The 122,761-nt window shown below is 50.9% G+C and overlaps 6 protein-coding genes across 6 annotated transcripts; 3 read left to right on the top strand and 3 right to left on the bottom strand.

Moving 5' to 3' along the window:
• Nucleotides 1-1,268: 1,268 nt before the first annotated feature.
• FBLIM1 (filamin binding LIM protein 1) lies at nucleotides 1,269-4,306 on the top strand. Its single transcript, XM_054292130.1, has 8 exons — nucleotides 1,269-1,457; nucleotides 2,223-2,440; nucleotides 2,815-2,948; nucleotides 3,040-3,151; nucleotides 3,240-3,409; nucleotides 3,501-3,679; nucleotides 3,775-3,892; nucleotides 4,193-4,306. The coding sequence occupies exons 2-8, from the start codon at nucleotides 2,248-2,250 to the stop codon at nucleotides 4,304-4,306; spliced, it is 1,020 nt and encodes a 339-aa protein (XP_054148105.1). The 5' UTR covers nucleotides 1,269-1,457; nucleotides 2,223-2,247.
• Nucleotides 4,307-19,074: 14,768 nt separating this feature from the next.
• Nucleotides 19,075-85,685, top strand: SPEN (spen family transcriptional repressor). Its single transcript, XM_054291840.1, has 15 exons — nucleotides 19,075-19,191; nucleotides 36,807-37,127; nucleotides 40,417-40,893; nucleotides 61,569-61,729; nucleotides 62,887-63,087; nucleotides 63,822-63,973; nucleotides 66,466-66,591; nucleotides 67,156-67,269; nucleotides 68,399-68,512; nucleotides 70,044-70,144; nucleotides 72,753-80,685; nucleotides 81,132-81,527; nucleotides 82,211-82,405; nucleotides 83,217-83,375; nucleotides 84,298-85,685. The coding sequence occupies exons 1-15, from the start codon at nucleotides 19,109-19,111 to the stop codon at nucleotides 84,427-84,429; spliced, it is 10,665 nt and encodes a 3,554-aa protein (XP_054147815.1). The 5' UTR covers nucleotides 19,075-19,108; the 3' UTR covers nucleotides 84,430-85,685.
• Nucleotides 85,686-88,244: 2,559 nt separating this feature from the next.
• ZBTB17 (zinc finger and BTB domain containing 17) lies at nucleotides 88,245-100,659 on the bottom strand. Its single transcript, XM_054291844.1, has 18 exons — nucleotides 100,557-100,659; nucleotides 99,253-99,351; nucleotides 98,690-98,801; nucleotides 96,856-97,062; nucleotides 96,157-96,333; nucleotides 95,582-95,911; nucleotides 94,966-95,204; nucleotides 94,732-94,874; nucleotides 93,958-94,258; nucleotides 93,374-93,461; nucleotides 92,806-92,922; nucleotides 92,611-92,731; nucleotides 92,316-92,446; nucleotides 92,021-92,236; nucleotides 90,962-91,051; nucleotides 90,216-90,463; nucleotides 88,572-88,633; nucleotides 88,245-88,269 (listed from the first exon to the last, which is right to left on the bottom strand). Exons 4-18 carry the CDS (start codon nucleotides 97,058-97,060, stop codon nucleotides 88,245-88,247), a joined length of 2,493 nt encoding a protein of 830 aa, XP_054147819.1. The 5' UTR covers nucleotides 97,061-97,062; nucleotides 98,690-98,801; nucleotides 99,253-99,351; nucleotides 100,557-100,659.
• Nucleotides 100,660-102,797: 2,138 nt separating this feature from the next.
• Nucleotides 102,798-103,904, bottom strand: HSPB7 (heat shock protein family B (small) member 7). Its single transcript, XM_054292075.1, has 3 exons — nucleotides 103,694-103,904; nucleotides 103,476-103,609; nucleotides 102,798-103,269 (listed from the first exon to the last, which is right to left on the bottom strand). Exons 1-3 carry the CDS (start codon nucleotides 103,746-103,748, stop codon nucleotides 103,084-103,086), a joined length of 375 nt encoding a protein of 124 aa, XP_054148050.1. The 5' UTR covers nucleotides 103,749-103,904; the 3' UTR covers nucleotides 102,798-103,083.
• Nucleotides 103,905-104,313: 409 nt separating this feature from the next.
• Nucleotides 104,314-110,713, top strand: CLCNKA (chloride voltage-gated channel Ka). Its single transcript, XM_054291843.1, has 21 exons — nucleotides 104,314-104,437; nucleotides 104,520-104,648; nucleotides 104,743-104,871; nucleotides 104,971-105,110; nucleotides 105,200-105,277; nucleotides 105,373-105,451; nucleotides 105,522-105,647; nucleotides 105,758-105,842; nucleotides 105,911-106,012; nucleotides 106,507-106,591; nucleotides 106,683-106,844; nucleotides 106,922-106,991; nucleotides 107,467-107,577; nucleotides 107,708-107,921; nucleotides 108,003-108,136; nucleotides 108,773-108,864; nucleotides 108,943-109,026; nucleotides 109,135-109,221; nucleotides 109,340-109,374; nucleotides 110,308-110,485; nucleotides 110,576-110,713. Exons 1-21 carry the CDS (start codon nucleotides 104,314-104,316, stop codon nucleotides 110,711-110,713), a joined length of 2,382 nt encoding a protein of 793 aa, XP_054147818.1.
• A 572-nt stretch (nucleotides 110,714-111,285) lies between these two features.
• Nucleotides 111,286-121,377, bottom strand: EPHA2 (EPH receptor A2). The gene is made up of 16 exons (XM_054291926.1): nucleotides 121,099-121,377; nucleotides 119,832-120,495; nucleotides 118,657-118,812; nucleotides 118,230-118,562; nucleotides 117,992-118,116; nucleotides 117,442-117,601; nucleotides 117,231-117,330; nucleotides 117,061-117,116; nucleotides 116,857-116,982; nucleotides 116,592-116,774; nucleotides 115,948-116,009; nucleotides 115,650-115,859; nucleotides 114,989-115,138; nucleotides 114,568-114,761; nucleotides 113,362-113,517; nucleotides 111,286-111,848 (listed from the first exon to the last, which is right to left on the bottom strand). Exons 2-16 carry the CDS (start codon nucleotides 120,451-120,453, stop codon nucleotides 111,743-111,745), a joined length of 2,739 nt encoding a protein of 912 aa, XP_054147901.1. The 5' UTR covers nucleotides 120,454-120,495; nucleotides 121,099-121,377; the 3' UTR covers nucleotides 111,286-111,742.
• Between the last annotated feature and the right edge of the window lie 1,384 nt (nucleotides 121,378-122,761).

The raw sequence follows: 122,761 nt of genomic DNA, 5'->3' as shown, positions 1-122,761 counted from the left end.
CCCGGGGCTGTGGGGCAGGCAGGGGGGAGGAGGAAGAGGAGGAGGAGGAGGGAGGAAGGGGCGGTGATGCCGGGCGGCTCTGCCTTCCCGCTGCCCCCGCCGCGCCCGCGGAGCGCACGGAGGGACCCGCAGCGGCTCCCCAGGTAGGGGACAGGCACGGGGACAGGGTCACCCCCCGAGAGGCTGCAGGGCCACTCCGGGCAGGCGACACCCGTCCCCCCGGCAGAGAACCTCGCCCGCAAGGTACGACTCCCCCCAGGTAGGGGACAGGGCCACCCTCAGGTAGGGACCACCCCAGGTGTGGGATTGGGATCCTCCCCCCTGAAGGGGACAGGGGACACCCCAATAAGGGACACGGGACACCCCATGTGATGGGATAAGGACCGCAGTCATCCTGGGATGAGAAAAGGGGACCAAGAGCCACCCCCAAGGAGGGGACTGGGGACTCTCCCTGGGCTGGAATGGGGGCCCCAGGTAGGGGGACACGGTGGGGCCACCGCTCCAAAGGGGACAGGGCACTGCAGGGTAGGGCACAGGGAGCTGTGGGGCTGCACGGTGGGACACGGGGGATGCCCGGGGGGCTGCAAGGCCACCCCCAGGTGAGGGACAAGAGGACAGTGGGACCACTCGGGGTGGGACACACCCAGCGTTGTGTACTCCCATCCCATCCCTTTTTCCGTGGGCGTCCTCGGAGCACCCTCTGAGAGGTCCCTGGGGCAGGGGACAGAGCTGAGGTGCAGCTCCAGAGGGCTGTGTCCCATCCCAGTTTTGGGGGTTGTGGGGACACCCCGTAAGTATAGGGATACCCCTACCCCCTCAGTTCCACCTGAGCTTCCACCCCAGGAGATTTCAGGGAGACCAGGGGCGTTCCTTCCCAGTGTGGCCACCCCAAACCAGGATGGAGCTGCATGGGGAGGGGGGACCCCCATTAATGCCCCCCTCGAGCCTCGGCCACCCCGATGGCCCCGGGCCGGGGGGCTCTGGGGGGACGGGCCCGCCGGGATCCCGTCAGCCCCGGCACAAAGAGGAATGCGATGAGCACATGGTTCCCATTAACCCCGGAGAATTTTTTTTCCTTCTTTTTTAGGTTGTTTTTTTCTTTTTTTTTTTCTTTTTTTTTTTTTTTTATGATTGTTCTTTTCTTTCCCCCCTCAGTTTTCCGCAGCTCTGCTGGGGAGGAGGAAAAGCGGCGGCTGCGGCGGGTGAGGAGCTGGGCAAGGCCGGTAGCGCCGGTAGCCGGCGGGGAGGGAGGGAAAGAGGGAGCCGAGTGCTCCGGGTGCTTTTTCCTCTTTAATCCCTTCCCTGCTTGAGTCAGAGGCTGAAGTCACCGGCAGGAACATCGCGAAGCTGTTCGCCCACCTCGGGGAGTCTGTCTGCCCCACAAAGAACGTACTGACCCCCCGTGAGTGGGATTTTGGGGGAGCAGAGCCGCATGAGACCGGGAACTCATCACACAGGTATTTTTTCAAGCTGCTGATTCACCTCAGGGATGAATTCTGCTTCACCAGCAGAGTACCCTGACTAAAAGCCTCAGGGTTCCACCCCACAATCTATTCCATTTGGGAAGGGGAAGCTTCGCCCCAGCTGCTTTTCCCCTTGGGAAGTCGGATAAACAGCCCTTTTCCTTCCTGAGCAGGGTTTCTCGGGGTCGGGAGCATCCTGCCTGTGCTGCCGGGTGCTGCTCAGGGATGTGACAGTGTCAGGGACGTGGTGAATGAATCACAGCACTGCACCTCAGTTTTCCCACCTGGATAAATAAAAGGGGAGAAGTGCAGGGCTGGAAGTGATTGGCAGGGAATTGGGGGTAAGGAGAGAGGGAGTGGGGATGTAGAAAATTTCAAAAAAGGGGTTCCAAAAGCAAAATCCTATAGCAGTTCTGTTTTTTAAAAGGAAAGGTGGGTACTTCCTGCTGCCCATGGGGAATTTAGTCCCAGGTGGGTGGGAGCAATAAGAGGAAACACAGAGGATGCAAATACTTATGAAAAGGTGGGATTTGGCCACAGAGGTGTGAAAATGGACGCTATCAGCTGCTGCCTCGCCAGGACTCTGTACCCTGTGTCCTCCCAGGCATGAGACCATTTATTGCTGTGACGTGGGAGGGGACACTCGTTCCTTCTCCCTTTCCGGGAGGAGGGAGCGAGTTGATGCCGAAGGGCAGCAGGGCTGCAGGAGCTGCCAGCGTGCCTGCGAGTTTTACTCTCTTTCTTTCTTATTTTCCCTAGAATCAACCCCCGATCCGGCCCTTCCATGGCTTCAGCGATGTTGCCAGGGAAAGCAGAGAAAAGAATCGCTTCATCCATCTTCATCACCCTCGTGCCACCACGGAGGGACGTGGCCACCAAGGAGAAAACCCAGCGGGAGCCGCAGGCAGGTGGTGCCGAGGTCCCTGGCACCCACCAGCCCCAGATCCTGCTGTCACCCCCCCAGTTACCCAACGGAGGTGAGGGGCGTCCATGGGGGCTGGAGCGGTGTGGAGGGATGGCGATGGGGCTGAGGAGGCTGTGGAGATGCTTTGCTGAAGGTCGTGCGTGCAGAAGGGGATGTGGGGGTATTTTATGGGGGGCTCTTCCCCAAACCCCTGCACACATCCCAGCACGGATCCGGCTCCTGGGGACGGGCTCTGTTTGCTCTCCATTGCCAGGTGCTTATCGGTGCTGTTTGTCCCTCCTGCTTCGATGGCGTTTGCTTTTGGGGCAGGTCAGCGAGCGCTGCTGCAAAGCTGTTGGGGTGTTATTGTGACACCCTGATATTCTGATGGGGTGTTACTGGACATTGCTGATCCCCTTAAACCCCTACATCTGCCTGTTGCTGCAGAAACCCACACGGTGGCCCCTGTACCTGCATCCCCACCAGTCCTGCCCCTCTCTGAGGTGCCCCAGCCCTTGTCCATGGAGCCGCTGGGTCTGGCACTGCAGCAACTGGACCTTGCAGCACCCGCCACCCTCCAGGTGAGGATAACAGAGTGCAGTCCCCCCAGTGCCTCAGTTTCCCCACCTGCAGGGTATAACTAACATGGCTTTGCCCTTCCCTGCTTGCCAGGCCCCTTCCACCTTCCCTGCTGAACTGAAGCCACCCACATTTTCCCAGGAGCAAGCAGGCAAGCAGCAGTGGCAGGATGTGAATGGGGACCCGGGGAGGGACAGCTCCAGAGGTAAGGGAGACCCAGCTGTGCATGGGCTCATCACTACTGAGGGAAACTGAGGCACACAGCCCCCAACCACTCTCCCTGCTTCTTGCAGACATCTGTGCCTTCTGCCACAAGGCGCTGGGGGCGCGGGAGCCGACGGTGGAGGCGATGAGGAAGCAGTACCACCCTGACTGCTTCACCTGCCGCACGTGCCGCCGGCTCCTGGCTGGGCAGCGCTACTTCCAGAGAGACGGGTGCCCCACGTGTGACGCCTGCTTCCAGGTACCCATCCTCCATTGGGGAAACTGGCACCCTCAGAACATCCCTCGGGGCGTGGGCTGCTGTCTCACGGCATGTGTTCCCTAAATTCCAGGCCACGCTGGAGAAATGTGCCAAGTGCCAGGGGCTGATCACGGAGCACATTGTCCGTGCCCTGGGCAAGGGTTACCACCCCAGCTGCTTCTCCTGCGCTGCCTGTGGCCGGGCCATCGGCACGGAGAGCTTCGCCTTGGATGAGCAGGGTGACGTGTACTGCGTGCCTGACTACTACAGGTTGGTCATGGCGGAGGGTGTCCCACACTGGGAGCTGGGTTTGCCTCGTCCCTGTCACCCCACAGGGCTCACGCCGCCCCCATTGCTCCCATCAGGAAATACGCCGTGGTGTGCAGCGCCTGCCAGCGCCCCATTGTCCCCCACGAGGACGAGGACACCTACAAGATCGAGTGCCTGGGACGCAGCTTCCACGAGAGCTGCTACCGCTGCGAGGTACGGCCCCGGAGAATGGGGGGCCCCCAAAGCCCAGGGGGTGGCACTGAACCTTAGCTGAGCATGGACACTGGGATGGCAGCACCCACAACTGGTTTTTAGCCCCCAGTTTATCTTATAGGTAATGGGAAGGGGGAAATTAAGTAAATTGGGTGGTGTTTGGAGAACTTCTTCAGCTTTGCATGCTTTTGATGTAGTTTGTCGCTTTTTCGGAGTGCTGGTGGGTTTTGCGGGGTAAATAGGATGTAACACACACGGGGACCCCTAAAAGGTGGCTTCCTTTTCCCCTCTTGCCCCCAGAGCTGCAGGATGCCCCTGTCACCGGAGCTGACAGAGAATGGGTGTTACCCCCTGGATGACCACCTCCTCTGCAAGTCCTGCCACATCCACTGGCGCAATGAGTCGTCCTGCTGAGACCCTGCAGCTCACCAACCCCTTCCAGTGCCAGGCACGAAAACAGGGGGTGTCCCCAGTGGGATGCATCCCATGGGTGCCTGCTGCACCCCCAAATTACTGCAGAACTCGGTTTTCATCACCAAAATGTCCCCAGGACCCTGACCTGGGTTGGCAGAGTGGAGAATTCTGGATATGCCCCGACACAGCTCTGTGCTCGTGATAAATCTAAAATGCCCTGACAGAGCAGCAATGAGGAATGGAGGTTTTATTCCTTATTTCTTTTTTTAAAACTCCGTTTTCCAAAGGCCAGTTTGGTTTTCTTGGGTGGTGTTTCTTTCTTCTCGAGCTTCCTTGGGGTTTCACTGAAATGTTTCTCTCTGTGGAGAGCGGGCACTGATTTAGTTACTTGCAGTTAAATAAAACCCCGAGTTTAAAAACTCTCATTCCTTTCATCCACCCTGCATTCCAAACCTATCAAATCCAAGTTTAAAAATAAGGAAAAAAAATCTGGTTTTGGATTTTCTAGGCGTGGTGAGAGTTGGTCCATAACTAAGGCCCACAAAAGTTGATTCTAGGGTGTAATGATGTGGCAGATGATGCTGTCACTGAGGGGAGAGCCGAGTGTTGTTTTTTGGGGTGGATATGGGATCTGGCAGTGTTTCATGGAGTTGATAAAAGGGGTTTTGGTGTGGTTTGGGGTTTTTTTTGCTGACTATCTATCCCGGAGCCGGCAGAGGGCAGCCGGAGCACAGATTCCTCCATCAGGCAGAAAAACTCCAGCTAAAAGCATCCCGCAGGGCTGGGACGCTGGGAAAGACGGACAGCCCCTTTTCTGCGTATTATCCAATATTATATCGCTCTGCCAGTGGAAACTTTTTGATCTCCTCTCATCCAGACCTCAAACCAGCAGAAATTAGATCATTTCTCTGCGTGGCCAACATCTGCACAACCGATGTTGCCGGTGCTTGGTGGTTTTGTTTGCGAGGGCGTTGCAAACCAGGCGGAGAAACTTTTTAACTTTCTTTTTAACCGAAAGTGTTTAAAAAGCCACAAATCAAGAGCAGAAAATAGCAAGAGCATGTGAGATGATGTTTAATGCTCTCCTGATGGAAAATGGGAGCTGTAAACAAAGAAAGCAACCACCAGACCAGCAGCTCCTGGATCACATACAACATCTCCGGCGTGTGCTGTGTTTATGAGTGAAGGGGTTAATGATGGTTAATTAATCACATCAATAACTATTTCCTGATGACTCTTCCCTGTCTACAAAGCTGATTACTCAGTGTTTGTTAATGAGCATCTCCGGGCCATCAATCAGGTCACAACTTGCTTTAAAGGTATTTATAAAAAGTTGTGGTTTGTCTCGGTCACGTAAGTTGGTGGCTTTGGGTCCAGTTGGGTGGGAACTCCTTGCCCCATGCCAGGGAATTCCTGTGCTCCAAGTCAGCTCTCACTTTCCAAAGCTTCTTGCGCTGTGAGGAAAATCTGGCATCAAAATGATGCTAAAAAAGTAAAAGGATGTGGCAGTGGCCAAAGGGAGCAGGAAAAAGAAGGCCCGGAGGGCAAAGAGCTGCTTGCTTTTTGTAATACAGTTATTTTTCCACTCAAGGTTTTTGGGAAGGATGGAAGTACAATGCTGAGTGGTGTTTTGGATGTGTTATTCCAAGTTGCACTACCCTTCCACAGAGGAATGGTGGGAAGGAGTTGAGTATTTCCCCCTTGGAGCCTTCCAGGACGGGCAGTTGGCACTGGGACTGCAAAATTTTTGGCTGGAGACAGGCAGGGAAATGCTTTTATTTACAGGCAGCCTTGGAGAAGGTCCTGGAAAGCAAGGAGAAAGGAAAGGCAGCACTGGAGTGTTTGGCAGCATAGTGAAGGGATGTGGTGTGGTCAGACTTGACGTGATATTTCAGGAGTGGAGGGTGACAAGGGACAGGGATAGACGGACACAGGTAAGAGAACAAAAAGGCTGATTTAAGGCATCTTCTTCCCAGATAAAGGGAGAAGCAGTACAAGCTGAGGCGTGGGGAGCATTGTGCCTGAAAAGCACAGCCCCGTGTTTTCCCTTGAGAGGAGCTCGAGGAATTCTGAGCCGCATGCAGGAGATCCTGCAGGAGCTGGATCCCATCCCGCTGCCGAGCAAACCCAGACCGGCTGCAGGGGCTCAGCCTGTCCTTGGGCTCCTCACCCCGTCACAAGATCTTCTGCAAGCACCCGGGTCTGCAGAAATAAACCAACCACACCACACATCCTGCCTCGGAAAATAACATTTTGGGGGGCCGGGCCCACCTTGGACCACCCCACTCCAAGTGCCTCCTCTTGTCCCTGTGGCAGTGGCCAAGGGCAGAGAGGATGGCTCCGGATGGCTCCAGCCCTTCCCTTGGCTACTGCAATCAGCTCTTGCAATCCTTCTTGGCAGGCTGGAGAGAGCGGGAAGGACCTGGCTGCCTTCCAAGGAGCAGCAAATGCAAATATTTCCTCACTTCAGGCTGGGTGCGGCCCGCGGATAAAATTTCCTTGGGCTTTCCCAGTGAAGGCATCTGATCTCTCCCTCTGCTGCGAGGCCAACATGCTCCCAGGAATACAACCGTGTGTCCCATAAAAAACCCCTAAAGGTTATCTTTTTACAACTCAAAGGACTGCCTGGTTTTTAAAAAGAGGTTTTAAATTGAAGGAGGAGCTGCCAGGCACAGCTTGTAGTGGTTTTGAATCGGTGGTTAAAGTGCTGCTTCGTGGAAAAAAAACAACCAACCTTTTGGTAGGTTTCTTTGGAAAATGGAAGATTTGTAGTGTGGTGCAAGGATAGTGGGAAGATAAAGGGGCTGGAAAAGGTGCTGGGAGCGAGGCTGAGTGCTGCAGGTTTTTCTCCAATAAGATAGAAAGAGCTGCAGGACAACTGGGGTGTTTTTTCCTTTGGATCCCAGGTTACTGGAAGTGCCATCCCAGCCAGCTCCCTGCAGCGTTGTTCTTCCCCACAGAGCATTCAGACCTATTTTCTACACATTCCTTTGACACAGCCTAAAAAAATTTCATTTCTTAAATGACAAGTGGTCGGATCCTGCTGATTCTGGGAGAGGCAAACACCAGCCAGGATTATACAAGGAACAGCCCAAGCGTGGATTTCTCCTGATGCAGCACAGGTGAGATATGTATTTTAAAAAAAAAGGAAAAAAAAAAAAAAGCTGTATGCTAATATTCTCATTTATCCCCGGTTTTCCTGGCAAAACTGAACCACCCACTGCCACAACGTAGTTTTAAAATACATTGATTTTGATAGCATGAGGAGAAAGAGATGAGGCGAGTGCGCAAGCGCGTTACCAGGCTGCCAGTGCTATACTGGCTGCTTTATAAAATAAAGGATAAAAAGCCCAACCCACCCTATTTCTGTGAACAGACACACAGCACACACCTGCGAGCAGGGGTTTGCTATTTCATATCCCAGATTTCCTTCATCGTATCAGTGATTACAGTATCCTGCAGCCCTATTTCCTGAAAATTACCAATTTTCACCCAGATTTGGCTTCAAGTGGTTTAAGTTATATCTTTATTTTGATGAAATGTCCAGTAAAGCAGTGTGAGTGAGGTGTTGTATTGAAATAAAAACGTGGATATTTTTCGAAGAGGTTATCCCCTTTGTCAAGGTGGATTATTGACATCAGGAATTTATCACTAGGGGGAAAAAAAGTGGAGAAGGAAGGGGAATAAATATGTATATAATAATATATACCTTAATTCTCCGTGCTACACTTTCCCTCACAGCCAAGCTGAGGAATATGCTTTAATGTCATTTATTGGATTGCATCATCTGAGTATGTTGGTTTTTTAATTTTATTGATTGGTTGTTTTTTTGCTGAATCGATGGGGCTCTAGGCGGGGAGTTAAGCACGAAGTGTTTCGTGAGGAAAATGAGAAACTCCTGAAGAAAAAAAAGATAAAACGAGGAGGAAAAGGAAGGTTTGGGGTGACAAAAGGCGGCGCCGGCCAGGGCGGCCCCTCACGGCCCCTCAGGCGCTGCCCCCCCGCGCTCGCTTCACAAAATGGCCGCCCGGCGGGGCCGCGGGAGCGGCTTTGAGGCGACAAAATGGCGGCGGGCGGGGAGCGGTGTGGGCACAGCGGAGGGCTCTGATCCTGTGGGAATCCCCTCCGGGCGGGCGGCGAAAGCGCTGCGGGTGAAACCTGACCTTCTTCTTATCCCCCCCCCCCCCCCCGCCCTTTTCTCCTCGCCACCTTTGCGAAAGGATGTGAAAATAGCCAGAAATGCGCATTTTTATTCGGCCATGGCGGAGCTCCCGGTTTCTCCCCTCACCTCAGCTCGCCCCCGCTCCCCCAATTATACCTCTAAAATGTTATTTTTTTTTCCCTCACAGCTGAGAGGTTTTGGCCCTGTATTGCGCTTTCCACATGCCCCCCCACCCCTCCCTTCATCATCACCGCACACACCCCCAAAAGCTGGGTAGTTTTATGCCTAATTCTTCGCTTTTCCACCGCTTTTCTCCTTCGCAGGGGTTGAAGCCGCCATCTCCCGGTCTCCTCACGGCATGGAAAATCCCCAAAAGTGCTTAGGGAAAAAAAAAAAAAAAAAAAACACCACCAAAAAAAAAAAAGTCCCAAACGCACGAGGAGGATTGATTTATCATCGCAGCCGGAGTGGAATGGGAAGAAGCCATCGCTGCTCGCCTGCTCCCCACGACAGCTCGCCCGCCATTCGCTTAATTAAAATCATATATTGGTGTGATCAGACGTGGTAATACCATTAAAAAACCCCAAATCCTGTAACATCCACACGCTCGTTGTTGGAGGCTGTAGCCAAGGTACCATGCTTTTTTTTTTTGTTTTGTTTTGGTTTGGGGTTTTTTTGTTGTTTTAAATATTCTTTTAATGTTGCCTTACCCTTTTTTCCTGCATCAAAGTGTTGTTACAGGCTATAACATTGCCTCTTAATTCTTAAAAGCTACATACCTAAAAATACTTGTTTTTTCCATAGAATTGCAGATTTAGGCCCGTACAGATCCTCTTTTATTTCTACAGATACAGAAATACTTGTATATATTTATTAAATATAAATATATAAATGCTGCTATATATTTCATATTTTTATAAACATATGACCTTTTCCCAGGGTCTACTTAAAATATAAAATAAGCCCACACACCTAAAAACTATAATTTAATTATATATAATCACTATAACTTTGGCCCAATATATCTTTGATTTCATATATATACATATATTACCTTTGTTTTCCTCCATTGGTTTCCTACTACAATGTGTCCTAAAAGCAGGAGAAAAAATGCCATCAAAAATAAAAATAAGAAAGGAAAAAAATAACAAAAACCAACCCATCTCTTTTTTTACAGTCCATGCTGGAAGTTTATGCCTGAATGTTTTATTTGTTCCACAGAGATGTAGATTTTCCTTGGGAGATTTGGGAAGGATTATTTTTTAATGAAAAAGAGGAAAAAATTACACCCAGAAAAAAAAAAAAAAAAACCAAAACAAAGAATGAAAAAGAAACAAAAAGGAAAAAAGCACAACAGAACCAAACCGCAGTAAGTGAAGCTGCAAATTCAACGCAATAGTCCGGATCAGACAATTCATTGCACAAAAAAAGGATAAATGGAACTGCAATGGCCGGCTTTGCTGTAGATCCAGGAGGAGGGATCAGCTCCTTTATCCCACCATCTCGCGCTACAAACACCACCATTTTTTTTCCTCTCTCTCTTTTTTTAAATACGCTTTGTTGGGGCGTTTTGTTTCGAGCCGAGGCGGCCGCACCACCCCCGGAGCCGGGGCTGCCGGAGCCGCTCGGGGGCTTCACTTTTACAGAGATCCCTTATTTTTCCCCGGCCTTGTGCAATCCTCTCCCTTTTATTACACGGGTTTGGTGTTTTTTTCCTCTCCCCTCCGCGGGTGTAAAGGTTCCTCTCCTCTCTCCAGCTTGGCTGCTTGTTCCAGAAGGTTCCACGGGGGCGGGGAGCCCCCACTGCGGCGCCTTTGCCGCAGCGCCGGGCAGGAGGAGGAGGAGGATGCGGAGGATGCGCCACCTCTCCCTGGCTGGGAGCCTCAATCCAAGCCGCTCCCCCTTGCTCCGTTCCCCAGCCTTGAAAACAGAGCGCTGGGAGGTGTTTGCAACTCGGAGGGGTTTGGGGTTTTTTTTCGTGGGTTTGGTTTTTTGGTGTGTTTTTTTTTTTTTTTTTTTGTTGCCCTCTAAATAAATGGAAAGCGGAGCTGTCGCTGATGGAGATGGATGAGGCAGGGCTGGCAGCGCCGCAGCTCTGCTCCGGCGTGGCCATGGCACCGATGGCATAAGTGACCTTTCCCAGGCGGTGGGAGAGGGGATTCCCCCTCCGCCCCAGCATGCTCCTGCTCGGAATTCATATTTTAAATAGCAGGAGTATTATTTTTTGTTTTCCTTCCCCCCCCCCTCCCATTTCTCCTTCACTGTTTTGTTTTTGTTGTTTGGTATTGTTTTTGTTTTATTGTTTTGGTTTTTTTCCCCGAAGCTTCCTCATGATCTTTTATTTTTTTTTTTCCTCTGTGTATGTTTTGAATTGCATTTTAAAATTGCCCAGCTGGAGACATGGCTTGATTAGAGCTGGAACAATAGCTCCCTTTTATTAATAACGGGAAGGATTTACAATCGTACAGCACCTTCCTTGGAAAGCTTTCCAAACCATTTGCAAACACTCACAAATTTCAGATTGCGCAGCCCTTGGCTGTGAGGTGGGTAAGTATTTAATGGTGCCACCACCCAAAATCACCTCGGTGGCAAACCTCAATTTCTGAGTGCTTAAAAAGATGACAAATTTGATTTGTTTTTTTTTTTTTTTCGGTGGGGGTGGTGGGTGTGGGGTGTGGGGCTGACTGAAAGCTGTAACCTAAATCCGTACATGCAGAGTATTTGCTGCGTCCTGGGAACTGGGCTGTTCTCCCTCCAGCCACGCAGGGCTGTGGATTTGCTGCATGTCAGTAAACATCTGCTGATGGATTTTTTTTTAATTTTTTTTTTTTTTTAATCCATTCCCTTTTTGCAGTCCCTAAGTGACCTCCTGCAGCGCTGCCTCCGCTGCTGTTCCAGCACAGCCTTGCACTGGAGCACTGATGTGTGTCCCTGTGGAGTGACCTTGCTGGGGGGACTGGGCCCACTGAGCGATTCAGGTGCTCTGCTTTGATCCCAAATTCCAGCACCCAGGGGGCTGCTGCAGTTATGGGTTAAAGCTGTTTCATGCCTTATTTTTTTCCTCTGTTTGTTTGTTTATTTTTCCAAGGGAAACAATGTGTTGTTTATGAATCCCTTGTCCACAGCAGATCCCTGCAAACCACACAGGGATCCAGGAGTCACCCGGGCAGTGGGATCTGGCCTTGCCAGAAACGTGAGGGACAGTGCTCCAGCCATGCCTGCGTGTGTCACACACGGGCCACACAAACCCACAGTGTTCCTGTGGTTACTTCTGTCTGCAGAGCATCAGTGGGTCCCAGGGCTTCCCCTTCCCACTGCTTGCTGCTTCACAAAGGCTGATGCTTCTGGAAAAAGCACTGCCTTGTGGCCTTTAAAATAAATAAATAAAGCAGCGCTGCTGTGGATTAGTCATCCTTATTTTTGCAGGAAGCTGTTTGCCAGCGCCGTCCCAATCACGCATGTGCGTGTGAGATGGGAACTCCAGCAGGCTGCTAACGTGCTCTGCTCGCTGCTCCTTGGAGCTCAGCCACCCAGCCTTCCTTGAGCTGCTCCTTTCAGGTGGAAAAACCCACAGTCCAGCTTTCCAGACCTTTCCCTCCTTTTTTTTTTTTTCAGTGTTGGAATCTGCATTGGCAGGTGTGCAAATGTGGAGACTGTAATAGCAGCAAGTGAGGATGGATGAGGTGTTTTCTGGGGTCATATCCAACTCCAGAGAAGAAACCCTGGTGATTTATAATTTTTTTCTTGTCTCTGGTAGGTTTTATTCTGAGCTCCGCTGTATCTTGTGAGAAGATCGAGTTTGACCCTTTTGGCTACTAAAAATGGTTCTGTTTTTAAACCTTGGTGCTTTTCCCCTTCCCTGTGGTCATGCAGAAGAGCAAGCAGTGCAATTAAACAGTACAGCAAAGGGCAGTTCCCTCCCCCTTTCCCTTTCAAAAAATCCAGAGTTGTGTGTCTTGAACTGCTGCATAGGCAGAAAACATACAAAGCCCTTGTCAGCATTGTGCTGATGTGTGGCACGTTAAAAAAAATACACACAAAAGGGGTGGGGAGAGCTGGTGCCTCCAGGGAGCAAAACTGTGGGGCCCCTTTCCCTCCAAGCCCACAGACCCATGTGGGATAGTCTATTCCTCCTAATTTTGCTCAGGTTGGAGGGAGTGTTGAACATCTTAAATGGTGTTGACGAAGATCAGGGTCTCCTTGAATTACATTTTCTTTTCTCTGTGAACTTGCTCTATGAGATGCAGCTGTTTTATTACTCCATTCCTGAATGCCAGGAAGAAGGGAAACGCTTCCTTACCGAGTGTCCTTTCCTTTGTTGTGTTGCAAAGGTGATAACCACAGACCTGGTGCTGGTTTCTGCAGGTCACACATGGCTGGGAGGCGCAGCTTCCCGCAGTCATTAGCACACAGGGAGTGCTGGGGGTCGTTAAATGAGGATATCACATCGAGATTCCATGCATGCCGCTGCCTGACCCGGCCCTGGAGAAGCCCCTCAGGAGAAATTATTTCACTGACTGGTTGCTGCAGGGATTTCTAGCACGGCTATGGTGTTTTCCTTGTTTTTTGGCCAAAATGAAGTGCAGGGTGGGGATGAGGTGGCCAGGCCAGGTTTCATACCCTGCTCCCTTTGGTAGGTGTGTGAACAGTGTGCCTAAAGCCTTGTTTGGAATAAGGCAGTGTGGACAGGGGTTTGGATTTTATTCCCTCATTAGGGCTGTGCTGGTTTGGAGATACACCTTGTACTCTTCATGGGCCTTTGCTGGCAGGGAGGTTTGGAGGAGCAAGAAGCTGCCTGTTGGGATGGTTCCACATTTTTCAGGCTGGCACACCCTGTGGGACTCCAAATTACTTTCCTTTGGCAGTTTAGGATAAACTGAGAATTGCCTTGTGAGCACTGAACTTTTACCACCCTGAAGAGTTACTCGAGCTACATCCATGATATTTCCAAGCTAAACAAAACCTGAATTTCCAGTGCCAAAAAGCGATACAAACCTCCATTCCTCCTCTGTTCAGGAGAAAACCACAGTCTTTCAAGCTTTGCTCTTAGCCCAAGGAGTTAAAAAGCTGCACTGTGAGATCTGCAGAGGTGAAAATAAAAGCCAAAAGAAGAAGAGGAACTTCTCCCAAGCTGTGTTGGAGGAGAGGCTGTAGAGCACAGCAGGTGTTGATGCACAAATATTTCTCTTTGTGCTTTCTCTGGAGGGAAGGAGTGGTAACTCCACCGACATGGGGTCACTCCTCTTCATTTAAACACCCTCGTGTTGCTGTGGTATCAAAATGGTGTTTGATGCAACCAAAGCTCAGATGGCGGTGGCTTGGAGTTTATTTTGTGCTGCTCAATCCAATGCGGAATGTGAGGAGAGCAGCCTCTGTCTTGCAGGTTTGGACTGTGGGGCTTGTGCTAAAGCCTTGTCCTGTAACATTTCCAGTGTAATTTCTGAGATTTTTATTTTCTCCTGGGCATTGCACACAGGTAAAAATCACATCTGGATGTAGATTTAATACAACAATTAAGTGTTAAAAATGGCAAAGTATAGGATTCAGTGTTCTAACCTGTTTGGGTATCAAATCACATAGAACTATCTTTTTTTGTGTTTATTTTCTTTGGCTTTTCCTTAAAATGTGATCTTTTGCAGCCTGGATGGCCGTAGTCCTGTCTAGTGATGAAAGCCCTGTGTTTGGGGAGAACCCTTGTGAGGTGAGCAGACACAGCTCTCTGGCACAGGAGTTTGGGAGCAAGGGGAAGCAGGGCAGAAGCTGGCACTGTGATATTCCTGTGATTTTTTTTTATTTTTTCCAACAACAGGCTAAAAAAAAGGTGCTCTTTTTAATATTTCTTTCTACCACACCATAAGCAAGAGTAACTCTTTTGCAATGCTTTGTTGTCATGTAGGTTTTGATTGTGTGGCTTAACCATCACACTGGGTTCTGCTGCTGAAGAAACCCCTAGTTCTTTGTAGAGGGAATTTTAAAAACAGAAATGTGCTTTTATATAGAGATAAAAGTGGGTTCAATGTCAACTGAAGCTCAGGGGCCCCTGTATCCTGGGCTGTGGGATGTGGCTGTGTTAAACCACTGGCTAAAATGGTGACATTTTGTGGCAGCTCCTGTCCCTGGCATCGTGGATAAGAACACCACAGGGAAGAGAGTCAGAAAAGGGAGAGTGAAGGGAGTTTTCTGCACAGAGTCATCTCATGAGGAAGATTTGGAGCTCTAACCCTCAAAAAGAACTGAAATCAAGAGGTTTATTAATATAAATCCTGTGCTTTGTGTTGTTAAGGCTGCAGAACCCAGCTCTATGCTCCACTGTTTTCAGCCCCTGAGCCCATAGCTCCTGTCTTGGCAACAAATGGGCCTAAATATCAAACAGCACCGATTCTTTCTTGGAGAAAACGAGCATGAAGCAGAGTGGGTAAGCTATAAAATTAGGCCAATAATTCAGGCTGGCTTAAAAAGGAGATAAAAGCCTAGCTGGGAATTTGATATTCAGCTGTCATAGTGTTCTTTTAATAAATACTATCAATGAGCAAGGGAGACCCGTAAATACATTTTATCCTGACAAGATGGTGGCTGGAGCAGGCTGGCTCAAACAAAGGAACACTCTGAGTGTTTCTTGGGGCTCTTTGCTGGGAAACCTCCTGCTTTTTTACAGAAAGCAAAGGGACTGGCTGTGCACTGGTGGTGGGGAGAACCCTCATGTTCCTGCTCAGATCCCCGTGAATCCCAGCTGATGTAGCCAGGCAGGGGTGCAGTGTCCCCCTTTCCAGCACACCACACAGAGATGTTGCTGAGCCAGACCTGAGGGTAGGAAATTATGGTCTGAGCCAACAAGTCCTGGTTGCTGTCCTTGTCCAGTATCTAATCTTTGCTTTTTGAAACGTTTGCTGAGCAGTCTCAGCGATGCGTGGCAGCTCCGCCGCTCGGGAAAGGCGCCGCGTTCAAAATGGATAAACCTGCCTTTTGAAGCATTGTGTCTGCCCACTTCTATTTATTGGTTTTTCCTCCTCAAAGAGAGGCTGCTGTGTGGACCCCAAGGATGTTTTCTGCTTCTCCTGCCTTTTTTTTCCCCTTCAAACTGGAGAGCTGCTAACTTTATTAGCTCCTTATATGGCAGCCCCATTTTCTCACGCCTTTAATGGCTCTCTTTTGATCTGTCCTGTTCTTGCCTTGCTTTTCCTGACATGAACGTGGTGTTCAAGCTGAGATGGGTTTATAACCTGCTCCCTCACTAATAAATGGCCTGGCACTTTAATCCTCTCCAGGCACTGATAAGAAGCATCCAAATGTTTTAACTGTGGGGCTGGCTGAGTTGTCTGTAGATAGCCGACTCTCAGCTACACCCTCCCAGGAGTAATTTAAATTGTTCCTTGCAGTGTGTGTCCCAAAGGCCGAGGGTCATGGAGAACAGCTCAAGTCACCTTGTCTTGAGCTGTTTGGCCCCTGGGAAGGGTAGCACACAAGGCAGTGCAGCCATGTCTCACCCCTGGGTGCCCCTCATGCTGTTTCTCATAGAGGACACTGGGCTGGCACAAATGTGTGTTTGTTCTGCAGACACAAGGATGGTGTTGGTCCTTCATCACAGCCCCTCTGGCCTGCTCAGGGGAGGGTTGTACCTGCTCTACTCTCCAGCCTGGGGCTGTGTTCTTTAAAATCTTCGACTGAGCTGTGGGGATCTGGTTACAGCAGCATCGCTGGTGTGGTTGCAGCCAGGAACAGCTTCCCTGCAAAGCATTTGAAGAGTATCACCACGGTCCAGAGCTTTGTTTTGCATCACCGGCCGAGCTTTGTGCTGCTCTTCCAGCTGGCTGTTGTGTAAATGGAACCCTCCTGGCACTGGTCTCAACCCTCTCCTGTCAACAGAGTCCATGGCTTTGTTTGTGACAGCTCCCAGCCCCTGCCTGTCCTGTGAGATGGCCGGGTGACAGCAGTGACTCCGTGTGAGATTCCCTGGAAGCACCTGGGACCTGGTGTGGTTTCCTCGTGTGTCCCTTGGAGGTGCCACCCCAGCAGGGAGGAAGAGCAGTTGGGATTGCAGCTGCAGCAAGTGCACTCCATCAGAGAAGGAGAATTTTTCATGGAAGAGCTGTTTGATTTTTTTGGTGGTTTTCTGGTTTGGGTTTTTTCCTCTCTGAAATGGAGAGCCCCTTAAAGGTAGAGACAGGTACAAACTGCTCCTTAGGCTTCCCATTGGGTAAAAAAATGGAAAGCTGAGCCCAGCTCCTCACTGGAAGCGCCGGTGGAGCGTGTTGGCAGCGCATTTTCTGGTGTGCACGTGGCTCCATCACACGTTTTGAATAATAGATGGCTTGCGTGCAAGGAGTCGTTGGGGTTTTTAATTAATCAGCAGATCCCAGTTTGGCAGAGCCCATCATCACTGGGGAAACTGAGGCACGGGGCTGCCAAAGGATGGGCTTGCAGCCACTGGAGCCGGGGATAAGGCTCGGGGCCACCACAGACCGAGTCCATGTGCGTCAGAGACGTGATTAAATCAGGAGATTTGCATGTTTGTTAAGCCACTACAGCTGGGTGACTTTGACCAGTAGCAAGGTGGACTTGTTGCCGGAAGGTTGCGGTGTCTGGCCGGACTGGGCGGCAAAAGGCAGCTCTGACCAATAAAACACGGGCTTGATCAATACCAAAACGTCATCAGGTGACTTTGGCCATGGAAAATACTGAAATACAGGTTTGCTCTGTGGTGGAAGTGGTGAAGGCTTTAAACACCAACACTCCTGGCTGTGGGTGTGTGTTTTATCCTGACCTCACAATGGGATCTAATTTTCATTTTGGGACAAAGAAATAGGTGTCTTATCAGTGCAAGGGCATATTTTGGTGGAAAAGAAGATCTTGTGGGTTAAAAAACATCTAGTTGTATGTTGCAGAGCTGGGGTGTGACATGTGAGGCAACTAGAGATGGGTGATATTGGCAATGGGCAATTTCTTCACCGCGTGTTAATTAAGGAGCTGTGCCAGCCCCCGTGGGGGAGCAGGAGGTGAATCCTTCCCACAGTGGGAGTTTCTCCTGTGTGGTTTGCAGGGCAGCCTGGTCTCCCTTCTGTTGGGGGAAGTACAACTCGGGACACCCTGCTTGGGTGGAGGGAGTGTCCCAGGGTGACACATTGTCCCTGTGTCCCAGGGTGCCACATTGTCCCTGTGCCAGTGGAGGGGAGCACGTGGAGCAGCCAAGGGGGTTTGGGGATCCCCCTGCAGCCCCACTCAGGGTTCCTGCTGCTCTGGCCTTTGGAGCCATTGGATACCAGGGCAGCGTGGGGCCCTCCCTGCCATCACCTCAATTCACTTTTTACCTGTCTGCCCGGTGGCCACGGCTGGGTGTGTGCTCACCTGGGGATGAAGGTAGCTGGTGCCCCAGGATTTTGGAATCCTTATGGGATTAGGGGGAGCTGTAGGTTTGGGGGTCAGCAGGACCTTGCCCTTGCAGTGCAACCCTTTCTGTCTCTCACAGCTCCCCGTTCCAACTCCCCCAGCCCAGCACTGTGAGTCTCCCAGCCCCTTCTCTCACAGCCCCACCACGATTCCCATATCTCACAGCCCCATTACAATTTTCAAAGCCCCTGTAATGATCCTCACAGCCCCCCAATAAGACTCTCAGAGCCCCCCCGTTGTCTTACAACCCCCCCACTGTGTCTGAGTCTCCCACTGTTTCACAATCCTAATTCTCCCGTCCCCACGTTTCCTGTGCCCCCACCCAAATTCTCTCGTCCCCCCAATTCTCTCACACTCCCACTCCAATTCTCCCGTCCCCCCAATGCTCTCACACCCCCACCCCAATTCTCTCATCCCCCCAATTCTCTCACACCCCCACCCCAGTTCTCCCATCCCCCCAATTCTCTCACACCCCCAACCCCAGTTCTGCCGTCCCCCCGTTTCCCACACCCCCACCCCAATTCTCCGGTTCCCCCCAATTCTCTCAGCACCCCACCCCAATTCTCCGGTTCCCCCCAATTCTCTCCCACTCCCACCCCAATTTTCCCCTCCCCCCGTTTCTCACACCCCCACTGCCCCCGCCCGTTCCGCGCACGCGCATTCCCTCTCGCCGCCGCCCCCCCCCCCCCCCCCCCCCGCGCGGGGCGTTGCGCGCTCTCGCCCCGCCCCCCCCGCCGGCCCCGCGGCGCGCGCCCCGGGGCGCAGTGCGCCTGCGCGGGGGCCCCCGTGTGGCGCTGCGCGAGGCGCGGGCAAGGGAAGGGAAAAGGGAAGGGGAGGGGGGGCGAGCGAGCGAGCGAGCGCGGCCGGGCCGGCGGAGCAGCGGGAGCGCGGGGGGGGAAGGAGGAGGAGGCGGCGGCGGGGGCGCCGCGCTGCCGCTGCCGGAGGAGGAGCAGGAGGAGGCAGCGGGAGCGAGCGAGCGGGCGGCGCGGCGGGGGGAGCCGGCGAGGAAGCGCAGCCGCGGCGGAGAGCGAGCCCGGCGCCCGGCAGCCGGCCCGGCGGGCAGGGGGCCCCCCCGGCGGGGATGGTGCGGTCCGGCGGCCGGTGGCGCTGAGGGCGGCCGGGCCCCGCGGCGGAAGGGGCGGAGGGCGAGGCGGAGGCGGCGGCGGGCGGCGAGCGGCGGCCGGCGGCGCGGCGCGGGGGCAGGCGGCGGCCGGGAGCCGGGGCACGGGCGGCGGGCTCGCCCCGCGCCGCGCAGCATGGTCCGGGAAACCAGGCACCTCTGGGTGGGCAACCTGCCGGAGAACGTGCGCGAGGAGAAGATCATCGAGCACTTCAAGCGGTGAGTGGAGAGCGGCGACGGGGCCCCGTCCGGCCCGACCCGCGGTGTGGGGAAAAACGAGGGGAAAAACGTGGGAAAGGGGGGGAGGAGTGCGCGGGGACGGCGGTTCCCGTGGAGAGGAGGAGGAAAACAGCGCTGTAAATAACCCGCGCCATGGCGGGATCGGCGGCGCGGCCGGAGCGGGGAAATACAAAAATGGCTAAAAATGGATCCGAAACGACGGAGCAGCAGCGAGCGGGGCTCGGAGGTCGGCACGGAGCGGCTCCCATGCCGAGGATGTCGGGAGGCAGCGCTGAGCCTGGCCGATTTGTTTTCCATTCCATTCCTTTTTTTTTTTTTTTTTTCTCCAAAATTATTCAACGCTCGGACTTTTTTTCTATTTATTTTCGCCTGTTTCACTGCGTTTCCCTCCCACCTGGAGCTGTGGAGGATGCTGCGTGTCCCCCCGAGGTGCGGCGAGCTATGGGAACCGAAGCGCCTGCAGCTGCGAAAACGTGACTCTGGGGGAAAAAAAATCACACAAACCCACGGAGAAAACACGGGATCCTGCACGCGGGAAGCACTCTGGACTCCTTATATCGTGCTGGGTTGTTTTTTCCTTTTTTTTTTTTATTGCATAGGTTAATCCCGCTCATAAGGAAGTAGTAGCTGTTTGCATGGTTGAGTTTTTTCCCTCCTCCCTCCGTCTTTCCCTGCGAGGAGGAGGAGGAAGGGACTTCTTCCCCACCGCCTCAGCAACACCTTTTTCCTGTGGAAATGCTCTCGAGTTGGTACACCCTACGCTGGAAGCTGGTTTTTAGGAAGAAAAAGAGAGTAACGAGCCCTGCTCAGCTCATGGCCCCTCCAGGCGCTTTGCTTTAATCCCACCAGCAGCAGAAAAAAATGGATTTTGAAGCTTCCTTTAATCTTCCTGTGCTGGAAAAATGACGGAGCGTCCTTAATAATGAGTCACCATGGGAAAAATAGATGCGGTGACACCGAGGGGGAGAAAGGAAGGTCCCAGCGCTTCTTCCCTGGTTTCTGGTCGTCTGTTGTGGATGGAAGGACTGGGGGTCTCGCATCCCCCTCCATCCTCCTGGCCTCAGCTGCTGCAGCAGCCAAACCCCATCTCTGCATCCTCATCGCTGTGAAATTGCCCTGTTTTAATCAAGCTTCACCTTTTTCACCTTTGTTATCCCCCTGAGCCAAGAATTCGCCGCTCGGTGAAGGCGCGGGATGGTGGATGTGTATTCAGGGTGGCTTGTCGTGTCCCTCAAGTCCTGGTTACGTGACCCAGTGCTGTTTACAAAGCCAGATTTTTTGGGGGAAAAGGCTCGCTCTGGAGTTATTTGGTTAATTCCAGCCATAACTAGCTGAGGGAACAGGCGCTCCACGGTGTAAATCTGACATTCCTCGGTTTTATTTTGTCCAGTCCTCCTCCTTTTATAAGATGTATTAAAGGAGGGAAAAAGTTGCCATGGTACTGTTGCTTGGAGATGGATGGGAAAAATGGCAGGCGCTGAATTCATTACCTTTTTTTGGTTGTTTTTACCTCAGCAAATCGCGATCGGAGGTTTGGGAGGGAGCTTTGTGACCAGGCATTTCTCCCTGGGATTTGTGTATTTGGACGGGGCTGATCCCACGGCAGTAAACAGTTAAAACGCGCTCCAGCCCTTTGGCTGCAGGTACCAAGGCAGGGGGAGGCAATGGCAACGCCGCCTCCGAATGCTGCTGGGATGCACCCACCGGGATATTTGCGGCTGGAAAAGGGGCGAGGGGCTGTGCGAGGCTCGGTGTGTAGGTGCTGTAGGTGGACAATGGAGCAAGGCTTCCTTTGTATGCCCGTGCTCGCCTGGGGGAAGGGACAGGCGCTGCGCAAGGCGCTCACAGCACGGGGGGATTCTCCTTGCGAAGGGAAGGGAAAAGCGGCTGCCCGGCCGCGGAGGGGGCACGGGGAAGGTTCTCTCTTTGGAAAGGACGCTGTATCGGGAGGGAAAGTCTTTTGAGAGGGAGCGGGGCTTGGCAGAGCCCGGTTCCCACCCATCCCCCAGCCTGGGAATAGGGCGAAGGAGGAGGCTGAGCCGTGGAGCCATCCATGGGAGCGGGGCGAGCTTTGGGGGAAAACCGCCCCAAACCTCGGCCGGGAATCGCCTCACCCGCCCCGAGCCTCCGAGCGGCTCCCTGAGTGTTTGTTTTTCCACCGGGCTGGGGAAATACTGTCCTTCGCAGATGGAAGCCCGCTGGCTGGGCTGTTGCACGGTGCCTGTTGGAGAAACAACCATCTTGTTTTCCAGAGAGGCAAAAATTCAGGGAAAACTCCTAAAACTTGCAGCTCGGCAGGAGTATGGAGGGTTTGCTGCCGCTCCTCCCCCACCCTTCACTTAACCACCGGCTGTGGGAACCTTGCTGGGATTTGCAGGCTCACAAGGGATTCTATAAAGAAATGAATTAAGAGTTTTGAAGAAATGCATGTTTTTATTCTTTTCCCCCAAACGCTCCTGATTGGTTTGTTTAGTTTACTGAGGTGAATGGAAATAACACTCCCTGCTGTGAATTCTTCTCTCAAATTAGAGAATACTGAAGCTGGTCTCAAGAAGCACTGGCTTACATGAGCAGTGCTGTTTTTCTCCTCAGAAGCCCTTTTAAAAATCTGTTTCCCTGGTATTAAAGGGGATTGCAAAGGAGAGATTCTCCATGCATTTAAATACATCGACATTGTTTTTCAGTTTCTTACCCAAATACTCCCTTTTCAAAACCCAATACTCTATATTTCCTTTCAGCTGAGCTGTTAAGGCACCCTGTAATAGAAACACAGCCACTGCCAGCACTGGAGATCCACTGTTCAGGTGGAATAAGTAGCAAATCCGAGTTATGATCTGGGAGATGTGAGCTTGGGGAAATGGTGGGAGCAGTGGTTTGGGTTCACCTAATTAATGCTGGAAAAAACCCTCGTTCACCATCCCTGAAACAGATGCTCAGCAGCTTGCAGAACAAGGCAACTAAATATAGTAACAGTTGTCCCCAACACAAGTGCTGCCCTTCCATGTTTTTTTTCCTCTCTATGTTTTCTTCAAGTTATCTGAAAGAACATGGCTTTGTTCATTTACTGGTGTTTTAAAGGGCAAAGAGGAGTAAAAGCCTCTTAATGATGGACCATGTGACTGTTGTGTGCAATCTCCTGTGTTGGGGGAGAATTAAGACATTCACAGTGGCAACCAAGTCCAGGAGGAACCCTGGATTTCAGGAAACAAAAGTGCTCCTTGAAAGTCAACAGAATACACTGCAGATCAGGGCAATCTTGGAGAAAATAAATAAATTTTAAGGGGTTTTTTTTGAGGTGGCAAATGGGCTTTGTTTGGCTTTGCCATGTTCCAGTGTCTGTCTCTCAGGAGATGCTTTGGATGCCTCCTGGAGAAGTGGTTAAAGGCATTTTAAACATGACTGCAGAAAACCTGCCGTGACAGCAAGTGTCTGTTGTCAGTGATTCCTGGAGAACATTTGGTCAGTTTGTGAGTAAATGTTTTGTCTTGATGGCTTGGAGTGTTATTTTGGCCTGGGAGGGTGGAATCTGTGCCTTCTGCTCCGTGTCACTGCTGTGGACTGAGGTGGTGTAAGGGAATTTTGGTGGCTCTGGTGCAGGACTGAGGTGGTATAAGGGAATTTTGGTAGCTCTGGTGCAGGAATGAGGTGGTGTAGGGGAATTTTGGTGGCTCTGGTGCCCTGGGGAGAACGGTAACAGCCACTGCTGGGGTTGAACACTTGGAGGAAGAAATCACATCAGGCACCTGCAGGTCTGGCAGTGCCTTTCTACAGGAACTGGCTTGAGTAGAAGGAACAGTGCTCCTGGTTTTCTAGCAAAGCTCTTAAATGTGTTCCCTGGCATTTTTTGGTGATCACTGATCAGTAAGTCCTTGGATAACTTGGCATGGTCATCCTAACTCAGTTCAGCCCATACAGATCTCTATCCAGGTGTACTTTTATTCTAGAAAATACAGAAGTAGGGCCACAGAACTGTTCCTGTTTTGTCACTCTGTTTGTGTCACTTTAGGCATTTTCACAGGTGAGGTGCTGCCTTTCCCAGCCCGGAGCTGTGAAGGAGGGGAGGGTACAGTTTACGCCTGTGTTTCACTGGAGTGATGTCTGGAATCATGGGCAGCATCAGAACTTGTTGGTGCTGGTTTTACAAACACTTCCATTAATATAATCCAGAGACCAAAGTAGGATGTTTGGTTGGGAGACTGGGGCAGGGGGATTGAAATAATTGCCCACACTCAGAAGGGGAGTACATGAGTCCTTTTGGGGGGTTCCAGTGGGTGTCAGCCTCCCATGGAGTGTGGGCTCCTTGGTCACTCATTGGGGTGATGGTGCTGCTGGCTCTGGTGGTGGTTCCACCCTCTGGACTCAGCCTGGGTGATTATTTCAAAGAAACTTAATGAAAAGCCACAAAGAGTGTAGATTTGGACTAAGCTCCTATTAAGTGGTTTTATATGCTGAGCTGTGGTAGAAAGATAAGTTGATGACACTTGGTCACAAAATTCTGTCATCTGCTGAGCCTGACTGGCATTGTTTCTTCTCTGAAGTTTCTTCAAAGGTCCAGGCTGTGTTTAGTTGGGATTATTTGTATCAGCAGTTTCTGTTGTTGAGCCGTTCAAGAGCCATGTTGGCTTTTGGTATTTCTTGCCCTTACTGTAAATTCATTTAGTACAACAGTAAAATAATCCCTGCAGAGTACAAGAACACAGATTCACATGTTGAGAACTTACCAGTCCAGTGAGGCATACAAAGGTATTAAATCCATTCATCAGGTCAGAACTGGAGATGAATAAAGGCTTAAATTCTCTTTGTGATAGCCTTGTTTACTGGTTTTTTTATTCCTCCTTGCTTTTCATAGGCCAGAAAGTCATGCCAAATCCCTGGCAAATGACCTTACTGACGTCTTAAGGTGTGTCCAAAATTAGGACCTTGTCTTTGCTGAGGGCAGAGAGGCACTCGCTGCCTTTCCATAAAAAAGGAAGTAAATAACCAAATGAGTGGAAGGCAGATACTGGATGAGGTGATGAGTCAGGGTGGACCTGGGGCTCCTCAGGAGCTCTGTTTTTGTGAGCTGATGTGTCACAACTGCAGCTTGTCTTGCTGTTGTGGTGGTTTCACGCTGCTGTTGGGTTCTGAGGAAGAGGAGGAGGAGCCCTTTTGCATGTGAAGTGTGAAGAGGCACCTGAGAAATAACAAACACCAAAACTGTTCTCTGAGGATGTGTACTGAGGGTCACCCCTCCTGGCTGCTTTTAGGCTGCTGAAGGTTTTGCGGGAGTTGCAGTTGGGTGTGAGTTGTGGAGCTGCCACTGGGTTGGATACGCTCTGGATTTGTAGCTACCAAAAATAAGAAGCAGTGAGATATTTCACTTGTGTTTTTGATTAAGTTCATTGAACTTGCTGAGGTCTGAGAACGCCCTGAAACCAAAGACTGCAAGGACAAACATTCCTAAACAATGAATTGAGGAATAAACTAGAAAAATGATTGCTCTCCATAATAAGATTCTGAGTTTAGCTGCATCTTTGGCATGCTGATTTAGGAATCTTGTGGGAGGAACAGGAGCCTGAGGATGGAAATTCACAGTGTACAAGCAGCCTTGCTGCTTTCCTTTTCTCAAGTTTTTGTGGTGTTCTGAAGATTCCTTGGACAGTTAATGAAAATCAGACAGAAGTTGCTTTTTTCATCGCCCAGGCTACAAGTCAGCAGTGTTTCCCACCTGGTGATTGTACACACAGTTATTTGGAGGTTTCACCTTTCTGCCTGGGGAGTAATGGCAGCTCAGATCTCCTGAAACCCATCTCCACCACTGTTCTGCAGCAGCACATTCAGAGGTGATGAAGGCTCCTGGACCATGAGTAAAACACAGCAAGTGCCGTGGTTTGTGCATTTCAGTAGTTACTGTTTAACCTGCTGTAATCATCTCCTGCAATCTGTAAAATCCTGCAGTGTGAAGATAACATCCTTCAGTAAAAGAACAAACATTGTTCCAGGCTTTTTATAAATACACCAGATATATCCCAGGGCCTGTCAGCAGAAAAGATTGAAGGCAGCACCTTTGAATTTGGTGGAAACAATGTCCTTCCTGGGATGGATTTTTTGGAAATGCATTCTGTAGCTGTTGGTGTGTGGCTGGCTCTGGACTAGAGTTTGTGTGTCTGTGCCTTGTGTGAGGTGCAGATGTTGGGAGTGAGAAGGAGCAAAGTTTGGATGTGAAAGGAACATCGGTTTTCTGCTCAGACAAACTGATGGTGGGAGGAGAGCAGCAGTCTTTCGCAACAACCGTGTTCTGGTTAGAGGCTTGGACATTTTTAAGAACAAAAGGGAGCTTTTTTAGCTTCCTTTCTCTTCCCCTTTTTAATCAGGCTCAACAACTTAAAACTGAAAGGGCTTTTTTTGTATAAGCACACTTTGATCTGGAGCTTCCACATCTGATCAGAATGCCCTGAGAGCGCTCTCATCTCTCCACTGAGAAGCCAGAGAAATCCAGATGTGTCTGGGAGGAGGGTGAATGGATGATCTGCAGGGCAGTCTGTTGGACCCTGCTGGTGAGGTAGTTCTGACCCGTGTGTGTTCCTCTGTCCAAATGGAGGAGCTTCCATGTCTTTTATTATTCCCAGTGTGGTGGGAAGTGAGAGCTGTGTTCAGACCAAGTTCCTGTCACGAAGGTGGTCAGGCACCCAGTCAGAGCTGGATTTGAAACCATCTTTCAGCTCACCACAAAGAACAGCCGGGCTGTAAATGATTTTATTAAGCAAGTAGTGAATCACCTACAGTTTTTCTCCAGGAAGAAAACTGACCTGCTTGTGTTTGCCATCCATGGGATTCATTGAGAGTAACGTGGTGTTCCTGTCACAGCTTTCCCTGTGTCCTCGCCGAGGTGTTCACGGCTTCCGCGCGGCACAAAGCTCCGCGCCGCGCTCCATCTGCTGCTGCTGCCGGGTGAATGCCTGCCGTCCTCATTAGCAGTGATGGCTGCCAGAGAGATCACAGAGCCTCCTTTAAATGCCCCTCTTTAGGCTCTCTGTGGCAGCTGCGGGTGACCTGTAATAGTTAATAGGGCAAAATAAGAAAAATAAATTGCCAAGTTGTATGTTTAAAGAAGTCATCTTTGGAGGGGAAAGAAGCCTTCCGGCCTCATTAGCATTCTTTCTGTGAGGGGAATAAAAGCTCAGAGTGGATGAGTATCTCCCTTGTATATGTAATCAACATCTGATTTCATTTCACGGGATCTGTGAGATGCTGCTCTTAGGAAGGCAGCTGGAAATGTATCCAAGCATCCAGTGGCCATCACAGTCACTGCCTTGTAATCAAAGTCTCAGTAAACCTTGGGTATTTTTCTTAACTCTGAAAAAACTTATTACAAGAATTAGTAGCAGAGAATCTTTGCCACATTTGAAAAATAGAAGTGGCTTCAAGATTGATGGTTGTAGATGATAAGGCTGGTTGTGGGTATGGTGAGATACACCATTTTTGGCAGCAGTTGAGCTCAGGAAGCATCTCTTCCTCTGCATCCTTTCAGAGTTTACAGCCCCTGGGTTGGCTGCAGTTAATGCTCTTGCCTGGCTTGTGTCAGTCTGATTTTGCAGCTTAAAGGTGAAGTTCATCACTTGAAACAGCATAACATGAGGGAGCAGCTTTCCCAGCAGTGGTATTGGTGTGTCCTTGAAGCCCAGGAGGAGCCCTCTTGGTCTGGTAGTACGTGTTCACCTCCAGATACAGCTCTGCTCAAGTCTTTGCTGTGGGGAGGCCTCCTTTAAGTCAGCTCATGAAACCGAGGTGTGAAACCTCGCCTGTTGTTGCCATGAAACTCCAGTTTCCAGCTCAGCTTTGCAAAACCTCGACTTTGAGTTGCACTAGAAGGAAAACCATTAAAGTCTGGCTGGTTCAGGAGCTCAGCTCTGGAAAGTCCCAGGCTCTCTCCTGTGGAGAAAGTGCCTGGAGCGCAGGTAGTCACTGCAGACTAAACACACCTGAGTGTGTGCCAGGCTCTTGCCGGGCGCTTGTCAGTGGGGAATATTATTTTCCTTGGGCTGACACCTGGCTCATGCCAAGGACTGTGCTGCCAGTTGGTTTAGTCACAGGGACAAGCACTTTCTCCAGGGCGATGGAAGCGGTGAGTCATGAAGCAACGAAATAACATTTGCACATCTGTGTTTGGTGGCTGGCTGGTGTGGCAGAGCGGGAGTGGCTGGACTGGCTGGGAACTGGCTGGATTTCCTCTCTGGTGTCAAGATCATAACCTCTTAGCATTGGTGAGCTTTTGTGATTGGGGATTTGACTGGGAGTCCTTGGATCCATGGCTGATTTCTGTCAGAAATGAATTTCAAGTTGTCAAACCCGTGGGCTGAACTGATGCCAGTCACTAGTTCAAACCCAGTTGAAGTTTGAGGGGGGAGAGGAGTTCCATCACTTGAGGTGGTCTCAGGGACTGCAGACAGATAAACATTATTTTTCTTCTGAAGTACCATTTTCTGGAAAGCCTACAAAACCTGGGAGAAGAGGTTGTAAATGACTGTTGCTGGAGAAGTCTGTACCAGTGGGACCAAGACTTCCAAACTTCAAGATGATCCACATCTCAAGTGCTCTGCAGCGTGGCAGGGAGACCATAATGTTGTGACTCTGCATTTTCCTCCATCTGCTGCTGAATACATGCAAAGCAGAGCTTGGAGAAGCAAAAGTGAGATGGGGAATTACCCTTTCATGTAAGAATGAAAAAAACCTCGATTAATCAAGAGATTCCCCTACAGTTGCAATGCAGCGCATTCTTAACATCAAATCCAAACAAATCCTAAAATCAGTCACGCAAAAGAACAGGCTTGAGCAATTCCCCTGCAGAAAGTGTTGAACGTAGGCTATCACCACTGGTGTTTTTGAAGCAAATCTGCAGATTATGCTTTAAGCTGGAAGGAAAAAAATGCCCTGGAGATGGAATTCGGCGGCTGTGCCTGGCGTGTAGGAACGTGACGGTGCGCATCTGTGTAGGTTGGGGATAAAGAATCACAGCTCGTTGTGCTTGAGACAACACAGCTGAACATGCAGAGTTCCTACATATTTCTGTAACCTTTCTGTGCTTCTGTAAATAGTGGTATTTATTCTGATCTGCTTGGAGAGCAAGACTGAAGTATTGCTGCTATGTGTATATATATATCTTCCCTAATCAATTTTGAACCCATTTGCCAGTATCAGCTAAACCTGAGGGCGAAGGGGATATTCAGTCTCAGAGACATGACGTTCCTTTGAGTTTTGTGAAAACAAGCGGTTTTAATAGAGGAGAGAGACCTGATTAGCGACCCCATGGAGAGAAAAGCTGCAGTGAGAGCACAGCCCTTATTAGACATTAAAGAATCCACATGGGAGAGAGGTGTTCCTGACCGTGGGAAAAGCTGCAGTGGGAACTGGCAGTTATTGGACGCCAGAGAATTCGACCTCAAGACATGCATCCGTAAGAAATGAGTCTTCATTAGTTCTGCTCACAAAGCTGCTTTGATTTTTTTTTTTTCTTTTAAATAATATATATACCAATAAGCTATGGGTGCTTCTGTGCTTTTCCTTGATTGTTCCAAAGAAACAACTAGGAAAAGTGCCTTAGTAAGAGACTTTGTCCTGGTTAGCTGAGGTGGTTGTGCCTTGTCTGGCAGCTGTAAGTGGCTGATGTTGTGTCAAGCCCTTCACTCCAGCACAGTGGAGCTCTGGCTGGGCTGATGCAATGCTGGGTTCTCCTGTGCTGCCGGCAGCGGAACTGCTGACTGGGGTGGGGAGGATATTAAATGTAGCCCAGTGAGATGTTGCATGGAGTGCTGAGAGGCGTTTTTATTCATCCAGCTTCGTGTAATCCCCATGTCCAAAGCATGGCTTCAGCTCCCCCGCCCTCCTCTTTGCCCTGGTTTGAAAGGTTGCTGGGACTCCTCCTTGGGGCTGTTCCATGTCCTGGGGGTCTTGCAGTGGAACTGGTCTGTGTTTTAAGGAATGGATGGAGAATATATCTGAATGGATATATTCAGATGTGACCTGATGTGTGTTGGCTGCAGCATTTAATCTATGGCAGAACCGGTTGTCATGGGAGTTGCAGAAAAATTTCTTGCTGTGTTGACTCCTGGATGAAATCTTTGCTACCAAGAGTGGGAGCTATGAAAAACCAGGTTTAAATATTCTGTTTCTTCCCTCTACGGTACATAACAATTCCATTTGTATATTAATATTTCAGCAGTATCCAAAAGGTCACTTTGCAGTAAAGACATAAATAAAATGTCTTCATTAGGAATCACTCTTATTGGGGGTCTTAAAATGGAACATTTGGCTGAGCTGTAAAGAAAGAGGCGAGCACTTGTTCCAGCATGGCTTTATCTCCGGACTGTCTGATCTGTTGAACGTTTTGCTCCTAAATACCAGAAGTATCAGGAGTATCAGTGAATGTGCCTATGCTAGCTTTTTAATTTCCTACTTTGTCATCTCTTAGGGAGGGATTACGAGTGCAGACAAAGCCCTGGCTGTTTTCTGTGCGTGGCAGGAACACGTGCTGTATCTCATTAACAAAACCCCTGTTTGTAGTCAGGAGCTGGGAGATTTCCCATTGAGTGCTGCTGGGGGCCAGAGGGAGCCACAAAGTCCAGAGGGGTCCGGGTTTGAGTGGTTTGGGTGTTGGAGCAGGAGCGTAGAAGTGTGAGAGTTGTGCTCAGGATTCGTCCCAGGATTGTCTGGCTGAGCTCTGTAGCCTGGGTGATTGTTTCTGTTCCTGGATTTTGATGTTTCCCTGAAGATCTTTATTACTAGAAGAAGAGCTGCAGAGAATGCCCTGAAGAACATTGTTTTTCTCCCCCCAAAGGTCACAGAGCCAATAAAGATCACTCTAAGCAGGTTTTAAAGCATCTCAGATTGTAATCTAGAAAATGATGGGAGCTTGGTAATTAGGGCATGTTTCTGAATCATTGTTGTCACAAGGGCTGTTCTTGGTGTGGCTCGAAAACCAGAGCTTCTTGTGATACAAGGAGCTTTTATTTTACTTGGCACTAGGAAGGTGAAGGATTTCAAAGCTGCACATCTCCTGGATTTATCACTCATGGATGAGCTTTCCTACTTGTGATGGTCTGGAGCGCTGTCCCAGCCACTCGCTGTGTTTTGTCTTTATAGACACAGCAATTGATCTGCACCAGTGCCCCCAGCACGGGTGAGAAACAGGAGGAGCTGGAAACCATTGCACAGCAGGAGATGATGGTGTGAGTTGCCATTATGGAATCATGGTGGGGATGGCTGACACTGCTGGAGTTCTGCAGTGAATGGCTGTGACTTCTTCAGAAGGAATTAGCAAGGAAGGAGAGGTGGTGGGGTAGCCCTGTGTGTCAGGAAGTGTTTGGATTGTCTAGAGGTTAATGATAGTGGTGACAGGGTTCAGTGTTTATGGGAAAGAATGGTGGGAAGGCTAACAAGGCAAACATCCCAATGGAGTCTGTTCTAAACCACCCAGGCAGGACACCGGTTTCATCTGAAGAGACAGATGAAATAATCTGTAAGCAGCTGGGAGAAGTCTCATGATCACTCTTGTTCTTGTGGGAGGTTCTTAAACCTACCACATGTCTGCTGGAAACACAGCAGAGAGGAAGCAGTCTGGGGGGTTTGTGGGGTGTGTGAAGGACACAATTGGTGAGGGAGCCGGCCAGGACTTGGTATGGAGTTGTCCGTAGTAAATACTGCTCCTGGTCTGCCCTGAGTGCAGCTGCTGGCCCAGGCAGTCCTACCAAGTCAGATGATTGTAGCTCAACAGGTGACAGTTCCTCACATTTGTTAGACTTAAAATTAAGTGTAGTTTTCCAGGATGGTGGAATTCTGCTTGTTTCTGTCAAGATCTATCTCAGTGAATTGGAATGATTTTCATCCCAGTCCTGTGCACACTCTTCCCAATGGTCTGTCCCTGATTTTGGTGTCTGCTGCACATTAGTTACTGTACTTATGAAACAGTCAGTGTAATTTTGAGTGGTTTCTGTTTAGATGTCTTGATTTTTCTGTGTCTCTCAGTCCTCGAGTCTCCTTCCATGCCAGGCATGTGATGATACTGTCAGATTTTGAGTAATGCTCTGCATTACTTGAGGCACAGTTTAATTCCAAAGACATGTGCTGCTCAGGTCTGAAGATGGTGAAATACCATCTTATATCACTCTACATCTGAAATTGCCTTTCTAAAAAAAAATATAAGTGTATATATAAATTTTATAGCAATAAAGCAGGTGGCTATAATGCATATGAAGCTTGGAAGATGGCAGAATGTCATTTCCTTAGGATAAGTGTGTTGGAACTGCTGTGTATTTCATTTATTGTACCACTGCCCTCGTTGAAATCAGTTGTAGTGCCGTAATCTTTGCAAACGCCCGTGTAGAGACACAAGTTCCCTTTGTGTTGCTGGCTCAGGAACTCTCTCAGTGGTGAATATTAAACACCTTTTGTGAGCGGTGCGGGCGGGAGACGCTCACTGTGCGATTCCTGCTGGGAGCTGGTGGTACTGGAGGCTGGTGCTCAACTCCAGACGGGATTTCTGCAGGATAGCTGTCCCTGTGGCTCGGTGTCCTGCTGCTGGTAAGATCCCAGTGTGGTTGGTGCTGCTGTTTGCTGTGTTATTTTGTGTATTCTGTGGCTGGGAAGTGGCTGCACGTGCTGTTGTGGTGGGCCAAGTCTCTCAGGCTGTGAAATGAGCATCCATGATAGCAGAAGATCCTAGAACTGATGTTCATGGACTAAACAGACATCCTTTATCCTGGATAAAAACCCCCATGGAGGGTGATGGCATTTTGCTTTATGGTGGTTTAGTAGCTGCACATCCTGGATTTCCCTGTACCTGGAGCAGACCTGCTTTGTCCAGGGCTGGAGTATCTCTAGTGTGGGGTATTTGGACTGGTTTGGTGTCAGGAGTAAGGAGAAGAGGCACAAACATCTGGTGAAGTATTATTTCAGGACACATTATTTTGTTATGAAATAACAACAAAGCCAGAGGAATGTGATTGGCCAAGGAAAGCTTCAAGCTGTGCGAGCGTTTTACTGAATAATGCAGGCTGGGGCTTGCTGGGGTTATATAATCACAGAGGAGGAAGGAGTTTGAGTGTGGCACAGCAAAATCAGCCAAGCTTTTCAGATGGCTAAAGATACCTGACTGCAGTCAAAGGGAACCTGAGTGAATACAAAACACTGGGATGTTCTGCTGTGTCGGAGCAGCTTGTCAAATCATGCATGTAATGGGTGGTGCAGAAACACACAGAAAAAGCTCCTGTGTTATTTTGGGTCCTGCAGTGTCTGTTGCATTTAGTAGTATGTGGAATGGAGCACGGCACCAGCTTCTAAATGAAAATGGGGTGAAGTTTCTTTGGCTGGAATGTAGCTGACCTGCAGAACTCTGCAGTGATGAAGATGGTGGGGTATGAAAGGTCTTCACAAACCTGTGGGAAGCACAGCAAGAGAAATAGGAGGATACTGTGATTTAAGGTGGAACTTGGTTTATATTAAAAATCTCCCTCGCTTCAACCCACCTCTTCTTATCATGTACAGATCTTCCTATAAAGATCCTAATCAGTTTATACAATATTGCAACTAAACAGTAAGGTTTGCTTACTACACAATTACTGGCTGGCATTCTGGTAGCCCATGCTTTGTTTAGAATGATTTTTGGAACAGCAGGGAATGTGCAGGAAGAGTGTTCAGAGTGAGCAGCCGAGCTGAGATGGTTTATTAGAGCTGGAAAGCCGAGGTGCCGATCCCCGGGGTAGGGAAGGCTGGGGGGTGTGGGATGACTTTGGCTGTGCCTGGGTGACACGTCGCTCCTGGGGAGGAGGAACCAGCCCGGCCCTGCACTGGCAGAGGCTGCGCCTCCCAACCCGGCTGTGCTGTCTCCTGGTTTGGGAGGAAGAGCTGAGGAGGAGGAAGGGCTGCGGAGCGAGGGAAACATGCTGAGCAGCTGTGCCAAGAGCCCAGAGACATTTCAGCTGCTTGAATATAGAGGTGCTTTGATCTACAGTGAATAAACCGATAATGCTTAAATTATGAATTCCTTTTCTTTGTCTGAAAAGCTGGATTAGCGTGGCTTTGTTCGAGCAGTGATTATTGGGCAACTTTTTTTTCTGCAAGGGCTGCTCGGTGTGTGTTTACAGCCGGGTGCTTCGGTCGTGCTGTGCTGGTGGAGGAGCTTGGTGACATAACAGCTCCCCACGTCCTTGTCTCCTCCGCTTCAGGTTGAACTGTAAACCCCGCCGAAAACACGGCCTCGGCCGCTTCCTTACGATGTGGAGCTAATGATTAATCTGCAGGAGTTGTGGACGGGAAGAGGCACTAAAAGGCCTTGTTTTCATTCGCGTCTGCAGAGTGGGAGCCGAGCGAAGGCACCTCTTTGTTTCTGTTGGGCTGGCAGCGATTGCGAAACGCAGCCTTGGGAAGGGCTGACGCACAGGTGTAGCGATATGAGGCAAAGGTTGAGAGGAGCTGCTCTGGCAGCGCTACCAAAGGTCGTGGCCATGCCTCCCCTGGCCTTTTGTCCCCTCTTCCCAGCCCTCTGCCTGGACAAAGGTTGCTCCTCGGAGCGCGTTCACCTCCATCTTGCCTTGCTTCGGCGTAAGGAAGCGCAGCGCTCTCGCCGCCTCTCCTCCCCCGGCCCTTCAGAAAGTGTGGTGGTTTTTTCCTTGTAGCGTTTCTGTGCTGCAGTGAAGCCGTGTGGTGATGCAGCACTGCAGATCTCCCTCCTCTCCCCCTGGTCTCCTCCCGGCAGCATCTGCCAAGACAGGAGCAGCTCGGAGAGGCGCCAATGGGTGCGGCCGGGCCGGATCGCTCGGCACATTGATCCTGGCGGAGGGGACCGAGGGATGTCTGCAGTCGCAGCACTGAGGCAAACCCTGCTCTTCCAGCAGCTCCCCTGCAATACCCAGGGCTCTCTCCTCCTCGGGTTTCTCTCATCCCCCGCTTCTGCTCCCTTTCTCCTCCTCCTGCCTGCCTCCCTCGCTTTCAGCAAAGGCGATTGCCACAGATTATCCTCAGGGCCTGTCAAGGGTGCGGGGCAGGACAGCGAGGCACAGCGTATATTTATGTATCTGGATAACGGGGGATTAACAGGCGCCGTCTCGGAGTGGGGTGATTTACCACCATGGCTGCACTGCAATACAGCAGTAGCCTCCCCCATACATTTCTTATTTAGGAAAAAATAATTAATAGCTGAAGTGCACTTCTTCCAATATAAAAATTCATATTGGGAAGAGTCACAGCTTTGCTAGGTGGGTTTTGTGGTAGATGGGGACCTTATTACACTGGTGTTTTGTATTCTGTCTGCTTTCTGGGCAGCGTGAGCTTAGATATTTGAACATTTTAAACACATTCTGCATCTTCTACAGCAAAAGAATGACAGTTCTGACTGTGTATGCATAATAACATGTACGTGTTAGGATTTCAGAATTAGGCAGTAATTGTCAAGGTGGGGAGCAGGCAGTCGTTCAGAGCCCAGCTCTGATGTCCGTGGCAGGCAGTGCTTCATGTGAGGGGGGCCATGGTGGCTGCAGTCAAAGGACTGCTACGATTTTAGGGATATTGATACCATTATCAACAGTATCTTAATCCTGTTCCCCCCTAAAGATCGAAGGCAAGTAGAGGCTCACATTGCCAGAAACTCAATGTGTAAACACAGTGAGCAAAAGGAAAGTGTGTGTTCTAACCAGTCGGTTTGGGAGCTACATGGTTTAGGTGTGAGGGTTGGAGTTAAAGGGTGATCCTAACTAGGATTCCTAATTACTTTCCATATTTTTTGTCACATTCATCCATGGCACGAACATTTTCTCAAATAGGCTTTTTCCTGTTTTCCTTCCCTCTCCTTCCTTTCCTGTTCCCTCTCCTGCTCTCTCTACATCTGCCACATCCAATTAGGCCATTTTTTTTTCCTCACACAGATTTTATTAACCATCTCCTCTACTCTTCTGGGCTTTCTAAATCTTACTTGCAAGGCAAGATAACCAAATCCAGCTTCCAAAGAGAGCATGCTTTGAGAAGCAGCTTTCCTGCAGTTCCATTTGCCATTATTGGAAGCTTTTAATTAAATAAAATACAAAGAAACAATAAAAAAATAACCAGAGCATTACAGATTAGGAAACTCCCAAGAATTAACACAGGCACAAAGGTGACAAGCTCAGCCCTGGACAGCTGAGAGGCAGGAACGTGTCTTGCGTGTGACTGTGTCTCCTTATGCCCAACAAGGCATTTATTTTATTTTTTTCTTGGAAGATGCTCTTGTTTGTGCGCACAGCCGTGTTCAGTGGAGTATAAACCAGGGAAAAAAGGCTCTAAATCCAAACCAGGTTATATATAAGTGTAGTAGGTCAGGCTGGAATGAGAAGGCAGCAGTCAGCGAGGCAGGTTTTCAGATCGTATTTAAGGATTAGTCATCCAACAACAATGATGAAATTGTAAGGTGTAGGAAAAGCCAGGCATGAAACCGAGGCAGCTCGGGGATCTGACAGCGTGTGTGCCTCAGCCTGGTGGTTGTATTCCCTTCTCCCTGTGTGTGTGGCTGAGGACAGTTTTGCCTGTGTAAGGTCTGTTTACATCTGCCCGGCCTTGTGCTGCCTTTGTGCATAGAAATTTTTTCACAGTAATTCTTCGTGGAGTTTACAAATACTTCCTGATTAGGTTTTTTATTTGTGCGTCCCTTTCCTCTCTGTCGGCACAATTAGAAATACACTTTCTGCCTTCTCTTGTCCTGGATTACCAGCTGCAGTTCAGAGCTTTTCCCTGCTTTGCTCAGAATCTTTTGGCAGAGAGAACTGAGCACCCAAACCCTGCAGTTGTTGGCTTTAAAATGTCACTGTGCTCATCCCGCCCAGCTTGTCCTTTCTACTGTGAGTGGATGCAAGTTATTTAAATATGTTTTTACATCTTGTTTCCTTGTGTACACAAACATGTTTGGGTTTATTTTTATTTTGCATAGACATTTACTCATCCATAAGTGCCAGTGTTGCAGTTACTTAACATACATCATGTAGGGTGGTGTCACATTCCCTCTGGCATTTGTCAGCTCCTGTTGGGCAGCTGGGGCTGCAGTGGGGCTGGGAGGCTGAACCCCAGGTCTGGGGGTCCGTGTGTCCTGCTAGGTGTGGAAGGAAACGGGTTTGGGATCAGGAGTGAGGATCACAGTGGAGACTCTGGGTTAAATACAGATCGAAGTAGTGGAATTGCTGTGTCAAGGTCGTTTGTCTCCTAAGAAAATTGATGGCTGTCTGTATTTTTCCTTGTGACACGGTTTTGTTTTAACTGTGCCTCTTTAATTGTGTCAGACTAACGATGTGCAGGGTGCTCTCGTTGTGAACACCTTTCTATTTCTTCAGCTGCTGCTGCTCTGTTGCTATAAAAAGGGTGATCCCATGGTAGGCTCCCCACACTTCAAGAAAGGAGTTTAAATGTAACCATGGAAAGTTTAAATGGCTTTTTTCTCTCTCCAAATGGCTTTTCCCCTCCTGGTGTCTCCCAGTGATTGATTTTCCTGGCACAGGGGAAGGGTGAAGGGTTGGATGTTGATTTTGCAGGAGGCAATGTTATTAAACGTGTTCTCTTCCCACCAGCACTAATGTGTGTGCTCTGCTTTGCTTCTCTTCCAGATATGGACGTGTCGAAAGTGTCAAAATCCTCCCTAAGAGGGGGTCGGAAGGCGGAGTGGCAGCGTTTGTGGATTTTGTGGACATCAAAAGTGCCCAGAAGGCACACAACTCTGTCAACAAAATGGGAGATAGAGACCTACGGACGGATTATAATGAGCCAGGAACCATTCCCAGTGCTGCGCGGGGATTGGATGATACAGTTTCCATAGCATCTCGTAGTAGAGAGGTTTCTGGGTTCAGAGGAGGTGGTGGGGGGCCCACTTATGGCCCCCCACCATCACTTCATGCACGGGAAGGACGTTATGAGCGGAGACTTGATGGGTAAGTTCCAAGGTTTCTCTAGGCAGGTATTTTGTATTTGATATGGTGAGAAACACAAACTCGTATCTAGGGCCCCCAGATGGATTTAAAATTTTGGGAATTATCTATGTTTCCTATTTTGGGTTGGAAACGGAAGTGATTTCTATCCCAGTGGCTGGTACCTTGTGGATCCATAGAGGATGTGTCCTGCAGCTGGTTGGATATCTACCTACACTTGCAATAAGGTGGTTTTAAGATGGAAGATTTCCTTTGGCCAGCATCGATATTGGAGTTACTCTTTTCTAGAAGTAGCGATCCCATTTCTTGGATAATATTAAGGCCTTGCTGGATGTATCCCTGCTGCCAGATGGAGCTATCTTACTCTACAACATGTGGTGAAGTTCTCTGTGGAGTATCTTCGGAATACTAGAACGTAGAATTCGGTGAAAGCTTGATGCCTAGCTCTCAGTTCTCACTATACGCAGCGGGTATGTTAATTGGATTGTCACCACAAAATTCAGAGTAGACTTTAATGATGCGGCCCCTTGGATTCTACCGACAACTCTGAGCGATGGAAATAACGCTTGGATGGAGAAGACCGAAGGCAGCTTGTGATGGTTCCATTTTGGATCTACATCATTTCCAAGTTATTGGGATTATTCTTTCTGATGGTATTGGCAAAAAGAGATGACGGACATTACTAAATTTTGGAAATTATAGTTTACTTTTTTTTAAAGCTGGGATAAGAACTACTGCCTTGAATTTATTGGATGGTATACAGTCAAGACGCCAGTAGCCATGGGGAGTGGATTACTATCTAGCCTCCTAAAAAGCTCTGCTGCTCCACATTAAACATACTTTAGCTTTAAGGACGTGGTGCTAATACCCGTTTGTGGATACACCAGTGAGAAGTGACTGGGCTGGATGGTTACCAAGGCGGCCAGAGGATGCCTGCTGGCAGCAGCGTCAGGGCCCTCGGGCCTCGGGGGATCTTCTACCAGCTGCTTGATTCAGACTTAGGGCTGGAAATTAAAATTATGGATCTATTTAAGTGCCTTCTGTCTCAAGAAAGAAGTCTGGGGGTTTCAGAGTTACGGTTTCAGTCTGGGACTACTTCCGTCCAGTGGAATTTTTTTTTTTGTGTCTTGTCACTAAGAATTTTTTTTTCTTGTTGGTTCATCTAAAATATCATTTGACACCCTTGCCCATTAAGAAGGTGGATTACCCCTGTAAGAGGGGCCAAAATTGGGGAAGTTATGTTCACAATTCTCTCCCTAGATTTAATTGGGAATATAGGTCGTGTTTCCACACTTGGAAAAGGTTGGTATGTCCTGCCCTGTGTATATTAGCCCCTCTCCTAACCCAAGTCAAACCCTCTCTTTCCACTAACTCCAGTAGCACTTAGTACTAATAGATAAATGAAGAAAGCACTGTAGCCAGTAGCTGTTCAGCTCTGCTTCCTCTGTCTGTCTTCTGTGTCCTTCTCATGGATAAGGATTTGTTCTTTCTGTCAGCTCTGTAGCAGTAACCTGCTAGAAAATACTGCTTTTTCTCTGACCTCATTAAATCAGCTCTCACTGATTAACACTTTGTAGGATGCTAAAGGCAATCGTTTGTAAAATTGTTGATCTTGGTCCTTCAAAAGGGGAAAAAAAGAACCAAAACAGAGACCCATTTCTGTGCCAGATTCTGAAATAGCTTTCAAAATTCCATTGTTGCGAGCAAGAGGTAATGGAAATAGAAACGCAACAATGAATTTCAAGCAGATGTAGAAGATAATGACATTCTCTTGCACTGGTTAAATAGTTTTTATATATTATTTGAGAGAAAAAAATGCAGGCAAGATGTGAGGGAGCCCTATAGAAAGCTTGATATGAGTTACAGTTTAACAACAGAGAGTGAATATATTGAGAGGATTAAGGATCTAATGATTCATTGGAGAAGGAATGGAAGGAACTTCCTGAGATGCTAATCGAAAAAAGATTCAAATCCCATTTTCAGTTTATAAAAGATCCCTGAAATATTTCTGCCATTTGAACTAGAGCTGTGATGCAGGAGAGGAGGAGGAGGCACAAGGCAGAATTGGGTTATCAGGATTCAGGAGACTGAAGTGACTCATAACACATTCTAAAGCAAGAATCTGAGAGAGAAGGCTGAAAAAAAAGGTTGAAATGTCCTTTATAAGATGGATAATTAATTTTTAAATTAATTTTGGCTACCCTGACATATTTAGAATTTTGGAAGTATTTTTTGAATGTTCAAAGTAACCATTCTGAATCTTCCATTTTGTAGATGTAACTAAGATGTACCATCTTGGTACTTGTCTAAATTGGAATACTCAACTATTTGTAGTGTTCCTTTATCTGTCAATCTCTTTATTTGAGAGATCACACTAACTCAGAACATCACTGAGCCTTTATCATTTTAAAATGTTCAAAACACTGAAATGAACTGGACTGTAGCTGCTGGAAATCAGCAGCTTGTGCAGATAGAAATTCTGTGATTGGAGCAGTCCAAACAAAAACACTGCCTAAAAATTGGATTCCCAGTCCATGTGTAGGGTCTTAGTATGTTCTGGGAACCTGCATCCTTGCAGTTCCAGCATTAGTAGTGGAGAGGATTCTTTAGCATCCATAAGTTTTACAATGAATGATTGTAGCAATCTGGTCAAAGCAAAAATTCCCTCTAAGAGGGTTAAATACTTTAGAACAGCAACAAGAAATCCCCTAATTTTCTGGGAAATCTCTATGGGTTATGCCACCCCTTTTGAAAGCAGCTTCTTACCTATGGGTCATGCTTTGCATGGAGGCTTTCATGGCTACAGCCCAATTTGTGATGCCATTTTTGCAGAAGGATAATTACAAGAGCTCCAGTAATTACAACATTTTGGAAAAAAAATATTTTTGAAGCTCTTAAGCAAAAATGGAGAGAAAAAGGAGAATTTAATGGTGATGTCCACAACCATGAAGTTTTTCTTGTTTACAGAATTTAAAAGAAAAAGAACAATTGAAATGAGGACTCCGCATGGGAAAGCAGAATTTTTTTCCCTGTGCAGGCAAGTTGCTGGTCATGAAAGCCCCATATTGTGATTAAACCAAAATGATTGCTCAGCTTGATTGTATACAAATATAACTTTGGAGTCAAGTAAAATGTTTGGAAGTTTGTCATTGTTCGCTTGATAGGTTATTGCCGGTTAGCGGAGAAGCAGTCGCAACAATAAGCCGAGTGCTGCCATGAATGTTTGCATGATTTGCTTTTGGTCGTGCCTGGCCCTTTCTGATGCGATATTTTTCCCCCTTCCCAAATGCAGGGCTTCAGATAACAGGGAGCGTGCTTATGAACATAGTGCCTATGGACACCATGAGCGGGGGACGGGCGGATTTGATCGGACACGACATTACGATCAGGATTACTATAGAGACCCTCGGGAGCGGACCTTACAACACGGGCTCTATTACACTTCTCGGAGCCGAAGCCCGAACCGCTTTGACGCTCACGACCCCCGATACGAACCTAGGGCTCGGGAGCAGTTTACATTGCCCAGTGTGGTACACAGGGATATCTACAGGGATGACATTACACGGGAGGTACGAGGCAGAAGGCCGGAGCGGAACTACCAGCACAGCCGGAGCCGCTCGCCGCACTCGTCGCAGTCCAGGACGCAGTCCCCGCAGCGCCTGGCCAGCCAGGCCGCCCGGCCCGCCCGCTCGCCCAGCGGCAGCGGCTCCCGCAGCAGATCCTCCAGCAGCGACTCCCTCAGCAGCAGCAGCAGTACCAGCAGCGACAGGTAGGTCTCTGTGCCGTGGCTGCGCGGGTGCTCCGCTCAGGAGGTGTTCTGTGGCGAAGCTTTGGTCGCTGAGGTAGAGGTGAAGCGCAGTGAAATGTCCAAGGGCTCAGTTGGCACTGAGGGTTCCAAGGGCAATGCTGGTGCTGGTCGTTGTTTTCCTTGTTAGATCCAAGAACCAAAACAGAGACCCATTTCTGTGCCAGATTCTGAAATAGCTTTTAAAATTCCATTGTTGCGAGCGAGAGGTGATGGAAATAGAAACGCAACAATGAATTTCAAGCAGATGTAGAAGATAATGTGTCGCAGACATTTTTTCACAGAAATCTTTTCTTTGGGATTTGTGTATCTTCTGGGAAGCAAGAGTCCCAGAAGAAGAATGTAAACAATTGTTATCAGTTACTGTAGAATGCAATAAGATGCACCTGTGATTGGTTCATCTTCTATGTGTGCAATTAAGGGCTAATCACAGAAGCAAGCTCAGGGACAGATTCTTTAGATACAGAACTTTGTTACAGATTCTTTTTTATTCTATTCTTAGCTTAACAAGATTCTCATCCTTCTCTCACCCCAGCGACCTCCTCAAGTCGCTGTAATAATAATGATATTCTCTTGCACTGGTTAAGAAGTTTTTTTACATCATTTGAGGCATGGTGTATCCATGGTGCATCTGTAAGATGGTGGCTGGGCAGAGGAGGGATGTACAGACACAACACCTCACTGCCTGTGTGTCTGGAGAATGGGGTCACTTTTATTTGCTTCAGTGAGAGAAAAAGCAAATTTTAAGGTCAGCTACTTTTTACTTTGGGAAATGATGAGTGGTATTGTTCTGTTTCTTCTTGTTCACTGACACTGCTGACATTCACAAGGTTGATTTGTTGCCTTCCCATTTCTCGCCCTGCTGTCTCACAGGAAAATTTGTAGACTTGGAAGAATTAAAAGAAAAGAATCCAAGTTTGCAATTCCTGGGAATGTGTTTCCTTGGTTCTGGAATAGCTCTGTATTTGCATGGCTTTACAAAATACCTATGGGGGAGAAAAAAAGGTGTTGGAAAAGCACTGATTTCTTTTAATAATTTTAAAATTCGTGTTGAAGTGCCTGTCTGATATTTGGCTTTTTAAGAGTGAATTCACCCTAAGAGTGGAAGCCACAAAGCTGCAGTTGCACCCATAAATATTTTATGCTCTTTGGCGGAGAGCTCTGCTCTTCAGGAGAGTTTGCAGAGTTGGCAGCGTTTCCTTTGCATACCAGGTCTTTTCTAAAACTGAAAATATTCATTAAGTAAATAAGTGTATCAGTAGAGTGTTCGATTTCACAAACGCCTGGCGTGACAGGACAAGGGGAAAGGCTTCCCACTGCCACAGGGCAGGGTTAGCTGGGATGTGGGGCAGGAATTCCTGGCTGTGAGGGTGGGCAGGCCCTGGCACAGGGTGCCCAGAGCAGCTGGGGCTGCCCCTGGATCCCTGGCAGTGCCCAAGGCCAGGCTGGGCAGGGCTGGGAACAGCCTGGGACAGGGGAAGGCGTCCCTGCCATGGCAGGGAGTGGAATTAGGTGAACTTTAAGGTCCCTTCCAGCCTGTTCTAGGGTTCTGTGTTTATCACTGTGAATGGAATTTTACCACTGTCAGAACTCTCTGACCAAGGGGATTGTTCTCACAAAGTCTTCCCTTGAATGTTGAACCTTCTGGAAGGGTGAGATGGGCTGACACCCACAGAGAGTGTACAGAAGATGAGGAAATCAGTGTCTCCTCTTGTGATTGCCCCACCCCCTCATGTCTAAAGAAACATGCATATTTATTTACTTCTTTTAATTATTGTTTTCTCCTCCTGGATTTGGAAATCCAGGTCCTGTCTCAGCTGGAGAGCAGGTGAACATTTAAGACAACTTTTAGGCTGCTTTTAGGCACTTGTTTATTTCCAGCACCTCTCTCTATGAGACCTTAATGCTTGAATAAAGACAATCCTTTGTCAAAGATTTTTCACGCTTATTACATCTCAGAAAAATCTGTGAGACTTCCAGAGGTCTCAGAAAAATCCTAGAGAAAATGGACTGAAAGGAGGGCTGGTTACATTTAAGGTTTAAAAAAAAATCTCGAGAAGGGGAAGAAGAAAAAATCTCTATGGTGCTTCTCTGCTCCTTGTGGAATGAGAAAGGCGTCCAAGAAACTCGTAATATTTATAAAATGTCATTGTTGGAATGTCGAGGCAGGATGAAATCCTGTTCTGAATTTGAGAGGACTAAATATGATCCCACTGGAACCAAGTTTTAAGATTTAATGAGAAGCAAAGCAGTGTCTGCTGTGCTTGAGCATTTCATTTTCTTGGCAATTTCTAGTTGTAGTAATGGAAAAGTAGATGATACTCTGGGAGGAAATAAAACATTTTTTTCTTATTAATACAATAAAATCAAACTCAGTCGAGCAAGTAATAGAATCTGGTGGATTGTATATTTAATTTTGAAGGATCAGAAAAGAATTTTACATGTTTCTTAGCAATCAGTTAGATAATAATAAACATTTAACCCTCTCTTTACTTTGGGAAGCAAAACCCCATCTGGCCTTGAAGCCTTTCAAAGCACAAGTGTTTAATTTTCAACACAGTTGAAATTTAGCCATGTAAATATTAAGCTCCTCATACACTGTTGGTGAGCGAAAGCTGCCTCAGTCCCTTCTCCCTTGTTTGGTGCTCCCATTTGCTGTGTGATATATCCAGTTTCTTTTGTCTGGAGAATAATTATTGCCTGCAGTTTCCATGGTCTCGAGGATTTCAGCAAGCTGGAAATTCTCTTATGTATTTTTAGAAGTGGAAATGGCCAATTTTGAGGGGCCATGGTGTTATTAAGGTCTTTATGACACTGCATTCTTCTGAAATGTAAGAATTTGGTCACTCGGGTTTTGTCCTGTTGGTTCAGCTGGCAGAGTTGTGTTCCCTGCCCTGGGGGGTGTTTGGGGCACACACTGGGTGTTCAGCACTGGTGGGAGCTTTGTGCTGGGCACTGTCCTTGAGGAGCTGTGAAAAAGCACAAAGGTGCTGAAGGACAACTCTGGCTTTCCTTGCTTGTGGTTTTCAGGAATTGTGTGAAGTACATAACGCTGATTTGCCTTGACAATACTGGAGAAACACTGCTTGCTTAAAAATTAAAAAACAACCTCAAAAAGCCTTTATCTTGACAAGGTTCAGAGTTTGTTGTGTTGGATAGCCACTAAACTTTGCTTTAAATTGCTGTTTGGAGGCCTTTGCAGGTAATGGTGCTGCAAGGAGTAATTTAGAAACTAAAACCAGAAAGAACACATTAAAAATAACCAGTATTCTCTGAAGCCAGGCTTTATTTGGGGTGTTCTGTGGCCTCTCAGAAGTTGCCTGCTGAGGTGAGGAAGCTGCTGGATGTGGATGGCTCCTGTGTGGATTTGAGGAGAAATTTGTGTTTTGAAGTCTTTTTAGTGTAAGATTGCTCATTCCCCACCTATCTAGTGGAAAAGGGTTGGTGGAATTTTTTTATCACCTTGAAAGAATTAAAAAAAGCCCTTGAAAATGATAATTTGCCACCACCAGAAGCTTCATTGTCTCCATTCTGGTGATTCAGACACACACCACAAATGATACATTAGCAAACATATTTTCTGTACTGTGTCATGGAAGAAGCTGGCTCTGGATGGAAGCTGGGTGATCCCATAGGAAGCAAACAAGATTTTGTTTGTGCCCTGCCCAACCTCCTGGAAACATCGTCCCTGCTTTTAGATTTTTTTTCTTTTGTAGCAAAAGCTCTTTTCTAGGCTGCTTGTTGAGGTGCTCTAATGCACTAAAAATAATTTCTGGGCTTTTTGATTCAGTTTTGTAACGTCAGATGGCCTGACACGTCTCTGGCTGCTCCATGTGTTAGTGATTATTCTCAAAGTTTTGCTGCAGCAGTGCTGAACCACCCAGTGCTGAGAGCAGAGCGTTTCACTCCTAAAAATTGTTGGGATGGGGTTTGAATTCATTTACAAAAACCCAGGCAGAAGTGTTTGATTTCCTGTAGGTGATGTTGAGGCTGTAAAAACGTGAACACCCCATGTGTTCCATCTGCAGATAAGCGACCTGAGATTTCCCTTGGCCTTTACTTTATTTTTTAAGAGTGTTTATTCAATTGTCTGATGTGGAGGATGCTGGGGGATTTACCAGTTAAATGAATAATTTCCTATAATGTGTAATGTAGTCGCCTTTAATTTATTTTTAAGAGTGTTTGTTTGGTTGTCTCATCTCCAGGATGCTGGAGCTGGATGAATAATTACTTAGATGACTATTTCTCTATAGCTTGTAATATGAAATAGAGATTGGGAAATTAAAAGAGCATTTTCAGCTTAGATACAACACTGGTTTTATATTCACCAAGATCTATGTGAGCACAGTTATTCCAGTCTTCCTGAAATCAAGAAACAGGAAGAAGTTGCACTTACAGATATTGGAAAAGGGATTTTTTTTTGTAATTCTTATAGCTGTATTTAAAGTTCTCGTGACAAGTGGGCAAGGCAGAAGGTAATTAGAGATTGGTTTTAATTTTAGATTTCTCTGTGATGAAATTCTTTCTGGAGCAAGGAATTACCATTGGAATGGAATATGTGCGTGTCTTAATATTGAAATAAACTGATGAAAAATACTGCCAAGAGAATTTTAATCATGGGAAAAACAGGCTCCCTGAAACCTCCTGTGTATTTTATTTAGTCAGGGACTTTCCTAGCCTATTTCAACAACTGAAGTGAAAGTAGAAAAAAAGAGTTTTAGTTTCATTACATAATGCAAACCTTTCTCTACCATTGTCTTCATCTCCTCCTTCCCGTGTCGTTTGCTGCCAGAAGTGATGAATCACTGATTTAGCTGGGATTTGGGAGTTTGAGTGGGTTTGGAGATGCCTGTGCTGAGGACAGATGAAAAATCAGGAACAATGAGGTTAAATGTAGCTGTTTAGTCTTTATTGAAGCCTCTGTGAGATGGCTTTTCTCGAGGTTAAATAATTCCACATCCATTTGGAACTGTAGAGATGAGCTGAAAATTTTAAATCTCTTCTGGTAGAACGACAGGGTTGAGCAGGCTCGTGTTTGTATGGGAAAAGAATTAGGTTAAGATTTATAAAAGAAAATTAAATAATTTCTTAGAGTAGGAGGCCTTTTCCACTGCACAAAGGCAACAGTAAATCCTGTCAGGAGTCAGGTGAAACACCTCATCCTTACCTTTTGTTCACATAAACCCATGTGCTGCTTTAATGTTCTCTCTGCGGCAAAATGTGAATTAGGGAAAGGAAAATTTAGAAAAAAAATCCACCTCAAATACTCGCAGGTTTTTGTTAACAACCGTCGAGCGTTTTCACTTTGTTCTTCGTTGTGTTTCTGCTCGTGTCAGCCTGTGCTGCTGCTCAGCTAAATATAACCGAGACCATCCTTTAAACGTGGTTTTTTTTACCCTTGGGACTGTATCGGGTTTCTTGAGATTGAGCACAGGCAGAACGTTTTCAGATGGCTTTGGAGAGATTACAATACAGAAAGCAAACCTTTATACTCGAGATATGCCGAAAAAGACGTACCTGTGCATGTGTAACCACAAAATAGATCCTTCTGTGGGAAAAAAAAAAAAAAAAAAACAACGTGATATATCAAAGTTCTCCTCACGGATGGTGAAGAAATGGTGCCTCGGCGCCCTTGGCAGGGAGCGGCCGCAGCTCGCTTGTCCCTCAGCCTCCCGCCCCAGCTGCTGACAGCCCGCATTACCTCAGCCCTGGACTCGGCAATAATCTATGAAAAATGTGCGTTGCATAATAAGATTTTTATCTCGCTCCGAAACCCCGCCGCTTTCTCTCGCCTCACAGCCGGCGGAGCGCGCCCGCCGCTGTAATGGCGTCGCGGCCGCGGAGTCGCCTCACCCGGTTGTTTCGGGGGCGGGGAGAGCGGGTGTTTCTGAGGGAAAGGCGGGTGTTTTGTGGGGAGAAAGCGGGTGTTTCTGCAGAAAAAGCGGGTGTTTCTGCAGGAATAAGCGGGGGTTCGCCGCCGCGGTGCCCCGGCGGGCGGGGGGCGGTTGTTTGCGCTGAGAACCGGTCTGAGCCGGCGGGAGCCGGCCGGGGCTGCCGCGCCGCCCCCGGGGCGGGGCCGGCCGAGCCCCGCGGAAAAACACCGCCATTGCCACAAAAAAAAGCCTTTTAAATTAAAAAAATATATAGATTCCCTCCCCCACCTTAGCGCTGGAGCAGCTCTCGCTCCTGCGTGAAGGTTTTCCCTTCACACAGTGCAGAGAAATGAAGTAGCAGCGACTGTGTCAGAGCCGTATCTGAGGGGGGAAAACCACCCTTTTCCCTTCTCAACCTATTTTCGGTTGTTTATTTATTTGTTTTAAACCTTAAATGCTCTGCTCGCTCTAGAAGTTAAGCACTGGTTTCCTCGCTGAAGGATACAGCCCCAAAAATCCCCCAAAAGGGCGATTTTGGAGCCTGCCCCAGCATCCTAATACCACCTCTGCCGTGATTTGACACAATTTCAAAATTAAATAGAAATTCTATCTTAGTTGGCCCCTCTGGGAGAACCCACCCCCACCTCCCCCCCCCCCATATAAATAGACAATAAAATACTTAAAAATGTTATAACAAGGAGGGGTTTTAATTTCTTTTTTATTTAGTATTTAATTTTCTTGGCATGAGCTGCCCAAAAAGAGTGGACATTTGGCTGCAATTAATACCCCCCACCACTGCTGCACTCCCAGTAATAGTTGGTAATTGCTGGCTCTAAGTGACAAAGCAATTAAGCCTCTTCCTAAATGTGCAGAAGTAGGTGTTTATCTAAATCTGGGCTGTCAGCCTTTGTTTCTGTGTCAGGGCCCAGAAGCTCAACTGCTGCTTTCTCAAATTGCATTTGATTCTTTACAGGCAGAGGAAAAAAAATCATTTTTCAAGTTAATTTCAGGAAAGGAGTCTTAAAAATATGTTGTGGATGGGTGAAGTGGCAATTGCCCTAGAAAAATATTTCTGTTTTATTACTATGATAACTATTTTGATGATTTCAAATTATTTTATTGTTCTTAAAGAGATTATTGTTATTTCAGTGCTTTAAAGGTTTCTTGCAATGAGATGAGAATCTTTGCTAGAGAATATGAGGATTTGTGGCAGCTTATTCTAGACTTTCTGGTGAACTGGCTTTTTCCTCAGCTGGGGGAGAACGATCTGGATGTGTGATGAAAATGATATTTTTAAGTAACCCCTGGACAGCTGTAGGTCTGTGGGAGCCAGTGTCTGGTGTGAGAATTCACAATTTCATGTCTTCTTAACCTCCTTTTTTAGGAATAGTGGGAAAAACCTGATCTATGTGGACAGCACTGCTCCCACCAGCGTTGTGGGAGACTTTGGGCTGTTCCTTAAGTCCATGGGAGCTGCTAAAAATTGCTGTTTTCCCAAAGGTCAGGTGCTGTTGGATTGGGTTTGACTTTGGGGTTGTGCGTGTGCGTATTAACAAAATGGTCACTTCTAATTGCATTTTCAAGGCTTTGATTTCCTTCCAAGTATTTTGCTTAATCATCTTGAGTAGGCTGAGGGAAGGAAAGAATTAGCTGAGGTCAGGGAAGTTGAAGCTGCCCGTGTTACTGCTCAGAAGCCAGGCTTAGTGTGAGGGATCCTGGAGGCAGGAAGAGAAATGTGTTCCCTTCCTGCTGCACGCTGGGAGAGCAGGGGGAAAGCAGCCCCGGGAAAGCCAAGGAAAACAGGGAAATGTGTGGTGGCTGCCTCCCTCTGCACCAGCAGGCCACATTCGCCTTTCCTTGGGAGACACACAGCTCCCAAGGATGTGAATCGTGGCTAAAATAGATTAGAGGATCGCAGCCTGGAAGTGCTTATCTGCAGCGGTGGTGGAGTCAGAAAGCTCAGATGGACACAGCAACCAGAGCTGGGGGAGAGCATCCCCACTGCACAGACCTTTGGAATAAAGGGCAGTTTAATAATTTCTGATGAATATTCACATGGAGGGGTGAATAGCAGAAGAGGAAGGCTGTATTGAACGCTTCTTGAAAAAGCACCAGTCATTACAGTGATCAAAGGAAAAATCCAGCCACTTCCTGGGCTGTTCCAATTAAAGCCTAGACACCACCTCCCTTTGAACTTGCAAATACAGTGATTTGTTGGTTTTGTTTTGGTGGTTTTTTCCCAAAGAGGATGTTGGAGGCATAGATGCAGAAGGAGAACCTTCCCTGTAAAACCTGAGGGCTGGGAGAACAGGTCTCCTCCAGGCGTAGCGATGCGACTTGGGCGTTAACTTTACAAATAATCTCAGCTGGAACATGCTGTACTTAAATAAAGTCACAGGGATGGGAATTAATAGTAAATAAGCCTTATTGGGGAAAAAATAAAAATTAGTATCATCTCCTAATCTTTGCCCATTGAATTAACCGTGTACCTGATGCGCTTGGCTTTGCCCCCATTGTCCCGGCGCCGAGCGCAGCCTGGCTGTGACGTGGCGAGTGCCGAAACCACTAATGATGGCATCAAGGGTTTAAGTGCAAATCTCCTTAGCAGCAGATTAGGGATCCCAGTGCAGATCCTTGTGGTCAGCTCCTAATGCTGCTCGGAGAGGAGAAGGCAGCGTGGCTCTTGAGTGGAAAATCACAGGCTCGGCAGAGAGGTGAGGGCTTCGATGTGTTGTATAGAGGAGAAAAAATTTATGCATGTTGGGATGTGGTCCAGATTTTGTTTAAATCTTGAAGGGAAGCTGAGTTTCCAAAAGGAGGAGCAGGGAGACGTGCACTGTGTAGATGTGTGAATTATAGAGTGAATAAAGTCTTTGCATGATTATTCATTAAGTGCCTAATATAAGAACAAAAATAGCTTTGGCATTAAGAAACAGGACTTCTCTGTGATCCCTCCTCGCAAGTGGCCCATAACAAAGGTAGGGGACCTGTTCCTTTGTTTCCTGGTCCTTCCAGCCATGATTGCACTCTGCTGTCTGGAGGAGCGAGATGTGGAGCCTTTTAATTCCTTCTCTTTGAGAAATGTCTGGGCTTCAGTGCTCAGTTGCTTTATTTAGCTCAAAGCGATGGTTTTGGCTAGAAGACACTTGGAAATCTAGGATGGCAGGAAAAGTACCTCTTAGAGAATCCTTTCTGTGAGAGGGAAGTGGTTTTCAGGCCTGTATCCTCATTTCTTCCATGGCTGTGGGGTGTTCTCTGCAGATGTCCAGAAATCATCGGTTTTAAATATGAGAACCTCATAAAACAGTTTAAAAACCAAAAATAATTAAGACACATCTCCAGCAGATCCTGGCTCTAAGGGCATTCACGTATTTATTATCTTTCATCCATTTGAGAGCAGAGAGCTTTTCTGGCGTGATAACACATGAAAGAAAGGCTCTGTTCTCCTCCTGAAAGTGAATTCCCAAGAATGCCCAGCCCCAGGTCCCTGTGGACAGACGGTGCCGGGCTGGGCAGAGTGAGATGCAGAGCGTCCTACTTACCGTGGCTGCTACAGGTCTGACCTCCTTGGATCATCTGACACCTCGTTGGGTAAGAGGTTGCTGCAAGATCTCAAACCCTCAAATTATGTAAGATTTACACACTTGCTTTGAAGTTGGTCCCTCCCTTCCATGTTTGTTTACTGGCTGGTGTGTCCTGTTGGATTGTGAAGGATGAATAGTCACAGAAAGGAGGCTGTCGGGTTAGTACAGATTCTCTGTTCCTCTTGGTTTTCTAAACGCTCTTGGAGCTGTGCTTACCCCGGTTCCGGAGTCTGAGAATACGCCGGGGACGTCCTGCGCCGGTCCAGGCTTTGCTGGGTGAAGTTTTCAGTTTGCTTGTTTGTTTCTAAAATGGAGAGAGGGAGGAGAAAGGCTCATTGTGTTGCTAGAGGAGAAACAGAGATGGTATCTAACAGCTGTCTCAGGAGTTATGTTGGGTTTGCTTTTTAATACACAGTTTATCTCGAACTTGGGGAAATCACATGGAAAAAAGGAAGGTGCTTAATTACCCTGTACGTGTGGCTGCCGTGGTTTGGGGGTTGGAAAGCACTGGCTCTCATAAGGGAAGCTCCCAGGCTTTGCCTGTGGGAATTGCTCAGAGGGCTTTTCTTCCGTGCTGTGCTCTGCTGTGCCAGCGGGGTTGCCTCGGCTGCTCCTCCTTCCCCAGCGCTGCCGTGCCGGGTGGAGGCCAGGGCTGTGCTCGGGCCAGGAAGGTGTAAAAACATTTTCTTCTGGATTTCACCCTACTTACGCATTTTTCTCGCAAATTAAGTTCTCACCCATGCTTTGTGATCCCCGTTAAGTGCAATGGAACTGGCCCAGGCTTTTGGGAAAGAGAATCCCTGGACTCTGACCATGTGTGGAGATGTAATCGCTAAATCCTAACAAATTCCATGGAATTAAGTTACAGCAAGGTGCTTTCTCAGAAGTTACTCTGAAGTGGCAAACACTGTCATGTGAGATATAGGTTTTGCTGGGTTGGTTTGGAGTTGTTTTTCTCTTCAATTTGCTCTTTAAGCCTGGCATTACTCTCCATAGTTGTTCAACAAAGTAAAATCACAATCTCTCCCCCAGCCTACTGCAGATCCACAATAGGTGCTGTGGTACTTTACCTATTTCATACAGATAGTTTCTTTTTGGTTTTATTTTCATTACTTCACTGTTTTCTACCCATGTGAAAGCTCACAAAAAGTTCTACTTTTAGTTGTATTTTTATTTGCATGTGGGCAGCAAAATGAAGTAATTCCCAAATATAGTCCTAGCCAAGAGATCCATCTGTTCTCTGCATTTTTAAATGGCAAATTAATCCTTAGCATAGAACTCATCAAATGTCTTCTCTCTATAATTTATGCTGCCTGAGATCACAGAAATGACTTTTTTTTTTTTTTTTTTTTCCCAGGCCTTCCATTTTAAGTAGTCCTTTACTCCAGAGCAGCAGCTCCCATTCTGGTTTTACAGAGCTCTCCTGTGATTCCTCCAGTCACTGTTGTCGGTCTAAAAGGGGGCATTAAAAAAAAAGAGCCTCCAAAATTATTCTTCCCTTCATCTCTTTGGTGTTTCTTTGAAAGGCTGTGGAAGATTCTATTAGAATCTTAGATCAGAAGGAGTATATTATGATTCTAAGATGTAAGGGAATAGAAATTCTCTTTGAAAAACACCCTTGATAAATGGATTTATTTTGAATGGAGAGCTAGGATTGCCCTGTCCATTTCCATTTGGATTTCTCTCTTTGGACAATAGTGACCATTTTTAGAAGTACTAAACTTCCACGGCGTTATCTGCCATAAAGGGAATTTCTATATTAAGCTTTGCATGTTCCCAAATTTACTTAAGCGGCATTGTAGCTCAGCTGTGTATCTTGGCATGCCTTCCATTGCAGCTCCCATCCCAGGAACAATTCTGTTTATAGGAGAGGATGCACCATTTCAAAACTGCTCCAAATCAGGAATTTCAACAAATGGTGTTTTGTATATTGCTAAAAAAACCCCATGCCTTGGGTTGGGAGCAGGCAGTGCATGCAAATAGTGCCTGGCTTGGTTTTTTTAAGGCAAGGTGTGATGCTTTTCTAAAACATGAAGACAGAATTAATTCTGTGGGGTTGTTTGCCGTGATCTTCTGGCAGCTTTATGTTAAAAAGTAACTGCAGTAACCTGGAGGCGAATCAGTGCTCAGGGTTTTTTTTTGTTCTAGCATATGTCTGAAAAAGGGTTTTCTTCTGAAAGATGCCCAGTGCTCACCACTCAGTCAATGCAAAATGGTTTTAAAATTGTACTTAGAAGTGTTTATTCCCAGGAATTCATTTGACAGGGCTCTTAAGGCAAAAGAGGTTACTTTCTGACTTTCTGCTCCTTGAGTAAATGCGTAGTAGCCTACTTGAATGCAGTGGTGGTTGCATGGCATTTGACTCTCCTGGCTCTTAGGCAGCACTTGGAGTAGAGTTTGGTGGTTTTTTCCTAGGATGCTGAGTAGGTCCCTTCATGAAAGCAGTGCTGTTGTTGAGGAAACTGCCTTTAAATATTGGGCTTGATGGTCATGGAGCTCTCTTCCAGCTTAAATGATTCTGTGCTGCTTTCTTGGTATTTTGAAAAGACTTGGCCACCCTTGAGCCCGGAGATCAAATTCCTCAGGCTGTTCCCTCTGTGATTCATGGAATGACCTTGGGAAAGCCTTGGCCTCTTCATACCTTCCTTTCCCATCTGCAGTGCATGTTGAGAGAGCCTCCCATGAACCTGGTACTAAAATACAGCTCTTGTCTAAAGATTTCATGTGCTCTGAAGTGTCAGTTACAAATTACTAATTTAGATCATCAGCAGATAGTTGGCAAAAGCTCTTCCCTTTAACACAATTACTCTGCTTTTGGCCAACTTTTGCCTGATCCACGCCTGGAGCAGCAGCAGCTCTTCCTCAGGCATGTGCTGGCAGTGCTTGGAATAATTTGGAGCCTGGCTGGAGGAGGTGGCAGTTCTGGGTGGCTGCCGCAGGACTTCTCACGAGGGATCTTGACCCAGGGCTTTGCTCTGTGAAGGTGATGTTAAACAGAGAATGCTCACCCATTCTCACACCCACCCTCTTTCTTCCCTCTTTGCATCGGTGCAAGTTTAATTGTGGGAAAGCAGAGCTGAGGAGCTGCTTTGTACTTCACCCTATGGCCTCGATGACTTTTATCTTTCCCAGCGCCGAGCTGTGGCCGTTTGCTGAGAAAGCATTTCCTTCAGCTTCCCAGGCTTTCTTTTGGAGCATGAGCAGTCCCACTGTTCCCAGGGAGCATCCGTGGTTCAAAGAGGCATTGGCTGGGCAGGCAGGTAACTCCAGCTGCTCCCAAATTCAACCCCAAACCCATCCACATCCACCCGCCAGCATGGGATTGAGCAGCTTCTTCCCAGCAGTGGGAAGCTGTTGTTGTCAGTGCTGAGTCAGCTCTTTGCTCCAGAGATAGGCCAGTGTGTTTGTAACCAACACTTTTTTCCCCTCTGGTTAATGTTTTTAATTCTTGGTGCATGAAGTTCAAGCCCAAGGACAGGGGGACGTAGGTCAAGGAGCGAGGTGACAACACCAACTGTGGGTTGGGCACAGTCAGCCAGACAGAGATTAATATAAACATACATATTTTTAGCAATCATAATGGGTTATTTAGTTGCAGGGAAGAATTTAAAGGAGCCCAAGGCTGTCTGGAAACTCTGAGGGCTGCAGGGGAAGGTGGTTCTGGGGGTGGGAGTAGTCCATCCTTCTGAGCACGATCTCCATCTTCTCCATGATTCATTTCAGACTTTCATCAAAGATCAGGTGTCAGACATCAGGATAAAATAACTGACGTAAATATATTTATATATATTTATACATGGCCTGTCACAGAAATGCAAATGGAATGTTAATAAGCCACTCACTTGGCTTAGGATAAATATATGGTAAATAGTACCTGGAGGCTGTGTCTTCAAAAACTTGCTGGTCAGAGACTGAAATAAATACAGCAAGAGTGTATGTTAGTTGGTGATGTGAAGGACATTGAGTTGTCACAGTTGTGTTGATTTCCCATGGCCCTTAAACATCATTTAATTTAATTTCGTTGGATTTAGGATTCCAGCCCAGCAGGAGATCATTGTAGTCTTCTCTCTGGGCGTGGTAAAGCAGAAAAGGTTAAGGGAAGGAGGATGTCCTTGTTTCATTAGCCTGCAGTATTTAATTATCTCTCTTTAGGGTTGTAAATGCTGGTTTCATCTGTTGCATGCTTTTTGTGGCTGTTTGTGTTTCCGTGCAGCTCTGGCCTTTCCCCCCTCTCGGTGGATTGTTGTATCATAGCTGAGTGCAGTTAAATACTGCAGAGTGTGTGACATGCACAAACCAAAGTTCCTTGGGTGGCGAGTTCTCAGCGCCTTGAACGGGTGCCAAGAATGTCACAAAATCCCATCCCAGTGAGCTTTGCTCCGGAGGGGCCGAGCCCGGGGTGATGGGCACAGGGTAATTATTACACTGAGGGAATGTTTAGGTGGCTTTCTCTGCCCTTCCTGTTACATCCATATTTCCAGTGGAAAGCCTTGTTTGCACATGGAGGAACGGGGTTCAGGTTCTTCGTGGTTTCCCTGTGTGGGCTGAGCCCCTTCAGCGCTCGCCTGCAGTTGGCAGAATGTGGTGACTGCTCGTTTCCTCTTGATCTCTTCATGCAAACCAACCTCAGAGGTTGGACTGGGTTTTCTGACGTCTTCAACTTCAGGTTCAACAACTCCTTTGAAGGAGGGAAAAACCCCTCGTATTTATTTCCGCAGGTGTGTGTGAAATGGTTTTTTTCCCATACAAATGCCCTGGTGTGGGATGTGTCATGTGTACAGAGCAACTGCCTGCTGCTTGCTTGGATATTTAGGTCAGTGCTGGAATCAGCTCTGATAAGGAGTTAAGGTCGGGGTGCCCAGACCTCTGTAATTTTAATTGTGGTTATTCCTGCCCGTGGCAGGGTGTTGGAATGAGATGATCTCTGGGGTCCCCTTCTGGGATTCTCTGATTCCTGCTTGAGTGTGGCAGAACAGCCACCTGGATTGTTGGATTAACAGGGTGGTGTCAGGAGTTTTGTGGGAATGGCGTGCTACTGTCCTTAGGAAGGAAAGTGTGATTTGATGTGCATTTTTTACTTACGTGTGTATAGAGAACAGGGGAAATTCTAGTTAAGTATCTTCTTAGTTATGTATGTTAAATATCTTAAAAAATATCTTAAAACAGGGGAAATTCTAGTTAAAATATCTTCTTAGTTATGAGTAGGTCAGAAATACCAGTCTGTAATAGCCTTGTGCATATATTGCTCCCATGTATAATTTTCCATCCAGAAGTCGAAGTGTTTCACAGGTGAAGATCCTTTAGTCCATTGCTAGAATGTAATACAGTGCATTTTTTAGCTTTTATTTTAAGCAGTTGCCATCATTTTTTTGTGGGTGTTGGCTGGCAATAATCAGGTCTTTTTAATTCTTTTTATTCCCAAACAACACACCAGTACCTTCAGGAAACTTGGAGCAATTTTCTAGTGCTGGTTTCCCAAGCTGAGGAAATTTACCAGCAGGTTTTTTATCCAAAGTATCCCAAGGATTTGTGTCTTCTGGATAGAGCTGATCACACAGCACTGTCACTGCTGTTGTTCTGTGTATGGAGATCATCTGTGGTGACTTAACTTGGATCTGGAAAGGGAGGGACAGGGAGAAAACCCGAGGGTTCCTGTTCTTCCGTTCAGAGATGACTGTAAGTTAACTTTGGATTTCCTGACCCAGCTTGGGAATCTGCTGCTGACATCAGCCGTGAGAATAACCCGCCGTCAGCAGGGATGGAGCCTGTCCTCAGTAGATCTTTCTAGGAGATAATCTGCACTCAGAGATTATTCTGACAGGGCGTTGAGTCGAGCTGAGCCAGGCAGAGTTCCTGATTTCAAGTTAATTTTGGCAGGGAAAAAGTGATCGTTCTGCAGATTTCCTGTAAAAATAAAAAATCCTGGATGCTTCACCAGGTCTGGTGAAACAGTTTTTGAAGTCAGCTATAAAAAAAAAATTTAAATATTAATTTTTACATTTTTCACAGCTGAAATTTGGCATGAAAAACGCAAAGGTTTTAAACTGGTTTTAGGTGGCTTTGTTTTTAACCTGCTCCAGCTATAGAGGTTGGAATCATGGAATGACAGAATCATGGAATGGTTTGGGTTGGAAGGCAGCTTAAAACCCATCTCATTCCCCCCCTGCCTCAGGTTACTCCAAGCCCTGTCCCACCTGACCTTGGACAATTCCAGGGGCTGGGCAATCACAGCTTTTCTGGGCAACAGCAGGTTGGTTTGGTTTTGCTTTTTGAAACCTGCATTGGCAGCTCAGCGCCCGCAGGATGTTAAAGCTTCCCTGTATTTTAACCTCCACGGCAGTGCTGTGTTTCCAGCCGTGTTTCCAGCCCTGTTTCCAGCTGTGTTTCCAGCCCTGTTTCCAGCTTTGTTTCCCGCCTGCCGCTCCTGGGGAGTCCCCAGCCTGCAGCTGACTCACTGCTCTCAAATAAATCAACGGGCAGAAATGACAATTGTGCCACATTTTAAAATTGCAGGAGGAGGGTGCAGGGCAGGTTGTGAGATGCCTTGATTCAGCGCCGCTGCCATTGACGGGAAGCAGCAGGTCTCCCGTTCCATCCAGGGGCTTGGAGCCTCTCTTTTATCTCCTTTTGTGGGAACAAAGGACAGCTGGCTTTGTGTTCTCCGCTCAGTGCTTTCATTTCTCACACGTAAACCCAGCGTAACTTCATTGCCACTGGGCCTGCAAACTGGAATTGCCTGAAAATGAGAAATTTCTCTGGAAACGAGGAGTGGCTTGTGGGGTATCAGGATTTGAAATGTCATCTTTGCATTTAGAACTGAGCAAAGGAAAATTCTGTGTGCTAAATGAGCTGCAGTTGCTGAGACCAGGAATGGGGCCCCATCCCTTCCAACACAGGATATTCCATGAAACCAGATGTATTTGAGTCTGAATCTCATGGCTGGATTATTGCATATTGAGTCTTTGAGAATCAGCCCATGTGGATAAAATTTAGATTGGATTATGAACAAATTTAATCTTGATTATTGGAAAATAGATACATAGATAAATATTGTAAGCTATTAATAGATTTTATCATGATTTACAAAAAATGGACACATAAATAGTGTGAGTAAGAGCATACGTCCTTATATGTAATCATGGAATGCCAATAAGTGTTTTAAAAGGGCTTGTAAACTACACCTGTAGTAAAGTGCATGTAAATTCCGCTCCATCCACTCTTTTGTCAGTTGTATTTTATATTCTCCTTGAAAGGCAAGTAATTCAACAGATCTGCATTTAGTTTTTATAAGTTTACAGCATGAAAATCACAAGCTAATATTGAGGTGGACTAGAAAAGAAAATCTCCACATTCTTGTGCTTGTAGTAACATTAATTGTGGATAAACAACTCATATTGCATTTTCTCCAGTGAGGAAAATCAGAAACAATCAATGCACTGCTTATTTTATGGCCACCCCTTGTTTAATTAAAACAATCTCTCTTATTGCTCAATTTTCCCATCTGATTTTGCCGACAGAAAAACGCAAAAATAATTATTATTTAATGCCGTGATGCTGTAGAGTGAAAGTGATTTTAGAAGTATCTGGGTTGGGCAAAAGAGCACCTGAGCTGGTGTTTGGGTGCTCAGGCTGTTCCGCAGCGGGGCCCGATCCGGGAGCAGCGTTGGTTCGCGGCACCGCGCGTGTGTTGTGACAGCTCTGGAGATCAGTTCCTCGGCGTGCTGGCATCCTGCTCTGCTGACTTCACAGCGATGTGGCAGAGCAGGTTCTCCCGTGTTGGGAAAAGGCTGAGTGCCAGAGCACGCTCTGCTTCTGGAAAAAATCACCCCGCGTTTAACGCTGCTAGCGGAAGCCCAAAATGAAGTTACAGAGCTATTTTTGACCTGCCCCAAAACCTATTGATACTTGGAATACTTTAAAGGAGGAGATTATCAGAGCTGTTGTTTTATCCTGTTATGTTGCCGTGTTAAAATTTCCCTAGCTTGTTCTAAAAGCTTTATGAACCCACTTTTGCCAGAAGAATTTTTAATAACTTATTTTCTGCGTTGGCAACGGGTGGTTGTTTTCAAAATTACTCACAGGGAAAAGCAAAGCCATATTCTCATTTTAATATTCTGGGAACTTGTCCTTGAGCAGCTTTCAGGCTTCAGATCTGTATATTTTTAAAGCTGAAAAAGAATTGTATTTTGCTGCTCAAGACTCCACATAATTCCCTGTCAGATGCTTTATTTTGATTGTGCTGTGAGCTATAACTGGGTGACACAGCAGCTATAATTAACTCTTCCATCATTCTCCCATTCACAGAACATCAAACCTTTGACTTACTTTTGAATTATTATATCCATGTTTCTTCAATTGGAAAAGTGATGGGGATTTCCCTAAAGAAAGGGGGGATTGTTCTTGCAATCTTTTTTTTTTTCTTGTCTAAAAATAGTCAGGAAATAATGACTTTTTATTTTTTTTCTGGAATGTCTCAGAAAGTCTTGCTTTGCTAAGGGACACATATCCTTAAAACTCCCTGGGGAAATGGAAGTTACCAGTGTGATCCTTGTTTCCCAAAGTTGCACAGAATTCAGGCTCCTTTGTAGAATTTATCACCCTGTTGCACTGCTGTGTCATCACTTGGATATTTAATGGTATTATCCCAAGATAATATTTTTTCTCTAGTGGAATGCTGTGATTTTAACAGTATGCTCCATATTTTTAATATCATAAAAAACCCCAAACTGTAAAAATACCCTGTCTCCATTCGAAAGCACTGCTCAAATCAATTCAGTGCTGCCTCTTGCTCGAGAGATGCAATCTCAGCCCACTGGAATTCTAAGGGCTTTGGGATCATCACGATGTGAGAAGGGAAAGTGGAAATGGGCACAGGGCAGAGGGTTCTGCAGCCCTAAAATCCTATTTTTGCCTTTTCCAGGGGCTGCTGTAGCACATGGAGCTGCTGTCAGCTTGGGAATTATTTTCAGTTTCTCCCCACACACATTCTCTGCCCTATATTTGTGTTTAAAGAAGTTTCTCTATTCTTTGCCAGTTTATTTCCCAGTAGCAGGCGATGGCTGATGTTACTCCTGGGGAACACTGAGGGCCTGCTCATGTGGGGTTGGGTTTATTTTTCTCCCAAAATGCTGTAGAGAAGAACTTCAGTTTGGTGATTTAGTAGAATGGCAGAGGGAATGGAATAAAGATGAGGAAGAAATGCTCCACTCTTCACTTTCAGTGATGAAATAGTTCATTAATGAAAAAGGCACAAAAGGAGGGTATACAGATGAGACAGAAATAAAGGCATTTTACCAATTTAGCAGAAAAATGAGGCTATGAAGAAGGGACATCTTGATGGTGGGAGATTCCTTGCTGGAAAGCACAGGGGACTGTAGCTGGGAAGGGAAATGTTATTTATTATCCATGAAGCGAGAGGTTGGGTGGTGCAGGGCAGCTGCCCTGGGCAAGAGCAGGGCAGGGGGAGGGCTCAGTTTTTCACTCCATTCCTGGCATGGCTTTATTTTCACTCCTCTCCCAAAGTGATGCTGAACTTCCTCCTCTGGGGCCGGAGGAGTAGGAGGAGAATGTGTGGGAAAGGCACCAACGTGTGAAGTGGCTGCATGGGATGGGAGGGTTGTAATGAGAGGGTGAGACCGGCAGCAGAGTTTCTCATGTTTATTATTACTTCTGCATTTTTGAACCTTTTTGTTGTGTTTTATTTTGGTCTGGCCTGTTTTTATATCCTTCTGGATTGTTTGTAAGTATTTTGGGACAGAGATCGTCTTCCCTTCTGCGCCTCCAAATATAATGGGGACAGAGCCCAAGGGCTTTTGGGAACGTGCCATGGTGCTTGTTGCACCAAGATGTTCAGAAAGAAAACCAGGTTTTTTGAACATTTGAAGAAAAACACCCACAAAAAAAGCAGTAAAAGAGCTCACAAAATCAAATCTTGGAAATTACTAGAAGCCTGAAATTACTAGAAGCCTGAAATTTCGTTTCCCTGAGAAAAGAAATGGAAAAGTTAAGTGGTTTAATGGCAAGAAGGTTTGTAAGAAGGGTATGAAATATTTAAGATAAGAAAAAGATAAACTTGCGTATCGTTTTTCTAATACGATGTGGAGAGGAATATAAAAATTCAATCAAGCAGCAAATTTCAGACTGACAGGGTTATTTTAGTACGTGGCACATCTCCCCCCCCCCCCCTCCAGCCTCCGAGTTAAAATTCCAGCAGAATTTTTTAGAAGGCTGCTCGTGTAATGGAGAATGAAAGTCTCCGGGGTTATGTCAGACAAAATTATTTTTAGCGCTGTTCTGAGCCCTCGTGCCTCGGGGAAGAAATGAGCCACTGAAGCAGGATGACGTGTCCCCACTGGGCAAGCTTTAATAACATTATATTCTCTGTATTTCTGCCTCTCCTCGAAGCATCGAATGATCCCGAGTCTGTGGGTTAGATTGGCTCCCTCTGTGATCTAATATGCAAATCCTCTTCCGCTGTAATTATTGTTTATAAAAGGTGTTCTTGGGTCTGAATTCTTCATGTCTGGAGCTGGAGATTGAGGCTGAGCCTGGAAATAGTGTTTGCTGGTTCATAGAGAATCCTAGAATGGTTTAAGCTGGAAGGGATCTTAAAGATCATCTTGTTCCACCCTGGGGCATGGCTGGGACAGGAACGTGGACATCCTCACATATCCAGGCTGTTCCCAAGCAGTTGACCAAAATGATTTTCACACATGGTCTCTTTGGAGTACAGATCTTTTCAGGGAAGATGCCTGAGAGCACAATGATATTTCTTTCCTGTACATGAGAGTGCTGGGAGGAGTTTTGAGGCATTGTCAGACCTGTGCATCCTCCCTGTATTTCTCCACTCTTCCTACACAGCTCCTGAGCCGGTCCAACATTGCATTACACTTAATTAAATCTCCACCATTGTCAGGGTGGGTAACAGGATCTCCCTGACATTTTACCCACATTCCACTTCCCTGCCTGTCTCCTGTGGGGGCTTTGGAGGGGGATATTGATAGGAAGACACTTAAATCCGTGTGAATAGCAGGCGGCAGCACAGAAACAGAACCGGGCACAAAAGGAAAGAAGCCCTGTGGATGGGCAGAAACTCTGAAATTTTGCTTTTTTAATAAGATAACCATTTCTTGGGTGACTTTTCCCTGTGCACTCACCTGTGCTTCCCTCCATGCCATTCCAGCAGTGACTCCAGCAGCAGCTCGAGCGACGAGTCCCCGGCGCGCTCGGTGCAGTCGACGGCCGTGCCCGCGCCCGCGTCCCAGCTGCTCCCGTCGCTGGAGAAGGATGAGCCCAGGAAGAGCTTTGGGATCAAGGTGCAAAATCTTCCAGTGCGCTCAACAGGTAAATTCACTCAGGAAAAGGGGGTGGGACTGGTGGGATAACCTGTACCGAGTCTTTGACACACGGCAGCCACGTGCTGCCTCCCAGGATGGGATTCTCTCCCTGCTTCTGCCTCTGTTCTCGTGTGACAGTGGGAAAATTGCTTAATTAGTGACCATCTGTGAGAAACCCTGCTGGTCCCAGCTCCAAGTCCTGGGCATTTCCAGCTCCTGGAACTGGTGCTTCTAACAGTAATGTGGACTTTCCCAGTGAAAAAACTGACACGTCCCCATTTTTAACTTAAAACTGATTGTTTCATCTCACCCTGCTTCAATTTATTTTTTAATCCAAAAAGTCAAGGATTTTCTGTTGCAGTTTGAGTGCTTTAAAACACCCCTGAGCATATTTGTGAAGGCAATGCATATTGCATGGAAAATAACCCAGGAAACCACGTGCTGAGGAGCACCCATGATTGCTCCCTGTTCCCTGTGCTGAGCACAGGAGAGATCCCACAGGAAAAACCAGCATGGCATCAGTTGTGAAATCGTTTTAACAGAATTCATGGATGCAGAAGCACTGGCTGAGCTAAAATAATATCTGCTAATCTTGTAAGCAGACTACCTCACGTGTTGATATCTTCCTATAGATTTAATGCCTGTCATATTCCTTGAAAGGACACAGAGCTGAGGTCAATATCCCACGAATCCCAGACAGATTGTGTGGGGCTGAGTCAGATTCTGCAAAATCTGATGAATCTGCCTGGTTATATTTCTGAATTGACTGAACTGAGTGCTGTGTGACTCCAGCCTCCACTCCAGACACCTCATCCCAGCTGTGCACAGTATTCCTGTGGGATTTTTAATTGAGTATCCCTGTTATTTCTTCTTTGCCTGGAGCTGGGTGTCTCTTAGAAGCAAAAACCATCCACCACCATCTTTAGCCATGTAAAACCTCATGTGTGTAGTTTCTTGGGTTTAAAAGAGAAAGATCAGCAAGAAACTTTGGACACTGTCAAAATTAACATCCCAAATTAAAAAGGGCAGTCGTGTGAGCACAGAGTTAAGTGGGATGAAGTCACATTTCAGAAAGACAGAATTCTTCATGGTGAGTCTTTTATGGTGCTGCTGAGCTGGTAGAAGTGACATTTCTGCAGTATTAATGTTTATTTGTTGGTTTAGATACAAGCCTTAAAGATGGACTTTTCCACGAATTCAAGAAGTACGGCAAGGTGACGTCGGTGCAGATCCACGGCGCGTCCGAGGAGCGCTACGGGCTCGTGTTCTTCCGGCAGCAGGAGGACCAGGAGAAAGCACTGAATGCCTCCAAAGGAAAGCTCTTCTTTGGCATGCAGATTGAAGTCACAGCCTGGATAGGACCAGGTAAGAGCCATGCCCTTCTCCTGGGTGTGTTTAGAAGCTGTTGTAAAGAGGCTGAATAGAAGTAGGCATCATACTTTAAAGAACCGCCACGATAAACTCCGGAGCAAAAAGAGTGGATGCTCTTGGATTAAACAGCCAGAGAGAAGGAAAGCTGCCATCCTCCCAAAGAGTGGGATCTGCTGCAAGGAACGATCTCATCTGCCATGTCTCGGAGGAGCAGCTGCCAGTGGGTGGTGTGAGCACAGCACTGAGTCCTCCCAGCCTCGTTTCGTCTCCTTTTAATTAAAACAGCCAACGAGTGCTGCGTTTGGAGGCTGTGGCAGCACAGCCCACGTGACCAACCAGTGAGAGCTGCAGCCCTGAGCACGTGGTGAAGTTCTCAGGCTGCACTTCAATGGCTTCTTTAAAAATTGATTCCTGAAAACAAACTCTTGCCACGTGCTCTTCCCCAAGCACAGGGAAGCCTTACTGGAATTCATGCAATCAGGCATTGATACTTGGTAAATTTCTAGAGAAGCAGTTGAAAGGTGCAGCTCCCTTTCACCTGAGGATGCTCAGATTCCTCTGTGGAATATAAAGATTCTTGATCCCACATAAATAACAAGTCATGGGTGCAGTACTGGGTTTTTCTCAAAGACAGTTGTTGACTCCTTGTTCAGATCAAGGAGGCTTGAATAAACCAGCATGATCCAAATCTCCAGTCATTACAAATTTCCTGCTCTCTTTTATCCTAGAAACCGAAAGCGAGAATGAATTTCGTCCTTTGGATGAAAGGATAGATGAGTTTCACCCTAAGGCAACGAGAACTCTGTTCATTGGCAACCTGGAGAAAACCACCACCTACCACGACCTTCGCAACATCTTCCAGCGCTTTGGGGGAATAGTGGTACGTGAATGGTGTCCTGTGTGGGGTGGCACTGCCCCCCTCTCTGTACAGACCTGTGAAATGTTCTGAGTGCTGCTAAATCTGTCAGCGACAGATAATTCAGTCTTTCTGTAATAATCTGAGTCACTCATCTTGCTGGAATATACCTGAAAGCTTTTCTTTGTATTCAGAGTTCAGCATACGACTGTTGAGGGGTAGCTTAGCAGGAAAAGCAGTCCTAGGAGTGTTTACAACAAATGTCTCTCCTGGTAATTCTCTGCTGGTAGCTCTAAAGCTGGCTGGATGTTTGGAGTGTGAATGTGCCAGGTGATGTTCTCACGTTGACTCCTACAATTGTGTGAACCTGAGTTTTCTGTTGATTCCTGGAACAAGGAGCTTGGTCAGTGTGTGTGGAAGCAGCCTCATGCCCAGGCAGAGGACCCTGGGGCAGAGGGATCAGTGATGGCACGTGAGGGATTTGGGTTTTCAGCTGAGGAGGAGTGTCCAGATGAGCAGCCCCCTCGTCTCTGCTCATGATTTTCTATCAATTCACATCAATGTTATATTTAACGAAATTTTCCACATAAGTTTTGCAACTATCCTACTTAATTAATTTTCACATGGGCATGGAGTGAGGGGACAAGGCTTAGGGTGAAGGAGGGCAGAGTTAGGCAGGATATTGGGAAGGAATTCTTCCCCAGGAGGGTGGAGAGGCCCTGGCACAGGTTGCCCAGAGCAGCTGTGGCTGCCTCACTCCTAGAGGTGTCCAAGGCCAGGTTGGAGGGGGCTTGGAGCAGCCTTGGACAGTGGAAGGGGTCCCTGCCATGGCAGGGGGTAGAACTGCATGAGCTGTAAGGATCCTTCCAACCCAAACCATTCTGGGATCCATTCTGTGATTCCTGTTGGGTCTGGGCTTCAGACAGTTTGTGCTCTCCTTGTCAGCTGTGGGTGCTTGTGAATGTGCTGTGCCTCCTTCGCTCTGCTCTGACACGTCTGTTGCAGCTGAGGAATCAGTCACACATTCCAGGAGCCCTATCCCTGCTACTCCCCAAAAGAAGAGGAGGTTGCTTCCATGTACAGTGTGAACAAATCTAAAATCCCCATTTTTTGATGTCTGGCAGCCCTTGTGTGTGCAGACTCTTGCTGTATCCTTGGCATCAATAGTGATTTATGAATTTGTGCCATGTCTGTGGCTTGAACCCTTTTCCAGTGTTAGAGCAGCAGAGCTCTCCTGATAAAGATGCTTATCAGTGCTAGTGTAAATTGGCTTTTGTGTGCTGTGGTGCTCCCTGTCAGCATTATTAATGGCTCAGAATTGGGAGGCAGCGCTGCCTCGCTGTTTCCAGGAAAACTTGCAAGCTCAGGTGCAGGAGGGACCAGCTTTATAACCTTTCTGAGGGGTAATGAGCACAATAATGATGCTTTATTTGCCTGTCACAAGGAATTGCTTGCCCAGGGTGAGTGGTCAGGTATAATTTGCCATGGTTGCAGTTGTGCTACTTCAGACACTTGGAAATGTAGTTTTCTATTAATATTTCACTTAAATCATTAGGCCTGGGCTGTAGGAGTCTAATAGTTGTGTAAATCTCCCTGTTTACTTCTGTTTTCCCAGATAAAGAGCTCTTGGGTGAGACTGTGTCAAACTGCTGCCTTGTCCCTAAATTTATTAACCATGAAAGTAGCCTGTCCTGGATGTTGGAACATTTGTGCTTAGATCCATATGTGGCTCACAAAGGCAGCTCCTGCTATTCCAGCAAATAAAGCCAAACCCTCCACCTCCTATTTTCAGCTTGGAATGAATCATAGTATCATGAGTTTGTTCAGAGGCTTTGGGTACATTTCCAGTGCTAGTGCTGAGCTTGTTTGTTAACCAAATGTCAGCTCCTGGCTTGCTGGGCTTTTTTAAATCGATTAAAATCAGCCTTTATTTGGCTTTGTGAGCCTCTGGCTGTACTTGTGAATGGGCCCATGGTGGCTTGGTTTTAAAGAGCAACAGCAACCAAAGTTGAGACTCTTTTTGCCTTTGCCACGAGTCAGACTGGTTCAAGAGATGAGTCCAGCATCACTTTGTGTTTCTAGGAACAGGATGGATCATGATTATTTGGAAAAGAAGCCCGGCTTGGCTCAGAGATGAGGATCGGAGCAGGTTGTTTTCTCGTGAGCCTTTGTGAGCGAAAATTAATCTGTATTTCTTTGATCCTGAATTGTCTCTTCTTGATATAGTATTAACAGCCTAAAGCTGGTGTTTGTTGATCAGGTCAGGCTTAGTTCTGCAGGCTTGGATTTTAAATCTGCGGGATAAAGAGCTTTCCCTGCTCAGTAAGGATTTGGTTTTGAGATGCAGCAGAACAGCAAAGTTTTAACTGTCTACTATTGTTTAAATCCTCCATCTGAAGAAAATATTAATTAAAGAGCTTGCTGTGCCACGTGTCCCTGAAAAAAAAAACAAACAAGTCCTCTTAGATGGGATTGAGTGCTGACTGTGGGCTGTTGTGTTTTGTGCTTGTCCCCAGGACATCGACATTAAGAAGGTGAACGGTGTCCCTCAGTACGCGTTCCTGCAGTACTGCGACATCGCCAGCGTCTGCAAAGCCATTAAGAAGATGGATGGGGAATATCTTGGAAATAACCGGCTCAAGGTAAAGAAATCCTCCCCTGGATTGTATCCTTCTTGTGTCTCCCACTGCTGCATCGTGGGATGTTTTGCAGTGAGGTACTTTATGGAAGCGAGATGGTTTTTAATGTGAGATCATATCAGAGCGTGATGGTTTCACCCACCACCTGATTGGGATTAATCAGCATTTCTGTAGGCTCTGTGCACACGCAGTCCTGGGATTGAGCACTCAGAGTCTGACATTCCCTGGCCTGGAAGGGCCACTTTGGCAGGGCAGTGCTGGGAATCCATCCCCCTCCCCATGGCAAACAGGGCCTGTCAGGGCCCAGAGCTGTCAACCTGTCACTTCTCAGACATTCAAACTGTAGAAGAACCCAATGTTGTCAAACACTGTATTTGTTTAAACAAGCAGAATTATTTTCATTAATTGCTCTTTGATTTTTGTCTTGCACCTGCACCAGATGCTAATTTTAGAAAACCCATACAAACAGCAGCTTTCTCCAGATAAGTCTTTCATCAGGCAGGCTCTGATCAGTGAGTTTAACCCTTGTGCACTGTACTGATGGAAGTTTTGCCCTTTTGTGTCCAGCTGGGTTTTGGGAAGAGCATGCCTACAAACTGCGTGTGGTTAGATGGGCTTTCCACAAACGTTACGGATCAGTATCTGACCCGACACTTCTGCCGCTACGGGCCTGTGGTGAAGGTAGGTGGGAGGCTTTGGCATGTGCTTCCGAGTCGTTACTGTCTTCCTTTCTTCCCATCCTGTCCTTTCAACCCCACTGTCCAGGGCTTTATAGCTCAGGTAGAAAAAATTCTCTCTGGGGTGGAATTTGGCTGACAGGGCTCTGTCAACATAGACAGCAACCAAAAAGAAGTATTCTGAGTGAGCCGAGATGTTTAGTGTTGGAAACCATTTGTTGCTCTTGTGCAGTACAGTCTCTCCCCAGTAAAATTTTTTAAATGTTAGTTGGAAGAACAACAGTCTAATTACGTAATTACTCATACTTGCTAATTACATAATTAGACATAACTATGGTTTTTTTCATCAGACCGAGGAAAAAAAAGATTTTTTAAAAGCAGTCAGGACAATCACAGTGCCAAAAGTACATGGAAGAAGAGAGAAAGTCAACAATGGTGCAACACATCCCTGTCATGCAGTGGGAGCCTCTCCCATGCAAGTGATTTATCACGTGCTTAAACTTCAGTGTGGGAGTTGTCCTGTGTGTTTTTATTGGACATGGATGTGCTTAAAATTAAGCAACGTGTGTAAATCTTTGCAGGATCAGGGTCTGGCCTCCCCAAAGGATTTTTGTGGGTTTGTGTTGCAGCTTTGACATTCTTTATTGTAGCTGTTGTTGCTTGAATAATACATTTATGCTGCTAAAGAAAGGCAGTATTTGGAAATTGGGTGAGTGGTACTGCAGACTGATAACAAAAGCTGGTTCCACTTTGGGATTAAATGTTTCCTTTACCTTTTTTCCCCCCTAAAACACATTGGAAATTAAAAAAACCACACACACAAAAAAAACCCTTAACAAAGAAATTATATAAAACTCAGTCAACAAAGAAAAAATATTCAAAGTAAAATACAGAAAAACAAAATAAAGGCATAATATACCTCAAGCCACAATATCCACAATTCAAAGCAGTCCCGTGTCCTTTTATTGTCTCTTCATTCCAATATGCCTCATCAGAAAAGTCTGGAAATTCACCTTGCTAAAAATTATTTTCTTCCTGGTATCCTCATGACTTAGGATTTTGTTGGGACTGACATTAAGTCCTGTGGATGAGGCTCTTATTTGGTTTTTGTTTTGTTTTTTTGTTTTTTACAGGTGGTGTTTGACCGCTTAAAAGGCATGGCCCTGGTTCTCTACAATGAGATTGAATATGCACAAGCAGCTGTAAAAGAGACCAAGGGGAGGAAAATCGGTGGGAATAAAATTAAGGTGTGCAGAATGACCTCCAAACCAAAGCAAAACAGGCAAAAAAAGAGGAACAAATTGTGTTTAGGCCTTCCCCCTTAAATGCTGGCAGTGCAGACTGCCAGGCTCAAGCAATACTTGGCGGGACACACATGTCCCACATATCAAAGGCTTAAATTATATTTTTATGCTCGGCTTATCAAGATGTCAGGGAATCCTGAACTGTTACTTACAAAGCCTTTTCCAGTATTCTGCTGTTTGTTTCGCTGAACTTGTCTCTCTGAGCTCCTGAGTGTTGGTGTCCGTGTCACTGCCTCGTTTACCCCAATCCAAGGCGCACTTTTGTCTGTTTTTGTGCTAAAAGAAGGAAATCTGAAGGTGTGAGTTCCTCCAGGAAAACACATGGCTGCGTCCAGCTGCCCCATTGCTCTGGGGTACACTAACCTCAACATGCAGTCATGGAATCATGGAATGGTTTGGGTTGGAAAAGACCTTAAAGATCATCTTGTCCTTCCTTGCAACACATTTTAAACAATAATTGAAAATATTACTTTAAAAACACACACAGAAAGTACTTTTCTTCCCGGAGCAACACTTAACATGTACAGGGATATCTTGGATTTGGGTGAATGTGGTGATGCCTGTTCTGACTGGCCCATCAGTCCCACTAACTGGGGACGTGAGGTGTCAGCCAACCCTTTGAATTATCTTCCTCCTCCTCCTTTCTCCTCTCCTAAAGAGTGGGCAGTGATGTCAGGTGTGGTGTCAGCAGCTTCCCACCTCACCCAGGACTGGGAGTTGGCTGCTCTGTAGTTTCTGAGCGTGGTGTTGGGTATCAGTCACCTTCCAGTGCAGAAAGCACGTGGTCCCTTAAAAGTTTCACAATTTGTGTGGATCTTGTTGCTTAATGACTTTGGAATAAGCAGCACCCCCTATGTAGGCCTGTGCTCCATTGCTGTGGTTACACACAGGACTGGGTTGATTCAAAAAAAGAACAGGAACTAGAATGTTAAAAATATTCCATTATGTGGCATACACATCATGAAATTTGTTCTAATCCTTATATTTTTTTCACTATGCCATTAGCTTAAGTACTAACAAACACCAATTTTTGGAGCAGCTGGCACAGGGAGCTGCAGTTCAGGAGCCTTGGTTCTTTCCCTGCTCTATAACCCCAGGCAAACACCATGGAGTCCAGAATGGATTTGTAATCCTGACCCTCTGTAGCACTGCCCTGAGATAAAAAGGACTTTGGAACTGTCCTGGCATTAAAAACATCAATACCACGATAATAATGTGTATTTTTCCTGCTGCTTTGCCCAACAGAAGCCTCTGGGATGGCAGCTTACAACAACATAGTAAGGAGGTAGTTACACAGCTCCACTGAGAAATGTCTTTATTCCTGGGGATGTGCAGGGCCAGAATTGGGAAGTGTTTGACATTTTTTATTAAATTTTACCCCATTTTCAGTTCTGCTCCACCTTCAGCAGACAGGGAAATGTTGGCAGAGTGAGATGTTTCTGTGACTGAATGTGATTTCCCCTTTCTTTTTCAGGTGGACTTTGCTAATCGGGAGAGTCAGTTGGCATTTTATCATTCCATGGAGAAAACGGGTCAAGATATCAGAGACTTCTATGAAATGCTGGCAGAAAGAAGGCATGTATCAATATTTTCATTCCATTTTTTGTTTTCCAGCATCACCTTACACAATCCTTTTACAATCATGGTCCTCCACATCATACAATCAAACTTTCTTCAGGCCATAATTCTTAAAAAACGGGGTTTTTTCTTCTCAACTTAATCCTTGTTTTTTAAGTTTTATTAAAAACACCTCTGCATTTTAGTTTTTTCTTTTTACCTCTTCACCATTTTTAAAATTAAATTTAGGTGATCAAACTAAAGCTGTGCAGATGAGAGCAGGCAGGCTCTCACACATCCGAGGCGTAGCCAGTTAGTGGAATTCCTGCTGAGGTGGAGGTTTCAGTTGTCTGCATGATCCATATTTAAGTATCCTGTTTCTCTGGTGGGTCACCAGGACGCAGCTGGGAGTCATTCATCACGGCTTAGGAATGCAAAGAGCAGCTTATCTGTAACAGAGAAATGTGTGTGTTGGTGGGTGTACATAAAGTCTGATAAACTGCTGCTCAGCCCTTGAGCAGAGAGTAAAATCTGATCTTCCACCTCCCTCTTTCCAACAGTTTTTTTTTTTTTAACTTGATAAAATAATACATTTTGAGTAAGAATGCATTTTTATTTTGAATAAAGCTGTGTCCTGTGTGGCTGCCCCTTGGCAGCAGCTGGCACCACATGCTGCATAGCCATTTATTTGTCCCTGAACACCTGGCACAGAAACACTCCACATTTTGGGCTTTTTTACCTTCACTGACTGAAAAAACACCTGTGTTTTATTCCCTCCAGAGCCTGGCTCATAGTTAGGGCTCTGCCTGCCCAGGAGTCAGCACAGCATGATGCTGGGTGTACCTGGAAGATGAATAAACCCAACGTTTTCTTGCATCAAAATAGATTGGTCTGACAATGCAAAATGAGCAGATTTAAAAGCGAGCAGAGTTTGGAAATTGGTGATCAGAATTTGCATAATGGAAATACAAGTGTGCCTTCCCCAGGCCTTGCCAGATGTTGTGATGTGCCAGCAATAAGCATTTCCTCAGAACTGCACTGGATTCAGGCAAGAGAAGTGCATTTTTGGGTGTTTTTTAGCACACGGGACTGAGGTGGGCTTGTCTTTGTCATGGAATAATCCTGAGCAGGATCCTGATTTCTGGTGTTTGGGCACACGTTAGTCTGGTTTTTTCTTCTCTGTCACTCTGCTCACACAGTCAGTAGGAGATCCATAAGGATAATGGATCATGGAGTGGTAGAGCGAGCTCTGCAGTGATTCCTGTAATTCTGCAGCTTCAGGTGCCCCTCCAGGCTCCTCCTTGCAGAGGTGCTGAGATCTGCACAAACCACCTTCTCTTGAGATTGTAGTTGGAGCCAGTCTAAATAGGACCCAAGGGAAAAAAAAACCCGTGAAAAACCAAACAAAATCCCTGATCAATATTTTTAACTTCACAGCTGCTTTTGACAACATCCCACTTCATTTGCAGGATGAGGTTTTAGTCTTCTGTGTTTTGTCTCTTTTTCAATTTTTACTTTTCTTAAAAGGTAGAAGTTGCCACCTTTTAACATAAAACATAAACTCTGAAGCCAAATAAATCTATGAGGAATCCCAGAATCATTTAGGTTGGGGAGGGCTTCCAAGGTCATTGAGTCCAACCTCGATCCCCTCCCCTCCTTGTCCTGAGTCCAGAGCACTGAGTGTCCCATCCAGGCCTTCCTTGGACACTTCCAGGGATGGGGACTCCAAACCTCCCTGGACACCCCTTCCATTTCCTGACCACCCTCTCCATGGGGAAATTCCTCCTGGTGTCCAAGCTGAGCCTCCCCTGGCCCAGCCTGAGGCTGTTCCCTCTCCTGTTGTCACTCTTCCCTGGGAGCACAGCCCAACCCCACCTTAGTGCAGAGTGTGAAAAACACTCTGTAATGGTGAGGAATCGGAACTTCAGCTTTATTCCACCTCCCTGCCATGTTCAGTCTTACAAATGACTTATTTTTGCTGCTTGGAGGTACTGAAATAACAACATTAATTGCTTGACTTGCTTTGCTGAATGAATTCACCTGATCTTATAAACAGCCTGGTATTTGTTGACTTGGTTTTACTGTAAACAGGCAACGCCAGCAAGTCACATGCAGTGAAAGAGCTAATTTGAGAATTAAAAGATCACTTGCAGGGCTTAGGATTTTTAAAGAAATCTTACCATCACTTTGCTGCTTAGTAATGGAGAGGTTCCATGCCTGAACTTTGATTTGACTCATGTTTTCAGAGTCAAGTGAAGGTCTTGGGTTCTGCATAAGGGGGTGTCTTCACCCTGCCAGCCGTGTGTGAGTGCACAGGTGCTGTGTTGGTTTTTCCTTCATTTCATGCAAGATTTGAATTTGACAAAAACAAAGGAGTGAGGGTGGCGAAACAATACTTGGAAGAGCTGTTGTGACATTACCCATGAAATACATTTGGTATTTGATAAGTTAACAAAAGTATTTAGTCCAGTGCACACAGATGCATTGCCAAACCTCTGTGTGCAGCTGCCTTGATGCACGTAGGAAAAAAGATCAGAAAACGGTTTCTTTACGTAGCAAAAAAACTATGGTAACAGAGTACACTGGTTGAGAAGGAGAACTAGAATCTGTTTATTCTTATGTTTAGCAGAGACGAGCGAAGAGGATCCTACGAATACGCCCCTGACCGTACTTACTACGAGACCGTTCGGACCCCGGGGACGTATCCCGAGGATCCTCGGCGGGAGTACCCAGCTCGGGGCAGAGAATTCTACGCCGAGTGGGATCCCTACCAAGGGGACTACTACGACCCACGATACTACGACGACCCTCGCGAGTACCGGGATTACCGGGGAGATCCGTACGAGCAGGACATCAGGGAGTACAGCTACAGGCAACGGGAGAGGGAGAGGGAGCGGGAACGGTTCGAATCCGATCGGGACAGAGACCACGAGCGGAGGCCGATCGAGCGGAGCCAGAGCCCGACGCACTCGCGGCGCCCGCAGAGCCCCGGAGCGTCCCCCTCGCAGTCGGAGCGGCTGCAGAGCGACTCGGAGAGGAGGATTTACAGCAGGTCCTCAGATCGCAGTGGCAGCTGCAGCTCACTGTCCCCTCCGCGATACGACAAGCTGGACAAAGCCCGCGTGGAGCGATACGCAAAAAACGAGAAGGTGGAGAAAGAGCGCGTTTTCGAGCAGGAGAGGGTGGACAAGGAGAAGCGCTTGGTGAGGAAGGAGAAGCTGGAAAAAATAGAAAAGGAGAAAACAGATAAGCAGAAACGAAAAGCGAAAATCCATTCGCCCAGCTCTCAGTCCTCGGAAACAGATCAGGAGAATGAGAGAGAGCCCAGCCCAGAAAAACTGAAGGGCAACAGTAAACAGAGCAAAGAGAGGGGTGACAAAGAGGGGACAGCGAAGAACCGCCTGGAACTGATGCCCTGTGTTGTGCTGACCCGTGTGAAGGAAAAGGAGGGGAAGGTGATCGATCAGCCTGCGCTGGAGAAACTGAGGGCAAAGCTGGATAATGACACTCTGAAATCCCCACTGCTCGAACAGAAAACCCAGACGTCCCAGGCTGAGCAAGCCAAGTCAGAGCAGTCCAAACTAGACCCTGTCAGAACCAAGGTACAGAAGGAGAAAGCCCTTGCCAGTCACATCGAAGTGGTGGACAAGGAGGGAAAAATGAAACCCAAAAAGCACTTGAAGACAGAGCAAACTTCTGAGGGGGCCAACGCAGTGGATTTAGACAAGTTGGAGGCTCGTAAAAGGCGTTTTGCCGATGCGAATCCAAAACCTGACAGGCAAAAACTGGATGTAAAACGGAGCAGCCAAGATGAAGAGGATGCACGCATGGTTTTGAAAAAGCAGCTTGATGCAACAGCATCATCTAGAGAAGCACCAGTGTTAAGGGAAGGAGAATTGGAGAGAAAACCCCTGAGGAAGGAGATGCTTAAAAGGGAATCTAAAAAACTCAAACTGGAAAGACTTATTCCTGTTACTAGTCCCAAAGAAATTCAAGACACTCTTAATGTTGGTGGGATTGGCATGCGTCCCACCCTGGATCTGCAGGCGAGGCTCATGGAGGCACCCGAGGAACCTGTGGAAGTTCAGGAGCTCCCTCCTAAAAAACTGAACCCGGTAAAACCCCAGCATAAACAGGTACAGCTGCTGGATGAGCAGGGAACAGAGAGAGAGGACACAAGGAAGAACTACTCCAGCCTTCCTGAAGAAACACCAGACCATAAACTCGGCCAAGAGAAACCTCAGTCGGCTGACACGGAGGAGAAAATCAGCATCGACATTGACCACACACAGAGCTACCGGAAACAGATGGAGCAAAGTCGCAGGTTGAAACAGCAGCTGGAAATGGAGATAGCAAAGTCGGAGAAGTTTGGCAGTCCAAAGAAAGAGGTGGATGAATATGAAAAGCGGAGTCTGGTTCATGAGGTGGGAAAGCCTCCACAAGATGTCACTGATGACTCTCCACCAAGTAAAAGGAAAAAGACCGACCAGTTTGACTTTGAAATCAGCACTAAGAGAGAAAGGAACTACAGAAGTTCTCGTCAGGTGAGTGAGGACTCCGAAAGGATGTCATGTTCTCCAAGCATCAGGCACTTCCCATTCCATGAGGATGATGACATGCTTGATTCGCCAAGGTTAATGCCATTGAAGGAAACCAAAGAGTCGCCTAAAATAGAAGAAAAGGGTCTTTCATACTCCAACATGACTGTGAGGGAGGACTCGCTGAAATTCAATCCTTATGATTCCAGCAGAAGGGAGCAGATGGCAGAAATGGCTAAAATAAAACTCTCTGTGCTGAGTTCTGAGGAAGACTCAAGTAGGTGGGAAACCCAAGTGAAACAAGAGCCTGGGAGAGTCGATATCAGCTTTCCAAGCAGCATTGTGAAAAGAGACAGTATACGGAAACGGTCTGTCCGAGACCTGGAACCCGGGGAGGTGCCTTCAGATTCGGATGACGATGGCGAAAACAAGCCCCATTCCCCAAAAGCCTCGTCCTTGTTAGAGAGTTCCAGGTTGTCTTTTTTATTAAGGGACAGAGAAGAGAAGTTCCGTGAAAGAGAGGAAAGACTCCAGTCCGGTTCCTTAGAAAGAAACAAATTCTACTCTTTTGCGTTGGACAAGACAATCACACCTGACACAAAGGCCTTGCTTGAAAGGGCTAAATCCCTCTCTTCCTCCAGAGAGGAAAACTGGTCCTTTCTAGACTGGGATTCAAGATTTGCTAGTTTCAGAAACAATAAAGACAAAGAGAAGGTTGACTCGGCTCCAAGACCTATTCCATCCTGGTATATGAAAAAGAAAAAAATCAGAACTGATTCCGAAGGTGGAAAACTGGATGATAAAAAAGAGGATCATAAAGAGGAGGAACAAGAGCGGCAGGAACTGTTTGCTTCTCGGTTTTTGCACAGCTCAATCTTTGAACAGGACTCCAAACGTCTGCAGCATTTAGAGAGGAAGGATGATGATCTGGACTTCATCTCTGGAAGGCTGTATGGGAGACAGTCCTCCTCCGATGGGACGAACAGCACGGCTGATTTGGTGCAAGAGCCGGTGGTTCTCTTCCACAGTAGGTTTGTTGAGCTGACGCGAATGCAGCAGAAAGAAAAGGAGAAAGATCAGAAACCAAAAGAAGTCGAGAAACAGGAAGATAAAGAAAATCGGCCAAAAACCCCAGAAATAGTTCCTGATAGTAAAGAAACAGAACATAAACCTTCTTCAGCTGTTGGTCCTTCTTCAGTCACTGTCCTCCCACAGGAACCAGCTCCCATCGCTCCCGAGAAAATAGTGAGCGAAAAGGTCCTGGTGGAACCAGCTTCTGTCAAAGAAGAGAAACCTTCTGAACCTGCTGCTGCAGCAGAGGAACAAAAACCTTTTCCTGAACTTGCTGCTCCTGTCAAAATGGAACCTCCTGAGCAAACAGAACCTCCACCCGTTGTAGAAACGAGTAAAGAAATTATTACTACAACCCTGGCGCCAGAGGAGGATGCTGTGGCAACAGAGCATCCTTCGTACTTGGATACCAAACCTCCCACTCCTGGGGCCTCGTTTTCTGATGCAGATATCAGCGTAGATCCAGAACCTGAGGCTGCCCAGCTGCTTCCACCTCCGCCCAAGCTAGTTCAGAAGTCAGATGAGGCTGCAGAACCTAAAGAGGAAAATCCTCTACCCTCTGCCAACACCGATGCTGGTGTGAGTCAAAAGGTGGAGGCGGCTGCTGAGGTCCTGCCGCCTGTTTCCGACAATGATATGGAAGTGGAACCTCCGGCTGTTGTAAAAGATAAAAAGTCCTACAAAAGTAAACGGTCCAAGACTCCCGTGCAGTCAGCTGCAGCTAATGTCACAGAAAAGCCCGTCACGAGGAAGAGCGAAAGAATTGACCGTGAGAAACTGAAAAGGTCGAGCTCTCCTCGCGGGGAGACCCAGAAGCTTTCTGAATTGAAAGTGGAGGCAGAAAAGGTTTCAAGGAATGCTGCTAAATCCCCAAGTTCTGCTGCAGAGCCAGAAAACGTGGAGCTGAGCTTGCCGATAGGCCGGACCAGGCGCAGAAACGTGAGGTCAGTCTATGCTACCACAGGGGACAACGAAGGCCCATCTCCAGTGAAGGACTCCATGGAGGTCACTAGATCCACCAGGAAGAGAGTGGAAAAGGAACCACAGGAAACAGTGACTACTGTTCCCACAACCCCAAGGAGGGGAAGACCTCCCAAATCCCGCCGTAAGCCAGAGGAGGAGATCTCTCCAATAAAGACCGAACCAGTACAACAAGAGGTGGAGGAAGCTGAAACTAAAGATATTGTGGAAGCTCCTAAACCTGCAGAGGGTTGGAGGTCTCCTAGGTCCCAGAAGCTCACACACACTCACTCATCAGCTGCTGCCAGCCAACAGGGGAAGAAAGGGAAGAATGAACCGAAAGCCGATACCATGGCTGAATCTGAAGATGCTGCTGAAAGAAGTGGTCAGGAATCGAGCATCAGTGACAACAGCAATAAAGCAAAAGCCGCTGAGAAAGAGCCAGCAGCAAGTGAGCAGAAACGTGATCGGAAGGAACTGGATGTGGAGAAAAATCAGCTAGAAATCCCCACAGTTGAGATCACTGAGAAGAAGCCAGTGCCAGAAAAGGTTACGAAATCCAAAAGGGGAAGGTACAAAAATACCAAAACCGTCGTTGATAAGGCATCTGTATGTCTCAAAAATGTAGAAATACGCCTCAACGTCGATGAAGTCAAGGGTGCCTTGAGGCCCACCGAAGAGGAGGCAGAGCCGGTGGCAGTGTCACCGCCCAAGATGAAGAGCCCTCCAAAAGAGGACATCCTGCCACCCCACTTCTCTAAGAATGAGGTAGAAGATTCATTCCCAGAAATGGAAAAGGAGGTGACACGGGAGCCCAAGCAGTCGCCTGAGGCTGCCCAGTTAGCCAAGCAGATTGAGCTCGAGCAGGCGGTGGAGAACATTGCAAAACTCACTGAAACTCCTCCAACGATTGCTGCCTACAAAGAGCCGACGACAGATGTGGCTGAAGTCCGTCAGGAGGAGGAGGCAGATAAACCTGCACACCAGGCCAGTGAAACGGAGCTGGCAGCAGCCATTGGCTCCATCATCAATGATATTTCTGGGGAGACAGAGAGCTTCCCTGCACCGCCAACATATCCTGCTGAATCTGAGACTGAGATCCCCACAGAGCCCCTGGTGTTGCAGTCCCCTCGGGAGGAGATGGAGCCTGAGACTGATCAGGCAGTGAACAATATCCTAGAAACCGAGGCTGCCGTCGAGCCTGTGGTGCAGCCAGTGCCTGGTTCTGTCCCGACAGCGTTGGACACTGAGAGCAAGGAGTCCGAGGTCAGCTTCAGTGAATCTTCCAACTCTGCACAGGAGGCTGAGACCCCGCAGGAGGCTGAAGTTGCTCGGAAGGAAAAGGGCCGTCAGAAAACCACGCGGCAGAGACGCAAGAAGAGCACAAGCAGGAAGGGTGACGCTGCTGAAGTCAACACCTTTGAGCCAGAGAGGGTGCAGAGCAAATCACCCCCTGCCAACGAAGTAAAGACAAAACCTGAAGAAGCCTCAAAGGAGGAGAAGCAAATCAAACCCACAGCATCCATGGAGCCAAGTGCTTCTGATGTCACCAAGGCTGTGGCTGCTGATGTTGTAGCTGCACATGAGGCTGTCCCTGAGAGCAGCACCTCTCCAAAGGTGCCTGCTCCAGCTCCTTTGGACCTGGGTCCCCCACCGGTCCCCCTTGATGAGGGGAGTCAGAGCGGATTCAAGATCCGGTCGCCACTGGAGAACGCTGCCATGACACCGCCGAGTGCCCCGAGCGCAGCCCTTCCTGCTGTCCCCACGGCAGCAGCGGCCAAGCTGCCCACCCCAGTGCCCACCACCATTGTCCCCCTTCACTCGGGTGCTGCCAAGGTGCCAGAGTGGATGGTCAGGCATGAGGAGCCCCGTGCCCGTTCCACACCCCCGCCTGCTCTCCCACCAGACACAAAGGCGTCGGATATCGACACAAACTCCAGCACTTTGAGGAAGATACTCATGGAGCCCAAATACGTCTCAGCAACAAGCATAACCTCCACACACGTGACAACAACGCACACGGAGCCGGTGAGCGCACCGTGCCTGGAGGAGGCACCTCTCCACCCTGTCGTGGAGGCCATCAAGCCGGTTTCCGAGGAGAAGCCGGCTGTTCCTGTCACCAACGCTCTGGACCCACCGGTGGCCGAAGCGCCAGTGTTCAGCGAGAAGGAAAAGGTCAACACCGTGATTGCTCCCAAAGCTACTTCTGTCATCAGCAGGATGCCCCACAGCGTGGATCTGGAGGAGGCCCCGAGGATCACCTTGGTGAAACAAGCTCCCCAAACTCAGACCTGTCTCGTCAATGCTCCCTCGCCGAAATTTAAGCAGAGGTCAAGTGCAAATGATAACAGCAGGTTTCATCCAGGATCGATGTCTATTATCGAGGAGAGGCCTGTGGAGACTGGGTCCAGCCCAGGGCTGCGGGTGAACACCTCGGAAGGTGTGGTGCTCCTGAGTTACTCAGGGCAGAAGACAGAAGGTCCTCAGCGAATCAGTGCCAAGATCAGCCAGATTCCCCCAGCCAGTGCTGTGGACATCGAGTTCCAGCAGTCTGTATCCAAGTCTCAGATTAAACAGGAGCCTATCACACCATCCCAGCCAGCACCCAAAGGCTCCCAGACCTCGGCGGGCTATGGGACTGTTTCCACCCATTCTTCGTTGGTACTTGGAGCACAGCCCTACAACACCTCGCCCGTCATCTCCTCTGTCAAACAGGAGCGCGCCGCGCTGGACAAACCCGACTCGTCCCACCTCGCTGTCCAGACCCCGGCGTCGCAGCCTGGCAAGGTCCTGACGCAGACCGTAAACACTCCACCCGTGCTGGTCCATAACCAGATGGTCGTGAACAAAAAACTCTCTGACCCAGCTGCTCTGAAAGTGGAGACAAAGACTCTGCAGCCCTCCAACCTGAGTCCTGGGGTTAGTCCTCACCACCCTTCCCTCTCTGGGAAAATGCACTCGGAAGCAAACCACGTCAGCTCGGGCCCCAGCACCCCGACCGACCGGGCCATCTCCCACCTGGGGGTCACCAAGCAGGAGCCGCACTCGCCGCGCACCAGCGGGCACTCGCCGTCGCCGTTCCCCCGCGCCTGTCACCCCGGCAGTACCTCGTCTCCGGCTTTGTCCAGCAGCACCCCGGTCATGCTGGCGCCGGGAATTCCCGTTCCTCAGTACATATCCAGCATGCATCCCGAGCAATCTGTTATCATGCCCCCCCACAGCGTAACACAGACTGTGTCCCTGGGCCACCTATCCCAAGGTGAGGTGAGGATGAACACCCCTCCTCTCTCCGGCATTCCCTACGGCATCCGCCCGGAAGCGCTGCACTCCCCCCGAGCTGCTCTGCAACCCCAGATGGAGATGAAACCCCAGCGATCCAGCACGCCCCAGCCAGCACCCATCCGAGACATCGTCATGCCCCCGCTGTCCTCCCAGCATCCCCCCGAGGAGGAGCTGCACTTCCACCACACGGCGGTGTGCCGCGGGCCAGCCCCGGTGCAGTCCGACGTGCTGGTGATGCAGCCCGACTACCGCATGCACCCCGGCGGCCTGCGGCTGGAGCAGTACAACGTCCCGCGGGACGTCAGGATGATCATGCACCCGCACATGGCCGCCGTGGGCGAGCACCACTCGGAGGCGCGACAATCCCGCACGCCCGAAGGGGCCGTCAAAACGCCCCCGGTCAGTAAGACCCCGCAGCCCGGGAAAGAGACTCCCAAATCCTCGGAAGGCAAGATGGCCCACTCTCCCCACAGCGAGCCGCGGCTGCTCAGCGTGCCCTCGGGCAGCCAGCTGCCCGGGCTGCCCCTGACGCAGCCCGTGGTGGTCCCACACGGGGTGCAGATCATGCACCCCGCCGGGAGCTCCTTCCACGATTACCGCTCCGTGTACGGCGACATGAGGAATTACCACACGGCACAGCTCGGGCATCCGCAGTTCCCGGGCGCCTCGCCCATCGGGCTGCCCTCCCGGAGCATGACCCCGTCCCAGGTGAGAAAAAAAACCCTTTACCTGTCTCCCTGGAATCTGGAGCTGTTCCTTATGTGAAATGGGGTTCAAATGTTGCTTAGCATCAAAGGAAGCCAAAACAACCCATTTCCTGAACCCCTCTGGAGCTCCATCCAGGAAGGGGGGAGGTGCCCGCGGGTTTCTGGATGTGATGTCAGGGGGAGAATTGTCAGTACCAAGGTGGTGCGTGGGTCAGGCATCCTTGGATGGATGGTGTGACTAAGGATGGGCTTGAAGATTCAGGGAGTGAGATTTCAGCTCAGGTGGGCTTAGAAGTGGGAGACTATCCTAGGTGCTGCCATAGCTGGGCTGCTGCTGTGACATGGATGTGTCCACCAGAAATCTCATGGTGTTCTGGCAGCCTTACAATGGGATTAAATACACCCTTGGCCTAAACATCTTTCCTTTTCCCCCTGCCTGTTTCCCAGGGTCTGCCGGAGGGCGAGCACTCGCACCCCAGCCAGCCGGTCCGCAGCAAGACCCCTCAGATCCCGCAGGATCCCAAGGGCCCGTCGGCAGCAGGGCCGGAGCAGAGTCACCACGGCCCTGTGAACAGGCACACGGCACAGATGGACCCCCACGTCCACCTGCAGAGGGCACAGGGGGACACGAGCCAGACCTCGTACCCCTCGCCCGTCGCCATCTCCATGAAGCAGGAGCTCCCGTCGCCGCACCAGCCGCAGGCAGTGCCCAAGCAATCCATGTTTATCCCCACGACCTCGGGGCCGCCCCTCAGCCGCCCGGAGCCCCAGTCCACGCTCAAGCAGGAGCCATCCCCTCACCCTGTGTCCCAGAGACCTGTGGACATGGTCCAGCTGCTGACAGTGAGTGTTGTGCTCCTGATCTGGGGGGAAATCACCTGGTTCTGTCTCAGCCACAGCACCAAATCTGACCTTTCTTGCATCGAAAACTTCAGATGCAGAAAAGGCATTGTTTGGGTTTTGGGTTGTTTTGTCCCTGATGGATTTTAGACATGTTTGCTGTTCCAAGTCAGTTTTACAAGTCAGCATTTTCCTGGAAAGTGTTTCCTCATAGGCAGGGGAGACAGTTGGTGTATTTCATTTAAATGAAAAGGAAAAACCACTCTCTCAAGCGTAGAAAATGAGAAAGAGGAGGGAGGCAGTGAGGAACAGGTACCAGCAAGGAGCTGAGAGTTGTGTTCAGCACCAAATGTCTCCCATATAGCCTCGAGCAGTTCTGTTATTTCTCAGTTTGTCCATTTGTAAAAGGGAACACAGCATTCAGGAACAGCCTTGTGCTGGGTGGGCGGCAGAGGGATTGGGATGACGGGATCCACCCAGGCAGGCTGGCCAGCTGGAAGGAAAAGGACTGAATTCCTGATTTAGCAGGATGTAACCCAGGCCTGGCCTGGACAGGGTTGATCTGCTGCTCCATCTCTGCTGAGCCTTTAAACCTCTGATAGAAGCATCGATGGTAGCCGAGCAGCTCAGCATTTCACATCCCACCTCCTTGCTGTGCGTGTAATACTCTCTCCCTCTCTTCCCAGAAATACCCCATCGTGTGGCAGGGTCTGCTGGCTCTCAAGAACGACACGGCGGCCGTGCAGCTGCACTTTGTGTCGGGGAACAACGTGCTGGCTCACCGCTCGCTGCCGGCGCCCGAGGGAGGGCCGCCCCTGCGCATCGCGCAGCGCATGCGCCTCGAGGCCTCCCAGCTCGAGGGCGTCGCGCGCAGGATGATGGTGAGAGCCCGGCCTGGGCAGGGAGGGAGTTTGGGAGGCTCAGAGCCAGGCTGGGCTCACCAGCTGCAGGGCTGGAAGCCACCAGGGCTCCCCAAAACCTGGGCTTCTGTCGTGTGGGCTCCTCAGGGAATGGGCAAGGCCCCAAGGATGCCCAAGGAGTGTTTGGACACTGCTGTCAGGGATGCACAGGGAGGGACTGTGGGGATCCTGTGCATGGCCTGGAGTTGGACTTGATGACCCCTGTGGATTCCTTGCAATCCAGGAGATCGCTGTGGTTCTGTTTTGGGATCCTGGTGTTCACACTGGTTCATTCAGCCCAGGGAGTGTAACACAGATTTCAGATGATGAGTAATAGCTCTTACATTGCTCTTATGGAAAAGGCAATGAGAGCTGGGAAACCTTTAAGTCACCCTGAACCTGGGGACAAACTCCTGCTGGCTTTAGTGTGTCTGAGTAGGGTGGGATGGGGAGTTCAGGTGCCCATGAAATCCATTTTTAGTCTCTTCCACCTTGGCTGAGCTTCCAGCAAGTGTTGGAATCACAGGATCCCAGACTGATTTGGGTTGGAGTGGCCTCAAAGCCCATCCCACGCCCTGCCATGGGCAGGGACACCTTCCACTATCCCAGGTTGCTCCAGGCCCTGTCCAGCCTGGCCCTGGCTTTGGACACTTCTGGGGCAGCCACCACTACTCTGGGGTACAAATTGTAACATCAGGGAGTTTAAAGTGAGGCTTTTCCCCCATGGATAGTGGATGGATGGCTGGAAAACATCCCTCATGCAGCATTTCCCTGAGCCTGCCCTTCCTTGCAGGTGGAGAGCGATTACTGCCTGCTGCTGGCCCTGCCCTGCGGCCGGGACCAGGAGGATGTGGTCAGCCAGACCGAGTCGCTGAAGGCCGCCTTCATCAGCTACCTGCAGGCCAAGCAGGCTGCAGGCATCATCAACGTCCCCAACCCCGGCTCCAACCAGGTATGGGCATGGCACAGACCCTGCAGTGCCACAGGGACACCAAACCAGAGCCCAACAGCACGGGCACAGAGCCCTGCAGTGCCACAGGGACACCAAACCAGGCCCCAATAGCATGAGCATGACACCCCCTTGATGTTGCACCACAGGGACACCAAACCAGTCCCAAAGACACCAAACCAGTCCCACAGGGACACCAAACCGGGCCATAGTGGCAAGTCATGGAGCCTCTGCAGTGCCACAGGGACACCAAACCAGTCCTTAATGGCACTGGCAGCTCAGGCTTCTGCTGGATCTGCCTGGAGTTATTGGTCAAACAACCCCTACATTTCCATCACCCATCAAAGAGATGGATGGGATCTATAAATTATTGATGGGATCCATAAATGTTTGATATATAATCATTGATGGAATCAACGAAAGCAACCCAAAAGCCAAAAAACCCCCACATGTTTGGTGTGTTTGCAGTTCATTGTCTTGGGCTGAAAAGCATTTCCTGAATGCATTTCTCAGCTCTTTTATCTCTGAAGTAGAGTCCTGGTTTATTCCCCATATCCTGATTTTTCCAGGACAGCTGGTGTTTTCCTGCAGAATGCATTTGGTCCCATGGAGGGTTTATTCCAGGTGTGTTGCTGCACTGATTGCAGTTTAACCTGTGTGTAATTTAATTCTGGGTATAAGGAGCCCAGAATGAGCCCAGCACTCAGAGCAACCACTGAAATTATAATTAATGGGAATTTTTCTGCCTTTCCCAACCAAATCAGCCTGTGGTGTGGAAAACTCCCCACCGGGGAAACAAAACGCATGGCTGCTCTCTTATACACAATTTAGGATCCTTTAAGCACCCAGAACTCGCTGAAATGTCTCATTTTTAAACCTCTGTGGGCGTGGGTTGTCTTTGATCTGTGGTTTTCCCTCCCTGCAGCCTGCCTACGTTCTGCAGATATTCCCACCCTGCGAGTTCTCGGAAAGCCACCTGTCCCGCCTGGCCCCCGACCTCCTCGCCAGCATCTCCAACATCTCTCCTCACCTGATGATTGTCATCGCGTCGGTATGAGCTGTTTACCAGTTACTGACTTTTTATTCTTTTTATTTTAATTTTTTTTTAATTTTTCCAAGGCCCTGCAGCAAAAAAAAAAAAAACAAAAACAACTACAACGACAAAAAAAAAAAAAAAGCCCACAAAAAAAACCACACAGAAAATTAATTTTAAAATAAAACTAATTCAAAAGAAGGAGAGAAGGTTATGAAACAAGAAATATGCTGCCAGAAACCAGCCTCCTGCCCGACCGGCCTCGATCAAACCTTGGATGTTTACATGTTGCTTTAGCTTATGGACAACTGATGCACTCAGCAGGTGGACTGGGCTTGGGTTCCCATGCCTCCTTTTTGGGGAAAAAAACACACAAAAAAGAAAAAAAAAAAAAAAAAAAGAGAAAAGGATGGCTTATTTTTTTTAACAAAAAAAAAAGGAAAAAAATAAAAAAGAACCTGAACTGCCTTTGCACTAAATTAGTGACTCGGACTTTGCACAGTTGGAGACGCTGTGACGTTCTGGATGTCTTGACACACATTGACCGCGCCGTGGACGTTCCGCAGGGACTCTGCTGAGATTTGTGGGTCAAGGAGCATTTCACAGTCATTTTTTATTTTATTGGTTGTTTCATTGGGTTTTTTGTTGTTTTTTTTTTTTTCCTTCTTTTGGGGTTTGTTTATTTTTTTGAGGGGGGGTTATTTTTTTCCGGATGTGAACCTTCCTCTTCCTCCACCTGCCCCTGCTGCAGCCGTCTTCTCTTCATCTGGGATGTACAGTTTACACTGAAAAACAAGAGAATACAAAACAAACAACAAAACAAAAGGGAGAGCTTTTTTCCTTCCTGGTGGGATATGCAGAACTCAGTGGGTGTGTGTATATATAAATATATATATAATATATATAAATATATATAATACTGACTTTAAAAAAAAAAAATCAAATCCCCACAACATACATTTTTTTTTAATCTGTGCCAAAAATGTGTTTTCAGAGAAAAAAAATCTTATTTTCATACTCAGACTTTGTATTGTCACTCATTTGTAAGTGCGCTTCATTTAAACATCCCCTCGTCTCATCAGCTGTGGAAGTGTTATACACTTGTACAAAGACTCTGCCCCGGCCCCCCTCGCCTCCCCTAACACTTAATTAATTTATGGAACTTGGTTTTGTTTGGTTTTTTTTTTTTTTGGTTTATTTTTGGTTTATTTTTTTTTTCTCAGCGCAGTTTTGTTTTGTGTGTCCATTGGATTACGAACTTTATTAAAAAATACAAAACACGTCGGCGCCCCGACCTCGTCCCTCGGCGTGGGGAGGGGGAGCGGGGAAGGGGAGTTTGGGGCTGCCAGGGAGGGGTCACCCCCTCTCCCTCAAAAACAACCAGGAAAAAAAGATCATTTCACACCAAATCCTCTGGATTTTCCCTCCTGTCTCATAAATACTTGTGAAAACTGAAATCTCAGGGTTTGCCCCCACTTTTAATCTCACCACACACCAGCTCCTCGCTGAAAATTGTCTCTGGATTACTGATATTCATCATACTTGGAAATGTAAGAGCCAGACTTGATGTTTTTCACTGCTTTTCCACCCAAATGCCTGCCAGGTGCAAGTGGGAAGCCTAATCAAGGCTGGTGTAAATGGGTTAAAATCAAGCAGGTGTGGTAAAAAAGGAGGTTTAGGGCAGAATGTGGGGAGTGGCCTCCAAACCCAGGGGAGAGCCTCCCCCTGCACCCCAGGCTGAGGGTGGGGGGCAGACCAGAGCCTGTTTTGGGGTAAAACCAGGACAAAAAGGGAAAAAGGGCTGCAGGTGCCCCAGGGTGGAGCTGGGTGTGGGGAGCCAGGCCAGGGACACCCCACAGCGACCCCCAGGTCCCACTGGGAGGGTCAGGGTGGGAGGAGAGAGGTGGGACTGATGGACAGACCCTGGACAGGGATGGGGCTTGGACAGACGGACACGAGGATTACTGGGCAGAGGGAAAGGGTTTGACCCTGCTGGTGTCAGAGTGGTGCCTTTGAGGTAAAAAGGAGCATTTTTAGGGTGTTGTGCAAGGGCTGGGGGGGCTGGAGGGCACTGCCTGTGTGTCCAGCCAGGTGTGAGCTGTCCGTGTCCAGGTGTCCGTGCACTGTCCATCCACCCAGCTGGGCCGGGACCTGCTCATCCATCCAGGCCCATCCCCTTCACCTATCTGTCCCATGGATCTGTCAGATGGACAGAACAGGGAGTGTCCAGCTGGACACACGGACATTGGACATCCAGATGGACACACAGGCTTGGACCGACGGACAGATGGACGGACGGACATCCAAATGGACAAATGTGTTTCTTTCTAGACAGTTGGACAGACGCCTGTCCAGCCAGACACATTCCTCCTCCACCCATGAGCATAAATGGCCCAAAAATGCCCTTTTCACCCCAAGGCCCCTCTCCAAAAAGCAACGATTTCACACCCCCGCCCCGCCCCCCTCACACCCCCCTCACGCCCCCGCCCCGCCCCCACAGCCCCGTGTCCGTCTGTCCGGGCCCATCCCTGTGTCCATCCCCAGGCTCCGGGCATGGGGGAGGCTCCGGCCGATCCCGACCCCAAACCCACGGACACGGGAGCGGGGTGGGGGCGGGGAGGGGGCGGGGCGGGGGTGTGAGGGGGGCGGGGCGGGGGTGTGAAATCGCTGCTTTTTGGAGAGGGGCCTTGGGGTGAAAAGGGCATTTTTGGGGCATTTATGCTCATGGATGGAGGGGGGAAGGTGCCTGTCCAACTGGATGTACAGTGTCCAGATGGACACACAATGTCTATCTGTCCACATGGACATACAATGTCCAAGTGTCCAACTGGACGGACAATGTCCAAGTGTCCATCTGCATGTATTTGTGCACCCATTCAGCTGGACACACAATGTCCGTGTGTCCGAATGGATGTACAGTGTCCATGTGTCCTGCTGGACATACAGTGTCTGTGTGTCTGGGTGCATGTACAGTGTCCAGATGGACGGACAGATGGATGCACAGCTGGACACATGCATAGCTGTGGAGATGGATGGATATGGAGCTGGACAGACCAACAGGAGCACGCTCTGCTGGGAATGGGGATGGTGGAGCTGTCAGAAGAGGGGAGTGTCCAGCTGGACAGATGGACATTGTACGTCCAGTTGGACAATGTACGACCAGTTGGACAGACGGACAGTGTACATCCAAGTTGGACAGTTGGACACTTTATGTCCAGTTGGACACTTGGACAGTTGGGCAAACACCTGCTGAACCAGACATCTTCCCACCCATGGGCATAAATGCCCCAAAAATGCCCTTTTCACCCCAAGGCCCCTCTCCAAAAAGCAGCGATTTCACACCCCCGCCCCGCCCCCCTCACACCCCCCTCACACCCCCGCCCCGCCCCCACAGCCCCGTGTCCGTCTGTCCGGGCCCATCCCTGTGTCCATCCCCAGGCTCCGGGCATGGGGGAGGCTCCGGCCGATCCCGACCCCAAACCCACGGACACGGGAGCGGGGCGGGGGCGGGGCGGGGGCGGGGCGGGGGTGTGAGGGGGGCGGGGCGGGGGTGTGAAATCGCTGCTTTTTGGAGAGGGGCCTTGGGGCGAAAAGGGCATTTTTGGGGTATTTATGCTCATGGATGGAGGGGGGAGGTGTCTGGCTGGACAGGTGTCTGTCCATCTGTCCAGCTGCATGTACAGTGTCCAGCCGGACATACAATGTCCAACTGTCCACCTGCACACACAATGTCCGTCTGTCCAGCTGGACGTACAGTGTCCAGATGGACGGACAGATGGACACACTCATGGCTGTGGGGATGGATGGACATGGAGCTGGACAGACCAACAGGAGCAACTTCAGCTGGGAATGGGGATGGTGGAGCTGTCAGAACAGGGGAGTGTCCAGATGGACAGATGGACATTGTACATACAGCTGGACAGATGGACATTGGACATCCAGCTGGACAATTGGACATTGTACAACCAGATGGGCACACAGACATTATGTGTCCAGTTGTACAGATGGACAGACACCTGTCCAGCAGACACCTCCCTCCTCCATCCATGAGCATAAATGCCCCAAAAATGCCCTTTTCACCCCAAGGCCCCTCTCCAAAAAGCAGCGATTTCACACCCCCGCCCCGCCCCCCTCACACCCCCGCCCCGCCCCCTCCCCGCCCCCACCGCGGTCCCGTGTCCGTGGGTTTGGGGTCGGGATCGGCCGGAGCCTCCCCCATGCCCGGAGCCTGGGGATGGACACAGGGATGGGCCCGGACAGACGGACACGGGGCTGTGGGGGCGGGGCGGGGGTGTGAGGGGGGTGTGAGGGGGGCGGGGCGGGGGTGTGAAATCGCTGCTTTTTGGAGAGGGGCCTTTGGGGTGAAAAGGGCATTTTTGGGGCATTTATGCTCATGGATGGAGGGGGGAGGTGTCTGTCCATCTTTCCAACTGGACCTATAATGTCTATGTGTCCATCTACATGTCCAATTTCCATCTGTCCAACTGGACACTCTCCTGTTCTGTCCATCTGACAGCTCCACCATCCCCATTCCCAGCTGAACGTGCTCCTGTTTTCTGTCCAGCTCCATGTCCATCCATCCCCCACAGCCATGCGTGTGTCCATCAGTCCGTCCATCTGGACACTGTATGTCCAGATGGACACACGGGCATTGTGCGTTCAGCTGGACAGTTGGACATTGTATGGCTGGGCAGGTGTCTGTCTGTCTGTACAATGTCCATGTGTCCAGCTGGATGTACAACTGTCTGACTGGACTCACAATGGTCCCTCTGTCTGGCTGTGAATGTAGCCAGCCATGTGTCCATCCACAGAAGTGTCCGTGTGTCCAGCTGGACATGTCCCTGTCTGTGTCTGCCTGTCAATTCATCCCTGTGTCCATCTGTCTGTCTGTCCAGCCACTTCCAGTGAAGGTCCAACACCAGCAGCCCTGTCCATGTGTCCGGCTGGACAGCCCAGCCTGTCCTGGATCCTCCAGCCCCCCAGGCTGGGGATCAGGGATGAGGACAGATGGACACATGGATGGACAGACACGTGTCCAGGTGCCCAACTGGATGTGAAACTGTCCAGCCTGAAGGTGTCCGTGTGTCTCTGCCACTGTCCAGCCATCCACGGAGCCTTCCAGGTGTCCATCTGTCCCTGCAGCCATCCCTGTGTCCGTCTGTCCCAGCCCCTGTCATTGTGTCCGTGTGTCTCTCCCTTCCCTCCCCGCCCTGGGGACCTGGGGGCTGTGAGGGGACAGAGCAGGGGGGGAGTGTCCAGCTGGACACACGGACAGGGGCAGCTCCAGAGCCTGGGGGCCCTTGTGGGGATGCCCAGCTGAGCCCCAGACCCCGGGTGGGGCAGGACAGGCTCCCACCCCCACCTCCATCAGCAGCACCTTTTTTCTTCTTTTTGCCCCCAAACAGGGGCAGCTCCCCTGCTTCCACACCCCTCCCCCAGTGGGGGTCAGCATGGGAGGGGCTGTTGGGGCTTTACCCCAGAAATCTCCATCTGTTGCTCTGGGTGGGGTTGAAAACCTTAAACCACCGTTTTTATCATTTATCATCTCATCTACCCCTGCTCTCCATCCCCATCACACTCTCAGCAGTGACTGGAGTGTTCCAGTGTCCCCCACGGCGCCCAAAACACCCCCTGAGGAGGAGAGAAGCCACAGCCCCCTTCCCCGAGCACCAACCCGTACAAAATACTGCATTTTATTCCATCTCTTTCCTTCCAGAAATACACTTTTTACACCATTTCCGAGCTGTCTCTTAAATAAAGGCGGGGCGGGGGCGGGGTCACTCGGGGGCCGGGGGCGGCCCCTCGGGGGCCGGGGGGGCCGGGGCGGCGGCCGGGGGCGGCTCGGGGCCGTCGCGGGGCCGGAACAGGAGCTCCCCGGCGGGGATGACCTGCTCGGCCGGCCAGCCCGCGGCGCCGTACGGCTGGTAGAAGTCGGGCTCCGCCTGGAACATGACGAGCGCCTGGGCCGTGTGGATGCGCACGTGCTGCGCCAGGCTGCTGGCGTCCAGGAACTTCTCCCCGCAGGAATCGCAGGCGTAAAGGATCTGCGTGTTGGGGTCTGCCAGGGGAGAGAGAGAGAGAAACGCACACACCGAAATGGGCCAGGCTCGGGGGTGGTGTAGGAAATAGATTTGTAGAAAATTCTACGAATCTGCAATCAAATTCTACAGGATGGGAGATGCCAGCCCGTGCCGGTATTCCCGGAGGTGCTGGGGTGGTGGGATGGGAGGAGCCAGCCCCAAATTCCCGGTGGCGATGGGATAGGAGGAGCCAGCCCGGTATTCCCAGAGGTGCTGGGGTGGTGGGATGGGAGGAGCCAGTCAGGTATTCCTGGTATTCCGGTGGTTCTGGCGTGGTGGGATGGGAGGAGGCAGCCCGGTTGGTATTCCCGGTATTCCCGGAGGTGCTGGGGCGGGAGGTGTGGGATGGGAGGAACCAGCCCGGTATTCCCGGAGGTGCTGGGGTGGGAGGAGGCAGCCCGGTATTCCCGGAGGTGCTGGGGCAGTGGGATGGGAGGAGCCAGCCCCGTCAGTATTCCCGGTATTCCCGGTCTCACCTGCCTCCTGTACCTGCTTCACCGCTTTGGTGATCTCAGCTTTAAGTGCTTCGGTCTCGTCCGCTGTCACTGCGGCTGCCACGGGCACCACTGTGGGAACAGAGGGGGACAGGGACATTAGTGGGGACAGGGACATTTGGGGGATAGGGACATTGTGGAGGCCCAGCTGGGCAGGAATTACCCCCCGGCCATGGATCCTGCCCAGTGCTGAGGCTGGGAGTGGCTCCAGTGGGATTTGAGGCTGCCCAGACTCGGGTGCTGCGCCCTTGGATAAATCTCCAGCACCTTTGGGGGCTCCAAGACCTCCAAGCTGCACCCCATGGAAAAGCCCCAAAGTGCCCCCCTACAACTGAATCTCCCTTTTGGGGTGACTCTTGGGCCCTTCAAACTGCACCTCATGGATAAACGTCCCTTTCAGACCACCCCAAGGCACCCAAGCTGCTCCCCAGGGTTAAGCTTCCCCTCTTGAAGGGCTCCAGGGATCCCCTAGGCTGCCCCTCACAGAAAAATCTCTTTTTTGGGGTGTCTCTTGGAACCCCAAGCTGCTTCCTGGAGATTCAGCCCCTTTTAAATCCTGGGATGCCCAAGCTGCATCCCATGGACAATTTCCCTTTTAGGGTCAGTCCTGGGACCTCTAAGTTGCACCTCCATAAATCAACCCCATCTTCGTGACAGTTCCAGGCCCCTCCAACTGCTCCCCACAGGTAAGTTTTCCTTCTGGAGTGGCTCATGGAACACCCGAGCTCCTCTCAGGGATAAGATCTCCCTTTTGGGATGGCATCTGGGACCTCCAAGCTGCACCCCATGGATAAACCTCTTTTTCAGGACACCTCCAAGACCCCAAGGCTGCATTCCCATGGGTAAATTTCCCTTTTGAGATGCCTCCTGACTCCCCTAAGCTGAACCCCCATAAATGAATCTCCCTTTGGGGACAACTCTGGGACCAGCCAGCTGCTCCCTATGGATAAGGTTCCATTTCAGGACAATGCCAGGACCTCCCAGCTGCTCCCCACCTCTAACGTTCCCTTCTCTTTGGGAACCTCACAGGCCCCAGCTCACCCGTGAGCTGCGTGACAGCGGTGGCAGCCAGCGCCTCGGTGGCCAATGTCACCATGTCATCGGACGCCACCGTGACGATGTTGACCTCGTCGCCCTCCTCGGGCTCCAGGATTTTGATGCCAGCCTTGCCCTGGTGCACGGTCTTGACGTGGGAGCGCAGGTTGTCCACGCGGTTGAAGCCACGGCCGCACTTGTCACACAGGAAGGGCTTCTCCCCTGGGAGGGCACAGGGAATGGGGTGGGTGAGAGGGCAATGCCCAGGGGCAGTGCAGGGCTCTGGGAGGTGCCCACCCACCCGTGTGGATGATGATGTGCTTGGACAGGTCGCCCACGTTGACGAAGGCTTTGTTGCAGACGGTGCATTTGTGGGGCCGGATGTTGTCGTGGTGGCGGATGTGGTTGGCCAGCTGGCTCGACTGGACAAACCTGGGGGAATGAGACCACGGTCACCACAACCCTGGTGTCACCCTGGCACCTCCACCCTCCCTCCAGAGCATGGCACCTGGCTGGGAACAGCGAGTGGAGGTGCCCCTGATATTCCACCAGCACCAAAGTGGGGGAATACTGGAATACCTAAAGGGAATCCTCACCTCTTCCCACAGCGCTCGCACACGTAGGGCTTCTCCCCGGTGTGCTGGCGCACGTGGGCGATGAGGGAGCTCGCCTGGGTGAAGGCTTTGCCGCAGATCAAGCACTGGCACGGCTTCTCTCCTGGGGAAGCACAGGAGGAGGTGGGTGGGGAGCAGGAGGGGCAGGAGAACCCCCGGGGACAGAGGGGTCCGTACCGGTGTGGATGCGGACGTGGCGCTGCAGAGCGCCGGGGTCGGCGAACTGGCGCTGGCAGTGCACGCACACGTACGGCTTCTCCCCGCTGTGGATCCGCAGGTGCCGCTTCAGGTTACCTGGGAGCAGGGCAGGATGAAGGACACCGGATCCTCCTCCCCAGAGCCCCAGAAGCTCCCTCGGGAAAGGCTGGTGCTGTTCAGGGAGCAGGGACTGCGCAGGGATTGAGGGAAGTTGGCTGCACCCTGCCTGGGATCGGGCAGTAACGTGGAAGTGGAGACAGCCAGGACAAGCACCCAGTGTTTGAGAGGATCAAAAGACTCCACTGGGATCATCCCAACCCTCTGGCTCTGCAGCAGGCTGAGAGAAGATGGGAGGAGACATCCCCATCTCCTTTCCAGGGTGCAACTCCATGGAGAAAACCGGGAATTCATGGAGCACAACCACGGCAGAATAAAGCCAGGATGAAATCCTTCCTCTGGCTCTGATCCAGCCCTGGAACACTCCCTGCTCCCCACAGACCATCCAAGTCCCATCACTCAGCCCCTCAGCCCCCCTCCCCTGTGTTACCTGACGTGGTGAACTGCTTCCCGCACTCCCGGCACTTCAGGGGCCCATCTGCGATGTGGATCTTCAGGTGAGCCTTCAAATTCCCCACCTGGGGATGGAGAGCGGGATGGAGAGAGCCCCAAACCACCTCATCCTCCTTTGGAGCAACCCAAATCCCCATGGATCCCTTCTGGAGTGGCCTCTAGAACCTCCAAGCTTCACCCCATGGATAAACCACTCCTTCCAAGCTCCAAGACCCCCAAGCTGTATCCCATGGATAATCCACCCTTTCAGGACCCCTCTGGGACCCCTAAATAAACCTCACGGACACACCACCATCCCAGGACCACTCTGGGACCCCCAAACTGCATGCCATGCATAATCCACCCTTTTGGGACTGCTCTGGGATGCCCAATGGATGGCCTTGTTGCATTCCCTGCACTCATGGATACACCACCATCCCAGGACAGCTCTGGGAGCCCCGAACTTCATCTCATTTACAATCTACCCTTTCAGGACTGCTCTGGCACCCCCAAACTGCATCCCATGGACAAACCTCCCTTTCCAGGACCCCACTGGCCCAGCTTCCCCGCTCCCCAGCACACCTGGTTGAACTTCTTGTCGCAGTGGGGACACTTGTGCTCCTTGTCGGTGTCGTGGGTCTCCAGGTGGCGCATCTTGGAGGTGGGGTCGGAGAAGGAGCGCCCGCAGTAGTCGCACTGGTACGGCTTCTCACCGCTGTGCACCAGCTGGTGCCGCTTCAGGTTGCCCGAGGTGGTGAAGAGCTTGCCGCAGTCCTCGCAGCGGTAGCGCGCCTCGCCCGTGTGCCGCTTCTTGTGCAGGTTCAGCAGGCTGATGAGCCGGTAGCTCTTCCCGCACTCCTCGCAGCCGTACGGCTTCAGAGGGCTGGGGAGAGGGGGGAATGTCAGAATGTCACCCCCTCACACCCAGCCCCGGGGTCTCACTGCCCCCATTCTGAGTGTCACCCCCAGCCAGACACAGGAGTCACAGAATGCTTGGGTTGGGAGAGACCTCCAAGCTCATCTTGACCCCACCGGCCACTAGAGCAGGTTGTTCCAAGCCCCATCCAACCCTGAACACTTCCAGGGATGGGAGTCCATGAAACAACACAAATGTGGACAAGGCTCTCAAACACAGGATGGGATTCTGATAGTGTCTGTGCAGGGCCAGGAGTTGGACTCGATCCCTGTGGATCCCTTCCAACTCAGGACTCAGAGGCAGAAAAACAAATCTCCTCCCAGATACCCCAACACCCCAATGGATTTCTAAAGGATTTGACCATTCCCTGCAAACCTCACATTTTTCCATTCCCAGCAAACCTCACATTTTTCAGGCGTCTTTCCCTGCTCCACCCGTACCTGTGTGTCTTCTCATGGGCCTTGCAGGCGGCTGGGTCAGAAAAGGCCTTGTTGCACTCCCTGCACGAGAAGGGCTTCTCTCCGGTGTGGATCCGGATGTGCCGCTTGAAGTTCCCGGTGTGGGTGAACTCCTTCCCGCAGTCCTAGGGATGGAGGGACAGGCACTGTCACCCTGCTGTCCCCAAGGCACCCGGTGGCACCCAGAGCTCTGCCCAGGAGCCCAGCCAGCCTCACCTCACACTTGTGTGTGACGGAGCCGTAGGCCTTGGACTCGGTGCGGTCGCTGTAGGTGCCGGAGCGCAGCAGGCGCGGCTCCCCCGAGTTCTCCTGCCCCGAATCCGTGCTGCCCGACTCGTTATCCTCAGCATTTTCCCCATTCTCCAGCTGAGGAGGCTCCTCCTTGGGCATTTTACCCTCATCTTCCTCCTCCACTATCATCTCCCCATCTTCCTCCTTCCTTTCCAGCTTCATCTCTGCAGGATGGTAGAAAATGGGGATGCTCAGATTTGGGAGTGGCAGCAGAGGCACAAATCCACCTGGATTTCCTAACCTAAGGAGACTGGGATTAGGCATCCTCTGTCCCCAGAGAAATCACAGAAACAATCTGAGTTGGAAGGGAAGTGAAAGCTCATCCATCATCACCTTTGCCTGGAATCACTTTGAATTTGCAGGTGATTAGCCCTAAATTCCCAAAGCCTGTGCAGGCAGAGGAGAATTTCCCAACTCTCCTCACTATGCTCCAAAACAACTGCTCCCAGAGGATCCATGCCTCACAAAACTCACACTCACAATTAATTCCACACATAATGAGGGCTCCAGCCCTGCCCAGCTTTGTCCCAGCCCCGCTCACCTGCCAGGCTGTCGCTGCCCACGGCGCTCTCCGATGGCTGCCCGGGAACGTCGGCCTTGGGATCCTCGTGGATGGCAGCGCCGGTCCCTGCGAGCGCTGCAGCGTCAGGGCAGGGTGTGCTGGGGGTGACAGCAGGAGCCAGGCTGTCACCCCTGGCTGGCTCACCTTCCTGGCCAGCTGGCTGCTCCGCAGGCACTTCGGGCTGTGCCACGGCCTCCGGCTTCTCCTCCTTGCCCTGGCTGTCGGGAGCAGCTGCTTTGGTTTTGTCAGGCTCCCCCAGAGCTTCTGCCACCACCGATGTCTTGCCATCAGCTGGGACCTTGTCAGCTTCTGTGAAAGAACAGGAGAAGCCATCCAGCTGCTGCTGCCAGCAGGATTCCCAAATCCCACAAATTCACAGAAGCAGTAATTTTTCAACTGCTGCTGCTGCCCAAGAGGATCAAACCCCATCCAGCTGCACCAGATGCATGCAGGAACTGGGTCTGCAAGGTGGCCAAGGAATAAATGGATAAATTTTGGACTGCATGAAGCACAAGTAGGTAAATCTTGTGAGGAGAAGCCAGGAGGGTACATACCAGTCTCGGGGGGCTGCTGGGGATTTTCTGGGGGCACAGACAGAGATTTGAGTGCGTTGCAAGCACTGACAATCTCCTGCATCTGCAGGAAACCTGCCACGGCCAGCACGTCCTCCACGTTGTCAGGGCTCAGGCTCAGCTTAGCCGTGTACATGAACTCCAGAACCTGGCCCAGGCCTGCAGGAGAGATCACACAACCAGAAATGAGCCCTCACCTCCTCTCTCCCCATTCTGAAACGCTCAAAATAACAAGCTGAAGAGCCTCCCTCAAAGCCTGAGCACAGAATTGTATTGTTTACAGAGCTGGGAGGTTACTGGTGATGATTAGGATGAATAGTAGGTAAGTGAAAAATTTTGTAATGTAAGGGTCTGGGGCCATATATCATGTTGTGAACTGTAGGATGGACCACGATACACATAGTGCAATGGGGAAGAAGGTAAGAGAGTAGAAGTCTATTTTTAGGCTGATTGGGATTTTGAAGCTTATGATGAACTTTCATTCCCAGAAGGAGGTGAGGCTTTCTGTTCCGGAGTGGATGTAAATTGTTTTTGGGATTAGGCTGATTAAAAAGGAAGTTCTGACGGTGCTCATGATTGTGCTGGGGGTGTTTTTGAGGTTGTTGGATAGAAGAGAGAATAGGATGGGGGTGGAGAGGATTACTAGGGTTAAGAGTATGAAAACAAAAGCCCCAGGCCTACCTGCAGCGTTGCTGATGTCCAGGTGCACCACATCCTTCTGGTCCACGAAGAGCATGCGGAAATAATCGCTGCAGGCGGCCAGCACGGCCTTGTGCGCCTTGAAGTCGATGCCGTCCACCACGAAGGTGCAGTCGCAGAGCAGCCCCAGCTGTCGCTGCTGGTTCAGCTGCTCCAGCACCTGCTGGCTGTGCTGAGGGAAATCCATGGCTGTGGGAGGGAGAAAACACCACAGGGCTGGGGTGAGGGGTGTGGTGAAACCACTGAAGGGGTTGTGGAGGAGGAGAGATCACAAACATAACCTCACTGCACAAAATGTTGAATTTCAGCTCCTCTCCTGGCTAAATCCAACCCCAAACCCTGTCCTGGAACAGCCACGACTCCAACACAGGGCTAGAAGGAGTTGGTGGAACAGCCACGATGGTTTTAGCAACCATGGCACAGCTATTGCTCCTCGGTCCAAGCAGCAAGCAGGAGCCTTGTCACATCTGCAGACACAAGTGCCACTGTCCCTCCTCTGTGTCACAGCTCCTGCCAAGGCCACAGCACGGGAGTGTCCATCCAAACCTTCCAGCGCCTGCTCTTCCAGCTGCTCATGTCACAATATTGAGGAATTTTTATATTTTATTATGTGTCTGGAGGGAGTCCTCCATGCCTGGAGCACAGCTCTGCCTAAGGAATGCTGCAAATTGCTGGAAACATGGCAAACCCCCAATTTTCCAGCAGGTCCTTGTCAGCAAAGTGCCACACTGTGGATTTTCTCCTGAGCTGCATGCGTGGGGTGAATGAAGAGCTTTCACTTGGCTTTGTCCTCCACCAATGATTCCAGTGCTGAAGGGATTGTTTCAAGGGATTGGCAAGGAGTGGGGAGAAAGGAAACAGGGACTCTCCAGTTATTCTGCATGCAGGAAGTCCCCAAAGCTCTGGACACTGGAGCAGGAAGGTCACGGCTGGGGAAACACTCCTGGATTCCATGCTCGGTGTCTCTGAAAGTTTCCAGCCCATGGAAGTTGTTTTTCCACTTCATCACCTCTTAAATCAGGAGTTTCCAGTCAGGAAGCAGGGAGAAGTTTGGATCCACAACATCCACAGGCACTTCCAGCTCCTGCTCCTTCCAACAATCAGTGGTCAGAGGGAGCCTCCTCCTGCCAGCTGTGGGTGCCAGCAACACTGAGGGAAGGATCTTCCTCCCAGGGACTCACTGAGCTTCCACAGGCATTCCCTTCCAGCGTGGATGAGAGGCCAGGACCTCTCTGACAGCATTGGATCACACACAGAGGGAAGAAGGTCCACTCCATTTTGTTGTTGCACTGAATTCCCTGCCCTGGCTTTCCCCTAGCCCTCCAAACTCACCCAGCCTGTCCCAAAATACATCCCTGACAGCCACAAAAAACAGTACTTGGGTCAGGATACTGCACAGCACAGCCCAGTGTGGTTGCAAAGCTCTGGAGAAAAGAGGGAGCATTTTCCCTGCAGGGTAAACAAGGCTGAGTTCTGTGCTCACAGACCTGAGGAATCCTGACAGCTCCATGCACTGAAAGGGTATTTTGGGGAATTTGTGGGAGGCACTTTGCATCTGAACGATGATTTTTAATGTTCCAGGATTGGGCTTGTCTCAGCTTTGCTCCCAAGCTTTGAGAAGGAAGTAAAAATCCAGGAAACTCAACTCCTTCCCAAAAAACCTTCCTATTTTCTATGGTCTCCCCTGTAATGTCACATGCTCTCTGTGCCCACACCCAGCAGCCAATGTCACCTTTACCCACTAAAACCCCCCACTCTGAGGTTTAACAATCCCAAACACCTGGACCCAACCCCCAGGAGTGGTGCCCAAGCTCACCCCTGTGCTGCAGGGAGCAGAGATACCCAGAGGATCGAGGGCCAGAGGGTTGAGTCTCTCCTCCAGAGATTTCCCCTTTCCAGGTGTTCAGGTCAGTCTCTACGCAGCCATCCTGGGAAAAACGGGACAGAAAAACTCAATTTTAAACCTCCAGTGCTGGGTGCTGAAGGTGTAAAGCCCCTGATGCAGGACTGGGCATCCTCTGATTTCCCCTCAGGGGAGACAATTCCCCTCCTGACCTCTCCCCGACAGGCTGTTGAGTCTCTCATTATCCAATTAATCATGCAGAAGTTCATTATGAGCCCACCCACGCCCTCCACACAGATAAATCCAGCAGCTGCAGTCCCAGGGAGCTTCCCACGCCAGCTCTGCTAAGCACTCTCACTAATTAGCACCATTACCTCTCCCCTTCCCTGCCATGTGAACACCTACCTATTAAAAACCCCCAAACCTCCCTGACTTGGAAAAAACAGAGTTAAACAGTGCCTTTGCAGGCTGTCAGCAGCCAGCCATCCTTGCTGGGAGGATGAAAGGGAAGAGGGGTTGGTTTGTTTCCTACCCACCAGCGTCTCCCGCCTCGCGCGTCAGCTCGGGGAACAGCGCGGCCCCAACCCTCGCTGCCTCTGCCCACAGGGCTCTGTCCTCATTTCCAGCAACGGATCCTGCAATGGTTTTCGTGAAAAAAGTCAAGTCTGGAGCTGATCTGAGCACAGCAGCTCTGTATCATAATAATAATACAGATCATGGAGCAGGGAAGGGCTGCAGAGCTTGTGGTCGGAAGGGGAAGGCGAGCTGTGAGAGGGGAAATGATCATAAAGGGGAAAAAATGAGAAGGACACGAGGAGAGGGACATCCTGGACCCCCTACAGGGAAGATATGCTGAGGATGCCTTGGTTATTTGGATTTCAGGCTTATGGATGTGCTGTTGCTGCTCTGGACACCAAGACATCACCTGAGCCTGAGATCTGCCCTGAAACCCTTCCTGTGTCTGCAGCACCCAGGGATGACCAGCCCTTGTCTCCTTGGGGAAAAAACACCCTTTGGAATGCTGGCTGAGCGCTGGAATCTCGGGAGAAGCCTCTGATGCAGAAACAAAACTCAGGAAACACGGCTGGTCCAGGAAATGTGTCACCCGTGCCGGCCCGCAGAGGGCACGGACAGCCAGGAGGGGCTGTCACCTCGCCAGAACGCCAGGACAGGGGAAAATCCCGTTTTCCTTGAGGTTTCCCCGTCCCTGAGGGGCAGGGATGTGGCTGGCACTGACTCGGGGCTGTGACCCCCATTCCCCAACATCTTTGGGTGGCCCGAGGGGACGATGATGCCCCAAGGCCGGGGGACACATGGCCTGGCCCCGAGTCACCTCATGGCTGGGGAGGTGACACAGCGGACAGGGACACCCCGGGCAGGGGGTGCGGCCAGGAGCCCCTCGGTGCCCTCACGACAACCACGAGTCCCCTGCTCCCCTCACGCATCCAGAAGCCGCATTCCCCTCACGACAGCCCCCGCTGCCCCTCACGACAGCCACCAACCCCCATTACCCTCACGACAACCGGAGCCCCCGCTCCCCTCGCAGCAGCCAACAAGCCCTGCGATATCCGGCAGGCAGCTCCTCGCTCCTACCGCGACAACCCCCGTTCTCCCCACGACGACCGGCAGCGCCCCGTTTCTCAGGGCCCCCAGCAGGACCGCCCCCCCCCGCAGCCTGCCCTCAAAGAACCGGGGCCGCGCACCGGGGTGACCCCCAAAGCGGCTCCGTTACCCCACAGGCAGCGTGCCAGGCCGCAGCCTACTCCCCTCCCAGCGCCCGTGTCCTACTCAGCCCTCTCCCCAGCTCCTCCAGCGCTCTCCCGGGGCCCCCGTGCCGCACCTGCCATGCCGGGCCCGGCGGGGCCTCACCCGCGGCCCGCGGCCCTCACCGTGACACCGAGCAGACAAAGGGCGCCGCCATCTTGGCGCCGGGCGGAAGCGGCGTCGCCCCGGCCCGCCCAGCGTCACTGCGCATGCGCGGCGGGGCACGGTCACCTTCCCGCCCCTTCCCGCTGCAGAGGCGCCGCCATGACAGCGGGGGGCGGTGCTGAGTGGCCCTGAGGGGCCATGAAGGAACCGACGGGGGCCCAGAGGAGCCATGAGGGGCCAATGGAGGCCAAGTGCAGCTGGCCAAGTGAGGCTCGAAGGTCCCGGTGCCAGCGCCGCCACCGTGTTCTTTGCTAGCTGTGTTGCCAGCCACAACATCACCCCTGCTTAAACATTCCCAAGGTGGCAATTCTGCTGCTGTCCCAGTGCCTGACCACCCACCATGAAGGAATTCTCCATATATCTAACATAAACCTCCCTTCCCACAACTTGATGCTGTTCCTCTTTCCTGTCACTTGTTCTCTTGGCTTCATCAGAGAAGGTTTCCTGTGGTTGGAAATAATACAACTTTCCTAACTAGTTTTTAATTAGTTGTTTTAATTAATTGTGAGCAGCACCCACTTTTGGCTAGTACTAGTTAAGTTTGTACACAGACTCTTGTTACTCAGATCATTGTTCACCAAAACTTTAAGTTTGTAAAAACTAACCCTGACAAGCTTCAATAAAGCCAAAAGTATTCGAAGATTGGATATCTGGGATCTTAAATTTATGGTCCTTCAAGGACATTGGAGTAACCAGAAAATACAGAGGACATTAAGGCCTGGAAAGCTGGAGAAAATGATAAAAGGAATATAGAAATCGATAACCAATAACAGCTAATTAATGAAGATAATTATGTGACCTAGAACCAATGAATAATAATTTATTTGTTTGCTTAAAATGTATAAATAAGTGAAAAAGTTTTGTATGGGCTACAAGGGTACCCTCAATCCTCTTGTCCAGATCATTGATAAAGAGTTTAAACACATCCCAAAAATCTGTTTTATTCCTCAGCTTTCCTGCCACAAACGAGCTTTTGTGGGGGTGTTTGGGGCCGGGCTGAGCCCTCTGCTCACGTCCCCTGTCCCAAAGTCATTGGGGCAGAAATAGGGAAAGAGGGCGGCCATGAGGGGAGCCATGAGGGGAGCCAGAGGGACCAAGGGGACCAAGGAGAGCCATGAGGGGAGCCAGAGGGACCAAGGGGAGCCAGAGCAGCCATGAGGGGCCAGCTCCTGTGGGGTGTGTTTGGGGCAGGGCTGCCCTGCGCCCTCTGCTCACCTCCCCTGTCCTAAAGCTATTTGGGCAGAAACAGGGAAACAAGGGGAGCCAAAGCGGCCATGAGGGACCAGCTGCTGTGGGGAGTGTTTGGGGCCGGGCTGAGCCTGCCCTCTGCCCTCTGCTTACCTCCCCTGTCCCAAAGCCATTTAGGCAGAAATAGAGCAGAAATAGGGCGGTTTTCCCATTTCCCTCCGCCTTTCCCCGCATCTCCCTGGGCTAGGGCCGCTAGATGGCAACCAGCGACCGCCGCTGGGCCCCGGGCTGGCTCTGGGCCGGAGCCGCCGCGTCCCTGCCCGGGGCCCGACGGGCGCTGCCCTCCCCGGCACCCCGAGCCTTCACCACCTCAGCCATCATCATTTTTGACCCTTTTTGCCGCAGGGGAATTGCCCTGAGCGCCGTGCCTGGGCCGCTGCCAGGCTGCTGCAGGCAGTCACGGGCGGAGCAGCAACACGAGCCGGGCTGTGTAGCCATAAACAGGCGCTGCTGCCCCGCTGTTGTGGGTACACACAGGGACACAGAGCCAGGCCCTTCCTCCCTCAGAACGAGCCCTTCCTCCCCCAGAACGAGCCCTTGGCTCTGGGGCCGGCATCCCGGCCTTGGGGCATCCCTAGGGTGCTGGGTGAGGGTGGGCGAGGGGAGGAGGAGGAGAAGGGTTTGGTGCCCTTCCAGGTGGGTCGGCAGCCGGACAGCTGAGGGAATGGCTCTGAAATAGAGCTTCAGGGAAGAAATGAGTCACCCCAGGCTGGAAATAAACAGGGCAGCGGGCGCCCGAGCGGCTCCTGGTGCGGGTTTTTGTGGGGATGGCAGAATATCCCTTACCGAGACACCCCTTGGGTCTGAACCCGCACCCCTTTTTGAGGGTAAAGCATCAGGGAAACATCAAAAAATGGAGAAGGCGGCAGTCGGACGTTCTCAATAATTTATCCCAAGCTCTATATACAAAGACAAGCTCTGGCAGAGGGTTGGGAAGGGAATCTGGCTCCCGGCAGGACTCTTGGCATGCTGGATCTCCCCCCTCAACACGCGCCAGCTAAATATTACCGGAGCTGGGACTCCCCTCCGGAATTTCTCCGCTGGGTGACGGGATGCGTTCAGCACAGGTCTGACCCCACTCTGCAGGGAGCCTTCCCATTCCCTACCCCACATCCCACCTCCTTCCCAAATCACCCATTTAATTAGCGAGGGAGGGAAAGGAGAGGGGGGGAAAGGAGCCCCCCGACCCCTCAGATCTTGATCTCAGTCCGGAAGGTTTGCTGGACGTGCTCGGAGTGCTTGGCCGGCCGGCGCTGAGCCCGGATGGTCAACATCCCATTGTCCCCCAGCGAGGAGGACACGGACGTGGGGTCCACATCTTCGGGCAGCTGGCACTTGTGGGTGAAGGTGTTCATGACGGTGCCATCCGTGGCCAACTGGGAGGAAAAAAAAATGGGTGAAAAGAGGCGATTTTGGGGTGCAAGCAGAATGGGGACTCATTATTCGCCATTATTAATTAATGGTGAATTAAATACTGCTGGGGTTGTGGCTGCAGCTGTTTGGGAATTGGGTGGGAGCTGAGCACTCCCCACACCCCCAGTGAGGATTTTGGGGGTGAGCAGGGAAGGGAGGGAGCACCCACCTTCTCGGCGTGCACCTCGATCTGGTTGTTGGAGGTGGTGACAATGATGTCCTCGGGCGCGAAGTCGCTGACGTCCACCGTGAACTGATAGGTGTTCCCCAGGGTCTTCACCACGCCCGTGTTACCGGGGCGAGCTGCTGGGCACGGTTTGGGGGGTTCACAACCACGGCTTGCCCAGGATCCCCCCCAGATTCCTCCCGGGTGCGCCCCAAACTCACCTGGGAACCCCAGGGTCTCCCCGTGGGGCCGGACAAAGCTCCCGAAAAGCTCCATGGAGCCGGCGGGCGAGGGTTTCACCTTCAGCCGCCGCTTGCGCCCACCTGCGACCCCCAGCTCCCGCCGGGGGGATGAGCGGAACCCCCTTCCTCGCTCTCCTGCCGGCGAAGGCGACGCCGGATCGGTTATTTCGGGATATTTCGACTTGACGAGCTTTTTAAAGCCTCGTTAAGGCTCCCGGCCGCCTGCCAGACCTCTCGTAAAACCGGCTAAATTTAGGTCTTGCGCCGGAGACGGTGGAAATTTTTCCCCGCTCCGTTCAACCCCCCAGCTCAACGCCATGGAATGCGATGCCTATTATTAAGGAATAATCACGATAATGAATTAAAATACTTATTAAATCCTCCCCGCCGCGGGATGTACGTTGGGACTGGGAGCTGGAGGGTGGCGGAGGGGGGAGGAAACCCGGCTCGCTCCGGCCCGAGCGGGTCCGTCGGATTCGTCAAGGTCGTTTTTAATGAGCTCGTTTGCAAACTCAGTCGGGCAGCGGAGGCCGAGGCGGGAGGAACGGGTCAGGGGTGCTACAAAGAAGGGGGTGCGGTCCACCTGAAGCGTCCCCGGGATGGAGCGCCCTGTCCCCAGGGGGCTGCGGGGGGAGGAGGAGGAGGAGGAGGAGGAGGTGGAGAGGGTGCTGGTGTCGGAGCACAGCTGGAGACCCTGCCCCACCGCCCGGAGGAGGGTCCGAGGTGAGACCCCCACCCAAAAAGGGCGATTTTATGGGGGCGGGGGGTTTTTGGGGGGTCAGCACCCTGTGTTTCCCGCTCGCAGGGTGCTTGGAGTGGGTGAAGCGGCAGCTGTTCCGCGTCGGGGAGGATTGGTACTTCCTCTTCATCCTGGGGGTGCTCATGGCCACCATCAGCTTCGCCATGGACATCATCGTCGCCAGGCTCTATGCCGGTAACGAGGGGCGCCCCGGGGGCGTTTGGGGCTCACCGAGTATACAGGGGGCTCTTTAGGGGGTGCAGCTCCCCTCCCGACATCTCTCCTCCAGCCCACACGTGGCTGTACCGGGAGATCGGGGACATCGCGGTGCTCAAGTACCTCTCGTGGACCCTGTTCCCCACGGCCATGGCCGCCTTCTCCAGCGGCTTCGCCCAGAGCATCACCCCGCACTCCGGAGGTGAGCCGGCTGCACCCCGACCTCCCTGACTCCCTAAAACGCCCCCTTGGTAATGGGGGACCCCTAAAATTTGGATCCTGCCCCCCTCCCCACCGCCAGGCTCCGGCATCCCGGAGCTGAAGACCATCCTGATGGGCGTGGTGCTGGAGGACTACCTGGCCATCCAGAACTTCGGAGCCAAGGTGGTGGGGCTGACCTGCACCCTGACGTGCGGCAGCATCGTTTTCCTTGGCAAAGTGGTGAGGGATCCCCTTCTGAACCCCAAAATCCCGGCGGTTTCAGCCGGTGCCGGGCTGGCTGGGGGGCGCTCAGCACTGTGTCCCCCCAGGGTCCCTACGTCCACCTCTCCGCCATGGCCGCAGCTTATCTGGGGAAGATGAGGACCACGGTCACGAGGGAATATGAGGTGGGGGTGCCACCACCGCCCGAAAAATGAACGGAGAGATTTGATTTTACCCCCAAAAAGTTGGGGTTGTGCCTAACAGCCCCCAAACCTTACAGAACAAGTTCAAGCAGCACGAGATGCTGGTGGCAGCTCAAGCCGTCGGCGTGGCCACAGTCTTCGGGGCACCCATCAGCGGTGAGGACCCCCCTAATCCCACCCTGGCTACCCCTAAACCTCGCCCTGATCCCTTTCCCCGTTTTTCCAGGGGTGCTTTTCAGCATCGAGGTGATGTCCCCCCACTTTGCCGTGCGGGATTACTGGCGCGGCTTCTTTGCTGCCACCTGTGGCGCCTTCATGTTTCGGCTCCTGGCCGTGTTCAACAGCGAGCAAGGCAAGGCAGGCTGGGCAGGATGTGCCCCCTCTTCCCCTTTACCCTCCCCCGGGACATTTTTGGGGTGCTCACCCCCAAACCCACATCCTCATTCCTGTCCCCCCTGCCAGAAACCATCGCCGCTGTTTTTAAGAGTGACCTCAAGATTGATTTTCCTTTCGACCTCCTGGAGACCTTCTTTTTCCTGATTTTGGGGTACGGAGGGCCCGGTTTTGGGGTGCTGTCTGTGCTCTGCCTGTGCCCTACCTGCCCTGTCCTCACAGGATCATCTGTGGGATCGTGGCCTGTGCTTATCTCTTCTGCCAGCGCTGGATGATGGTGGCCGTCAAGAGGAACCGGCTGACAGCCAAGCTCTTGGCCACTGAGTCTGTACTGGGCGTCCGTCCATCTGTCTGTCTGCACCCTGCACCCGCTGTGTCTGTGTGTCCATGCCCTGCAGGCTCTGTGTGTCGCTGTGTCTCCCCCATACACCCTGGGTGTCGCTGTGTCCCTCCCCACATTCACCCTGCGTGTCCCTGTGTCCCCCCCATCCACCCTGGGTGTCGCTGTGTCCTTCCCATATACCCTGGGTGTCCCTCTGTCCCCCCGCCCGTGCACCCCAGGTGTCCCCGTGTCCCCCCCATTCATGCTGGATGTCCCTCTGTCCACCCCATTCACCCGGAGTGTCCCTGTGTGCCCCCCTCCCCTTACCCTGTCCACCAAGCCTGTGCATCCATGTGTCCCCCTCACCGACCCTGGGTGCCCCAATGTCCCCCCATGCACCCTGCCCACTAACCCGATCCACTCTGGGTGTCCCTGGGTCCCTCCCGTGTGTCTGTCTGTCCGTCCCCATGCACCCAGCCCCTGTGTCCCCCTGCAGCAAACCCGTGTACACGGTGCTGGCCGTGCTGCTCCTCGCCTCCATCACCTTCCCGCCCGGGCTGGGCCAGTTCATGGCCTCCAGGGTGAGTGAGGGCACCTGGGGCTCCCTGGCAACCCCAAAACCTCCCAGCAAGGGCTCAGGGTGTCCGTTTGTCCGTCTGTCCATCCATCCAGCTCACCATGAAGGAACATCTCATCTCCCTCTTTGACAACCGCACATGGGGAGTGCTGGCTGCCAATGCCTCGGGGGTGGCCAAGCCTGGGGGGCTCTGGCAGGAGTGGGACCATCCCTCTGCCACCATCTACGGCACCCTGACCTTCTTCCTGCTCATGAAGGTAACCATGGCCCCCCAGTCTCCAGGTGTGCCCCCCAACACGGTGTCCCCATGAGTGACCCCCCTGTGTCCCCCCAGTTCTGGATGCTGATCCTGGCCACCACCCTGCCCCTGCCAGCCGGGTACTTCATGCCCATCTTCATCTATGGTGAGTCAGGGGCTGGGGGGAACATGGGGGGACAGCCAGGCTGAGGGGGGACCTGGGGCGACATGGTGGGGACAGCCAGGCTGGGGAGGGACAACCAGGATAAGGGGGGACATGGGAGGCACAGCCAGACTGGGGGGGGGGGACATGGCAGGGACAGCCAGGCCAAGGGGAGATAAGGGAGGGACAGCCAGCCTGGGGGGGACAGCTAGGCCAAGGGGACACATGGGAGGCACAGCCAGGCCGAGGGGGACATGAGGGGGACAGCCAGGCCAGGGGAGGGGTGCAGTGGGTTCATTCAGCCCTTGAGTGGGATACTGGGGGGGTTCCCAGCCCTGGAGGGGGGGTACATCCAGTCTGGGGGGTACAGGGGAGGCATGCAGCTCCAGGACAGCTGCAGGAGGGTGGTCACCTCTCCCTCCACCATTCTGGGGGGGCTCCAGGGGTCTCCCCACCTTCCCTCCTCCCCCAATTTTAGGAGCAGCCATCGGGCGCCTGACAGGGGAGGTGGTGGCCCTGCTCTTCCCACGGGGGCTCCATTCAGAAGGACCCCCACGGCCCATTATTCCTGCTGGCTACGCCCTGGCTGGTGAGTCTGGGGGTGGGGGAGACACCCCCACGGGCAGGGGGCACCCCCACGGGCAGGGGGGCACCCCCACGGGCAGGGGGACACCCCCACGGGCAGGGGGACACCCACCCCCATCCCCGCTCCCCGCCAGGCGCAGCCGCGTTCGCGGGCTCGGTGACCCACGCGGTGTCCACGGCCCTGCTGGTGTGCGAGGCCACCGGGCACCTGGACCACCTCCTGCCCACCGTGCTGGCCGTGCTGGTGGCCAACGCCATCAGCCAGAAGAACCAACCGTCCTTCTACGACGCCGGCATCATCGTCAAGAAGCTGCCCTACCTGCCCCCCATCCGCAGCCGGCACATCGCGTAAGCCCCCGCCCCAGACCCCACGTTTTGGGGGCATTCTCCAGGAAATGATGGAAATTTGGGGGGTTTTGTGTTCTCCAGCTCCTACCGAGTGGTGGTGGAGGAGTTCATGGAGCGCCAGGTGGTGGCCTTGGCCAAGGGGGACGGGTTCCAGGAGGTGCTGGTGGCCTTGGACGCCTCTGCTGACGCTGAGTACCCCGTGGTGGAGAGCACAGGTGGGATGTGGGACCTGGGGGATCACTGTCACCATGGGGGGTGGCCAGCGAGTCCCTGGCCCTGTGGTGGCCCTTCTGTGTCTCCTCATACTGTGCCCATAGTGTCCCTCCAGTGCCCACTTGATATACCCCTGCCATCTCCATGCCTTGCCCACCACGCTGTCCCTATGGGGTGTCCCTGCAGTGTCCCCATTCGGCTCTTATGGTGCCAGGCTGTCGTGTTCCCATTGGTGTCCACATGTTGTGCCCTCAATATTGCCATGGTGCCACTGTAGTATTCCCATACTGTCCCCACGGTGTCCTCATGCCATTCCCATACCGTCCCCACGGTGTCCCCATGCCATTCCCATACCGTCCCCACGGTGTCCCCATGCCATTCCCATACCGTCCCTATGGTGTCCCTGTACTCTGTCTATGCTGTCCCCATGCTATTCCCTCAATATTCCCATTCTGTCTCCATGGTGTCCCTGTGGGGTGTCCCCTCGATATTCCCATACTGTCCCCATACCATCACCCTGCTGTCCCCATGGGATGTCCCCTTAGTGTCCCCAGTACCTCCCCCTGTTATTCCCATACTGTTCCCTTGGTGTCCCCCTGGCACTCCCACACTGTCCCCACACTGTCCCCTCTCTCCAGGGTCCCCCACTCTGGTGGGCACCGTCAGCAGGTCCCAGCTGGTCACCTTCCTCCAGAGCCACAAGCACCCTCAGGCCCCACAAGGGGAGAAGGTAAATGGGGTGGGGGCACCCTACCACACCCAAAAAGCTGCTTTTTCACCCCAAAATTACCATGTCACCTTCCACAAGCTGGCCGCGGTGGGGACACTCGGGGACGACTGCACCATCGAGCCCATCATGCTCCAGTTCTCTCCATGGACCTCCCTGCACCAGGTCTGGGGGTGTGAAATGTGTCCTGGGAGCCCCCCAGGTCTGTGTCACACTGAGGGGACACGGCAAGGGTGGCTTTGTCCCCACGTGTCCCTGTTGTCCCTTTCCCAGGCCTACCACCTCTTCCAGATGCTGAAGCTGCAGCGAGTCTTTGTCACCCGCTCTGGGGAGCTGGTGGGAGCTGTGAGCAGGGCAGAGGTGAAAAGGGGAAAGGAAAAAGGGGGGAAGGAAAAGGGGGGAGAGAGGGGAGAAGGGGGTGAAAGGAGAAGGGAAAATGGGGGGAGAGCCCCCGTCCCACCCCCTCTGTCCCCTCCAGCTGCGGAGAGCAATCGAGGACCTGGCCAACCCCAAGTGATGACGTTTTGGGACCACAGGGGACCCCTCCCCACCGACGTCCCCCATGAAAAGAGGGGGAGTCCTGACCCCCCCAGCGGTGTGGGGGGTCTGGGCTGGGAGTGTCAGTTGTGCATTAAACCATCGATCCATCAGTGCTTCCTCCTCCTCTTTCTCCTCTTCCTCCTGCCGGTTTCTTTTGGGGGCGTCACCCCCTCCCAAACCCAACAACAACGCTTAAAACCGCCCAAATCACCCCAAAACTGCCCAGGACATGCACTGAAGCACCCCAGTCTCTGTAACACCTCCTGTGCCCCCCCTTCTAAAATTACCAGCAAATAATTATCCTCATTTTAATTACTGCAGTTAATCAGGGGGTGGGTGTTTAGTGACCCCAAAATCCGGGGGAAATGGGGGCCCGAGTCCCCGCCGCTCTTCGGTGCCCCCGGACTGGGGTACAGCGGGTTTGGGCGGCGCATCGGGCGCTAACGAAGCCGTAATTAAGCCTGAGGGGTTAATTAGGCGCGGCGGGGCAGGTTGGGCAGGGCGGGCATGCCCGGGCCCGGCGCAAGACGGGTGAAGCGGGGTCAGCGCCAGGGAGACACCCCAAAAGTGGGGCAGGAGCTGGGCTGGGCGCTGGGAGCGGGGCTGGGCTGCGGCACCCACGGGAGGAGCGAGGGGAGCAGGGGAGGGTCCGCAGCCCCCCGATCGCCCTGAGGGGGGTGAGTGGGTGGGTAGTCAGCAGGCAGCACCCCCAATCCTGCCCGTCACCCCAAAAGCCTCGCTGTCCCCGTGCCTCAGTTTCCCTGTGGCTTCCCCAGCCCGTGGGCTCCTTGCCCGGCCCCGCCCTGGCACACGGGAGACCGGGGGGTGCCTGAGCCAGCCCGGGGTGTCACTCCCTATCCAGCCCAGCCCGGGGTGTACCCCCGCTTTCCCGGGGTGTCCCCCCAGTCCAGCCCAGCCCGGGGTGTCTCCCCGATCCGGCCCCTCCCGGGCACCTCCGGACTTTGAGCCGCGATCGCGGCCGGCGCCGGGGCTGAGCCCGACGGACTCGCGGCACTCACAGGTCAAAGTCCCCCCAAACGGGGTGAAAATCCCCCGAACCCGCGGCTTTCGCAGCGCGATGTTGGTCCGCCCTCACCTCCCACCCGTCCCTTATTATGGTTTAGGGCAGAAAAAAATGTCAAACCCCTTTTTTTTCCGGCGTTTTCCTACCCAGTCATTTGCAGGCTCCGGGCAGCCGGCGCGGCCGGGCTTTGGCTTCGGGGAGCGGCGGGGGATGGAAAGGCCAAAATTCCTCCTGGGTTTATGCTGGGGAAAGGGGCCCCGGATGGAAAACGCTCCCGGAGCCCTGTGAAACCCCTTAAAATCCCTGAGAACCCCCTAAAAACTGTAAACCCCTTTAAAAACCCTCTTTAACTCATTTAAACCTCCTTAAAAATCCTCTTTAAACCCCCATTAAAACCCTTAAACACTCTCACTTTTAAAACCCACCGAACCCACCCAAAAATCCCTAAATAAACCCCTTAAAAAACATTAAACCTCCCTAAAAAATAACTCAAAACCCCTTTAAAGCCCCCAACCCTCCTTACAAACCCTGATAACTCCTTAAAAAAAACCTTAAAATGCCTAAAAACTCCCAAAACTTTAAACCTCCTTAACTCCCCCTTAATGCACCCCAAAACCTTTAAAAATCCTTAAAACACCTTAAAAAAAAAAAACCTTTAAAACTCTCTTACAATCCTTTAAATGCTCTTAAACCCCCTAAAATCTAGGGGAAACCCCCTCTCTTTGTCCCCCAAATTCCCTCAATCTCTGTGAACCAGTGGGAAAACACAATATTCTAGAAAACCAAAAAGCACATATTTTTATTCAAAACCCCACAAAAATCCCCATAAATCTATTAAAAAAGGGGGGGGGGGGAAGCATCCAAGCTGGGTTTTTAAAATTTCCCCCCTTTTTCTCTCCCAAACCCGACATGACCCGACATTCCTCGCAATAAATATACAAAAATAGAATAAATTAGGTTAAAAAATACAAGGCAACACTGGCAGATCAGAGATAAAGGGCAAAAAATACACCCAAAAACCTGGTGGGAGAGGAATAAATAGGGAGAAAAAAAGCAAAAATAAATCAGTTTTGGGACTGAGCCCTTTTTTTCTTGAAATGTGGGGGGAAAATAAGAAAAAAAATCCTTCCCCCAGTTCCAAACAAGCTTGAAATTCCATTTTTTTAGGGGGGAGGGAAGGGGCAGCACCCATTTCATCCCCAGGCGCGGGGACAAGATCAATAACACTATAAAAAAAAACCTTAATAATTACAGAAATAATAAATAAACCCCTCGGGGAGGAGGGGGGGGTCGATGTGGAGTTCTGGGGGTGGGGGGTCAGCCCGGGGACCCCCCAGCCCCTGCCTGCTCCTGCAGCCCCAGCAGGCTGTAGGCGATGCGCTTCTGGTGGCCCGGCAGCCGCACCCCGATCCGCTTGATGTCCCTGGGAAGGGGACAGGAGAACACGGAGTGAGGAATGGAGTGAGGAATGGGGGAATGGGGGAATGGGGCTGGAGACACCACGGCCACAGCCTGGGACTGGGGGGAGCCAGGAGCAGCGTCCTCAGGGGGGATGGACGGGGGGTGGACACGGCTCATCTCAAGGGATGGATGGATGGATGGATGGACATAGCTAACCCCAAGGGATGGATGGACATGGCTCATCCCAAGGGATGGATGGACATGGCTCATCCCAAGGGATGGACAGATGGACATGGCTCATCCCAAGGGATGGATGGATGGATGGATGGAAATGGCTCATCTCAAGGGATGGATGGATGGACATAGCTAACCCCAAGGCATGGATGGACATGGCTCATCCCAAGGGATGGACAGATGGACATGGCTCATCCCAAGGGATGGATGGATGGATGGATATAGCAAACCCCAAGGCATGGATGGACATGGCTCATCCCAAGGGATGGACAGATGGACATGGCTTATTCTGGGGGATGGATGGATGGATGGATATAGCTAACCCCAAGGCATGGATGGACATGGCTCATCCCAAGGAATGGATGGATGGATATAGCTAACCCCAAGGGATGGATGGACATGGCTCATCTGAAGGGGGGGACAGGTGGACATGGCTTATTCTGGGGGATGGATGGATGGACATGGCTCATCCTGAGAGATGGATGGATGGACACTGCTCATCCCAAGGAATGGATGGACATGGCTCGTCCTGAGGGATGGATGGACATAGCTAACCCCAAGGCATGGATGGACATGGCTCATCCCAAGGGATGGATGGATGGATATGGCTCATCCCAGGGGATGGATGGATGGATATGGCTCATCCCAAGGGATGGATGGATGGATATGGCTCATCCCAGGGGATGGATGGATGGATATGGCTCATCCCAGGGGATGGATGGATGGATATGGCTCATCCCAAGGGATGGATGGATGGATATGGCTCATCCCAGGGGATGGATGGATGGATATGGCTCATCCCAAGGGATGGATGGATGGATATGGCTCATCCCAGGGGATGGATGGATGGATGGATGGATGGATGGATAGACATGGCTTATTCCAGGGGATGGAGGGAATGGAGGCATGGCTTATCCCAGGGGATGGACGGACATGGCTTATCCCAGGGGATGGACGGACGGACGGATGGATGGATGGATGGATGGATGGATGGATGGACATGACTCATCCCGAGGGATGGACAGACTGACATGACTCATCCTAAGGAATGTATGGACACAGCTCATCTCAAGGGACAGAAGGATGGACACAGCTCATCCCAGCCTCTCCAGCCAAGGAACATCTAATTTTATCCCATCCCTCGGGCCACCAAGGCCATGGAAGTGGTTTCCGTTCCCAGCACACCCCTGTCCCTCGGGACTTGGAGGGGGAGGGGATGGGGACAGTGTGGGGACACATCCTTGGGACAGCAGGGGAGTGGGGTGGGGACAGCCTGGGAGGGTCAAGGGGACAGGACTCACTCGCTGGTCATCTGCAGGACCTTCTCAATGGTGCTGTAGCCCGAGGCCATGAAGGTCTCTGTGTACTGGGGCATGCGGATGGACTCCAGCCACTCCGGGACCGAGCGGAACGGGACGCCCTCGGAGCCGCTGGTGCTGGGCAGCCGGATGGACACCCTGCGGAAAATGAGGCAAAAATAGAAAAATTCAATAAAAGTGACGCAGAAATGCAAGGCTGGAAAAGCCATGTGAAAACAGAAGGGCGTGGAAGTGATGCAGAAAGGAAATGATGCAAAAAATTATGCAGGAATGGAGGGGTGTAAAAAAATAATGTAAAAATAGGAAGGTGCAAAAAACAATGTGAAAATGAGAAGGTGCAAAGAATGACAGAAAGGTGAGGGCACAAAAATATTGCAAAATTAAACAATGCAAAAAATGATGCAGGAACAGAAAGGTGCAAAAATGGTGCAGGAATGAAAGGGTGGCAAATAGAGATGCGAAAGTGGAAGGATGGAAAAATACGAGTTGAAAAGATGCAAAAAATAATGTGAAAATGGAAAGATGAGCAATTCTGTGGAAATGGAAAAAGGAAAAAAATAATGCCGAAAACTGGAAGGATGCAAAAATAGCACAGAAATGAAATGGTGCAAAGTGATGTGGAAGTGGAAGGTTAAATCAATGATGCAGAAATGGAAGGATGTGAAAAATGATATGAAAATGGCAAAAACAATGCAGAAATGGGAAGATGCCAAAAAATAAATGCAAAAATGAGATGATGAAATTGTGATGCAGAAAATGAGATGCTGCAAAAAGTGGAAATGTGAAAATGGGGAAATACCAAAAAATGATGCAGAAATGCAGATGCCAGAAGCAACGAGGGAGTGCAGAGATGCAAAACCCAACCCAAAACAGCACCATGGGAGTGCGAAAAATGATGCATGAAATGCAAAGATGAAAATGAAATTATGCAGAAAATTATAGAGGACATGAAGATATGCAAGAATCAGAGAATCCCAGGCTGGTTTGGTTGGGAGGGACCTCTAAAGCCCACCCCATTCCACCCCTGCCATGGGCAGTGACACTTTCCACTATTCCAGAGTGCTCCCAGCCCTGTCCAGCCTGGCCTTGGGCACTGCCAGGGATCCAGGGGCAGCCACAGCTGCTCTGGGCACCTGCTCCCCTCCCTCTCCTTGCCCCCCAGCCCATCCTGGCGCTCCCTGCACTCACCGGGGGTCGAAATCCGCCAGTGCCTTGAGGGAGTCGGGGGCGCGGATGAGTTTGTCAAGGATGCTGACGATGTCGGGGAATTTGGGGCGCCGGCAGCGCTCCTGCTGCCAGCACTGCATCATCAGCTGGTAGATGGCCGAGGGACAGTCCAGCGGCGCCGGGAGGCGGAAGCCCTCGTTGATGGCCTTCATCACCTACGAGGAGGAGGAGGAGGAGGGTCAGGGATGGTCCACCCACAAAGGTGTTCATTCACAGAATCCCAGAATGGTTTGGGTTGGAATGATTTTAAACTCATCTCATTGTAGCCTGTGTCCCTGGGCAGGGACACCTTCTACTGTCCCAGGTTGATCCCAGCCTTGTCCCACCTGGCCTAGAATGTCTCCCAGAACACTGGTGGTGGTGGTGGAGGGTAGGCACTCACCTCGTGGTTGGAGAGCTCCCAGTAGGGCCGCTCGCCATAGGACATCACCTCCCACATGACGATGCCGTAGCTCCAGACGTCGCTGGCAGAGGTGAACTTGCGGTAGGAGATGGCTTCAGGTGCTGTCCAACGGATCGGGATCTTCCCGCCCTACAGCGACATTGGGGTCAACCCTGCACCCCCAGAAAAACCACCTCACCTTGTTCAACCCCACCAACATGGCCACCATGGTTCATTATCATCCACCTTGTTCAAACACCCCAACACGACCAACCATGATGGACAATCACCCACCTTGTTCAACCACCCCAACATGGCCAACCACCCCAACATGGCCACTGTGATCAACAACCACCCACCTTGGACAACAACCCCAACACGACCAACCATGATGGACAATCACCCACCTTGTTCAACCACCCCAACATGACCAACCACCCCAACATGGCCACCATGATGGGCAATCACCCACCTTGGACAACCACCCCAACACGACCAACCATGATGGGCAATCACCCACCTTGTTCAAAACACCCCAACACGACTACCATGATGGACAATCACCCACCTTGGACAACCACCCCCTCACCTTGGCCAGCCACCCTTCCATGGCCATCCAGCCACCCCTCCCTGGCCACCACCCCGCTGCAGTGACACTCACGCTGGTGGTGTAGGTGGCTTCAGGGTCATCTTCCAGCACCCTCGAGAGCCCAAAATCGGACACTTTGCACACCAGGTTGCTGTTCACCAGGATGTTCCTGGCAGCCAGGTCCCGATGGACGTAATTCATGTTGGCCAAGTACTTCATGCCAGCAGCGATACCCCTCAACATCCCCACCAGCTGGATGATGCCAAATTCGCCTTCTTTTTCCTGGGAAAAGGGGAGAATCCAGCCTGGAATCCACCTGTCATCCCACCTCCCTTGATGGGTGTTGGAGGTTCCACCACGTGTCACCTACCCTCAAGAATTTATCCAGCGCCCCGTTCTCCATGTACTCCGTGATGATCATGAAGGGCTTGTCTGTACAAAAGAAAGACCCCAAAATAGGTAAAAACACAAAAAAATATCCCTCCAAGCCCCTAAAAAAGTCACTGCCCTAAAATCTCTAAGCCTCCCACAAGCCTTCCCAAAATCCTTAAACCCACAAATGCCCAATGCCCCTCAAAAAAAACCCAACCCCTCAAAACAACCCCAACCCTTCAAAAATTACAAAAAACCCAACCACTCCCCAAAACCCAAACCCTACCAATTCTCCCCAAAAACTCCAGACCCTCAACTCCCCAAAAAAATCACCTCTGTTAAACATTCCCAAAACAACAATAAAGTTTCAACCCCCTTACAGACCCCAATAAACCCCAACAGCCAAAACCCCAAAATAACTCTCCCAACAATTCCCTGAAGCTCCCCACAAAACCTCCCAAATAAACCTGAATTCCCTTCCCAGAAAAATCCCCAAACTCATCCCCCAAAAAGACCCAAGTCCCACAAATTCCTCTTTGCGCCGTTGCTCAAAACATCTTATTTTTATATCTCTTTTTTGGGGTGTTTTGCTGGGAAATTGGGGTGGTTTTTTTGTGGGGACAGGACACAGAGGACACTCACACTTGGAGACAACGCCCTCGAGGCGGATGATGTTGTGGTGGCAGAACTGTCCCATGATGGTGGCCTCGCTCAGGAAGTCCACGCGCTGCTTCTCCGTGTACCCCACCTTCAACGTCTTGATGGCCACTGGCACCTCCTTCCTGCCACGCTTCAGGGTGCCCTTGTACACCTCCCCAAATTCACCTGCTCCAAAAAACGTGGGCACCTTTAGCCCCCCTGTACCACCCTGATTTTGGGGTGTCTCTGGGGGGACAAAGCCACGCACCGGCACCGATGACCTTCTGGCGGGTGATGAAGGATGGAGGGATCTCGGTGGTGAACTTGAGCATGGCTTGGTTGGGGTCTTCGTAAGTGTGGGGGTCAACGTAAGTCTTGAGGGGCTTCAGCTGGTCTGGAGGTGTCAAGGAGAAGGTCAGCACCCCTGTCACCCCCTACCCATCCCTGTTGCCCCCACTGTCCTGTGGCTCACCCGACTTGGAGAAGTAGACGTCCTCAGCGGACTGGCGTGGCCGTGACCTCTTCCTCCTGCGGAAAAGCAGCATTTTGTCCCAAAAGATCATCCCCTGCCCATATTTGGTGGTGGGACAACAACATTTTGGGGTTTTTGGGAGGTTTTGGAGGGGGGGTTTGTCCCCTTACCGCCGGAGGATGAAGAGGAGAGTGACCAAGAGGAAGACGACAAAGACGACGCCGGCGATGCTGCCAGCGATGACGGTGGCTGATGCCATGGCCTCGGAACCTGCGGGGACCATCCAGGTGAGCCCTGCACCCCCTGGAGCACCAACACCCCACTCCTGGCACCCCCTGGAGCCCCCACCCTGCACTCCTGACACCCCCAGCCCCTCCTCACCCTCAGGCAGGGTCTCGAACTCGTGCTGGGGGCTGAAGGCCCCGTGGCCGTCGGCGGTGAGAGCCTGGACCCGAACCACGTAGGCGGTGCCTGGGGACAGCTTGGGCAGGGTGACAGAGGTGCCCTCGCAGCGCAGCACCGAGTAGCTGTTCTCATCCACCTGGGGACACGGCAGGGTGACATTAGGGTGACACGCAGGGAGGGGTGGCACGGGTGGGGCAAAGATGAGGTGACATAGGGACGTGACATGGATGGGGCAGGGATGGAGATGACATGGATAGAGGGGTGACATGGATGGAGCAAGGATAGAGGTGACGTGGGTGGGGAGGTGACATGGATGGAGGGATGACATGGATGGAGCAGGGATGGAGGTGACAGGGATGGGGAGATGACAGGGATGGGGACAAGAATGGAGGTGGCGTTGATGGGGCGCTGATGTGGCTCAGGGCAAGGATGGAGGGATGACGTGGATGGAGATTGCATTGACAGAGCTGACACAGCTGGGGGCAAGTATGGAGGTGACACAGATGGAGGTGTCAGGTTGTGTCACCTTCTTGCTGTAGGTGACCTCGTACTTCCAGACCCGACTCTGCTGTCGCAGTGGCACCGTCCAGGACAGGACCAGGCTGGTGGCCGTCCGTCCATCCAGGCTCACCGACGTCACCCGGGGGGGCTCTGCCGTGGCGACACAAAGGGACATCACTGAGGTGTTCCCATGGGGGACAGGGACACCACATATGTGCCCCCACCACGGAGGGAAGGTGTGGGAACTGCTGATGTCCCCTCACCTGTCTGGTTGACGCTGATGGTGGCGCTGGCCACGCTGCGCTGGTGGCTGGAGGGGGACACCCCGTTGCGGGCCTCCACGGTGAAGGTGTAGTTGACGTGTGGCTCCAGGTCGGTGACAGTGACCTCCGTCCCCGTGAGCCCCTGGGGGGGCTGTGAGAAGCGGACCCCCCCGTCGCAGGGCCGGCACTCGCCGCTCTCGGGCCAGCACTGCTCGCAGGTGACGCTGTAGGTGACGTCCTCGCGGCCACCGGGGTCGGCCGGGGGGGCCCAGCGCAGCTGCACTGCAGCCCCCAACCCCAGGGCTGTGACAGCCTGCGGGGGCGAGGGGGGACCTGCGGGGACACAGGGCGAGGTCAGGGAACAGGGTGGTTCTGTGTCACTTCAGTGAGGTGACACCACAGTGTCCTCCCTAAACAGGCGACTTACGGGTGCAGGGATGCTCCGGGGGGTCCTCAGGAGCCCGGAAAAATCCATCCTCACACGGGCAGGTGGCAGCAGCAGCTGGGGCAGGCAGGGTGTTGGGGGGACAGGGCTGGCAGCCCCCCGAGGACACTGTGGCCTTGAAGGTGCCAGGGGGACAAGCTGGGGGGACACACACACACAAAGTGACACCAGCGAGATCCCAAATCCTGCTCCCCATCCATGGGATCAGCACCTGGCAGGTCGGGGGAAAGCACCTCCCAAGCACCCAGAGAGGAGTTATAGGGAGTTTGCCTCATTTTGCAGCTTCTTTATTACTGGGGAGCCCCCCAAAACCACCCCACTCCTGGCTGAGCCCTGCTGCACTCACTGCATTAGTGATGCTGCAGGGGAATGATCCAGGATGGGGAATTTTGGGTCCAACATCTCATTTCTCCAGCTCAAGTGGGGAATTTTAGGGTATTTAATCTTATTTTGCAGCTGCTACTTTATTTATTTCTTTGCTATTATGTATTGCTACTTTAAATTATCGCTACTTTATTTTACTTTACTTTTACTACTGGAATACCCCAGCACACTCTTCATGTGAGTTCTCACTACAGTGGTAATGCTGAAAGATGAGGATCCAGGGCTGGGAGTTTTGGAGCCTAAACCTCATTTCTCCAACCCTGAATCTGGAATGTTTCAGGCATTTCACCTCATTTTTGCAATCACTGCCCCACCTATAGCTTTAGTTTAAGATTTTCTAAGACTTCTAATGTTAACATTCTTGTAGCAAACCTTCTCACACACTTCCTGTAAATAACTCATTGTTTTGCATTCCTTTATGATAAAAGAGAAACTTAATAGACTGTTAGTCTGTCCAGTGTCATTGGAGGGGTGGCACTGTCACCCTCCAATCCACTGTCGCTCTTAGAAAATTATAAATGTTGGAGTCAGAAAATAAACTTCCCTTTTTTCTTCACCTTTAAAACAGCAGTGGTTTTTCTTTACCTTGAAACAAGCAGTGCGCTTGTGTTCTTTCATGTCCTATAGCAACACCCCACCCCTCTCTCAGCTAAGCCCTTCCACAATCCACTCAAGGCTGAGGATTGGGAATTTTGGGGTGAATCCTCTTCCCTCCCAGGCACACACCAGGCTGTCCCATCCTCAGCCACCCCTCCGTTCAGCCCAGTCCATACCTTGGCAGGCGTCTCCCAGGCTCTGGAAGCCGGCCCGGCACAGGCACTCCCCGATGGGCACGAGCCACTCGCCGTCGGCGTTGCAGTGCAGGGCGGGCGCCTGCTCGGCCACGGCCTCGGCCACACACGAGCCCCGCACCTCGGCCAAGGTCTGCGAGTCGGCGCCGGCCACGGTCTCCGGGAACCGCGCCATGCCCCGCACCACGGCCGGGCAGCGCTTGTAGTACACGCGCACGGAGAGCAGCGCCACGCAGGCGCCCAGGTCCTGGAAGGCCAGGTAGAAACCCTTCCTGCGGAGCGGCCCCACGGAGCGCACCTCCACGTTGAGCTTCACGTTGCGGGCGGCGAAATCCTCCTGCACGGTGATCTCGTCCGGGGCGATGGTGTCGATCTTCTTGAACTGGCGCTTCTGGAAGTTGGTGCCGTAATCCACGTCGGACTCGGCGTAGTAGAGGTTGAAGGTCTCCTTGCAGGAGCCGCCGCCGGCCGTGGGGAAGCTGTTGCAGTCGCGCACGGTGAACTGCAGCTCGATGAAGATGCGCTGGGCCACGCCGCGGTAGATCCAGTTGGTGCGGAGCCAGTTCTCCTGCTCGCCCTCCAGGACGTTGCACACGGAGTACATGTAGATCAGGGAGTCGTTGAGGACGTTCTGCAGCTGGTCCCACTGTCCCCAGAGACAGAAATGGGGCTATGGAGGGGAACTGAGGCACTGTCCCCAAGGATGGGTTTGTCCCCATCTTGTTCCCCCTGTCCCCATCCCCATGGAGGTCCCCACACATGTCCCAGAGGTGTTCAACCCCATGGGTGTTCTCACGTCCATCCCCATGGGTGTTCCTGCTCCCATGGAAGGCTGCAGCCCAATTCCAGGGGAGTCTCCAACCCCATAGGTGTCCCCATGTCCATACCCATGGGTGTTCCTGGTCCCATGGAGGGCCACAGCCCAATTCCAGTGGAGGTCTCCAACCCACAGGTGTCCCTGTCCCTATGCCCACGGAGATCCTCATGACCAAAGGATGTTCCTATGGAGGTCCCTCTCTACAGATGCTCCTGTCCCCATTCCCATGAATGCCCCCAGGCCCATCCCCGTGGATGTCTCTATTCCCATGGCAGTCCCCATTCGTCACCCCCACGGATGCCCTCATGCCCATTCCTGTGAAGGTCCCCAGGATGTCCTTGTCCCATCCCCATGGAGCTCCCCCATGGCTGTCCCCATTCCCCATCCCAGAGCCGGCCAGCAGGGCCGGATGCCGGATCCATGGGTGCTCACCCCTTTTCCATAGGGATGGGTGAGCCAGCCCAGCTCCCCATGTGCCTTGGCAAAGTCCAGCAGCACCACTGTGGGAGAGGAGAGAGGACAGGGACGTCAGCAGATGCCACCAGGACCTGCAGGTGCCACCAATACACCCCTCTGGCCCTTGGATGTTGGTCCCCCAGGACCCACAGACAACTCCAGGGAAGTCCCCAGGATGCGCAAACACTCTTGGGATCCACAGATGTTCCCAAAATTCATGGATGTCCTGGGCACCCACAGATGTCCCTGGGACCTGTGGATGACATCAGGACCCACGGATATCCCTGGGACCCACAGACATCCCACCAGGATCCCTGGATGTCCTGGGCACTCACAGACATCCCTGGAACCCACAGATGCCAGTCAGGAGGTTCCATGGATGTCCCCAAGACCCTGGATACCCCCAGGACCCACAGATCCACCCCATTTCCACAGACGTCCCCAAGAGCTACAGATGTCCCCAGCACCTCCAAACAGTCCCAGGCCCCACAGGTGTCCCCTGGACCCACGGACCCCCCGTTCCCGGCAGATTCCGCTGGACGAAGCCCCCCGGGGCCGCCCGCAGAGGCGGGGAAGCCGCGGGGCCCGGCGGGACCTGCCCTGGCACGCCGAGGGCGGCGGCCGGATCCAGCGCCGGGAGAGGAAGAGGAGGAAGAGGAGGCCGGGGAGGGAGCGGGGCCCCCCGGTGAATCACCCCCCAGGAATGCGCCCGGACGCCCGGGTTCAGCGGGAGATGGGTCCGGCGGGACGGGGCCATTTCGGGACGGATGCGACCCCCAGCTCCCGTGAACGGGCTGGCGTCCGGGTCAGGTTTGGGGGGAACCCCAGAACCTGCCTAAGGGGGACACCAAAACCTGCCTGGGGGACGCGGGTGGCTGCAGCGTCCCCCCCGCGCCGTGCCCGGGCTCAGGAAGGATGCCGGGGCGGATATCCCGGTTTTCCTGAGGCTGGAAATCCCCCCCGCGAGCCTCCGGAGAGCGGAAAGCTGCCGGAGCCAGGGCCGGAGCGGGCGGGGGTTCCCCGCCGGTGCCCCCGGGGGGGCTCTGGGGACGGTGCCGGGGCTGCTCCAGGGACAGCGCCGGGGCCGCAGCCCCGTCCCGGGAGTCACCTGTACCCACCGCCACCACCACCACCATCATCATCATCAAATTCTCCGTCGCCTTCGTCACCCGGCCACGGGCGCCCCCACCTCCAGTGCCACCAACCCTGTCGCCACCGTCAGCGCCACCCCCGTCCCATTCCCAATCCCATTCCGGCTGCATCCTTGTCCCTGTCCCCTGCCCTAACCCCATCCCAACCTTTGTCTGAATCTGACTTAAATTCCCACAGCGAACCCCAATCCCATCCCCTTCACTCCCATTCCTCTCCCCATCCCAATCCCATCCCTGTCTCTACCTTAACGAGAATCCCAATCCCAAAATGAATTCCATCCCATCCCCTCCCCATCCTCATCCCCTCCTCAATCTCAATCTGAACCCAATCATAATCCCAAAATTGATCCCATCCCAGTCCCAATCCTGCTCCATTCCCTCCTCTTTAACCTCCTCCCCACCTCAGTTCACCCCAAATCCCCCTGGATCTCACACAGGGGAACCAATCCCCCCGAAATCCCCAAATCCCACCACTCCCATCACTTTCC

The sequence above is a fragment of the Melozone crissalis genome, unplaced genomic scaffold, assembly GCF_028551555.1.
Source record: "Melozone crissalis strain CALT ecotype California unplaced genomic scaffold, PUWL_Pcris_2 ptg000107l_1, whole genome shotgun sequence".
NCBI lineage: Eukaryota > Metazoa > Chordata > Aves > Passeriformes > Passerellidae > Melozone > Melozone crissalis.
The sequence above is the reverse complement of the archived record's forward strand: the minus strand, read 5'-3'. Positions and strand labels throughout refer to the sequence as shown.

Coding starts and splice junctions, on each gene's coding strand:
- FBLIM1 (XM_054292130.1), top strand. CDS start 2,248: ATGGCTTCAGCGATGTTGCCAGGGAAAGCAGAGAAAAGAATCGCTTCA. Junction 2,949..3,039: donor CAGCACCCGCCACCCTCCAG/GTGAGGATAACA, acceptor CCTGCTTGCCAG/GCCCCTTCCACCTTCCCTGC. Junction 3,680..3,774: donor TGCGTGCCTGACTACTACAG/GTTGGTCATGGC, acceptor TGCTCCCATCAG/GAAATACGCCGTGGTGTGCA.
- SPEN (XM_054291840.1), top strand. CDS start 19,109: ATGGTCCGGGAAACCAGGCACCTCTGGGTGGGCAACCTGCCGGAGAAC. Junction 63,974..66,465: donor AGCGCTTTGGGGGAATAGTG/GTACGTGAATGG, acceptor GCTTGTCCCCAG/GACATCGACATTAAGAAGGT. Junction 66,592..67,155: donor TTGGAAATAACCGGCTCAAG/GTAAAGAAATCC, acceptor TTTTGTGTCCAG/CTGGGTTTTGGGAAGAGCAT.
- ZBTB17 (XM_054291844.1), bottom strand. CDS start 97,060: ATGGATTTCCCTCAGCACAGCCAGCAGGTGCTGGAGCAGCTGAACCAG. Junction 92,923..93,373: donor GAAGCAGTTCACCACGTCAG/GTAACACAGGGG, acceptor CCCTGCTCCCAG/GTAACCTGAAGCGGCACCTG. Junction 91,052..92,020: donor CGCTGTCACGCAGCTCACGG/GTGAGCTGGGGC, acceptor CTGTTCCCACAG/TGGTGCCCGTGGCAGCCGCA.
- HSPB7 (XM_054292075.1), bottom strand. CDS start 103,748: ATGGAGCTTTTCGGGAGCTTTGTCCGGCCCCACGGGGAGACCCTGGGG. Junction 103,610..103,693: donor GGAGACCCTGGGGTTCCCAG/GTGAGTTTGGGG, acceptor CGTGCCCAGCAG/CTCGCCCCGGTAACACGGGC. Junction 103,270..103,475: donor TCGAGGTGCACGCCGAGAAG/GTGGGTGCTCCC, acceptor TTTTCCTCCCAG/TTGGCCACGGATGGCACCGT.
- CLCNKA (XM_054291843.1), top strand. CDS start 104,314: ATGGAGCGCCCTGTCCCCAGGGGGCTGCGGGGGGAGGAGGAGGAGGAG. Junction 104,872..104,970: donor CATCACCCCGCACTCCGGAG/GTGAGCCGGCTG, acceptor CCCCACCGCCAG/GCTCCGGCATCCCGGAGCTG. Junction 109,222..109,339: donor GAGCTGTGAGCAGGGCAGAG/GTGAAAAGGGGA, acceptor TGTCCCCTCCAG/CTGCGGAGAGCAATCGAGGA.
- EPHA2 (XM_054291926.1), bottom strand. CDS start 120,453: ATGTACTCCGTGTGCAACGTCCTGGAGGGCGAGCAGGAGAACTGGCTC. Junction 118,117..118,229: donor CATCAGCGTCAACCAGACAG/GTGAGGGGACAT, acceptor TCGCCACGGCAG/AGCCCCCCCGGGTGACGTCG. Junction 116,983..117,060: donor CGTCTACTTCTCCAAGTCGG/GTGAGCCACAGG, acceptor TGACACCTCCAG/ACCAGCTGAAGCCCCTCAAG.